This window comes from Chenopodium quinoa, unplaced genomic scaffold, assembly GCF_001683475.1.
Source record: "Chenopodium quinoa cultivar QQ74 unplaced genomic scaffold, ASM168347v1, whole genome shotgun sequence".
In the NCBI taxonomy this organism is placed as follows: domain Eukaryota; kingdom Viridiplantae; phylum Streptophyta; class Magnoliopsida; order Caryophyllales; family Amaranthaceae; genus Chenopodium; species Chenopodium quinoa.
This window is the reverse complement of record NW_018744020.1, coordinates 185,274-329,452: the sequence shown is the minus strand read 5'-3', so window position 1 is coordinate 329,452 and position 144,179 is coordinate 185,274. Positions and strand designations below refer to the sequence as shown.

The following is a 144,179-nucleotide window of genomic DNA, read 5'->3' as shown; positions in this document are numbered from 1 at the left end:
TCTTAACCAACTTAAAAAATACTACCCATAATCACTTGAGTAGGACACTCAAGAGAGCTACGTTTGGCCTGATTCCTTAAGAAAGGATACGTAGGCAACCCTTTACGGGTGCGGCCACTTTATTTTTTTTTTCAAATCTCGCATCCCAGACTTAATAAAAAATTCAACAGAAGATCGTTGAAACATCGGCGTCACAGAAAAAATTCTGGCACCGGACGATGACCTTTAGCGCCAGACAACAACCCCTGTCGCCTGACGTTAGACTGCCGCATCTGGCGCCAGTCGTAAAATCGCGGCGCCAATTTTCTGTACAGTATCTGGGAATATTTCGGTGCTTTTCGGAAAATTTTCGACTTCCGTACTCAAAAAATTTCTGAAAATTTAAATTTTCGGTTTTCATTGCTTTAATAAATTAAATTTAAAGGAGATAATTAAAAATCTGGAATCTCATTAATAAAATAAATTACATTATTGATGAAATTTAAATAAATCTTAAAAAAAATTAACTTTTGAATTTAAAACTAAGTCTAATAATTAAAAGTTAAGCAATGCTTTTAATCTTTTTTCTCTTTCTTTGCCCTCTTTCAATTCTTATCTGCATCTTCTTCCACATCCATAACCTTAGCTAGGACCCCATGCTTCTTTTCTACCCAAGCCTTCTTCTCTTTAGTGTCAGCTTTCCTTTTTCCTTTATCCATCGCAAAGCTTTTGTTCTTTGGCATGATAGGTGCTTTGAACTCAACTCTTTCACCCAAGCGTTCCTTAACAGGAATCACTTTGTCACCTAGACGACTCTTCACATCAGTTTTACTATGATTTTTCTTCATGTCCTTTGAAGGTTTCTTCAGAAGCCACATTTTCACATCATTGGGCAAGGAAGGAGGAACCTTTTGGGTAATCACTTCCCATAAAGGTCTAGCACTCCAATAAGTATCAAAATTGTCTACTTCTTGAGAGACAGGGAACTCATAAGGACGATGAAGATCCCCGGAAGGAATTGTTTAAAGTAGGCCATACTGTCTTTTTACCCTGCAGGGGTAATAAAAAGTCATTCGGGACAAGCTTGGAAGACGGCAGAAAGGTTGCTTGTTAAGACCAACCATCTTTCCTATTTTCCACTAAGGGATGACCCACTTGATGGCAAAATTGCAAGACCCAAAGTCCTTCTTCCATTCATGGCGCCCCATCTTAGAGAAGCATTTCTTCCTTCTCACAAAGCAGTTTGGAGTGTACTTCTCAATATTGTCTGGAGGGCTAATTAATTCCAGACTAGAGACATGATGGTTATTTTTTCCAAGAGCTAAGAATATATTTAATCTGCTGAAATTATGAAGAAAATCGGTTGGGCAGGGGGCTATTTATAGACAAAATCGACGCATTTTTAATCCAGGAAGGATTCGGAGTCAGCACTCATCAGCGCCAAACGCCAAATATTGGCGTCTGACACCAGAGCCTGGCGCCAAACGCTAAGCGTAGCGCCTGGCGCTACACCAAAACGTGTGGCGCCAGGTGGCGCTAACGTGTCTTATTATACGAGCTTTCCAAAAACTGCGTTTTTTTGGCCTGATTCGAATCTGACCAAAGACTTTACGGTCTTTTATTCTTTTTTATAAATTTTTCCTAAATTTTATTTATTTCTTCTTCTTACTTAATATAACTATTATATTAATTATACTATTTTTCAGATTTTATTTAGACTTAATAACTAAGTTTTTTATAAATCCAATATTTTTTTGACTTTTATTTTTTCATTTTTTCTTTTTGGGGGAGAAAGTCGGATACCCTCCATCAATAATAAAAATGATGGATTTTTGCAAAATTAATTTTCACAATTCTTTGCACACACAAACATGCACATAAAAATGAAAAAATGAAAAAGATAAATAATAAATAAATACTGAATAAACTCATAAGTATTATGTATATACAAGCATGTCTAAATAATGAGTCTAAATAAAGGCAAAGTTCTATACAAGTCAAAATAAAAAAAATAAAAAAAAAAGCACAGGAACAAACTACGGCGCCGGGGGACGTACACCCATCATCTCATAGAACTGCGTCGTACGAGGAGTAACCTCTCCTCCAGCTCCATCTCCAGTCTCCTCAGGAGGTGGAAAACTCAGCACAGGACCCTTCCACCCAAGATCAACCTGAGGCTGAGGCTGCGGAGGCTGCTGTGATGACGAGCCGACCTCGTATATCCCACCACCTCTAAGAGCCGAGGTAGCCTCTCTCTGGCCTACCGGCGCAGCATGTGCACCCTCAGATGAAGAGCCTGAGCCCTCTACCGCCTTGGTGCGGGCAGCCTCAGAACAACCACCCCGACCACCAAAACCAGTACGGCGACGTCTCGAGCTAGACCTCGCCGGCTCCCTCCGCACCTCAGGTCTCGTACGGGTACGAGAAGGAATGGGCTGACCCTGCAACAGAAACTAAAATCAGAAACAAGCAAAATAGAAGCGGTAATGCAGAAATAAGAGGGGAAAACTCCCTTCTGAACGGCGTCGTCACGACGACATGTAGCCACATTCCTCATACGAACGAGCTGGCTCCGGAAAGCATCTATGCACTGTGCCATCGCCATGACCACCTCACGTGAGAACTGTCAAAGAAGTAAAGTCAGTAATGATGCATAACATATATGGACAAAAGTTGCAAATAAGTTAGCTTACCCGAGTCTGGTAACGAGGGATCGACCGCTCCACGAAGCGCTCACCCTCGGGAGCTGGAGGAATCATCTCCTCAGTCGGCCCGTACGTCCCCTAATAGTGGATGGACATACGAGGTGGCACAAACTCAGTAGGTCCAGCCTGACAAAAGAAAATCAAAGTCAGTAAAGCATTACTTGGGGGCCACTTAACGAAAGGCAAAAGCTAAAAATGATACCGCCACCTCCTCAGCCGGTACAGGGACTGGAGCTAACAACGGCAGTAGCTCCTCCTCATAGCACCGCCCAGGGATCGTGTAAGATCGCCAAGGGGTACCAGCTCCCTCTGACATGCTCACCAACCTCGAAGCATTGAACATATGACGTGGTGGAGAAGTAGGAACGAAAAAAGTGATCGAGGAATGCTGAATAGCAACCCTCTCTCCATGGTATGCGATCGCTCCATATGTCCCCAAGAAGTAGCAGCGCTCAGCAGTATACTGCGTTGCTAACCCAGGGATAGCCAATTCAACCCACGGTAGGTACAACACGTCAAGCTCCTGCAAAGAACGCCTATCAGATAAGAATCTATTGAAGGTATTACAAAATGTTCAAATATATAAAGAACCATACCGAGATGATCCAATCTCGGACATAAGAAGTGGACATCCCAACACGGCTGCTTTCCGAAGAAGCACTCACTGGAAACCTGCGCGGCGACGGTCTTGCCGGCGCAACAGAGGGAAAGTACTCATAGAACCAGATCTAAAAAAGGCAAAAATTATTAGCAAGTGCTAACTAAAGCTTAGAGCTAGACTTTACGGGAGATAAAGTATACCTCTACGACCCTCCAAAAGCCGGATAGAGCAACGTTCCCCGTGAAGGACCGGTGTCGATACTAGTCTCGTAACGCTCGGATGAAGTCAGCATAGGCCAAGCTGGCCCAATCATAAGTCCCGATCAAGTGTAGATCAAGGACTGCAGGCAGGTAGTAAAGCAGCACTCTACTACCCTTGTCAGGGGAGAACGTCCCTGACAGCAAGATAAGTACAAAGATGCGCACCCGCTGCTCTCGGGTGGTCGCATCATCATCAAAAGTCGCTGCTAGAGTCGAACGGCGAATCCCCTTCACGCTGAATTGAGTCAACTCCACCTCAGCACAAGCCCGAACAGCGATCGGACCTAAGAACTCCTCAACCTCGGGGGAAAATATGCTGATCTCGTTGTCAAATGGCAGCGCAACAGAGCTAAACTCCAGTCCCGTAATGAGACTGAAGTCGGTCGGGGTGACCATCATCTCACCCCAAGGGAAGTGGAAAATGTTGGCGCTGTCCCAAAAGAACTCCACCAGAGCACGAACCACATGGTGACCCCCGCTAGAGGCAATCATGGCCTCTGAGGTCTCAAAGAGTGCAGTTAGTCTGCAAGACTCCCAAAGAAGTCTCGCCTCTACGTCATTGCCGATGTACACCTTGTACAGGTCGCCCAAGGTATCGCAACCTGAACCATGGCACCGCGTCCTACCAACTGTGATACCCCGTCTAACCCTCTCAGAAATGTGGTGGACGGGAGAGAAGTATAGAGTCCGCTCATCTCACTCAGGGAGTCGGCCAAGAGAAGTGGACGGATCGGCGTCGTCCTTTACGGGCTCGTGCTCCCGTCGAACGTCTCGGGACCGTGAACCCAAACCTCGCTATCTATCCATGATACATTGTGAAAAATTATCATAAATTAAGGTTTCTATAGTTATATAAGGTTCGCCTAGCCGCATGATACTATGTTCGCAAAAAATAGAGTACGTAGTACTAAAATAGAGCACAAATTCAAATTGAGCATATACGGCATTTTTCAAGCATTGAAACAATTTATTGCAATATTATAGTAATTATTGTGATAAATTGGACAAGAATTGCAAGCCAAAACATCAAGAAAAAGCCACATTGTCTTCCCGACCTTAAGAGGTTCAACAATGGTGATTTGTTCATTTCTTCACCAAATTCAGTCAAACAAGTCTCAAATTACTTCCAAGGCAATATATAAACATAATCAAGAAATTTCTTGGCATAAAATTTGACAAACAAAGAGAATTAAGCAATTTAAGTTTTGAATTTTCAAGAAATTCGTGAGCAAACACATGCCGAAATTCATTAAAACCGGGGTAAGTTTGAAGGAAACTTACATAGATCGGTAAAATGGATGGAATAAGCTTTGATTTGCAATAAATTTAAGCGAATTAAGTTGAGAAACGAGAAAGAACGAGCCAAATGAAGTTCTGAGCGAATTCTCGAGCAAAATACGAGCAACAGTAGCGGAAAGGAAGAAGAGAAGGGTATTTATGAAAAACCCGACTCTAGCGCCAAGCGACAGACCTTAGCGCTAGTCGATAAGGCTTAGCGCCTGGCGCTAGTGCCAGCGTCTGGCGCTACAGCCAAATATGCGGCGCTAGCAATATATCAACGGCGACAAATTGTCCAGCCACTCAGTGCGGTTGTTCCAAGCTCTTGCAATATATTTTGGGTTCCTTGGTACGCCAGTTAGCCCCTTTAAGAAATTTGACATGATTTTAGTAATCGGCTTGATTACAATTACATAAAGTGATCGACCTGATGAATGATCGTCTCACTTAGCTTAAAGCGCCTAAGCATTGGCTCATCGCAAAAAGCACCGACATAATGGTTCAAAATTCAACAAAGGGCACCGACATAATGGTTCATTCAGCTAAAGGCACCGACATACAGGTTCAAAAGCATCAGAGGCACCGATGTACTAGCATAGCAGAAGCAAAGTTCAAGCGAGCTAATAAAGATCGACAAGCGTGGGTCTTCGGTAATTTTCCTTGGAATATTATCGTAACAATTGAGGATAGCTTCAAGCGAGGATATCTTCGGCAGCGTTCCCTAGCTTGCGGAGAGTTGTCATAAACAACTGAAGGTGATTCCAAGAGAAGTTGTCTTCGATCGTGTTCCTGGCTTGCGGAAGATGGTTACAAAATGTTAGAAGGTCGTTTCAAGCGAAGCAACCTTCGATGGGGTTCTCTAGCTTGCAGGAGGTCGTCGAAAATACAGAAATACAGCAATGCGGCAGTAAATCGGTTACTTTCAGAGACGTGTGCTCGATAGTGCAAGATACACATTTCTTAACTCTTTTATCTGTTTAACTAACGCTAGTTTTCAGGTATCGGTGTTACAAGAATGATTTAGGATCGCAGAACGTTCTTAATCATTCTCTGTCCCTATCGATACTTTGACTTTTGTTTTCGAAACTTGCGTTTCTCCAAACTCAGTCAAAGTGGGGGCTTCTATAGACAACCATTTTTGTCTCCCCAAAAACAAAACCGGTGATGAGTACCTTTCACGTTGAATCATAATCGAATGAAGTGAAAGTGTGGAAAGTCTAGTGTTGAGGATAGTTTTAATTTCTTTTTTCTTCTCTCTGTTTTTGAAAACCTATTTTAAGATAACATCCAATCCAGTTTGGTTGGCCATAAATGGGTCCAATAATAGTGTAATTAGATGAGCCTTGAAAAGAGCTTTCCAACGATATATTATAAGCCCAATTCCGATGAATATTGAGAAAGTTATGGCCAAAATACTAAACTGGGCCCAGTTTGAGCCTTATACGCGGCTCAATGACCTAGAGGAGGGCCTAATATGGATTTATCATTCCTAATGCAATTAGGAATGATTTTAGTCTTCTAGAAGATTCTTTTCATTCCTAATTCAATTAGCATTGGTAAATTGACTTTTGTTGACTTTTTGGAATTTTAATCAGAATAAAAGAGTGTTTTTAAGGAAAATACGATTTTATCCTCCTGTACGGTTAATTTTTATCTGATTTTAGAAAACTGTAAAAAATATGATTAGCGCCTGGCGCTAGCGTTAGCGTCTGGCGCTAATGTCAGTGTCTGGCGCTAACTTCGTTTTTTCATGTCGAAACTCTAAAAATGTCAACAAAAGTCAATTTATCAATGCTAATGGAATTAGGAATGAAAAGAACCTTGTAGAAGAATTTAGAAGACTAAAACCATTCCTAATTGCATTAGGAATGATAAATCCATATTAGGCCCTCCTCTGGATCATTGGGCCGCATATAAGGCTCAAACCGGGCCCAGTTTAGTAATTTGGCCATAACTTCCTCAATATTCATCGGAATTGGGCTTATAATATATCGTTGGAAAACTCTTTTCAAACCCTATCCAACTACACTACTATTGGACCCATATTATGGACCAACCAAACTGGATTGGAAGTTTTCTTAAAATAGGTTTTCAAAAATAGAGAGAAGAGAAAAGAAATTAAAACTATCCTCAACACTAGGCTTTCCACACTTTCACTTCAATTCATTCAATTACGATTCGACGTGAAAGGTAATCATCACCGGGTTTGGTTTTGGGGAGACACAAATGGGTGTCTACAGGTTCAAGCTAGGGATAATGCTTGAAATATTCCCTACAAGTACCTTACCACTCGTAGTGGTGATAGAACAAACCGGTTCCTTAGGATCAATTCCTTGCGAGGGTAAAGAAGATGGGCTAGCACAATCTTTCAAGGGGTTAATAGCTAGTTGAATGATTTGGTTCTCAAGCATCTTTCCATGAGTTAATAGGCCATGAAACATTTTTCCACTAGAGGATATGTAATCGTCCAACTTCTTGGCTTTATCAACCATGAAATTCTCTAGCCTACTCATAGATTGAAATGGTTGATCATAGGAATCATCACTTTGGCATTGAGTTATTGGAGTGAATTTGGGTGAGGAACCCCTTTGAGCATCATTTTGAAAATTTCCTCTACTTTAGTTACTCCAATTACCCTTACCAAGATTTTAGCCGGAATTTTGACTATGATTACCATAACCTTGGTTATGATCCCCATATTCTTGGCCATAGCTTTGATCATTACAACCAAAGTTGTTATGGTTACCGCAAAACCCTTGGGTTACTTGGTTCCTATAACCACTATTTTTGTTATAATTATCGTAGCTCCCATGGTTGTGATAGTTCCTATTTCCAACATTCTTTTAAGCATTAAATCTAGATCCAAAATCACTATTACCAACATAATTCACATGCACATTTTCATTTTCATCGTATTCATCACATCCATCATAAGGAACATTTGGACAAGTAGAAGCTTCATGATCATTTCTTCCGCATAAATCACAAACAAAACATTCTCTAATCATGCAACAAGAAGCGAAAAGAGGGTTAGAGTAAGAAGATATACCTCTCCCCTTAAATTGGGAGGGAATACCTTGTGCTTGTGAAGATGAATTTACAAGCTTAGCTTTGATAGAAGCCACCTCCTTCCCTAAGTCCGAAAGTAGAGTAGACAATTTGTTGATGGCATTGATTTGATCAACCGAAGCACACTCGTTTGTGGGGATGTCTTAACACTACATGAGCAATTATAGATGTGAAATGTGGCACACTGACACTATCAGTAGGGGATGATAAAATTACTTTCAATTTGAATAACACCCCTAAAAGCCCCATGGCAGAGGAGAAGTGTTTTAGTGTTAATGTGGTTGATAATTGTTCTAATAAGCCCCAAGCTCTTGTAAAAGATCCCTTAGAGGCGATATCTTGTGTTGCATCTTCTACAGATGAAATAGACATAAGGGAAAAGGAAGTTGATGCAATAGAAAGAGCTCTTTACTGTTTCGGTCTTGGCTTTGAAGATGAGAAAGTGGAAACAAACAAGCAAGTTACGGAAACTGAGCCTATAGTGAGTGTTCCACCAGATCGAGTTGCAATTTCTCAATCTAGTGATAACTTGAAGCAACCATCGGTCAAAAAGGGGTATCTTATGAGTAGTAATGAAGAACCACTAGTTCACGCCAAGGAGGATCCTCCCGATAAGGTAAATTGGCGTCCTACAGGGCATGTCAGGAAGCCGCGCTGTGGTCTAAACACTGCTTGACCAGGTGAGAAACCACCCGATCAAGCGGTAGGCCAAGGGTCCAAACTTTAATCTTGTTATAAGAGGGTCGTGCGGGACCTAGATAAACCAGCGCTTTGCGAGAGGCAACCCGTATATTTCTTGTAAGGGGAGAGAGGAGGGAGTTTAATGAGTTTATTAAGTTTTTGTACAGGTTTGAAGTAAAAAGAGTTAGTCAAATTTGGAAAAAAGATAAGGACTCTCTCATACCAAGTATTGTCTTGGGCCTGACCGGGCGAAGCACCACCCGATCGGGCGCAAGAGTAAAGGTTCAAAATAAGAAATTTTTGCCCCACCACGCGCGAGAGTAAAGGTTCAAAATAAGCAATTTTTTCCCGACCAGGCGCAAGATTTGACAAAGTATAGTACTTTTGATTGCCCGATCGAGCAAAGGGCGCCCGACCAGACAAAGAGTCGAAGAAAATCGAGCGTATTTGTCGCCCGATCGGGCGAGTGGCCTCCCAACCGAGCACGAGAGCTGTTCAATTTTAGTGTTTAGATCGCCCGATCGAGTGAGTGAGCGCCCGACCTGGCCCGAGCTTCTCCGCCCCGACTTTTCTTCTTCCTCCTTCTTTCTTTGCTCATTTCCTTTTCTTTCCACCATTCTTTCTCTATCTAAAACCTTAAACTCTCTAACTTTTCTCTAAGATCCCCTCTCCAATTCCCATCCAAATCCAATAATTCTTAAATATTTCTAACCCTCTTTTCATCCTCTACATTTCTATACCAAAATTTCCCAAATTCTAATAAAAAAAAATCATACCGATTTTTCAAACATGGCATCAAAGAGGTCAAGGACGATTCTTGGGAGGATTTCTAGTTCAAGTAAACAATATGATCCGGAATTGCAACTTCCGCAATGGCCAACCATCTGAATTGCAACCCGGGAGCAAAAAGAACGGCTTGAGCAACTCTACGAGCGAGAGGTAATCCCTTCACGGTGGTTACACCACCCTACTCTTCAATCTTATAGTTTATATGATTATGTTAAACGTTTCTTGAAGGATATAGAAATGAGGAAATTTGTTGATATGCACTATCCTACTTATCGTGAATTAACGTGTGAATTTCTTTCCTCTTTATCTGTTGTGAACAGTAAAAATGGGCCGAAATTAATGTTTAGGTTAAATAATAGGAATATTATTTTAACATTTGTTGATTTTTGTAAAATTTTTGATTTGAATTTTGAATTACCTATCCAATGGCATGAACAATACAAAATGGAAGATATCTATCATGTTTTGAATGGTTTACCGGCGCCTAACACCCAACATGCTAGTGCCAAACCTATCCATCACCCCGAATCTAAAATCTGGCAAAGATTTGCAGGTGTTTGTTTTCTAGGTAGGAACGAGCCGCATAACGCCAAAACTAATGAACTAGCTGTAATTGGACATTATTTGTTTGGGTACGGTAAACTAAACATTGCTAGATACATCTTCTTTCATCTTAGTAGACATGCCTCGGCTAGTAACCATGCTACTACCCTGATTCGTTAAGAAGGTCGGGTTTGTTGAGAGTGGACCTCACGGTCTCACTAACTTAGGATTGGACACCTACATCCTAGGACCTTGAAGATTTGGGTTGGGTACGTTTGGATATCCAGCGAGTCCCCCACTAGTTCATTAGGACAGGAACAAAGCAGCCATTGCCTATCTTTTCCCTGCCTAGTCCCGAGTTAACCGCTTTTCCCCCTAGGCAAGAGTCCTACACATATGACCTTTTAGTTGCCCACACCTAGGGGAAAGCACCACCAGTTCCACCACCACCCCACCCTGAGCCCGAGGTACGTAGTACTTTCACCACCTCGCATGTCTCATATAGCCCCACCTCCTCATAGCGACTCTGAGACAGTTTGGTACTTTCAGAGTATAGATTAGGCCTTAAGACGTATAGAGTATTCACAGGGTGAACTTAGGAGGATGGTAGGCTCCCTTGACCAGCGATAAGGGTACCTTGAGAGGAACCAGGGTAGAGCCTTGTATCCTATGTATGATGATTATGCTCGTCGGGGTAATATTCCTGACGATGTTATTTACCCTGATTGGTTTTAGCTCCCACCCCAGGGATACGTTAGGGATCCCACCGTCCGTGGTATTTATACTGACTATTCATCATTCCACGGGTACGGCCAAGACATACCTTTTGGGGGACCGGCTGGGGGGTTTTCAGCCTAACTATTTTGGTGGTAGCTCTTCTGGTGCAGGTGGTGTAGGTGGAAGTGGTGGAGGATTCGGCTCCATGGATGAGGATGATGAGGATTAGCCATTTTAGGCTAATTCCTAAGCCAATGAGGACATTGTCTGATTCTGGCTTTAGAGAGATTTTTGGATTTGGCATCCTTCTTTTCCCTTTTATTTTATTTTTGGTGTGTTTTCTTAGATTAGATTTATTGCTTCCTAGTATAGTTTTATTGTTTTCGTATATGAAAAAAAAAACAAAAAAAATTTAAAAAAAATCAAAAATCCAAATAAACGTTCCAATGAATTGTAAATCATGCTTCCCTGTGACCCATAATTAAAAAAATATTGTTTTAATTCTTGGTACATGATGATGAGAATTGTGGATTTGTTGATCATGATTTGAAGTTTGATTGCTTGGATGTCCTAACATGCGTCAATTTTGTCCAACTACTTGTGAATATAGTTCTTGACTAGTTGATTTGGTTAGGAATGTGTGTTAGTCCCTGGTATGTCAATGAATTTAAGTATTGGTTTGCAACTGGTAGTAGTGTTTCATGTCTCATTATTTTGCACATTGTGGAGGACGAAGGCATTTGTTCTTTTAGGTGGCATTCAGATGATTTTAGATAAATTTGTTCCCTTCTTGCTACCCATGTTGATGCCTTGACTTTTTGTTGTTTAATAACCACATTACAAGCCTAGCTATTTCGCCCCATTGGTTACTAGTCCCAAGCTTGGCATGGGGGAGCTATTAGTGAGTGAGGTGGGGGAGTTTATAGTTGTAGACACCCATTTGTGTCTCCCCAAAACCAAACCCACTGATGAGTACCTTTCACGTCGAATCATAATCGAATGAAGTGAAAGTGTGGAAAGTCTAGTGTTGCGGTTAGTTTTTTAATTCTTTTCTTTCTCTCTGTTTTTGAAAACCTATTTTATGAAAATAGCCAATCCATTTTAGTTTGGTCCATGGAAAAGGGTCCAATAATAGTGTATTTGGTTCGGGTTCGAAAAGAAGCTTTCAACGATATATTATAAGCCCAATTCCGATGAATGATGAGGAAGTTATGGCCAAATTACTAAACTGGTCCTGGTTTGATCTTTATATGCGGCCCCATGATCTAGAGGAGGGCCTATTATTGATTTATCATTCCTAATGCAATTAGGATTGATTATAGTCTTCTAGATTCTTCTAGAAGGTTCTTTTGAATCCTAATTTAATTAGCATTGATAAATTGACTTTTAAGAGTTTTAATTAGAATAAAAGAAGTGTTTTTAAGGAAATTACAGTTTTACCCCCTCGTACACTTAAATTTTATCGAAATAAGAAAACGCGTGGAAAAACTGATTGCAGCGCCGCAACTGCAGTTTGGCATCTGGCGACAGGCGCGTGCTTAGTGACAGCATCGTGTTTTATTCTTTTTGAAACTCTGATTCTTTTTTTATCATATCTGGACTGTTTTCTCTACAAATAGCCTCCTAAAACCTCCGCTTTAAATCATCAATTCTTCTCATCAATTCCCATCTAATCATCACTAACTCTCATCAAGAAAATCTTGATATCCTCTCTCTCTTTTCTAAACTAGCCTTCTCTCATACAAAATTCCGCATTCACAAGATCTAGACACACATAGCCAAGTTCAAAGTTTCCTTTATCCTAGACGTGAAAGGTTTGATTTCTGAGGGTTTGGTCCCAAATCTAGTCTAATCTTTCTTAATCTCTATTTCCTGTTACCGGTGAAGTTACTCACAACCTGAAGATGTTACCTGATCATTACAGGATTAGTGTGGACAACCCTTATCCCGACTATACCCTCCTCGATATATCGGTACCGTCTCCCGATGGTGTGACTAAGTTGGGAAAAGCCAAGTCTTCATTTGTACTATGGCCTATAGACATGTTTTTTTTAAGAAGAGGTATATTCTCCTACTATTAACATTAAATCCCATCATTTTTGTATACTTTATCTAGATTAATATTCACCTATTTGTAAAGGTTTCACCATCGCCCAAAAAGAAGCATAGATCTCGCCAAAGCAAAGAAGGGGACGATAGTTGTGGTGTGAAATCAAGGCAATCTACCATCAAACCCACAAAATTCCTACCACTTGAAGATAAAATTGTCGATACTTTTGGCGAGGGGTGTAAGTTGTTGTATTGGTTAATGAATTCTGATGATGCAAAGTATGATACAACATCGGTACTTTTAAAGGCCTCAATGTTTAATTTTGATAGCGACAAACAGATTTGGGTAACCGCTACCGATGTACGTGAATTTCTAAGAGGATCGTGGGCTAATGTTTCATTAATCTTCCTTTACTTTGGTTCTTATATTCACTATAGTAATATTTTTAATGCTATAATGCTGAATTTTTTGTTTTCTATGTCTTTATCATGTAGGTATTTAGTAGACAACTTCATCAACCTTTTTAACAGGACAGAGATCACATTCTTTTGTCCTCAACTCATTTCTGAATCATCAATTGAGAATGATTACCTTGAAACTTATACATATGTGAAGAATACATTTTTTCATGAAGTAAGAAAGACGGGTAAACGTTGCAAATTCATCGTGGTTCCATATGTCGCAAGGATCGAAATATGTTTTTTATATTGCCACTAAACTTAATCATATAAATGATATGTTTTTCACCAATTTTCCAATACTCTAACTTGTGTTTTCCTCTTAAATGATGTAGTGGTCATTGGGTTCTTGTGGTGGTCGATCTACAATTAGGTTTAGCTTATGAGTTTGACTCTATGAAGCTACCTAAAGAAAATCCACGAAAATTGAAAATTGTCGAGATTATGATGACGTGAGCCACAACCTTGAAATTATGCCCTAGTTTCTATATCATTTTTGTATGTAATGTTGTAGATTATTTTGTTCTAAGTGTTAGAATATAAATTATTTTTGTAGGGCTTATAAAGTATATCGGGCGAATCTCACAGGGAGTGAATTGAAATCACAAAGGCAAAAATTGAAATTCATACAAATGGAGGTAAATACACTACTCACCCCATATTGTTATACATTGTTCACTTTGAAAACAAAATTTTTAACTACTTATTATATATACTAGTGTGCTCAACAACAAGGAGGAGTTGAATGTGGATACTACATTATGAGATACATGTATGAGATTGTTACTTCTCACTTGGAAGAGGTTAGTAGTTTTTTTTGCAAATTTTGAAGCCTTTTTAGCTCTATATGCTCCCAAGAGTAAGATAATGGTCAATTGTTATTGATTTCAATTCATAAAAACCAAAATATAAGGTAATTAAGGATGTTTAGTGTTGTAGACACCCATTTGTGTCTCCCCAAAACCAAACCCAGTGATGAGTACCTTTCACGTTGAATCATAATCGAATGAAGCGAAAGTGTGGAAAGTCTAGTGTTGCGGATATTTTTAATTTCTTTTCTCTTCTCTCTGTTTTTGAAAACTTATTTTAAGAAAACAGCCAATCCAGTTTGGTTGGTCAATGATATGGGTCCAATAGTAGTGTAGTTGGATAGGTCTTAACAAGAGCTTTACAACGATATATTATAAGCCCAATTCCGATGAATATTGAGGAAGTTATGGCCAATTTACTAAACTGGATCCGGTTTGAGCCTTATGTACGGCCCAATGATCTAGGGGAGGGCCTAATATGATTTATCATTCCTAATGTAATTAGGAATGGTTTTAGTCTTCTAGGATTTTCTAGAAGGTTCTTTTCGTTCCTAATTCAATTATCATTGATAAATTGACTTTTGTTGACTTTTAAGAGTTTTAATTAAAATCAAATAGCTTTTTTGAGGAAAATATACGATTTTATCCTCCAGTACGGCAAACTTATCTGATTTTCGAAAACGCGTTAAAAACAGGCTTGGCGCCTGACTCCAGGCATTGGCGCCTGGAACCAGGCCTGGCGCCTGGCGCCAGCTCTGTTTCAGTTGCGCCAGGACTATGTTCTGTAAATTTATCTTTTTGGCTGATTTTCTCTATAAATAACGTATTAAAAACTCCGTTTTCAATCATCAACAACCAATTCCCATCAACAATCAGTTTTCAATTCTCATTCTCTTCTAATTCATTCATTCACCATCTTTCTTTTCTAAACTTGCTTTTACATACAAAATTCCGCATTCATTAGATCTAGAAACACCTAGCCATATTCGAAGTTGCCGTCGCCCTGGACGTAAAGGTTTAATTTCTGAGGGTTTGGTCCCAAATCTCTCTTTCAATTATTTAATTTAGTTGTTTTGATTATTATTTTCTTTAAAGTTACTAACGCGTGTATTTTGTTATTAGAAAGAGGTACGAGGCATCAAAGTAAGTACTTTAATGGTTTTTATTGATGTTATAATGCAGAAATCTTGTTTATGTTGTTATTATGATATCCCTAGTATCATGTCTAGGGTAATTTTAATATTAAATATGATTGTTACGATGCTTCCTATGTTCTTCCTAATATTTATTCATGTTAGTATCCTGTTAGGGCTAAAGCTTTGATTTTTATTGTTTAGTGACATGCTAGGGTTTGTTATTAATCTTGTTAGTATCATGCCTAGGATCTTGCTATTATCATGCTTTAACATGATTATTTTAATTATTGTTTGGGTCCAATTTACCTAATTGAATTGGGCCTAGTCATTCATTTGGGTCCAATTATCTCATTGGGCCTAGTCATTAAATGATCCAATTAAAAGCCCAAGGTCAAGGTTCAACTCCCATTTGTGCTAAAGTCAAGATCAGTCCACAAGACAAGTCAATTGGGCCAAGGCCCACTTCCTCCTTGTATGCAAAGGTATATAAGCCTTCAATTTATTCATTATGGGATATTCACAAAAGCCTCAAGCAATTAATTCTCTTACATAGCTTTCTCTCTCTACACATTGTGCTGACTTTAGCATCGGAGGGGCCTTCCTCGGCAACACCCCCGAGGCTAGTTTACGTGTGTTTGCTGTGCAGGAAACCTTCGGCCCAACATCACTTGGACTGAATCCAGTCTTCACCACTTCATCGGACCTTCGGCAAGGTCCCATTGTTTTCATCCGAAACAATTATGATTATAATTATTATTATGATTATAATTGATTGATTTTTTATTATGTTGCTCGATACATTATATTTTATTTATTGCTTGATCACACTTTTTATGCATGTATAAAGGGAATTGGCACTTGTAATCACGCTAATATAAGATAATTAATAATCTTGTTTAGGTTAATATGATTATAATTCCAAGTGATCGCCAATAATAGTTTGTTTGTGCATTAATATTCAACCAACATAGATAAACAGGTTTAGGGTTAAACCTATTGATTACATGTTAGTCAGAAAGAGCACATGAATACGATCAGAATAAAGTAGAGGCCTATTATTAGGGCAGGTTCAATCTCTTTTAGGTTGGATTTGTACCTTCATCCCCGAACCCTTATTTGGTTCTAGACCTTATGGAGTTGACGATCTCTTGGATCGTTAAGGGGTGTAACCTTCACCTCGTGAACGGTTTACAAGTTCCTAAAACTTGTTGGCGACTCTTTTGCTCTATCTTCTTCCCTTTTGGACGCCACCGTACTTTAGTGTATGATCACAGTGGGGTTCAAGTTAAGGGGTTAACGCTTGAAATTTATTCCCCACAAGTGTTATATTGTGTTAATTTGAACAAATACTTGAAAGATGGGAAAGGTAGAAGTCCCTTAGGCAATTTTGAAGCGTTTTTGGCTCTATACGCTCCCAAGAGTGAGATAATGGTCAGTTTTCATTGATTTCAATTCATAGAAACCAAAATATAAGGTAATTAAGGATGTTTAGTGTTATATTGTGTTAATTTGAACCAATACATGAAAGATGAGAAAGGTAGAAGTCCCTTAGGAAATTTTAAAGCCTTTTTGGCTCTATACGCTCCTAAAAGTGAGTAAATGGTCAATTTTCATTGATTTCAATTCATAGAAACCAAAATATAAGGTAATTAAGGATGATATGTGTTATATTGTGTTAATTTGAACAAATACTTGAAAGATGGGAAAGGTAGAAGTCCCTTAGACAATTTTGAAGCGTTTTTGGCTCTATACGCTCCCAAGAGTGAGATAGTGGTCAATTTTCATTGATTTCAATTCATAAAAACCAAAATATAAGGTAATTAAGGATGTTATGTATTTTATTGTGTTAATTTGAACAAATACTTGAAAGATAGGAAAGGTAGAAGTCCTTTAGACAATTTTGAAGCGTTTTTGGCTCTATACGCTCCCAAGAGTGAGATAATGGTTAATTTTCATTGATTTCAATTCATAAAAACCAAAATATAAGGTAATTAAGGATGGTTAGTATTATATTGTGTTAATTTGAACCAATACATGAAAGATGGGAAAGGTAGAAGTCTCTTAGGCAATTTTGAAGCCTTTTTGGCTCTATACGCTCCTAGAAGTGAGTAAATGGTCACTTTTCATTGATTTGAATTCATAAAAACCAAAATATAAGGTAATTAAGGATGTTTAGTATTATATTGTGTTAATTTGAACAATACTTGAAAGATGGGAAAGGTAGAAGTACCTTAGGCAATTTTGAAGCGTTTTTGGCTCTATACGCTCCCAAGAGTGAGATAGTGGTCAATTTTCATTGATTTCAATTCATAGAAACCAAAAAATAAGGTAATTAAGGATGTTATGTATTACATTTTGTTAATTTGAACCAATACTTGAAACATGGGAAAGATAGAAGTCCTTTAGCACAGTTTTGAAGCCTTTTTGGCTCTATACGCTCCCAAAAGTGAGTAAATGTTAACTTTTTATTGATTTCAACTCATAGAAATCAAAATATAAGTCAATTAAGGATGTTATGTGTTTTTTTTTCTATATTATGAGTTTTATTTCTATAATTTGGTTCATCACATTTATCATAATGATTGTTTTTATTATGGATTGTTTTTATTTTGTAACCTCTTTCATATGTTTTTTTTTCAATAGGATTTTTGTCCAAGGACCGCCCCGTATGATGTTGACGAGTTGAATGTGGTTCGAGAACAATGGGCGCACTACTTTAGAAGTAAATATTTATTGAATGCATAACTATTAGCTTAGGTAGAACAACGTAATATTTTTAGTGTTGTTGTATATGTGATAAATTTATACAAGTTTTTATTTGTAATGTGTTACTACTTCAGTTTTATATTACGTCATATTAATTTTTACGAAAGATTGTTCGGTATAATTTCTTACAGGAACAAGTATATTATAACAGGTTTTAATTAATATATATTAATTATATATAAATACATGCTGTCGAAAATAAATAAAATGAAAATTTAATTTAATAATTATTTGTAACGGGCAGCAGAATTGTCAGTTACAAATAACTAGTTATTCGTAACGGGCATTTTTGTTGCTCGTTACAAATAAGTGTTAAATTATATACAATAAAACTTTATTTGTAACGGACATTTAAGATGTCAGTTACGAATAATCACTTATTCGTAACGGGCGGTTTAGGTGCCCGTTACAAATAAGGACTTATTTTAATACAAAAAGGGATTTATTCGTAACTAACATTTCATATGTCCGTTACGAATAATCCCTTATTCATAACTAACATTTAAAATGTCCGTTACGAATAATGGGTTATTCGTAACGGACATCTGAAATGTCAGTTACGAATAATGAGTTATTCGTAACGGACATATGAAATGTCCGTTACGAATAACTCATTATTCGTAACGGACAGTGCCTGTTACGAATAACAATAGCCATCCGTAACGGCCGCAAACGTACCGGACGCTGCCCGTTATGGATGGCTCCTTTTTGCCCGTTACGGATGACGTTTTTTCCACTAGTGTTAATTGTTTGTTTTATTATTTTCCTTGAAGTTACTAACGTGTGTATTTTGTTATTAGAAAGAGGTACGAGGCATCCAAGTAAGTGTTTTAATTGTTTTCATTGTTATTATGATATAGAAATCGTGTCTAGGTTGTTATTTTGATTCCTAATATCATGTTAGGATGTTTTCCTTAATTTGATGTTTTGAATGACAACAATAAGTTCCTAGTATCATGTTTAGGGTAAATAATATGATGCTTAGTATGATTTCTATGATGTCTTTTATTCTCTTTCCTAATATCCATGTTAGTATCATGTTAGGGCTATATATTTGATCTTTGATGTTTAGTGACATGCTAGGGTTTGTTATTAATCTTGTTAGTATCATGCCTAGGATCTTGCTATTATTATGCTTTAACATGATTATGATTTTTATTATAATTATTATTATTGTTATTGTTAATATTATGTTGCTTGATTATATTTATTGTTATTGCTTGATCACACCTTTTTATGTATGTTTAAAGGGAATTTGTACTTGTAATCACGCTTAATAAGATAATTAATAATCTTGTTTAAGGCTAATATGATTATGTAATCCCCTGTATTTTTAAATATGTTATAAATTAAATTTAATTTTATTTATAATATTGTTTTGTATTTTTCCGTAATTTAATTTCAAAATATTTGAATTATTAATTAGGGTCAAAAATTATTTTGGTACAAATTATTTTATGACCCTTCATTCTATAATTTATTTCAATACAACCAAACCTTAGTCCATTTCATTCATTTGGCCCATTAATTTTATGAGGCTCAATCTTTCTATTTACCCTACAACGTTCTCTCCTATAAATACTCCATGAATCCCTAAAAATTTCCCACACAAAAAGGTTAGTCTTATTTTCTTTCTCCTTTGTTTTATTAATTTGTGTAATTATAATTATTGATTTATGGGTTTTAATTTTATTGTTTGAAAGTAATTTAATTATTAAAAACACAAATTTACGTGTTTAATCTCGTAAATATAGTAGTGAGCACCACCCTCTCATGGCCAAATTCGTATTTATAGATTTCCGTTCGTTAATATTAATCTCGTTTTAATCCCGATCAGATTCTGAACTCACCCGATTTTGATGAAAAAGTAGTGTTTCCATGTGGAAACAACGTTTTAAGAATTAACGAAGCTTTTTTATACTTAAAATATTATCCTCTCGTGGCCAAATTCAGCCTCTAAATATGATTTTCGGGCAGTTTTTGATTTTAACGAAGTTTTTTTTTTGAAATAATTAACGAAGTTTTTTTATACTTAAAATATTATCCTTGAGTTTGATTAATAAAATTAATTATGTTTAAAGTTAATTCAGCATAAATATATGTTTTATTGAAGTTTTAAGTGCTGGAAATAGTTTCTAATAGGAAAATTTGCCCAAAATAACACGAACTTTGGCCGGTTCGCCAATAATAACACCACCTTTGAGTTATCCCAAAATAACACCAACTTTGGGGGGTGTCTGCCAAAAATGGTACAAAAAAAATGGTAACCGGATTTAGGAGGTAATATTGCTGACGTGTGTTATGTTTTTGCCAGGTTGTGCGTTGCTTCCCCTTAACTATCCAACGTTCTTTCTTCTTCTTTATAACCGTTAGAAAAAAATGCCAAGCCCTTTATTCTTCCTTCTTCTTCATTCTCTGTTGTTCCTCTCTCAGTAGTCGTTGCTCCATCTTCTTCCTCTGTTTCTTTGTTTTCCTCTCTCTTAATTTGTTGCTCCTTCTTCATCTTCAAGTTCTTTGTTTTCCTCTGCTCTTCATCTCTCTTTAATCGTTCGTGTTGTATCAATTTTAGTGCTCTTAAAAAATTAATCAATGGCTACAAGAAGGTCAATTTCGAACCAATCATGTTCATCCTCTAGCATAAAAAGGATGGGTAATTCGAAAATTCGTTGCAATTGTGGGAATGAAGCTTTGATTAAAACTGTGAGAAAAGGCCCTAATTTGGGGATGAAGTTCTACGGCTGCCCTATGTGGCCAGTAAGTTGTGATTGATTGCCCTATGTTTATTGCATCTTTTTTTGTTTATTGTAATTTAGGGATATGTAATTGTAATTACCCTAATTTGGTGTTGTTTATTGTTCATATTTACTGGATGCAAGACACTTAATGTGATTTTTTCAAGTGGGTGAATGAGCAGGCTGAGATGGAAGATTATGAAGTGAAGTTGTTGGAAAAGGAAACCATAATTGGTGAGTTACAGGTTGAACAAAAAATCGCACATGAGAAAATAAAGAAATTGCAATTAAAGAAAGGAAAATTGGAGGAAGACATCATAGGGTTGAAGAATGAAATAGTTGCAATGAAGATTGAGTTAATGAAGTGTGGTAGGAATGAAAAAACGTTGTACTTAGCATTGTTGTTTTCTTGGTTGTTGTTTGGTGTTGTAATCTTCCTTTATTGATTAAGGAAGAAATGAGGATGTATGTTGAATGTTTTATGTGGAAATAAAAAGCAATCTGTGTAATTGATTAATGGATGCTTAATTGAATGTTTAATGAGTAATGTTTGCTGTTGTATTTTGTACTTAATTGATTTTCATCATAATTGCAATAGCAGTGTACAATTGACATACCAGAGCTAGATCAAAAGACCACAAATTTCCCAAATTATTTGCATAAAATGAAAAACAAACAAAACCAGAGCAATATCAAAAGACCACAAATTATTTGCACAAATTGAAAAACACAACCACAGCAATATCAAAAGACAAAGGCAGAACTGTTATAATGCCTGCAAATGTTTCAATAATGCATGCAACTGTTTCCAAAATACCTGCAACTGTTTCCAATACTTAATTACATAAGATCTCTAACATTGTTTAACAACTAAATTGTTTGACAAATTACACACTTAGACCAAAAGCATACTTAGTAAGTACAAAAGAAATGGGGCACATAAGATCTTCACTTGATCACTGCTGCATCTGGGAGATAGATCTTGTGTTAGGTCTGGTACTTGGTGCCTGCCACACAAATTACAAAGTTATTGGCTTATTTTCCAAAAAAAAAAAAAGCAAACACAAAAATGAAAGGGGGAGTACTAATTCTTACTGTAACAATTGGGCTTCCATCATCAGCAAACATTATCCCAATTCCTGATGGTTGTGCTCTTCCCCTTCCCCTTCCTCTTCCCCTACTTGTAGTTGTAGACCCTCTACCAACCGAGCTTCTTCCTCTGGTGCTGCTTTGACTGACACTTCTAGCACCTTGACCTCCAAGTATCATTCTTCCACCCCTGCCTAGTTGAGTTGGCTGTGCAATAGCAGTATGGTGGGCAGATTGTGTTGCAGGAGTTGAAGATGATGCAGTTTGTGTCAGGGTGGGTGTTGGGGTTGCTTGTGTAGATGGGGCATGTGAGGTTACATCAGTAGATGGGGCAGTCTTTCTTGGTCTTCCCTTGGGTCTTTTGGGTGTTGGTTCATCAGGGACAACAAAATCCTTGTCTTTGCAGCCTCTCTTGTTATGACCCTTCTTCTTGCATATGCTACAAGTCATTTCTACTCCTGCCCTACTCAATGACCCTGGCTTCTTAGGATTCTCAAGAGGGTGCTTAATTCTGTTCTTTCTTGGCCTACCAGGACCTATCTTGATAAGAGGGGGGTCCAAATTGCATGGACATCTTGGCCAATACCTCTCACCTTCACATGGAGGTATACAACCACTTTAGGCCTTCTTATAAGTCTCAACTTTGTAACATTCATCAACAAATACCTCAGGTTCTTGGTTCACAAAATAAATGCAAGCTATGGCATGACAGCAAGGAATGCCTACCATATTCCATTTTCTACAACTACAAGTTCAAGCAACTAAATCTACATTCAACTGATCCAAATAATACCTAACATTAAACTGACTCACAGAAGAAGACAAGACTTCACAATCAGCAGCTTTCTCTTTCTCCTTTTCTAACCTAGCTTGTATCCTAGGGCATAGCAAAGAGGTCCATTTTTCCATTTCATGTCTTTTTTTGACTAACCTCTGCATCAATGCAACTCTAATTTCCTCTAACATGTAAATTATGTGTTTAGTCCTAGCATTAATGATATCAGCATTAAATGTTTCAGCCATATTGTTAGTAATGGCCTCAGATTTGATGCCTTCCTGTAAGAATGCCCTACAGAAGAACTGAGGATTATACCTTGTTATTGCAAGGGTAGCCTCTTCATCAATCTGTCTCAACTCATCCATTGCTTCATTGAAATCAGCCTGGTTATAGGCCTTTGCTATCTTCCAAAACAAAAGCTTCATCTCATCTGCCTTGTAGGTTCTGTGCCAGAGGGAAAAAATATGCCTTGCACAGTGCCTATGTTCAGCCTTAGGAAGAACAACACTTACAGCATGTAAGATAGCCTGTGTACCAAAAAAAAAGAACCAGTTAATGTCAATCATCATCAATCATCATCATTAAATGAGATAACATATTACACAAATTAATGACTTATACCTGATGCTCATCTGAAATAATAGCTATCCCTTCTCCTTGTCCAAGATCTAGGCAATTCTTTAAGTGGTTAAAGAACCATTCCCAAGACAGATTGTTCTCCCCTTCCACAACAGCCCAACAAATGGGGAACATCTGTTCATTGGGATCCCTGGAAACGGCAGTCAATATCTGACCCCCAAGAAATGTCTTCAAAAATGCAGCATCCACACATATCACTCTCCTACACCCTGCTGTCCACCCTTGCTTAACTCCATCAAAGCAAGTGAACATCCTACTAAACATTGGGGTAGAACTCCGAGGTTGTGGAGCAACTACCAACTCCAACACTATTTCAGGACTTGCTTCCTTCAATGCCTTCAAGTACCTCTCCACCTTCATATAATGCTCTTTCATAGAGCCATGTAACATCTTGTGTGCATGGTATTTTACTTTGTAAGCAAAATCTCTACTGACAATCATTCTGTAAGACCTCCTTACAGTGTCTACAATCTCCTTAGCTGGCCAATGTGGCCTAGCTTTGAACACATCAAGCAACTGCCTAGCCACCCAACTGGACTTCAACTGCCTATTACTATTCATGTTCCTATGGCATGTGTGATTTCCAACTACTCTCTTCACTAGCCAAGTTGCATCTCTAGAATGCACAGAAAAATATAAATAAAATGGACATTCACCAACACATTTCACTCCCAACCTTTGTCTGTTTTTCCAACTCACACTATACTTTAGATCTCTACCCTGTAATACAACATACTTAGTGACAGCATCCTTAATGTCACTGGCATTAGCAAACCTCTGACCAACCTTCCAATGAAACTTACTGAAATCAGTTTCATGGCTCACTAACTCTCCCTTTTTCCCTTCTAATTCATCACTACTACCAGGTGGTGTATCAATGTCATTATCTTCATCACAGTCACTTAGGTTTACATCCCTTGCAACCTCTTCATGAACTGAGTTCTCCCTCTCTTCATCAACTTCAAACTCCCTCTCCTCATCAACTGCCTTTTCCTTCTCCTTCTCCTTACAAACTTTTTCTTGCAATCCCTTCATTATCTCAAGTAACTTTGTATTAACCCTCTTTACTCTATCCCTTGCTTCAATAATCTCATCATCACTGTCATCAGATTCATCTTCAAAGAAATCAGTCTGTTCTAGATCTTCACCTTCACCTTCTAGATCTATGTCAGATAGACTAAAATCACCTTCCTTCTCTTTCTCTATGCTCTCATCTACCTCAAACTGAAAATCATCTTCATCATCATCTTCAAACTCCCCACCCTCACAAAACTTCTGATACTCATGATCATATAATGGATCACTCTCATCACTAGACTCATCATCAACAACTAATTCATTCCATTTCAAAGGGCTCTCTGGTCTGTCATCCTCCCACTCAAATTCCTCATTGAAATCTGTGTTAACCTCAGGCAACTCACCAGTAGAAACAAACTCTAAGGATGGGAATTGAGAAAGATGAAGAGACTGGTTTTGAGTGAAGGGTTGAGTTTCTGAAGTGATTTTCAAGGGGGGTTGAGTCTGTTCTTTTTGAGTTGCTGGTTGGTGGGGAATAAATGAGGTTGTTGGGTCAGTTTTTTTTTTGTTTTTTTGTGGGGAAGGTCAGATGCTTTTTCTGGTAAAGTTATAGATGCTTTTTTGGGTGATGTGGTAGATGCTTTTATAGGTGAAGTGGAAGCATCTTCTTCAGTCAATGAGGGTTTCACCACCTGTGTTTGTGGTCCCTTCCTTGGGGTCAATTTTTTTCTTTTGTTCAGTTTGGGTGGGGGTTTCTCAAGTACCTTGCCTGTTGTTTTGGATATGGTAACTTTGGGGTCAGCATTCAACAAAGTACTTTTCTGACTTGTGTTGCCCACATCAACTTCCACAACTTCAGCATTTGAACCTTCTCCCACTTTTCTCTCAAACTGAACTGCATACACAACAATACTCCTATTTACAACAGCTAACTTACCCATCTCTAACACCTCAGCATCCCCTTGAATTTTTCTCAAACCTTTCTCAATATTTAACCCAGGCATTTGGTAAAACAAAGCATCCACATGAGCAAGCCCATACTTACTACCATAATCCCTTAAGTCCTAGTAACAAAGTTCATCTGGGTCAACATCAAAGTTACTACAACTCCCACCCTTATACACCATTTCACCATTACGAACATGCTTAAATTGACCCCCATACCAGAATCGAACAGTCACATTATCAAAAACATGAGTATTTGCAGCAGACCCTAGAATTAAACAACTCAATTAGACTCCAAACAAACACTCAAGTAATTAACCCTAATTCAACAATTAACAAGAAAATTTATCGAGTGAACAACATAATTCACCATACAAATCAACCTAATTATTAAACCTACTTTAACAATTAACAACATAATTAAACATACGAACATCCATATTCAAATTAGAACACATAAAATCCAGCCAACAATCATAATTCAAACAAAACAAAGAAAGTAAAAAAACACGAACCTTTCTTCTTCGTCTTTCTGGGCATTTTGGGAACCAAAGATCACAACTTTTTCACTCTTCTCTTCACTTCACTTCAATGCAATTTTCTTTGGGAGCAGTAGAATTTCGGAATTGAGTTCTGATTATTTCAAAGGGAAATGACGAAATGAGGAATTGAATATGCTCTGATATTCTCTGATAAAATGGTTGGAAGACGAAGAAAGAGAGTGAAATATGGAGGGAAATGAATTAAAGAGGGAGACAGGAGTTAGGTGTGTAAAATTTAATTACACGTTGGATGGTTAAGGGGAAGCAACGCACAACCTGGAAAAAACATAACACACGACAGCAATATTACCTCCTAAATCCGGTTACCATTTTTTTTGTACCATTTTTGGAAGACACCCCCCAAAGTTGGTGTTATTTTGGGATAACTCAAAGGTGGTGTTATTATTGGCGAACCGGCCAAAGTTCGTGTTATTTTGGGCAAATTTTCCTTTCTAATAATTACTTTTGATGTTTTATAAAGAGGGTTTAATCACCCATTAAAAAAGGAGATTATTAGGGGTTTTTAAATAATTTTAAGATTTTTATTAACTTTAAACTTGCTGTAATTTCATGTATAAGAGTGTATTTTAAGGTTTTTATGAAGAAAGTTTAAAGAACTATATATAAACCTTTAATTTTAACTAAAGAGAAGGTTTTAAAGTGTTGTTTAATTGGATTTTGAAGGTTTTTAAGTAAGTTAGTATTGCTGTAAATTTGATTGATTGGGTATTGATTGAGATGTTATTGTTTGGTTTAGGAGAGGAGTTTATTGAAGGTGATTTCTAGATAGTTGGCATACCAATTCGTTTATTTAAGGTACGTATGAGTTACAAAACCTTGCCTTTATATGCATGTTTAGGGATGTATCCAGAACTTAGTATCATGTATAGGGATGACTAGGCTAAATTGTTTGGTTATACATTGTGTTTTCCGTATGATGTGCACTATTCTATATTGAAAATATTGTTTATGCTCTAATTATGCAAGGTGCGCTTAGAGGCAAAGGTATATGATTGGTGTAATGATTTATTTATTACTCATTCGTGATTATTGAAATAGAATGAGTAAAGGAAAATTCAAGTCTTATAAGACGAGGTTAAGGTTTTGGGGTGCCTTATGCACTCAAGGTGTTTATACACCGAGGTAGTTAAAGGAACAAATAATAAGTGTTGCTTGTCACTAATAAATCAAGAATTAAAATTGGAAACTTGTTTTACTTGATTGAATTGATATTGGATTGATTTTATTGTTTGCATATAAGTCATCACCAAGTCTAAACTTGTAAATCATGTAAAGTTCAAGATGGATGAGCAATAAAATTCTGGATTGGTGCACATCTGGAGTAATGACAATCAGGGGTTTGGGTACACGGGGCATTAGTCGTGCATTTTTCTCGAGGCCGTCTGATCTACGAGTCTCTTATTTCAAATACTTTTTGAAAATAGGAGTTAGATGAGATCTCATACTAACTACGGTCACGCAGTCACGCCCGTGGTCGTTGGATGTTTATTGATGTTTCCGAAAGGAGTCATAGGGTTTTTCTTTTATTGATGTTCCAAATGGAGCATGGGTTGGACAACCTTGTCTATTGCTTAATCCAATAAATAAAATAATGATATACCTATTATTAATTAATGGAGTCTTAATAAAATTGATAGTTGAGTCATGTGTCGAGTCTATAAACTAATGATGCGTGATGATTGACTATTAGTAGCATGTTAGGGATTTATTTTATGTTTTGCAGCTTGTATGTACTCAGCTTTGCTGATTGCGTGCTTTATGTGTCTTTCTTTGGTCATGACCTTCTCCTTTCAATGACCCTGTGACGATCCAATTTTTACACTTATAATATTGGGGAGCAGATTAACCACAGGTTCTTACACATGCAGCATTCGCATCAGGGATGTGGGATTTTGAGTGGAGACTTGGTTATTATTCACAGTTTGAACACGTGGCGGTAGCATGCCAGTAATTCTCTTGGATTTTGTTCAGGGTATTTACAGGTTTTAAGAGAGAATTATTAGGGTGTTACAAATTATAATTCAAGTGATCGCCAATAATCGATTTATTTGTGCATTAATATTCAACCAACATAGATAAACAGGTTTAGGGTAAACCTAATGATTGCATATTAGTTAGAAAGCGCACATGAATACGAGAAGAATAAAGTAGAGGCCTATTATTAGGGCAGGTTCAATCTCTTTTAGGTTGGATTTGTACCTTCATCTCCGAACATCCAGTCATGGTTCCAGACCTATTGGAGTTAGCAATCTCCTGGATTGTTAAGGGGTGTAACCTTCACCCCTTGAACGGTTTACAAGTTCCTAAAGCTTGTTGGCGATTCTTTTGCTCTAGCTTCCTTCCCTTTGGACGCCACCGTAATTTAGTGTATGATCACAATGGGGTTCAAGTTTGGGGTAATGCTTGAAATATTCCCTACAGTAGTGTGCTTATTGTTTGCACAATTTGGTTGGGTTTTGAGAAGTTATTTTGTTCTTTATCATAGTTTATTTTTGATGAGTTTGAAAGTTTAATTTTCTTGAAAAATAAAGTATGATGATATGGAGTAAAAAATGGAAGTTCAAGAAGAAAAAAAAAGTGTAAAAATAAAAAGAGTGAACTTCAAAAGAAAAAAAAAAATTGTTTAATGTTCAAGTGTTCTAAGTGAAGGTTGATCAAAAGAAAGAAAGAAAGAAAAATTGAGTTTCAATGAAAATTTCAAATTTGAAGCGTTAAAGTTTGTTTATTCACTCAAGTTCTATATTATTATATTTTTGGGAGTGATATTGTAAGTGTTGGGATTGTCTGATATATTTGGAGTTATATTTGGTGAACTTTTGTTGGAGTTGAGTATGTTGGAGATGTTTGGTCATTATTTATTTTTTACCTTGGTTTTATTACGATTTGGCTCTCTTTAAGCATGGCTTTTCTCTCAAATTTTCCCAAATATTTCCTATCCTTTTACCCTGGCCTTACATTACAAGCTTTAAAGACCTTCTGACCTTGTGCATAGAGTCGTGCAAATGTGAAAGTGTTGCCTATCAATGCAAGGAATGACTTGACATATTTCGAGTCAACTATTAGGTTGAGTGTATGTCTTTTAAACACACGAGTGTTGTGAGTTTGGGAGGGCATTGTTCACATTAAAGGGGTTAGGATGGAGAGCAAACGAGTACATCTTTTACTCGCCACATAAATGAAAGTCGAGTGTGTGAGCACTAGTCTTGAATTCTATATGCTCTTGTGGTTTGCTCTATTTGACAATTGTTATGGAGGATGAGTGATTGAATGAATGAGATTGGTTGACGTTGAAGCATGTTTATTAGATTTGCCTTGAATTGTTTGTTCTTGATTTTGACTATTTGGGGTGAGGCATGTATTTATTTATTCATTGATGAGATCTTTGCTTAGGGACAAGCAAAGGTTTGACTTGGGGGAGTTTGATATGTCTATTTTATATAATATTTTGCCTCCGTCCCTTGGTCATAATTCTAAGTGTTTTTGGCTCTTTAGAGCCACTTTTAATACTAATTGGTGTTTTCTAGTGTTTTCGTAGTTTTGGTTGAGTTTTGCAGGGATTAACACCTTTGAAGCATTTTCCCGGGATTTTTATGGAGCAACTACGAGCATTGGAGGAGCACGACCAGTTTTCGTAGCCCAGGGCCGGTTAAAGTCATCGAACCTGTGATTAAGGGCTTAGTGCATGTGATACCGAGACATTTGGACCGACTATTCAAGACCCAAAGAGGAAATCCGGATTGGGCTGAATAATCGGAGCCTAATTGAGAAGTCCAAGTTGCAAAAGAGTGTGGCCCGGCCAAAATAGGCTTCGCGTAAAGGCGCGCCCGGCCGGGCGGGGCGAAACATCTTTCGCCCTGTCTCGCGCCCAGCTGGGTGCGAGAGACGCCCATGATAGAAAAAAGGCGGGCCCGGTCGAGCGGTGTGGCGCCCGACCAGGCGCGGGTTTTTGAGGAGCTGACTTTGGCGATTTTTGTTTGTTTTAATTAGGATTAATTAAGTGTTTAATATAAATACGTTTTAGAGTTTTTTTAGTTATAAAACTCTCTCTTTCTCTCTTTTTACTTCGATTTTTTCCTTCTCTTAGACTTTCTCTCTCTACTTAGTTTTTAGATTATTTTCTCTCTCTATAACTTTGTTCTTAACTTTTCTCTTAATTCAACTCTTTAATTCAGATTACTTTGGTAACGATTTATTCTACTTTAATCTCAATTATTTATTTTATTTCTTTCATCATGACTTGTTTAATTACTTTGATTAGTTTAGTTTTAATTATGTGTGAGTAGTTTTCCTCTTAGGGTTTATGGGGATCCATGAATAATATGAGGGGGTAATTTATTATTGTTAATTGACAATGCTTGATTAATTTCCTGTTGATTGATTTAATGCTCTGCAACTAGATTAGCGCTGGTATTTTATGTATGAGTTTAACAATATCGATTCGAGATTCGAGAGATGAGAATTGATATTTAGGCTTAGTTTCAATAGGCAGGTTAATTTATAAATGGTTAAGTCGATATTTGAGAGATGAAATTTAATACTGGTAGATTAATTATGTGATTGTAATACGTAGCGAAAGCCCTTTATGATCTGATTAATTTATGCATTGATGATTGATTATTATATTTTACCCTGGAATGTTATTTATTGGTGAACCTATGCCCTAGGTCCTTTATTCATTGATTTCTCTTTACCCTTAATCTTCGTAGTTTAGTTTCCCTTTCATAATATTAATTTGTTACTTAATAATTTATATTGCTTTAATTAATTAGGAATAGAAAGACCGGTTTCCCTATGGATTCGACCCTACTTCCCTATCTGCATTAGTTAGAGGATTTAGGAATTACTTTTGATTGGGTGATACGACTTTAGCCTGTCAATTGTTGAGAAGCATGACATCCCCCCAGATCCTAATCACGCTGGATGTGTGCACTCCCCCATTATATGCAGCTCCGGTAGATCATTCAATGGAGGGACCGACTCTTGTCAGGGTACATCCAACGACCAACAAGGTTTCCTTTCAGGTGAACACATTCCTTACACCACAACACACCCCTCTCGACATGTTGAAAACGGTGGAGATACCTTTGAGAACAAGGGGACCTATGAACGCGTTGAGGGACGCGTACATAGGTCTCTTGCCTAATATTCCTTTGAATATCTACGACCGCCACCCTGTTTTTCCAACGTTTAATATGTCAATAAAAATCATGATTTGGAATTTACAAGGTGCGGGAAGCAAATTAGCTGCAATTAGGGAGCTAATTAGAATTAATCACCCAACTATTTTAGTGTTGGTCGAAACTCTTATAAATGTAGATCAAGCGCAAAAAATTTGTGATAGGATAGGTTTTTCGGGTCACACTCGTGTTGATTCTCAAGGATTTAGTGGTGGTATATGGTTGTTTTGGAGGGAGGAATTGGTGAATGTGACGGTGTTGGACAATCATTCGCAACACATTACTGTAGAAATTGAGAAGTATGGTGAAGACCCATGGTTATTTTCAGCGATATACGCCAGTCCGGATAGTAAATCTAGAAAGGAATTATGGAGACATTTAGAGGTCATGAATAGAGGGTATAATGGCCCGTGGCTTCTTGCGGGGGACTTTTAATGACACTTTGTATATGTCAGAAAGATCAGGTAATGGAGGTTCTGATATGTAAAGGAGCTGAGGAATAGAGAGTTGTGTGAATGGATTGCTAATAACAACTTGATCGATCTTGGATGCTCGGGGCCGGCGCATACATGGTCAAGGGGGTTATTTGCGGCAACTTATAAATCCGCGAGGTTAGATAGAGGCTTGGATTATGAGGAACGAAGATTGAAGTTTGCTGAGGGTGCTGTCCAAAACCTCCAAAGATTCACGTCCGATCATTGCCCGATTTTAGTGAGTACTAGTGGCTTTGCGCCTATCCCTATGGCTTTGAAACCTTTTCGGTTCCAGGCGGCTTGGCTTCACCATGAAAAATTTGAAAAATTCGTGAAATCAAATTGGAATAAAAATGCAGACATGGCGCCATACTTGACCGAATTTGCTCAAAAGTTGAAGGATTGGAATAAAGATATTTTTCACAATATCTTTAGGAAAAAATCGAAACTCATGGCTCGGTTGGAGGGTATACAAACATCATTGGCAGCAGGCGGGCCAAGATATCTTTTGAAGCTAGAGGAGAAGTTAATAAGAAGCGAGATGAATCAGGTGCTTGTGCAAGAAGAAACCCTTTGATTTCAAAAATCCAGGTCAGATGCAATATGCGATGGTGACCTGAATATGAGGTATTTTCACCTCTCAACCATCATTAGCAGAAAGAAAAATTTCATAGAGACTCTCAAGAATGCTGCGATGGAATGGGAAACAGATCCTGCTCAAGTGCAACATTTTGTGATGGAATATTGGCAGCAACTCTTTTCGGAGGAAGCGTATAATGGGCCAAATGTGGTGCTTCTGAAGGACTATTTCCCGCGAATTAGTGATGATGACTGCGAGACTTTAACTCGTCCTTTTATTGTATGTGAGATTCAAGGAGCCTTAAGGAGTACAGATCACTACAAAGCACCAGATCCGGATGGTTTCCAGCCTTTGTTCTATCAAAAATTTTAGCATTTGGTGAAGCCAAACTTGCTGAAATTGGTCCTAAATATACTGGAGGGGCGTGAGTTCCCAGAAGGTATCAATGATTCCTTTTTAGTGTTAATTATGAAAATGGATGTGCCAGAGAAGCAAATCACTTTAGGTCGATTGGTCTCTGCAATATAACTTATAAAATTGTAACAAAAGTGATTGTGAATAGGATCAAACCATTGCTTCCATTGTTGATTTCTCCTACCCAATGTAGCTTTTTTCCGAAACGCCAAATCACTGATAATGTGGTAATTGTCCTAGAGATGCTTCACACTATGAGAAGGAAACAAGGAAAAGTTGGGTTCATGGCTGTGAAGATTGATTTCGAGAAGGCCTATGATCGATAGAGGTAGTCTTTTATTATAAAATCTCTTATGGAGTTGCGGATTCCCCAGAGTATGATCGAAATTGTTATGATGTGCATTACCTCGGCGAAGCTAAGTATCCTATGGAATGGTGAACCGACCCCTCAATTCTCTCCTTCAAGAGAGATTCGACGGGGAGATCCGTTGTCTCCATATATTTATGTTATATGTATGGAGAGACTTACTCACTTGATTGATAGGGAACTGCAATTTGGGTGCTGGAAACCGGTGAGGGAAAGCCGTGGAGGTCCTCCTATTACTAACCTGGCTTTTGCAGACGATTTAATATTATTTTGTGAAGCTAGTTTGGACCAAGCAAGACTAATGAAGAAGTGCCTTGATCAATTTTGTGGTGCACCAGAAAGTAAAGTGAGTAATGAGAAATCTCAAGTTTATTTTTCACCAAATACCAACCTTGATGTAAGGGATACAATCTGTGATTAACTGGAAATGGAGAGCATAGAGGACTTTAAAACATATCTAGGGGTCCCAACAATAAATGGCAGGGTCACGAAGGCCACTTACTAATTTTTGGTGGACAAAGTGAATGCAAAATTAAGGGGTTGGCAATCCAAAACTCTCTCCATAGCAGGTAGGACGACTTTGGCTCAAGCATGCTTATCTTTGATACCCTCGTACACTATGCAATCAGCTAGAATTCCGAGTGGAATTTGTGATACAATTGATAAAAAAAAACAAGAGCTTTTGTACAGGGAAGTACAGAGGAGAAGAGAAAAATCCACCTAGTCTCATGGGATATAGTAACAAAACCAAAGAGAGATGGTGGTTTAGGCTTGAGGTCTATGAGACAATCGAATGCCGCGTTTATGGCTAAACTCGGTTGGAGGGTTTTAGCGGAACCTAATGCGCTTTGGTCTAGAGTACTCTGGCATAAATACTGTGAGGGGCGTTGTGATATAGATATGTTCAAGCACAAGAGTGATGCCTCGAACTCATGGAAAGGGATCGTTGAAAATATAGAACTCTTGAAGAAGGGTATCAGTTTAGTAGTAGGCAATGGTCAAAACACTTTGTTTTGGTATCACACCTGGGCTGCCGAACGTCCTCTAATTGAAGAAGTAATGGCTGAACCCCCGGCTGCGATTAAAGACTTTAGAGTGTAGGATATGTGGGACAACAATAGGGAATGGAACTTCGAGGTTTTTGGCGACTACCTACCCCAAGAGATGCTTGATGTAATCCATTTCCATGAGCTGATTAAGGACGAGGAAGCTTTAGACAGTGTGTGTAGGTCAGGTTCACCATTTGGAGGTTTCACTTTGAAGTCAGCCTTGCCCATTGTTCGACAGGAGATGGACGATGAGGTAGAGGATAAGACACCTTGGAAGATCATTTGGAAGATTCGAGCACCTCATAGAATGAAATTCTTCTTTTGGTTGGCTTATAGAGAAAGGCTAATGACGAATTCTTCTTGGTTCTTGAGACATTTGACCATTGTTCCGAGGTGCAAAGTATGTGGGTATGTAGAGGAAAATGTTGATCACATTCTTAGATCGTGTCCTGCAGCGGTGATGGTGTGAAGAAGCTTGGGGTAAGGACTGAAGATTTAGAGTTCTAGAAACCTTTAAAGGATTGGATCTTAAAAAACCTCACCTGCTCAGGGTATTATGATAGGGAGGATTGGAACGTGATATTCGTGGTCACCTGTTGGTGGCTTTAAAAGTGGAGAAACACTCGAAGCTTTGAAAGAGAAGGAGAAATTCCAATTGATCAAACGTGCTTCATATTAGCAATGGTTGGAGATATAAAATGTGCATATGATCAAGCGGATTTAAGGAAGCAGGGCAAAAGGAGCAGAGAAGAAGTCTATGTTAGATGGGAGGTGCCTCCTTTGGGTTGGATATTCCTTGACACAGATGGAACAACCAAAGAAAATCCGAGTGCGGCTGGAGCTGGTGGGGTGATACGAAGTCATACAAGGGAGGTTCCAGAAATTTTTGCTATTAGGTGTGGTGTCTGCATGTGTATCAAGGCAGAATTACTACCTGTGATGAGGGGCTTGGATTACTACCTGTGATGAGGGGCTTGGACATTGCGTGGAATGCGGGTCATCGTAAGTTTCAAGTTCGAGTAGACTCGTGGTTCATATGTTAGAAGATCCTATTCCTTCTAACTCTCCTTTTATTCATATTCTCCGAAAGTGTAAAACCCTTATTTCAAGACAAGGATGGGAAGTCACTATCGGCCATTGTTACAGGGAAGCAAATAGGGTAGCCGACCGGTTGGCGAACTTTGGTGTGACCATGGAACAATATTTGATCATCTTTGAGGCGGTCCCGGAGGATCTTTGAATCGTTTTATTGGAGGATATAAGGGGTGTAGCGACCCCGAGGAGGGTGGCTAGAATTAATTAGTAGTAGTTGTTTTTTTCTTTTTTTGTTTTTGTGGTTGTGCTTGTTTTAGTTTCTAGCTTTCTCTTTGTTTTAGGGGCTTGCCCCTCGTTTCCACCAAAAAAAAATGAACCAACCACAAACCCAGTAACCCTTCTCTATCATCAATTAAAGCTTTAATTGGCCAAATTTAACCATTAAAACTCTAGATCTAGAGTTTTAATGGTTACATTTGACTATAACACCTTCGAATTTGGGTTTCATTAGCAATGAGGAAATAACAAGCAAAGGAAGAGAGAAAATAAAGGCGGCGACAAGCAAAGGACAACAGTCGAATTGAGGGGATAATGAAGGTGGTGGTTGCCATTGAAGGTGTTGGTTGAATGTAGATGTTTAATTATGATGGAAGAGAGAGAAAACTTATGCAGGAAGATGTTAAATGTAGATGAAGGAGGGGAATGAATTTGGTGGTAAGGTGAAATTAATTAACCTTAGGGTTGGTTAATGTAACGAGGACATATTCATAGTTTAATTAGGATGTATTAAAAAATTAAGGGTAAAATTGTCATTTTGCAGCCCAAAACTTACTAAAATAAGGAAAGATAAATATTTTTTGCAAGTAATGTGAAGTGGCCATTTTTGGAAAATGTTACGAGTAATAGAAGCGGAGGTAATACTAGTAATTATTGGCATAAACTTGATAAGGATGATGAGAATCGATCACAAGATAATCTGGAACTAAGATGTGAGCTCTAACCACTTCAATTATCCCTAACTTTTAGATAGCCCCACTTTCTCTTAGTGATAAACAATGTGAATGGCTAAACACCGCCATAAAAAAAGATCATCACCGCCAACATTTGGTACGAATAGACAACAACTCCCTTACTATTTCACCACCCCTTATCCTCCTCAATGGCCCACCACCCCTTCCGACCGCACGACAAACCACCCCTACCCTGATCGACGACCCACCACATCCCCCTCAATGATGACCCACCACCTTCCTTTACCAGCGAGAAGGTAATGGTGTTTTTTTTTTTTTTTTTTTTTTTTACATTTTCAACAACCGCAATAACTAAAGCACAAAATCGGTAACTGGGCACGATAACCGGATTCAGGCTCAAGTTAACGTGCTTGGTAACCGATTTTGGCTCTGGTTATCGTGCATGGTATTGGTTTCCACGGTATCCGGAGCCCAAAATCGGTTACCATGACTAGTAACCGGAGCCTTAAACCAGTTATCGTGGCTAGTAACCGGTTTTTGGGCTCCGGTTACCGCGATTGTCGGAAATTAAAAAAAAACTACCACCTTCCATCGGCGAGGGAAGGTAGTGTATCGTCATTGAGGGGGATGTGGTGGGTCGCCGATCAGGGTGGTGGTGGTCGTCGTTGCCGATCAGTGTGCTTGTGGTGGTCTTCACCGATCTGTGTGGTGGTGTTAAGGTGTTATGATTGGTGGCAAGAGGGAAGATAGTGGTGAAGTACTAAGGGCATAATTATTCATTCACACTAAATGTCAATATTTTGGTTATTTTTGTTGGCGTTATTTAACACCTCACAATAATAATTATTAGTTTATCCAACTACCCTTAACTATGAAGCCTACATTAATTAAAAAATTATTAATTTATTTACGAAAATGTCATACACTTCCGATAAATTTTATTGAAACCAGAGGCGGACCATCAGGGGGCCATCATGGGCCTGGCCCCTAGTACCGGCCCAAAAAAAAGTGTAATAGGTTGAGTATTAGAAATAGCCTTGTATAAGAAATGAATGTAGGCCCAATTGTGTAATTACTTTAAACTTTCAACCGTGTAATTGGGAGTTGCTACTCCCTATTTACTGACTTCCTACCTACTTTATCTCCTACTCTCCTAGAATCTTTCCCTAATAGCCTTTTTTTAAAAAAAAACTTAGGTACTACTCTGTAGGAATGACAAGGGAAAACTAGGTCGTTATCTAATACTCCCTCGGTCAAACTAAATTTATAAACACTTAACAAACCTAAATACGAGTATAGAGGCAAGTCAAGGGGTCGAACCCAAAGGAACGGTAATGTTCAAATGCTTTCGATTTGGGTGCCTAATTAAGCTAGGTCGAAGATGAAGGTAAGAGAGAATACTAACAACTAACAAAACAGTTAACCAAGGAAATAAAACACTAGGAACAGGGATCAACAAGTAATCATGTCAATTGCAAAAACATGGGAAGATCGTGTCAATCAAAGGTTGTGAAGACTAATAATGATAAGAGCAATCAATTGGAATCAAAGAGCTATCTCCTAATTGTTAAGCTAGGGTTCACTATGAATAACAAACTAAGAGAATAACAATCAAAACCAATCGATAATTACAATTCCTAAATCAATTGTTCGTGTCCTTAGCAATTACAATGCAATCTAGCATAATTCTCAAGGCCCAATCGAATTACACACATGCAAACCTTCATTAATCACTTTAATCTCAACAATCAATTAACACAATTCCCAAATTAATCACAATTAATCAATCATACAAGTTTCACCCAATTCCTAGCCAATAACTACTCAAATATCATCATCTATCAACAAACAACTAAAGAAATCAAGAATCAACATATATCAAGAGCAATTACACTATCAAGAATCAAACATCAAAATTAAACCAAACAAATATGAAATTAAGCAAAGCAATAAGGTGAGATAGATTTAAGAATGCTCATTGATAATAGAGAAGATCTTCAACACAATTGTCACCCTTGTATCTTTAATCTCTCAATCACCATTGAAATCCCTCACTTTCTCTCTCTAAAACTACTCCTAATCTAGAGAGAGGAACTCCTAAACTAACCTAATCCTCCTTAGAGGAGAGAGAAACTATTCTAATCTAAAGAATTTCATATATCAAGAATAAAGAAAGTCGTACAATATATATACAAATGGAGAAAAGAAAAGAAATCACAAAGAAAACCTAGAAACACGTGCCGATGGAGAAATCGTCCGCGCCCACGGAGGAGAACAGAGCACGAGGGAAGCCGCGCCCGCGGCCAAGGCCCGCGCCCGCAGGGTGCCCGCGGCCTGCCCGCAGAGAGTTCCTGCTCAAAAATAGAGATTTTTGGCTGCAGCAACCCGCGCCCGCGTTGGCAAACCCCGTGCCCGCGGCAGTAAGGCCTGCGGCTGTAGGCTGGGCTGCTGCGCGCTGGTTGCTGCTCGGGGCTTGGCGGCTGCTGCTTCGCTTCTTTGGTGCGGTTGCTCGGGGCAGCTACAAGGCACTAATGCTTGCAAAGCTTTCTTGGTTGGCTTGACTTGCATGCTTGGCTTCCCTAACTTGGCTTTGTTAAATTCCTTAAATGCACTTGAGCTCCCTCCTTGATTATTAAATCCCGGGGAACTCGACATACCTACAAAACAAGTCCAAGAAACGGAGAAGCGAGAGAAGTAGCCGAGAAATGAATAAAATAATAAGAAAACCATTAAAAGCACGCATTTCTCTAAACTAACACACAAACACGCAAATCAAGAATTATTACCTGAAAACACAACATAAAAGACTAAACACGAGCATAAAAATATGAAGAAAACCTAGCCTAAGAGTGCCATAAATGGCACGCATCAAGGAAGTAACAAATTAGACTTACAAATTATAATTATCATCATTAGCTATTAGAATTTTTGGGAAGAAGAGTATTACTACAATACTACGGTAGTATTTTCGCATTTATTCAAGATTGTAAAATTAGGTAGAATTAGGCAGAAAATAGCTTGGCTTTCATTGATGGATATTGTCGAAATATATAATACAAAATCTCTAGAGTCCTAGTCCTAGATGAACATGGAAACTATAGAAGATAAGGAAATAGAAAAGATATGACAAATAATTATTCTCCTAATTAAATATATGATGTTTCTTAAATATATCCTAATACCCCCCTCAAGTTGGATCATTAGGATCGAAAATGCCCAACTTGGAAAGAAGATTATCAAACTGTGCCATTTCGAGTGCCTTTATGAATATATCCGCCAATTGATCTTTAGTAGACACATAAGTCGGGGAAATTAAACCTACCTTCAGTAATTGCATCGCGAACAAAATGACAATCAACCTCTATGTGTATCGTACTGTAGACACCTAAAAATGTCTCCCCAAAACCAAACCCGGTGATGAACAACCTTTCACTGCCATTATTGGTCGGGTTGAGTATTTAATCTTGGAGTGCTTATATCCATATTTTCATTTCATAAACCAACCCAACTCCTAGCCCATTTCCCCAAACCATAACTTATTCTCCTCTTTTCGTGCCTTTAAACCCAAAATAATTCATTTCGTGTCCTTTAAAACCATTCATTTCGTTTCCTTTTTATAAAAACGTTTAATTCAGTTTATTTTGGTTCATACTCTGGGTCCAATGATTAATAATTGTACGGGGCTTGAAAAGAGATTTCCAACGATATATTATAAGCCCAAATCCGAGTTATAACGAATACGTTATGGCCAAAATAATAAGCCGAGCCCAAACCGAACCTAAGCCCACCTTACCTACGACCCAATGATCATGTGGAGGGTCCAAATTATTTAATCCCGTTCCTAAACCAATTAGAATTAATTAGAAGCTTCTATAAGTTTCTAAAAGATCTTAATTATCCTTTTTGAAAAGATAAGATTTAAGAGTTTGAAATTGAATAAAACTTTTCTTTTTTTGAAAGTCCTAATTCTTTTTAAGTGAAAGAATTCAAAGATAGACATATATTATTTTTTGCCTCATATTTTTCATCCAAATTTTATATGGTTGGATAGCCCTTGAAATTATCTTTCCAATGATATATTATAATATCAATTCTGAGCTATAACGGAAAAGATATGAATAAAATATCAAACTCTATCCAAAACTGACACCTTCTCACTATTTCGGCCATATCTTTTAATCTAGAAAATATTTTAATCTAGTTATGATTGGATTAGAAATTAGACTTTAAGAGCTTTCCAACTATATCTTATTTATCTTATTTTGATTTCTGGATCAAAAGATATGATAAAAACAAAAACCGCAAAAACTGCAGTCTATCGAGTTTTATTCCGATTTAATTCGGATCTTATCTTGTTTTTTTCGACCCTTCTTTTTATCTATAAATAGAGGTCATATCTCCCCTTTTTCAAGGATCAACAAGCTTGATCATCAAATAATTCTCTCTCCCTCTTTAGCCTAAATACTAGCCATCCTATTCTCTCAAAATACTTCCCTTAAGCACTCCAAGGAGTTCATACTTAACCCGAGATTCCGTCCTTAAACCAAGGCGTGAAAGGTATAATTAACTGAGGGTTTGGATCAAATCAAATCTAAATTTATTTAATTTAATTTTCATTTGATTTATATTTTTTATTGAAGTTACTAACAGTTTATTCATGATGTAGCAATTTAAAGGAACTTGCGGAATGTGAGTAATTAATTAATTTAATTACTCTTTATTTTAATATTGCTAGAATCATAATTAGGGTTATTTTATATTTGATTTGACTAACACTATTATTGTTAAATTTCTTCCAATATTAATGTTTATTCTATTGTTATTATGATTGCTATATTGCATGTTTAAAGGGAATATGTAATTGAAAATTACGCCTAATAAGATAATTTGGACAACCGGTTTAGGTTCCTTTTTAATCTTGTTATTTGATTCAAGTGATCACAAATATTTTAGAATTATGTGTTGCATTAATATTTAACCAATTTAGCCTAATAATAGTTTGAAGCGAATTGAATATCTGTTTACATGCCTTTGAGATCGCAGGAATCACTTTTCAGTATAAGAATCGAGTAGAGGCCAATAAGGGCGAATGTGGCTCCATGACTCACTTTGTACCATCATCCTCGATCCTCCTTTCGTGATTTCGAACCATATGGAGTTAGTAATCTCATGGATTATGAATGGGGTGTAACCTTCACGGGTAAATCGTTGTTGCCTATCGTTGTCCCTTTATCGTGGTTGCCTTTTATGATCCGTGAACGGTTTACAAGTTCCTTAAAAATTTGTTGACGGCTCCCTACTTTCCTTGTCCCTAATCGTATTATGTCAATTCCCACTTCCTATGAGTGCCAAGCATATTCACCACATGCTTTTAACGTAGGCGCACTTCGAGCGACCCCTACACGTATGCTCATGAAACACAGGGTTCCTCTCAATATGCAATGTTGACTCACTATCACAGAACAATTTAATAGCTTTAGGATGTTGCACATCCAAACTCAATAATAAGCCCTTGAGCCACTTCAATTCTCAAGTGACTCCATTCATAGACTTGTACTCCACCTAGAAACACTAGCCAACCTGTCGACGAGCGTCAAGTTAACGGACACGCTGCCCAATCTGAGTCACACCATCCCTCTAAAGTGAGCTCACTATCCGAACCCAGTAATATGCCTTGGCCGAGAGATCCTTTGAGATATCGAACAACCCTTAAGGCCGCCTCCCAATGTTTTATGCATGGTGCTTGCATGAACTGTGACAAAATGTGAACTGAGTAGGCTAGATCCGATCGAGTGACCACGAGATATATGAGCCGTCCCACTAGACGACGATAAGCTTTCGGATTATGCAGAAATTCGCCACTAGCATGGGCGATTGGGCGAGTCTGTGATTTTGTTCCATGAAAAACCCACTAGGCTTTACACCCAATAAACCTGTTTCAGAGATAATATCCAGAGTCTCTGACACAAAAATAATACGGACGAACTACGAGCCACCTCAATGCCCAAAAAATATTTTAGGGCCAGGAACCAAGATCTTTCATTTTAAAACAATCACTAAGATATGCTTTGAAAACCTTAAGTGCAATTTTCAAGCCGAACAAGAAGCACAACAAAAGAAGGAAATTAACGGCTTGTGACGATCCAATTCCTGCCACAAAGAATGAAGCTTGTCGTAATACACAGAGACAGGCATTAACTTCGTTTGCTCACACTTTGCTATGGAGGAGCGCAATTTTTGAATGCGTGGACCGTTAGTTTGAGCAAATCGTTGCTTAAGGTGATCCCAAAAAGGCTTAGCTTCCATGAATTTGGACAGAGTTGATTTTAATTTGGGGTCTATTGTATTGGTGATCCATGAGATTAGCATTGCGTTGATAGTCGTTCAATCGGACTTCGTACAAGGGGGTGATGGTGCATTGATCGAGCCATCTAAAAATTCAAACTTTCTTTAAGCTTCTAATGCCGCCTGAATGTCGGCAACCCAAGATTCATAATTGTTTGTTGTAAGGCGAGTAGGAGTGATGAAATCCCCCGGTCGACCTTGCGAACTGAGGTAATATGGTGAATTGGGTTCAAATTTTGTAGGTGGTGGTGGTGGTGGTGTTTCATCACCGCCAGCCATGGCTAATAATTAGTTGAAAGAAAATTTGTGGCCTGATACCATGTAAAGTTAGGTAGAATTAAGCCTTCAAAGACCAAAGGTAAATTTATTACATTCACTCAGGAGTTCCATACACTCTACTAACCTTAGGTTAATTTTTACTTTTCATTTGATGAAAAAGTGAAAAATAATCATCAAGATGAGAAAAAAATACTCATGGGTATACGATACACCCGGGTGTATATAACAACCTCTCGTAACTTTAAGGCTTTATTTATGTGTGCATATTGTGTTTTTTTTTTTTAATTATTATTATTAATGTATTGTTTCTTTTAACTACTTTTTAATTTGATAATTATAACGATTTTTTAATAGATTTGATAATGTTAAAATTATTTGTTTTTATTACTCAAATTCTATACTTTGTATTCATATGTAACATGTTTAGTTTTATCGGCCCCCCCAAAAAAATTTAAGATCCGCCACTGGTTGAAACATGTGTTAATGTGTTATACTAATACAACTTTTTTTTTTTGAGGACAAGCAAGCGGGATTTTATTATAATAAATCAATTTCCGCCAAAGTTATCAGACTTTGGGGAAAAGAAGACATACAAATACGCTCCGATGAGTTATAAGTATCCCACCGGGCTACACTATGAGCAAGCACATTCCCGCTACGCTTAACATGGCAACAAGAAAAGGAATTAAATAAAGAACTGATAAGAAACACATCCTCATAGAACAAGAAAATAGGGGCAGCACCCTGTTGCTTTCCACGAATTGCAGAGATCACCCTTAAAGCATCACTCTCTAGCACCACATTTTCGAAACCAAATCTTCTCGCAATCTAAACACCATAAACCGCAGCTCCAGCTTCTGCCATCTCTGGACTCCATCTCGCCATCACCCTCTTCACAGTAGCCACCAACAAACTCCCAGCCGCGTCCCGAATGACCACCCTAAAGCTAGCACTCACCCCTTCCAATATATGTGCATCGACATTTATTTTCACAGCAGGAGCAGCAGGGGGTATCCACCGTGCATTAGTCAGTCACAGCAATGCAATGGGTAGGAACCCGTTTGCTAACCTTCGAGTTATAAGTCACATAATCAGCACATAATTTTACAAAACCAATCATTACACTAACAGGATCAGTCACCCCATTCTCATAAAAAATAGTTTTATTGTGACAAAACCAAGCTGCCCAAGCTAATACACAAAAACAGCTCAGAGTAGCACCATCTAGTTTGTCACAGACCCATGAAAACAAATCAGAGAATGAGTTCATTGGGGCATCATTCAACATTACCAGGAAGTCACTCTTCTCCCAGATTTTTGCAGCAGCCGAGCAGAAAAATAAGGCATGAATGATGGTTTCATCCCCCCTGTTACAAATTGTGCAGCAACTTGTAGCTCTAATGTGACGCTTATGAAGGACATCAAGTACACCCAAGCTTCCCATACATGCTCTCCATATAAAATGGCACAACTTAGGGAGCCCTTTCACACTCCAAACATGACTCCAGAGCTCTGTGTTACCACTACCATGAAAGAGTTCCCAAGTCCGCAAATGTCCAAGCCTACCAAGCCAATATCCCGATTTAACAGAATATACGCCATCTTTGGTTGGCCACCAATACCTTTTATCTCTCGGCCATCTTTTAGACAATGGAATGTCTAATATGGAAGCCTTATCAATAGCATTAAAGTGGACATCCAACTTCCCAACATCCCAACAACCACTATTAAAGTCGATCAAACTACTCACACAAAGGTCCGGGTTATGGTTTGGGGGAGGGGTTGGTACATAATGCTGCACATCACCCCTCATCCATGAATCCTCCCATACTCGAATTGAAGCACCATTTCCCACCCTCCATTTCAAACCATCAAGAAGAAGAGACTTCGCCCCCCACATACTTCTCCAACTATAGCTCGGATCATATCCCCATAAAGCCTCTATGAAATCAGAATTTTTATAATAGTGAGCCTTCAACGTGTAATGTAGTAAGGAATTCCCTTCTTGCGTGAGTCTTCAACGTTGCTTAGCAAGCAATGTTTGGTTAAAGCAGCTCAAATCGTGGAAACCCAAACCCCCCATCGACTTTGGAAGACATAATTTCTCCCAACTATGCCAATGCAATTTTCTCTCCACCCCATTTGAACCCCACCAAAATCGAGCCAAAATAGAGTGAATTTCATCAATAAGACCATCCAGAATTTTGAAAATGCTCATCATGTATGTGGGAATAGCTTGATCAACGGCTTTAATCATTACCTCCTTTCCCGGGCGAGATAACAATTTTTCCTTCCATCCCTGCAATTTTTTCCGAATTCTCTCCTTCAAGCAAGCAAAAACAGCTTTCTTTGATCTCCTAATTATGGTCGGAAGCCCCAAATATTTTTCATGCCGTACCACCTCTCGAACCCCAAGTGTTGCCACAATCAAGTTTCGTTGTTCTATTGACACACCTTTGCTAAAAGCGACTTCAGTTTTGCTTAAATTGACTTTCTGACCCGATGCTCTTTCATAAGTACTGATTATACAACTCATACTAATATAGTGTACGCTCTAAGAGAGTGAGGGATAACTCAACTGGTTAAACTTTCCTCTCGATTCTAAGAGCACCCACAATGGTGGGGAGCACCCTTCCCACAACTCTCTCTCTCCTCCATTTGAGCTACCTCACCATTGTAGGAGGTGACTCATGGGTAACCCATAGGTTGGGGATGCTCTCTCTGGCAGGTCACCTGACGCCTCGGCCCACGTGAAGCTCAGCTCATCTTTTCAAATTTTTTTGCCATATTGTGAACTAAAACAGTACTAATAAATTTTGGTGGGGTGTTGATAAAAGTATGAGAGAGAGTAGTGTGGTTACTCACCATTGTAGGAAAAATAAGGGAATGAATTAAGAGAGTGACTCAAGATAATGGAATATGATGTGGAGGGAGAAAAGTAGGGAAGAGAAAATAGCGAGTCATTCCACCATTGTGAGTGCTCTAAGATATCCCATCGATTCTCATCCCGTTATTTTGGCTCTCTACAAAAAAAAAAAAAAAAAAAAAAAAAAAAAAAAAAAAAAAAAAACATAGTGCACGCTCCATCTTCTTTGGTTATTCAAATCTTCATCTTCTCTCTTCCCTTTCACAATCTCATTCGATTCCTTAACAATTTGGTCTTCCTACTTTCCTAGTATCATCTCTTCCTTGTTCCTGAATTTGGGCATCAATCCATTTTTCCATTCTCATTCAATCTCCATTTTCTCTCTCCTCCATGATCGACTCCCTCACATGGCGAAACGAAACCACACAACCCCATTAGGGTGCATAGCCTGCGATGAACTCAGTGAATTGGGCGCAGGCAAAGAATCATGGCTAGTCGACAACCCCTTTATTCTATCTGCACTCGACACTCATTCTCTTGCTCTTTCAAACAAGTCTTTGATACTTATATTCGGGTGGTCCGATGACCCGTTTGATAATATCAAGGTTAATATCCACCCTGAGCTTTCCCCAATTGGTGGGGAGTATATTACTGCCATTGAATGGCTTGTTTTTGATGATATTCGTGTTCTTGCTGTTGGGATTTCTTCTGGGTATTTGTTGATTTATTCTTTGGATGGTGGTTTGATCCATAAACAGGTGAATTTTTTTATCTTCTTAACTAAATTTTCATATTTGATTTTGGTAATTGGATTTTAATTTGTTGGGGTGGGGGAGTTGGGGATGTTTTCGGGTGTGTAGGGAGCTAAGAGGGGTAGTGAACTAGTGATGTAGACGAGATTCGATCACGGGTTGTAGAGCTGTATTTGTGTCCTTGATTTGGGGATACATTGTGTCAATGCTATTAATTATTTTGTGAATATTATGTTTTTTGGATGATAGATAGGAAATTCTATATTGAATTTTTGTAATTGCAGATTTTATGGCCAATGTAGGCTTGTTGCCACTTAACGAGTTGGTTGATCTGAGCTAAGGCTTGATTGTTCTATGCATGATGGTTGGCTTGAATAAATGTAGGCCTTAGGAATTAGAATTAATATGAAATCTGCAGTAGTAGTGAATAAGTGATGCAGTAAGCTCGAGTTTAAAGTAAAAGTGGGAAAATTATGAAAAAGCTAAGAAATTTTTGTTGGGTGTAGGTTGGTAGGATTAGTTGCTCCGTCTTAGGGCCTTACCTAAATCGTTAGGCGGTGGCTGTGGTGGATTGAACCATCTTTCCTGGAATCAGATTCTATTTTTTTTGCTGTTGGAGTATTAGTTAGATGGTCACTTGTAGGGGAGGGGTGCAAGTGGTTTGATTGAACTAGAATGGAACTTGAAAAGGTTTAGAGTGGGCTGTTCGACAGTCCCGTGTAGACGAAATATTATTAATTTGTTCTCGCTCATGCAATGATCACCCACCTAGTCTGTTGAGCTTGATGTTTTTTTTGTAGTTTCTTAGTTTCTTAATGCCCTTCAACAAGTAGTAAGTATATACGAAGTATTATTAATTTGTTCATGAGAACCCTTAATAAGCTATTTTAGAGATCTATGTGGGAGAATTGGCACAACCCTGAGCTATTGCTTTGAAATTGTGTATACTTCTTTCAGATCATGCACAAGTTAGAAAATTTGATTATGATGCTTGAGCTGATTGAAGCCCTTGAAGGGCATTTATGGGCATGCTTGGGTCTTTGATACAAATTCATATTTACCCTTGTTTTCACTAAGAATTGTACTTTAGGTAGTATCTCATGGCTTGGGACTTTGGGCAACCTCTTTACTTCATCCGCATTTTTTTAGTTGCATCACTTTCCTAAAGAGGAAGTTTTAAATTAGTTGCATCACTTTCCTTAGCTTTTTAACTAATAAATTCTCTCTATCTCTCTCCTACCATATGGGCCCCATTTTTTTTTCTCTCTACCTCCCTGTACTCCAAAAATTGCCTAGGAGTCAATGAAAACAAAGTGATGCAACTAAAAAAAACCCGAGGATGTAATTGAAATGTTTATCCTGCTCTGTTTGTAGCTATCTTTAGTAATCTTGCAGGCTGTCTAAAAATGCTTGCTCAAATGGAAAGCAAGGTTTTATCTCATTGCATTGGCTTAAATCTGAAATCATGAAATTATTCACAAGTTATTTCCTCTTTACTCATATGTTGACCCAGTGCCTGCCAGCCTGCCTTGAGTGTGAAGGTTTATGATTGATTTTAAGAACTTATTTTTGTTCCACTTAGACGTAATCTGCTCAAATATCTTTGCAGATAATATATCCTACACGGATTTTGAAGCTTCGAGTTCGTGGAACAAAAAGAGATATTTCACAAGATATATCAAATGAGGAGGTTTGCATCGTTATGGATGGAGTGATTGCACGTTTTGATGGATCTGATTTACAGGTGATTTGTCTGTCAGTAATAATACCGAAGTTATAGTAGGCTTTCTATTGTCCAAGTTCTGTACTGGAGATTTCTGAAGAACTGTTATTGCCTCCTTTGTTTGCTGTTTCCCCTTGACTTCTCTTCATTTTTCCATTGAAAGAGTTGTCTATTTATGTCACTCCGTTGGTATACACTAATTTGCTATTCTAACCAGAAGCTTGTCAATTTCCCTTCTAGATGTTGAAAAGGAGATATTTGGTGCAAGTTATGTTGGATATCATGATATATCTAGTAAACTATTTAAAACTCCAATATATCTTATTTTTTACAATTATCCTGTTCTGATTCTAAAGATTTTTACTTTTATGATATCCAATTTATCCCCTCTCTCTCTCTCTCTCTCTCTCTCTCTCTCTCTCTCTCTCTCTCTCTTTTTGGTACAATTTTCATAGATCTTATATGACTTTCAGTTGATCTTACCCTCATTTTGTGATGCAGGATATGCTGCGGCGATGGTTTCGAGAAACACAAACAAACTTTTGGGATCAAAAGAGGAAGAAAAGGGACTTGGATGATTTTGAGAATTCTTTTGAGAGAGTTCCTTACCAGCTGTGGAGCGTTACTAAATATGGAGCTTGTGCTGATGCAGCAATCACAGGTGTTATGCCACCTCCACTAATGGAGCTTGAGGTATTTACTCTATTGTTTTTCCATTAGATTAAGATGTTTGCTGAATGGATCAAGAACTTTTGTATATTTTTTTTTATCTCTCTGCTGTTTTACAATATTCTCCTGCCAAACTACTTCAACTTTAATGGTTGCCATAAGTGTTGAAGTACACTCTAAATATCTTATATCTGATCTTCCAATGCTGACCTAATTCAGCAGCAGTAAATGGTGGTCTTCTACCTCTTTGTGGTGGAAGTATACATTTTTTTGCATGTCAAGTTGTCAAAAAGGACATATGTGGATATCTATCTCCATCAGAATTACAATAGGCACACCTTATTAGTATTTAGCGCTCTTGTAGGAAAAGATGAAGAGCTAGTGTTTAAATCATAGATAACAATGCATCACAAACCTTACCAAACACAGTTCTAGCACTGCTCCTAATCCTTCTATATCTATGGACTCTTTGATTCCCAAAAAGCAATGTTCTGGTACTTATACAGGCATGTGAACAAAGATTTCTACTTAGTTTGTATTAATCAGGGCTGTAAAATAATGGTGAAAACAGTTAACACATCCTACAACTCTAATTTGCACATTCAAGAACGTGTGTCAGTGTGTGTGGGGTGGGGGAGGAAGTAAGGACTCATGAGTGATTTGAGAACATTGGGCAACTCCAGTGGCCACCTAAACTCGTTACTCTGTCAATTTAACATTGTTATACCTCTCCATTATTTTGTGGGTTGTTTTGTGGGGGGGGGGGGGGGGTTGAGGAGTAAAAATACCATCTGCTGTTCTCTCTTTACGTTAAGTTGATTTTTGTTTTTTGGAGATTCAATTCTAGGGGTGTGGGAAGGGAGGTGCTGAGTATCAGTTGTAGAGGTGTTGGAAGTTTCAACTTGATGGAAGCAACCTGGCTGGGGTGAATGGAAGGTACAGTTGACATGGTGATTGCACTGTAATTGTGAACATTGTCTGGTGGTATTTGGATCAGTTGTAACTTGTGAGGTGTGTTCATAGCTGTCTCTGACCCCATGCTGTGTGTTTGCAGTTAAATGGCTTATTCTTAAAGTTCCATCAAAAGGGCTGTTAATTTTTGAAAACTGTTCTCTCACGTTAAGTTCCCTTTCCAAATAAGAGAAATAGATTTTCGTTGTTACTCATTGTATATCCATGACCTATGGAAGCTGTCTGAAGTTATTCTGGTACTTGAATTCAGCTGCTTTTATGTTTGAGCAGTCAAGCCATCGCTATTATCGTGCAGTCACAATCGGCAATGATGCTGTCATTTCAGCATACAGGTATACTTATATTTTGGAGTGTTAGGTGCTTATTTATTCAACTTTGACTATCAAACTACTGTTGCCTCATATTAGAAGCATGCTTGAATGAGGCGTTCTATTTAATACAGGCTTTCGGAAGACAAAAATAGATCTCTTGTTGGCGCTATCTTATCAAAAGTTGTTCCTGCAACATTCTCAACAATAGCTTCATTCTCCAAATTGTTATGGAGAAGAGACAGAGCATCACCAAAAAAAGCTGAACCAAATCCCCAGTCTTTTGCCCGAGGTAAGACTTCTTGTTTCTCTGCAAAATTTCAAAACCATGCAAATGTTAGAAGAATGCAATTTAATTAGAAGTGAGGCTTGAAATTGAGTACTCTATCTTAGTGATTATGCTGGCACCTTTCACCTTGGCCATTGGTCACGGTAATCAAATGTTTAATTTTGGAACTGTTGGCAGACATTATCAGATGCTATATTGCTAATTCTGTCAAAGGGAATAGCATTTTGTCTTTCTCTACATATTCCTTTCCAGTAGAGTTCATATCTATTTGAATCATCCTCACAGGTAATTATCCTGAGGTGAAGTGATCCACTCAATTATTGCTTCTCTCAGCATAAAAATCTCGCCAAATTATGGTTTAAGTTATATCTGCTTCTAAAAGGGCTTTTAGAAGTAATAACTGTTGAGAAACTCTGATGGATTGAGTAAAAGTTAAGTGATACTATGGAGTAAGGCTATGAGCCAATATTTTTGTTAAGGACTTGTAGTGTGGGGTTAATTGTTATTCTGAAAGTAATAATAGACAAGGTCAAGGCTTGATGGCTGACTATGATGTATCCAGTTTTCCAGTGATATACTTGTTCATGTTATGAATCTTTTTATATTTAATAGGCGCATATTCCATTTTCAAATGACCAGACAAAGTTGTCATCTTACTATGATTGAGTTATGGGGAAAGTATTAGAGTGCTCCAACAATTATGAACGTATTTTAGTTAAGTTGTGCCACAAAGGATATACTGAGGGGTTGAGCTATGTGGCATTACTCTCAGACAGGGTGGGTACTTTAAAAGGCTGTTAGAAATTTATCCGATGACCAGATGATGAAATGGGCTTTAAAAAAGGGAACGAGAAGGAAAGCAAACTAGTAACTTAATTCAATGACCAGAAGAGAAAAAAGTATGTGGCCTGATGACTGATTGTAATAGGTACCCTGTGATATATCTCCATTTCGAGTCTTTTAATGTATTGTAATTTAGAATGATCAGAAAATCTTATCTTAATAAGATTGAGTGATGAGGAAAGTATGGCACCGGTCCAACTATTATGAAGGAGCTTTAAGTAACCTTATAATTTTTTTTTTAATGAAAGGTTGAGATTATGTGGCCTTATATTCAGATGGTGTAAGTTCTTTGAAAGGCCATTATAACTTTATTGATAATCAAAAGAGAAAAGGATTCTAAATTAAAGGAAAAGAAACAAAGGTGAAATAGATAAGCAGATGAAAGAATATAGTAGTATTTATAAGGAAGCCGAAGCTTCCTTAATTCTCCAATGATTTAGTTGAAAAGAGTTAAATTAGGGGGAAGAACTACAAAAGTGAACTAAAAACACTATTATGCATTAAAAGTCCATTTATCAAACTCCTCCTCGCTAGCTAATTACTTGTCCCTTAGCAATTGTATTACTAGGAATGGGAAGAAGCTTGATAAGGTTCCCTTACAAGATCATGCATGCAAAGATTCAAAAAAATTTCCCACTATAAGAAAGTACAGCGTAAATTGGATGTTAAAGAAGGAAGATAGAGTAACCCCAAACTAGAACCAATTAGAGTAACGCTTAACTCCGGTTGGTGCAAACATTCATATCATGTCCTTCCCTTAGTTCAAATCGGCTCTATTTATTGGTATCACAAGCATCCAAATTAATCAATTAATCAATCAACCAAAGCCTTAATCCCAAGCATCCAAATAGGAGCTAGAAAAGTAAAGAGAATGAATAACACTCAAGTACACAATCACCTCATCGTAAACCATCCCTTCCATATATGCTTGAAAAGTGACTCTCTCCACCGGCAAAAACTCAATTAACATGTTGAAATCATGTAAGCGGCTTTTAGGGTTGTGATGAGGTTTAAGGTAAGATTAAATTTGGGAAGTGGTGGTCAAAACCTACTCTCGTGGAGCGAATAATATAATCTTTCATTTTTGTTATTTTCTTTCCATTCTTCAATACACATTCCTCATTTCTTTTCTTTTCTTTCCTTTCATTTTTTTCTTGTGAGATATTTGCAGAAACTACTTCCATTCAATGGGAAACATGTTCCACTAGCCTATAAGTGTCAAAATAGATACATATAAAGGCTTTGGCTTGTAATGTGGCTATGAAGGAAGGAATAGGCTGCATATGGGGGTAGCAAAGAGGGCAAGTGTCTAACAAAACAATGAAATAAAACATTTATATACAATAAAGAAAGCTAACTCTTGCGAAGACATTATCTTTTAAAAACATTTTGAGTCACGATTTCAAGAGTCACAATGCAAGTTCTTGATCTAAATGGCCTCGATGAGGAATAACAAACCACACATGAAAAGAACGAAGGCCAAATGATGGAGGGCTTAATCGATAGACGGCTCAAAATTACTCACCAAAATTACTTATTCGGGTTTCAAATCACTTGGGAAAGCAATACTATCTTACTACAAATCCCCTAAACCGAGATTTTGCATTTTCTAAAAATAATTTTTTAAAGTGAAATTAGCCAGGTTCAAATCGAAATTCATGCTCAAACTCTCAAAAATAAGGAATAAAATTAAATAACCATGCATTCATCAATTTCATCATAGAGAAACTACAAAATTAAGGAAAAATATTTTCAAAAACTACACTAAAAGGGATTTGTAGACGTTTGAGATTTTATCATTTTTTTCCTCCGAGAGAGGAGGGAAAAAAAGTAATTTAACTACTAAAATTTGGATTTAGGGCTTTGGATTTCAAAGGAAGCAAATATGGATTTTTGTTGGGATTTAAAGGCAGCAAAATTCATCCATTCATCTCATCAACATCACCATCATTATCATCAAGTCGAACAATCAACCTAATCAAATCAATTCAATCCATACCAAGGCAACTCAATCAAGCAAAGCACACTCAATTAATCTAACCAGACTCAACTAAAAAAAATTAAGCAGAAAAAAGTACCTACATGCATTAGTGAAAAAAGTGAGCTTATTTATATTATAATGCAATAGTTCTAGTCTGAACGTGCCATATAATCATAAAAAAAGATCAAACATCAACTTAATGAAAGCAGACTTTAGCTAGGGTAAATGGCATATAAAAACTAACCACAATAACCAAAAGCTTCATCAAAGCCTTCACATCCGACATTCCACATAAAACTCATGAACAACAATGCAAAAAGAGTGAAACAATGAAGCACAAAAACTAACAATCGACCCTTGACAAGACTCACACCCACACATCCCCCTAAGCTAGGCACTTATTTACAAGGTTCGTGATGCACAGTCTAGTGGTAAAATAATACTCCCACAGTTCTGCAACTCCTATTTGAATGCATTACTCTTGACTTTTCCGCGCTAATCATATACCAACTTTGACTTGATTTTTTCCTTTTTATTTTACTAATATATACAAAACAAAATGAGGGCAAGTTGCTATTGATTAATTTTGAGCTGAATCATTGCCTTGTTGGTGTGACAGCTGCTTCTCTGACTTGTTTGAAAGATCCGCCAAGAAAAGGAGAGAAGCTGACCTTGTCACCTAGCGGTACATTGGCTGCTATTACGGATTCACTTGGTCGTATATTGCTCTTAGACACTCAAGCTCTTGTCGTTGTTCGATTGTGGAAGGTGAGTTCTGTGCTCCACTGCTCACTTCAATTGAATTGGTCCTTTAATAGAACCAAATGTAAATTCTTCATGTTATTTTTTTTCAATACCAGGGATATCGTGATGCCAACTGCCTTTTCATGGAGATGCTGGTCAAGAAAAATCCTGCATCAACTTCTTATCACGAGTACAAGAAGAGCGATTATTGCTTGTGTCTTGCTATTCATGCTCCGAAAAAAGGAATCATCGAGGTACTGGCAAAATCAGTAATTATGTTTGTCATCTTGCAGAAGAGACCATTCACTAAGTAAAAAATTTCACCTAGGAGCTCCCCCACCTCTCAAAATTGGGCAGATTGTATCTGGTCCTTTATCATTTTGATCCATCAATACAAATTGTGTCCCTTTTCCCCTCATTTTATAAAATTCTTTTTTGTTTCACTTGTGTGTGTTTGAGCTCTTGGCAAAAACTTGGTTCAATAGGCCTTGTACCTCCCCTTTGGTCTGGTTCATAGATAAGACTATTGGGCTTTTGTTCATTTTCTACTCATGGAAGCATACTTTTTGGAGTCTTGTTTGCTATTTTATCTGCAACACTAATAAGAGATCCCACAAGTCCGATACATGACCTTGCTATGACATTTGTAGGAAGCCATTGTCGGGGTTCAAGGGAGGGAAGTTTTGGCAAGATGTGTTTTGGTGTGGGAGCTTGCTTTAGATCTATAAATTGAACACTATATTCAGAATAGGAAATGTTAGAACTCAAACTAAAGGATATTTCATATTTGTGATATGCTCTCAATGATGTCTGAACGCAACTTATTCACTGATACAGGTGTGGCAGATGAGAACAGGACCACGAATTCTAACAATTCAATGCGCCAAGGGAAGTAAGATTCTACAGCCGACGTACAGATTCAGCTCGTCGATGACGTCCTCTTCATCATACATGCCTTTAGAGGTCTTTTTGTTGAATGGAGACTCCGGTCAATTGTCGGTTTTAAACAGATCACTTCACTAATTTGATTTAATTTACATTCTTTTGTACGTAGTATTTTATAAGCTGTAAAAATTCTCATGTATTTATAATAGTAACCATGTATACATGTGCTTGATGCAAGTCAGATCGATCGAAGTATGTTGCAGCACTTTCCTGGGCATTAATTCTCCAGGGATGATGAAAAACTTGTAAATTATACATTTTTAGAAACTCAAATTAGACATAGTCGTTCTTTTGCTTAATTGTTGCACTTAAAAGGATGAATAATTTGATTGTTCTGATAATATCCTGAAAAGAGAGATGGAGTTCATCAAATGACGCATCAGTTTGGGCTGTCCTCGATTACAGACATTGAAACAAATATATTTATCATTATATACGACCCTTGTAGTAATCAAACATTGTCAAATATAGTAATCCCTCCGTTTTATATAGTTTATCCTACTTAGATATTTATTGTGATACAAAATAGGTCAACATAGGAAGAATAATACAATACAGTACTTTGTAAAATTCAGAGCAATTATATGAATAATAAAAATGTTATTACCCATGTTTGCCCTATTTTTCTTTTTAGTTCATCCTTTTATAAGTCTGTCTCATAATATTTTCTTTGTATTAGACCACTATTTTACTTTATCAACCACTGCATTTAAGTCCATTTTTTTTTTAATTTATTTATTTTCTATCTACTTGTTTCAACCAAAAGTTAAAAAAAATTAAATGGAGACAGAGGGAGTAGGGTTGTAATGATACATGCAAGTATATTGATAAATATAGTAAGATATACTCCATAATAATATAATACACCACAATTGCTCATGGATTTCACCATCAAAGGCAGAAAGCAACACGGGTAAATTAGGTCTGATGTGAAAAAGTATGGCAAAATACAAGTAGTTGGAATACAATATTAGAAAATGATGGAACAATAGCAGATTAGTATTTAGTAATAAGAGTAAAGGAATTGTTAGAGGACCATATAACGCCACTTCACCATTTGGAGATTGATAAATTAACCAAACTAAGCTTGTAAAGGGAGTACCTAACACATCATTTATTCCACCAAGCTAAATTTAAAATAGTGGTAAGATTGTTACCTTTCAATCTTGAGGTTGGGGTTCTATCCCCACTAGAGACATTTGGGTGAGTATCCCTTACCCTTCCCCTTCCCCCTCACTCTTAAAGTGTCTGACCCGTAAAAAAACCAAACCCAAAAAAATCGTGAGGGTTGAGGTACGGTCAGCGTCTTTCTCCTTATCTAAAAAAAAAATCATTTATTGCTAATTGTGTAATTGGTGATTATATACATTGTTTGATGTAGAAAGGATTCAATTTTAAATTTTCGATATTACCCCAAGACTTTTTCACATTTTATGAATCTATATTATTTCTAATTTTCTACTACTTAATTTTTTTACACAATCATATCTCTTATATAAAACATATTTACAATTTTTTTTTTATTTTATTATTATTTTTTTTAAAATCATATCAAAAAATATTCCTAAAATATTTTAAATTCTATCAATACTCATTCTATCTATGTTTACTTTTCAACCAATATTCAATATTTCAATGGAAATTCAATTTCTATCAACTTTATGATCTTATTATACGTAGTATGAATTAATATGATATGATTCATATGAGTATACCAGTAATTTGGATTAAATTCAATTTATTATCTTTTCTAATTACATACTCCCATGATTCTATCATAAATGAGCAACAACCATTTCAATATAAAATTCAATGAATTCTCCAAGTTGACCTCCAACAAAAAAAAAACAAAAATACAGTAAAAAAAATGCATCCAATCATTATTTTCTCTCTCCTCAGTTCACTCTCTCTCCTCCATTCTTCCTCGGCCATCCCACCCCACCGTTCTCCACCCTTCTCCCCTTCACAACCACCCTCTCTACCACCGCACCACCACCCCCTCACCCCACCACCTTCTTCGAAGTCACCAAACCCACACCACCACCTTCCTCCCGCACGACCACCCCGTGTTCCCACCTCCTCCTCTCGCACGACTTCGCCAACACCTACTCTCGCCCCCCTGTCACCGCACCCTACTCCCCCCCTTCTCACTGCCCCTTCTCCCACTACTCCACCGTCGTCCTCGAGTTCTCCGCCGCTTGCCGTGGCCGCCAATTTGACCGCATCTTCGGTGTTTGGCTTTCTGGGGTTGAGCTCCTTCGTAGCTGCACTGCCGAGCCTACACGAGACGGTATTTTCTGGAAGGTTCGTAAGGATATCACTAAGTATTCTTCTTTGCTTTCGCAATCTAATCAGACTCTTGCTGTTTATATTGGGAATCTTGTTGATCAAACTTATACTGGTGTTTATCATGTTAATGTCACTTTTCATTATTACCCTGTTGTGAATGATGATGGAAATTCTGGTGATTTGTTTGGAAATTGGGCGGATTTGATAGTACCCATTTCGAGGAATTTGCCATTGAAGGATGGGTTGTGGTTTGAAATTCAGAATTCCACTGATTTCGAGTCGAAAAAGGTGTCGATTCCCAGGAATGTTTATAGGGCTGTGTTAGAAGTTTATGTTTCGTTTCATGAGAATGATGAATTTTGGTATACCAATTTGCCGAATGATTATTTGTTGGTGAATAATTTGAGTAGTAATACGCCTGGAAATGGGGCTTTTAGGGAGGTTTTGGTGAGTTTAGATGGTGAATTGATTGGTGCTGTTTGGCCTTTTACTGTGATTTTCACTGGTGGAATTAATCCCCTCCTTTGGAGGCCGATTAGCGCGATTGGATCGTTTGATCTCCCTAAATATGAAATTGAAATCACTCCGTTCTTGGGCAAGTTGTTGGATGGAAAACTGCATGATCTCGGGTTTAGTGTTACGAATGCGTTGAATGTGTGGTATGTTGATGCTAATTTGCATCTTTGGTTGGACAATAAAGTGAAGGTTGTGAAGGGGGAGTTATTGGAGAACAATGCTGACCCTCTAACTTTGTCGACGAAATCACGTTTCAAAGGTCTTAATGGCAAGTTTAAGGTTGCTGCAAGTAGGTCTATAGTGTCGAAAGGATGGGTAGAATCCTCTAAGGGGAACATCACAACAGTTTCGATTCAAGAATTCGATTTCCAAAACACTAATGTGCTTAAAAATGATGGTAGTTTTCAGGCAGTGAATCAGACTATTCACTTTAACACCACTGTTTCTGCAAACATAGAGTCTGCTGCCTCTCCACTGTATAAGATCGAATCACACAAGAAGTTTCCGTTGTTTGTGAATACCAACCAGATTGATCAAGGTGACAACACCTATAGTTTGCTGAGCAATGTGACCTTAGGATTCGACGAGGATAAGACATTGGCTGCTGCAGGCGTGCTTTCCTCAAGCACACTGCGAAACTGGCAAAAGGGGGATGGAAATATGCTGGTGAAGAACAATTTGGTGTCTGGTGGATTGGGAAGTACACATCAGGTTTATGATTTTAATGAGAACACTGGTAAATTTTGTTACTTTAGGAATGTGAGCAGCTACAACTACACCATTGTCTTCGATGATGTGAAAGATAAATGTAAGGTTGAAACCCGAGGTTACATTCCTCGCTTCTCTAATCATCGTGTTACACTACTGTAAGAGTAGTTTCAACATTCAATTTATTTGTTTGTTTGTTTGTTCTTTGCTTGGTATCTATAAATAAGGATGCCAATGTTATAATAAATACAGCTTCCGAGTTAAGGAAGCGAAGATTGTAAGAGATAATTAGATAAATATGCTTGTAAATTGGTTAATCTTTGTAAATTGTTAGCTCATGTTAACTTTGAGAAGGATGGATTCGTGACAATATCCTTGATACATTTAGTTGTACGTTACTACGTTTGGCCGCACATCTGCACTATTGAATGAAACCTGATTTTCACTTAATCATTGACATACCTACTTGAACCAATCTATGCCAATGAAATGGAGAGTACATCTTCAGTACAAACTAAAAACAAGTAGTAAACCAGCAGCACTAGCAATGTGCAAACAGAGGAAAAGCTCAAGTGTTTTCGATTTGCGATTCATCATACCAAACGTTTGATAAGTACGTTATGTAATCCACGTAATATTTATTTTAATTTTATTCAGGATAATGCTATATGTAGCCCCAAGGGCTATATATAATAATTAAATACACTCTTGGATCTTGTAGAAAATTAGGAATTTATGACAAAAACACGTGTAAATTAGTGTAATTAATGTTTATTTTATGATTTTTTAACTTTTTACTATTTTAGTGTAAATTAAATTCTTATATGTAGCCCTAACAAGGGCTATGTATAGCATTTTTCTTTTATTTATGTTCTCTTTTAGTTGAGTAGATTATGAACTAGTCAAGATGTTTGTTCGAAAATAATTTTCACATTGTTGTAACATCTGATAGTTAAGATTCATCATACTTAAAAGTTTAATAGGTACGTAATTAACCTAACATTTGTTTTTATTTAATTTATGCTCTCTTGTAGTTGAGTAGATTGTGAACTAGTGAAGATGATTTTTGTAGTTATTTTTTTTAAATTAAAAAAAAAATGCTCAAATAATAAATCCTAAATTAAAAATTGCGGTGAGCGTGGTTAGGATAATGCTATATGTAGCCCTAAGGGCTATATATAATAATTAAATACACTCTTGGATCTTGTAGAAAATTAGGAATTCATGACAAAAACACGTGTAAATTAGTGTAATTAATGTTTATTTTATGATTTTTTTAACTTTTTACTATTTTAGTGTAAATTTAATTCTTATATGTAGCCCTAACAAGGGCTATGTATAGCATTTTTCTTTTATTTATGTTCTCTTTTAGTTGAGTAGATTATGAACTAGTCAAGATGTTTGTTCGAAAATAATTTTCACATTGTTGTAACATCTGATAGTTAAGATTCATCATATTTAAAAGTTTAATAGGTACGTAATTAACCTAACATTTGTTTTAATTTAATTTATGCTCTCTTGTAGTTGAGTAGATTGTGAACTAGTGAAGATGATTTTTGTAGTTATTTTTTTTTAAATTTAAAAAAAAATGCTCAAATAATAAATCCTAAATTAAAAATTGCGGTGAGCGTGGATCGAACACGCGACCTTCAGATCTTCAGTCTGACGCTCTCCCAACTGAGCTATCCCCGCATATATGATTTTTTTTTACCTTTTTATTTATTAATATTCTAATGTAAAAATCTTTGCGAGTGCCAAAATTTTCCAAAAGATAAATATTTACCTAATATAATCCCAAAAAGATTCGGTATTTTCTACTCCTTTTGGCAATGATCATGTGCCTAATTTTTGAAGAAGATCATGGACACATTTTATTAGAATCAATTTTGACACTTTCAAACGGTAAAAAAAGAATCGATCTTCATACACTACCCCAAACTTGTTTATTATTCAAAAAATATCAAATGTCACTTATCTAACGAAAATGAGGGCAGGATAAATCTTATTGCAAATCAAATTTTGCCAAGTGAGAGTTGGAGGATAAGGCATAGGAAATTAGGAACCACTACAACAATTATTACGAATTGAATTAACTAAAGTCACCGTTAATATTCCACCAATCAAGCAAAAATATACTAGTATCCGCTGTTTAGTCATGATAATGTAATAAGATATCCCCGTTGATATAAAACTAAATAAATATAAGCGAGAAAATGTAAAATATAGATGTACAATTGTACATAATTGGACAAAACAGGAAAAACGTTCTCCCTTCTCTCTAAAACAGAAACTTCAACTCCCTCAAGCCTCCCCTGCTGCTGCCGGCGGCCAGAGCACCTTTGCTCATCTAAGGTCGTCGGCGAGCATTTCTTGACGACCTCGGGCCCAATTAGGCGCGTTCCTCCTGGCTATTTTAATCCGAACATTCCAATTTTACTGAAGAAAAGTTAGGGTTAGGGTTTGTTTTTCGAATTTGGGGGATTTTAGGGTCTTATACACGGAGACTATTCTCTGTTCGAAAGATCCGCGATTGGCTGTGTATCAAGTATCTTTCACAGTGGTGTAAGGGCAGCAACGCATCTATCGGCCAGGGTCTTCCTTCATTCCTTTGCTAGAGTGTTCTTCGTAATGGATTTTCTGGTATGCCTTGTTTCAGTTATTGTTGAGTAATTAGGTTTTGATGATTGTAAACTAATGATGATTATCTATCTAACGTGTTTGTTAAGTTATGCATAGAAAGAAAAATTTATTCTTGGAATAGGATACAAGGAACCTGAGCAATGTCACATATATATATATAAGGAACCTGATCAATATATGATAAGCAATAGAGAAACAAGAACAATGATGAGTGTTATGGTTGATAAACATGATGATGGCTAAAGAACCATGAAGGTAACTATGTAAATAGGTGTTTGCATATGTTAGCTTCATAAGGTAAGTACATTATGCATACATGAGTTATATATGTAGGAGTATTTACATAAGCTTTAAGTTTAATTAGTTCTCTCACTTGAAGTTTGTTTATGACAAACAAACTTCAATCTAATGTTTCTCTTAAGTGTTTATGTGAAGACAGGAACTGACTTAGGTGAAGTCAATAGGTTGGAACATAGAAGACTTCAAGAGGAACAAGAGAGAATGAATGAACCTAAAGCTGGTTCTCCCACAAGAACCAAACCACGAAGGAACCAGAAGATATTCTCTAACGAGATGCAGAAGGAACCTTTGGGAGGCTTTCCCACGAGAGCCGGATCATGTTACCTAACAGGTACATGAAGAGTTCCATGTTCCCCAACACGTACATGAAGAGTTCCCTAACAGGAACTTAGTTCCCTAACAGGAACAACGTTGCCCCGATAACTAGAATACATCAATACTATAAGATTCCAGAACAAGAGTTTCAAAGAAACAATATGAAAACGGAGAAATCAAAGTATATCGCTCTAGGATTCATGTAAGTATGTTGGACATAAAAGTCAGTCTGGAACAAGTCTAAAGAACCAAGGTGAACTCATGATAGTCAATGAAATTAGAGTTACTGACTTGTCAGGAACTCAGAGACTGCCAGAGTTCCAGAACCTAATCGGAACTTAGGTCTGCACATCGTTAAATGTCGCAGGTCGAATTTAATGAAATATATATTTACCTAATACGTGCATATCTTTTAGGGATTTGATTTTACAGAATAAAGATATTTATTTTCTAATAAATCCCTTTGGAATAAGATAAGTTATTTTTGGAAAATATTTTCAGCAAAATAAGTTTTAAATAAAATCTAATTTTATGGCAAGTATATCTTGTGTTAAAATATATGGTAAATATATCTTTTGTACAAAGATATGGTAAGTATATCTTTTATAAAAAGATATGGCAAGTATATCTTTTGTAAAAAGATATGGTAAGTATATCTTTTGTAAAAAGATATATTAGTATATTTGGAAAATATAAGATTTAGATAAAATCTGATTTTATGGTAAATATATCTTATTATTATTGATAGAATATATTCTTAACAAATGATATATTTATGGAAAACTTATTTTTGGAAAATATCTTTTATTTTTATCTTTTAATAAAACTTATCTTTTACGAAAAGAATAATTTGGGTGTACTATAAATATGCTCATATGTATTCATTCAAAGTTGAGGTTGACGAAGTGCAGTGGTCGTGCTTAATGGTTTCATCCTTCACCACGAAGCTAAGTCAAACCTCCAGGTTGAAGTTCCAGTCAGGTTCCGGTTATAGTTCGTCCAGTAAGTTCCAGACAGATCTCGAGTAACCAGCATATTAGTTTTATCTCTTTATTCATTGGTATGTATTTAGAGTTACTCTTTGAGATCGTGTAATTGGGAAAAAGGGTTTTTGAGTGTTTTACGTATTGGAGTGTGAGAGTTCGTGAGGATTCTTGTTATAATTATATTAAGAGTATAATGTGTGAGCTTCTAGGTGAAGCTGTGAGTTTTGTACTTAGGTGGTACAAGTATTTGTACTGTGGCAGTACGTGTAGTACTTTGGTGGTACGAGTGAATCTAAGTGTGGTGCTTAGATTGGGTTGGATAGGGTCCTATCAAATAGCAAATCCAGTGAGGATCTTGTGAAAACAAAGGTCTGTGTTTAATAGGTTGTAACTTGGTATTTGCCCTATTATAGTGAAGTGTGTTTGAAATCCCTAAGGTAGGGTCGAGGTTTTACTTCCAATTGGGCCCTGGATGGTTTCCTCGTAAAATCCGCTTTGCATTGTCTAAGTTCCTAATCCGCGAAAAGTAGGCACTAGGAACATACTACAATTCACCCCCCTTGTAGTATATCATCCGAATTAACAGTTATGGAGAAGCTTGTTTACTATTTGGTTACCAATTTGAACCTTAGTTTCTAGTTGTTTGGTATTTCTGGTTTGTCTTTGTTTAAAGTTTTTATGGATAATTTTGAAGAACTTAGGGGGATTTTGTGTATTTCTCATGTTGAAGAGGATGATATCTCTTCTCATAAATTAGAGCTTTAAGTTGGAAAGTTGGAGAATCCTTTTGGTATTCTGGATTTTGTTAATGGTTTGAAAGATGAAGGTAACAATTTCTACAAAAAGAGTAATATGGGATTAGCGCTTGCAAAATACTCTCTTGCACTTAAGATTTTATCCTTTGTTACAGTCTGTAATGATGAAGATAAATCTGTTTTTTCGAGCCTAGCTGTGGCTCTTAATCTGAACTTGGGTGCTTGTTATGTCAAAGAGAAAAACTTTGACAAGGTGGGTCAGTTGTGTTCTACAGTTTTGTGTTATGATACATCTAATGTAAAAGCTTACTTTAGAAGGGCAGTGGCAGCTTTAGAGCTCAATAAGCCCGACTTAGCTTTTATGGATCTCGCACAAGAAATTAGGATTGATCCCACCAACAGAGAGTTTCAACAAAAACTCAATGAGGTGACCTCTTTATTGGGTTGGTCTCCGGATTTTGTTAATGAGGCACTTGCAGTTACAAGAGAGGATAAAATGTTTAGAGATTATGCTAAAATTGGGAAAAAAGAAGAAAAGAGGAAGTTAGGGAAAAAAGGGAAAAGAAAGCAAAGAGATGGTAGTGGAGATGGTTGTGTTCATAGGTGTATTGGTGTAAAAGATGTCACCAAAAAGGAAAAGGATGTTGCTGGAAAATCTTTGAATTCGGAGGAGGGTAAAGCTAACCCTATCGATTAAGATCGAAGGCCCAACATTATTGATAACAATTCTAATCTGAAGTCAACTTCAGAAACAAAAAACCCAAATCTTACAGGGGTCAAGTTATCGGTTTTGTAACCGAAAACGTATTGATTCCTATTTGCATCTCACTCCAACAATGTATGGAGCGATTTTTAAGGGACGGACACAACACTACAATTGCTCTTCCAAGAAGGATTTTATTAGCATCCGAGTACTCGATCATCCAAAGAAGATGGATTGTGTTGAAACTCAAGAAAGTTTTTACACCAATGGAGGTTAGTCACCCCCCTGTGAAAGGGCATGATAGGTGTGAAGCAACTCCAAATTTGGCACAAGAAGATTCGACCATAGGTATGGTTGATCAAGTGTCACCATCGTGTGAAAGTACATCGGTGCCCCTTCCAGATGCTCCATTCTACTCCCTGGTGAAGTCTGCTGCAAGCCCCAACAAATCCTCTTCTCAAAATTTGAAGTTATTGGTTTCTTCTTGTCGTTCCAGAGCTAGAAGGCAAAGTCATTCTCTAAGAAATTTAACTTCCTCTGTTTTTACTAACCCTTTGTTTTGCAGGATGAGTGGCTCAAAAAGGAAAGCGGCTTATCCCACCGAACTTGTATGGCTTCCGAATAGAAAGTTGTTATATGGTTCTACCCCTAATGTTCTAGTATGTACTTTAGTTTATGATTAATTTAGGGTTTTGCTATTGTCAAAAAAATAATAATAAAATAAATAAAAAATTGTACATATTGTGCAAAAGTTGTATATAAATATCAACCCTAATTTTATTTTCATGCATGTTGGGATCCCAAATGCCAGATTGCCAACGGATGGGAGAACTACAACATACATGATACATTAAGTACAAGGAAAATGAAAACACATTACATAAAATTCATAATGAAGTGGAGTAAATTAAAGCTTTGATTTAGCATGAAAATAAAGTGGTCGTCCAATGCATGTATGATGGATAAGTATTAAGTGGATATTTGTTGGAGATTGAATTTAATCATCTGATGAATAACAAATTCTCACTTCATAATCACAAACCAATCTTCCACAGTATTGGTGTGAACCAGTAAAACTAACATCACACACTCCCCCAGCAGGTACACATTCGTCTACAGAATTGCAATACAACAACCTAATGTTAGCACATTGTTTATAAGAGTAACATACAACATTACAATAATTCATTTATACGAATTAATAACCTTATTTTATCCATACGTTTGAGCAATTCTATTTCATTCATAAGAAAACTAACATCAATTATTTAAAATTAAGTAACAACGCCACATGTTCTTTTAAGTAACCCATCTTCTCTTGTTTTTACAATAATAAAAGATAGAATAGGGCTGATCTACTAATTATATATAATTTAATCCTGAACCCATTTTTCCATTATTGGATTAACCCCTTCCATCAAGATAACAACCTTCGATCATCATCATAGTAACCCTTGTTAATAAATTGTCTTTTACTTGTATATTTGAAGTGTGGAAACCATGCATCAACAATGGAGCTGATATTCTTCACAAAAAAAAAAAACAATGGAGCTGATAACCATATTTTATATAAGAATTTGTGTTTCAAATATATGTAAACAAATTCGTCAAAAAAAAAGAGAAAATTGTGAAAAAGGATCTTTTAAATGATCGACTTTTTGAAAAAGGTCTTTTTAAATGAAAACTTGTGAAAAAAGACCTTTTAAGTTATATTTTGTTTGTATGTGGTACTTGTGTGAGCTTGCGAGGTGGTTAATCTTGGAGCTCTGCCGGTGTTCATTATCACATATTAGTCACTTGACTTATTTCAAAAAAAAAAAAAAAAATTCCCCCTTTCCCGACCTCCGTGAAAATATTATATGAAAGGGCGGGTTCGGTCGAGAAATGATGGAAATTTGGGAAATTTTTTTGATTTTTTTTTTAAAAAAAAAACACGTGACTTATACGTGATAGTCAACCCCGAATCTCCTGTGTTGACTACCATACAAGCTCACCCAAGTACCCCATTCAAATAAAGTACAACTTAAAAGGTCCTTTTTCACAAATTTTAACTTCAAAGGTCCTTTTTTAAAAAGTCAACCACTTAAAAGGTCCTTTTTCACAATTTTCTCAAAAAAAAAAAGCGTAAACAACTAAAATTCATAAATTACACACATGATTTTCATTTCAAAAGCAAATTGATGATAATTACATAGAAATAATAAGAGATTAATTATAAAAATTGAACTAAAAACCTACTTAATTTGTGACTGGAAAATTCACAATACTTTAGTTAAAACAATATGAATGAAAATTTTTAGTAAATATATATTCGGGACGAATAAAAAGGTGTCATGAAATTATAAGCATGTTCAAAAAAAGTATAAATCTAGATTTATAAGAAATGAATTTAATATATGCTGTGGAATAAACCTTTTATACATGGGCGGATCCACTAAGGAACAAAGGGATTGTCCCCCCACTTTCGGAAAAAAAAAAATAGAGGAAAAAACATTTCAAGAACAAAAAAAAAAGGGGGGAAATAGTTATATACAATTGAGTGTAAGAAATAAATAACAAGTTTTCCTTAGCTAAGTTGGCAGTGGATTAGAAACAATACAACAAGGGGCCCAATATGAGATTCAACTACGTCAGGGTTCGAATTGTTCTTCAATTAGGTTATTGAATAGGGTGTTGTTAAACGTCGCTCCCATTTTACAGGGTAACGCTCGCATTTTTGTATGAAGTTCCAATTTTACCCCTAACATTTAAATACGGTTTTTTTCCACTATACGACTCACATTCTCACTATCTTACCTCATTCACTATCTCTCTTACTCTCTAACTCTCTAAAAAACTTGAAAATATAAATCTGAAAATTTTTTTGTTAATTAAAAAAAAACAACAATCATCAAAAACACAAAAAAAGGATGGGTGATTCGAGGCGAATAAGGCTTACATTCGGAGGGAGGAGTTTGGGCGGCGGTGGAGGCAGCAGTGGCGGCGGAGGCGGCTTTGACGGCGAGCAGGTAATTTTTTATTAAAACGGGACCTCCAGGCTTCCGCCCAGAATTTCCTGAAGTACCAAGGAGGTTCCGCCTGAAAAATCCGGACCCTCCTTGGTACTTCCGGAAATTCTGGGCGGATCTAACTTCCGCCTAAAATTTCCGGAAGTACCTAGGAGGATCCGGAAATTACAGGCGGATCCTCCCAGGTCCATCCGGAATTTTTGGGCGGAAGCCTGGAGGTTCCGTTTTTAAATTTTTTTTTTTCCGTGAATAATATGCCTTTTTTTCAAAAATTTCAGATTGGAATTATTTCTATTTTTATTATTGTTATTTTTAGTTGATTTTTGTGTTGTTATTGTTATTATTATGTTAACTATTATTTTGATTATTGTTGTTGTTGTAGTTGTTTATTTATTTTTATTTATTTTTGGATTCTGTTATTTTTGTTGTTATTTTGTAGTGTTATTAGTAGTACTATTATCATTTTAATTATGATTAGTATTACTATTATTGTTAATATTAGGATTTTTATTATTATTGTTATTATGGTTATTGCTGTTGTTAAATTTATTTTTTGTTGTTGTTGTTGTTGTTGTTATAATAATAATAATAATACTACTACTAATAACAATAATAATAATAATTATTATTATTATTATTATTGTTATTAGTAGTACTATTATTATTATTATTATTATTGTTATTAGTAGTACTATTATTATTATTATTATTGTTATTAGTAGTACTATTATTATTATTTTTAATTATGATTAGTATTATTGTTGTTGATATTAGTGTTGTTATTATTATTGTTATTATGGTTATTGTTGTTGTTGTTAATTTTATTTTTTGTTGTTGTTGTTGTTATTATTGTTATTATGGTTATTGCTGTTGTTGTTAACTTTATTCTTTGTTGTTATTGTTGTTATTATTGTTATTATGGTTATTGTTGTTGTTGTTGTTGTTGTTGTTAATTTTAATTTTTTTTGTTGTTGTTATTATGATTATGATTGTTGGTGTTGTTGTTGTGATTATTGTTATTATTATTATTATTATTACTAAAATCGGATTTTGTACTTATTTTATGTAGATCGAGGGTTCTGGTGCTCAACATGCAATATCACGACGTCTGAATGCGTCTGTTAGGAGACAGTCATCTCGTTCAGCACCGTTTCAGCCCGAGAAGCAATACGGGTCTACTAGTGGTTGGTTGGGAGACCCACAGTCTGGTAGTAGACGAATTCTCGGCTAGTCATGCTGATGACCGTGATGAATAACTCTCTCTCGTTCATGACCCAGTAAATGTATTTACTCTCTCTCGCCAGATGAAGAAATTGCTGAACAACTCCTCTTCCTTCGGACATTTCCATCCTGAAGTCATTTCGGCAATTGTAAATGTGTCGGATGTTTAGATGATCATCAGGAAATTGCTCTGCAATAGTTGACATGATGTTACGGGGCGCAACCTTGGACTTTGTCATGTCCCGCAAAACCTGTTTTGCACCCGGACTCAATCCGCTTACTTTACGGTGACCCTCTTGGTACACAATCATTGGGTGGTTATGTGTCCCGATGTGATCAATTTTCGCAATGATCTTCCAACTGTCGGTGCTGACTTCATAATATATCTTGATGTAGAATGGACAACCATTAGCTTTGGTTTTTGTGTCCTTCCGTATCGCGTTCTCCAAATCTCTCGGCTTGCTCCTTCGTGACCTATCACATCGCAAATACCGATACGACCGACCATCTCTGGTTTTGTTATAAGACGATTTCACCAAAATAAATCCCAAATTTATGGAAACACCATCAGCCCATGTAACTACATCGTCAAATGTTGGAAATAACGTATCCGTGACAAAATTTTCACTATAATTCACACCGTCGCCGCCTTCTTCAGATTCCATATCCTATACAAATTAAACAAAACATGGTTTATGTCATTATGTAATTTTTTATAATATTAATTATAATATTTATGAAACAATATTACTCTTTGATTGAATCAAGCAAGACAAAATTTGTTTTTTCCCTCTATAAACAACTTAAACAAGTCAATTTATATTGCCCTCCTTGCTCAAAATTCGCCCTGTTTGATCAAATTTTAAAGGGCAAAATCAAAGTCGCCCTCTTTGTTCAATTTTTTTGTTTAAAAAAAAAAACTAGGAGGACATTTAGAAAGGAAAAAAAAGTGTTAATATGCATAAATTCTAATTTTGTCATTATATACAAAGTATTAACCAAGTTATCCTAAATAATAGCAAATATTTAATAATATTTTTTTCTAGGACATTATCAAGCAATCTTCTCATCATTGCACCTTCTAGCATCCCCTTTTTAGCTGATATGACAATTAAATCAACACCACCTGCTTCTGTTATCCCTGTCCCAGCATCGATTATTGAAGTGTCTTTGCTTATTTGATGAGTAATGTCTGCAGTATCTAATGCCTTCTTTGCAAAGTGTCTGCAAAGGTCGTAAAAGTTATTACTTTTCTAAACATTTAAATATAATCAATGTCAAATCTGGAAAATGGAACCAAAAATTCATAATTTGATGTGCAAATCTGTTTTAGTACAGAGAAACTAGAAAATGGAACCATAAATGCATAATGTCAAAATATGCTTCTTAATATTAATATGGCACCTATATCTCTTCAATGGTACATCAAATTGAATAAATATACAAACTCTTTTCATTCTGAAACCCGGGAACAGGATAACTATTTTACTAACATTTTCGACATTCACGAACATGCTTGCCAAGTTAAGTGCAGCTCCATCACAAAAAACAATTGATGGACTAGCTCAATTACTTTATACTCATACATGTTCATCCCCATTGATTCTTACCAAGCCAAATGCTATGTTTCTCACACTTCCATAATCTTAAACTACATTCCAACTCTTACAAGTCCGATAATAATAACCAAGTATTGTTCTGCTCGGTACTATTCTGTTCATACTCAAGTCCGTTGCTTTAAGTTATCAACTTTGCAATATAATTAGTTACACAGACCATAAAATGTCATCAGCTTTAACGAATATGTATATATTTTCCTTTGACCAATACTCAAATCGTGCCATTAACAAACATTAGGAGACCTTATTAAGACTTTAATTGATCAAGGTCAAATTTGCCAGCACCACCATATACAAGATCAACTCCTCTATGTAGAATCAACTTCGCAAAGGAGTGACTTTCATTTTATTTGTGTTTATAAAACATGTTGTATACCATACACCCACCGTGTCATCTAATAGTCATTTTAAAATTGAACATAGCATAGAGAGTCGTGAGAAAATATTAGCTCTATCAAGCATCAAGGCCAATCTTCTCCATGATTAACCGAAGCTTTTGTTCTAGGTCTTCTTGTTTCTTCTTAGACGCTTCCAATTCAGCTCGCATAATATTATTTTCATTTTGTAGTTTTTCAACATTTTGTTCCAGCTCAGCTCTTCCTATCTTTCCATCTTTAGACGACACCGGGTGCCCTTTGCCTAAACCTCGGGCATAACCTGAACAATGTCCAAGAACCTTCACATAAGCTTTTTCAAGAGTAAGATTATCATTCCCCTTTTCACCAATTTCCTTCTCATGCAAATCCCTTAATTCCTTGAACTTCTCCTCGGCCTCATCGTCAAACTTCCCATTTTTATGCCTTAGAAGATAAAACAAAGTCAGAATTTTAGTATAAAGAAACACAAACTGTTCGTGCATCAGACAAATATTTAATATACCTCTTTGACTTCTCCCATAACTTTAAATACATGGGATCATCTTTAGCTTGGGATGAGGTGACATTTGAACTAGAACCATTGATTTCAGTGACCTCATTCTCATTTTCACAAGCTTGTGCCTCGAGTTCCTGTCAAATCACATACATACACTTATTAATTTTAGCAAGATCAATCCATTTAAGAAAGTATTTCTGTTTTCTGATATAAGAATGTGTTTTATCCCAACTATTGTCTAATGCAATACTAGTGTTAGACATTTCATCTAGATCAAGTAACCATATAAACCTCAATACCAGCCAAAACTGACAAAAATGCAGCCCAAAACCTGGCACATTGGTAAGGGAGTGATTGTTAGAGCATTGAACCTCCTCCTTAGGTCCTGGGACTTGAGATTTTTTATTTTTATTTTTAAGTGTAATATTGATTTTTTGCAATAGAAATATAGATTTATAGAAGTAGTAATGTATTAGCACGCTTTCAAACTATGAAAACTCGAAAAATGCTTTGTAGTTTTTTTTTTTTTTTTTTTTTTTTTTTTTTTTTTTTGTAAAATCCATGTATTTGTAATTAAAAAAAATGAACTTATGTATTGAATATTTAGTTAATATATGATCATCATTTTTTTTAAAATTCCGAACCCACAGTTCGAAATTTCTAGATACGCCACTGATTTTACATGAGAAGTTTCTGAAATATTAAATTTTACATGAATTATACATTTATACATGTATACGATTTATGACTTATAATTCATGCATTTTGTTTGAATTATGATTTATGATTATGAATTATCAAATTGTTAAATGTTGCTTACTAGCTTACTGCTCTACCACCGCCTCTACATGAATTTTTAGTAATATCTTTTTTTTTATAAATTAAATACATATTAATGTATTATTCAATTATACTAAATATTTAATTAGGCTTAGTGCTATTAAAATTTGTAATTTTTTCGGTTTTACTACCAGTATCTCTGGTGATATTATTCTTTACTTTTATTGTGTTATTTTAATAATGTTTATCTAGAAAATGTTTTGTATAAGTGTTCTTGTACTAATAAAATTTCATAGCATTAAATAAAGTATTACGTATTTGTTATGAAATATTTATGGATATCCATTATCCTCCTTTGTATTATTCTGGAACAATCTAGATCCAGGGTTTATATTCTTATCCATCCAAACCCTAATCATATTGTATGTATATATATACCTTATCATATGGAATAAAAGATACAGATCAATTCTCTTCCCAATTTCACTCTTATTCTCTTTATTTTATAACATGTTATCCGCACCAGTTCTAGCCGATTGAGCGGATTCATATCGTTAATCATATTTTCTATACTACAATTTTAATTTTATCGCAACAGAAGGTACGCTTACGGTTTCACTAATTTTTCGTGATAAATTGATATAACTTTGTTATCTATAATTATCAGCATGCATGAAATCGTTACGGATTCTTTGGGCTTTACCAGGTTAATTGGTTTTGTTTGTGAAAAGAACTTATATATATATATATATATACTATTTGATTATGCATATTACTTTCGTTGATTGTTAATCTATAGTCATGGACATTGGTTGTACGACTAGATGTTTATCAAGTAATTAACACATTATTTAGTGGATACTAGTATTAAAGGAAGTCGAGTAGTTGCATCACTATTTATATGTTTTACTCAATACTTACCCAATAATAGTTTCCCAAACTAATACAATATTTGCATATAGTTTCTACTGCGTTAGTGCGCCACTTTGTTATTGTTTAATCACAATTACGGCTAGTCAAATTAGTTTTGCATTAATCACTTTACATCATATTGAAAACTCCCTTGGTATTACACGAGTACTTTATTATGGTGTTAAGGTTTTTATCTATATTGTCAAGGTTTTTATCTATATTGTCATACTATCTTAGATTGTTAGTATTGAAGCTGGGTTAGGCAAAAATCCTTGGATTACTTTTTGGTTTTAGAATCATACTTTGTATTAGTTAATAAGCGTTATAGTCTTATAGATACGAGCATATGACTATGTAATCATATGTTGCTGTAGTTATCATACTTATTGTATACATCTTTAGTCAATATGTATACTCAGCATAGTAATAGCCGTTAGTTAGCGTTTTAGGATAGTCAATATTTATCCCATATGTTCAGGGAATCAGTTATCATATTTTGTGCCTAACTCTAGCTAGTGTTTTACATTGGTTTATTACATCTAATTTTGAGTGTCGTCCAATGTGAAATTATTGTTAAAGTTGTGATATAATTTGATTTCTTTAAGGTATTATATATGTCGATTGATAGCAAATCACAAGTATTTGTAACTGATTTGTGATATTTTTAAGCTACCGTTCATAATCAGTAGTTGATTAATGAATTATAATTGTGATGATAAATTGATAATAATGACTACTAGCTAGTCTACTACATGATTTTTAACAAAGTGGCTAAAGATATATAATCTACTGCTAGTAATTTGCAATCTAGCGTAATTTATAATATATTGCATGCATACTCTAGACGACAAGAGATGAATTATTCAACTCTATCCTAATAGATGAATTATTTAACTCTATCCTAATCGTATTGGTAAGAATCTATGTGCATATCTTATTTTCTATTATAGCGTATATGTAGCTATCTTTTGTATTATTAGCTTTAATATATCTAGTCAGACTTAGCCATTGCTTGTATTAGAAATACCTTTTAATAATTCACATTATATCCAAGTACAGATAAAGATATTTGTTGCAATTTTGCAAAATATAGGACATGCATGAAACTTGTTTAACTTTCTCGTTTGGACCGATATATTTGGAGTGACTAATAATTGTTATTTAAATGTTATCATCTTAATTTGTTTGATGCTCATACATTCATTTAGTTTGATTTTATAAATGAGATGAGATCGCGAGTCTATACATATGAGCACGATTAATATTTATTACATATGAGCAAGACTATTATTATAAGTTTATTCTTTCATTGACGCCATGAGAAAGAATATATAAAAGGCTAGACTTTGAATAGTATTCTAGACGACACCGAACCCTGGGTGGGTGTGAATTGGTAAATCATATATTACTAGATATACTCACTCCCTAAAATAAATGAGAAATAATTATATGATTAAGATGATAAATGCATATTTTTGTAATGAATATAATTCATGCAAAATTATACGATCTGCAAATTAAACATGATTGCACAATATTTATTTGAGCAAGAGATAGATGACATTGTGGGAAGCTTACTTGTAAAAACATATTTATTATGCCCATATTTATAAGAAATTAATATAATTGGGCAAGAATCACGAGTAAGAACAAGTTTAACTTTATTATGCTTGATACATGTATTGCTACAAGAATTTATGCCTTGTGGATGAGATTTAAATGTTGTTGGATTCATTTCATGTCCTATGTGCAAGGATTAGAGGGAGACTGTATTAATTATTCCATTATTTTATCCTTGTACATAAATAATATAATATATTGATGGTCAGTTTGGTTCATACATTAACTTAAATATTAACGATTTACTTAATAGAAGTGGCCACATGTTCGTTATTTAAATATTTTGAAATGATACCATCTTGAAGATGGATATAAATGTCATTGATCACATACTAATTATAAATGCTCTGATTAAAATTATTGTCCCAGAAGGACAACATCGGTTACTAATGAACCTAAAGCACATCTGAAGCATTGTACTCCAATAGAGTTAAAATATAACAACCTTCAGAAAAGGAATGGAGCAACTATTGACAATGATAAATTTGAGGAAATGATAAATCCCATTACATTTCTAGAAGAAATCAATTTTAGTGAAATTTATATGTTTCATGATTATATAAAAGACTCCAGAAGAGTATGAAATATTCAACAAGATTAACATGTATCAAGATTATAGTCAAAACTCCAGCAGAGTATGAGTAAATTATTGGATAAAATATTTGTTGATCGTCTTGCCAATTGTATAAAGAAACACATGTTGATGTTCAAATATCACATCAAATTCATGGCCATGCATAACGTAAGATTAATAATAAAGTGATCACTAGTGTTGAAAATCTGACCAGAGTTTAATTTAGAGAAGTGATTGGATGTGATAATTAAATTAGGCCATCCGGGTTGAATAATTACCCGTTATGGAAACCTGAAGTTTCATTTGATAATGTGATGACGCTCTCTCAGTGTTAAATATATGAAATGAATTGAATGACAAGACATAACATTGAGATTGAGCTATATTTGGATTGTGATTTATAATAATTTGTATATATGAGAATTTCAAGGGTTAATAAGTTTTGATTTCTTATATAAAAGAGTAATGGGTGACCAGAAGTTAATCAAAATAACGTATATATTATTGTCAACTATTATGTGACCAGAAGTTCATCAAATACACTATTTAAGTCTTTAAAGATCCAAAAGATCACCACCTAGTAGAATTACAAGCAAGTGATATATGCTTGTATAACATTTCTATTGATTGGGGGCTATTGTATGTCAGCACATAAGAAATAGAAAAGAAGGAAATCCAACTGCACAACATATGTCTCCCCATTGATGTTGAATTATTGATCTCAAATTATGAAAGATTTATAAATAAATACATATGTGCTATGCAATGTATAGTTAATAAAGATATGATTTAAAAATTGCTCTCTAGAAGAGATAAAAGCTTGTTTAATACAAATCTTCTGAGAAATAAATTTTGATTGTGATTTTCCTAATGAAGTGAATTTTATTAATGCAAATTTATCTACTAAGTTGGTATATAATAAGACGCCCCTATAAATGAGATATTTTACCAACTTAGGGGGAGAAGAACGAATTAGCAAAAGTTGAAAAAATTAAATAAATAAAGAACATTTATGATCCCTATAATGGTAGTTTGAAAAGTTATATATATGCTAACTTTTGTATATATATTATCAAGATATGTTGCACATTTATGATTTTATTTGTATTCAGTTATGACTCATGTTGCATAGCGTTGAAGATACATTTTGGTCATATTAATTATGTGTATACATTGAGATAAAATCTTGCCAATTGTACTTGAATCACTACACCTGAAGTGTAGATTGTATATGATCGGTTCCAAAATAAAGATATGTTTAATAGATATGATATTTGGAAAGATAGTGCAGTTAACACTAATAGTGTAATAGTATATAAATACCATAGTGAATGAAATACCCTAAAAGTGGTATAGATATCTGAATTATTATAATAGATGGCCTATGATGTAAGAAAAATTATGATGGTACCAATGAAAAATGTATTCAGATATCATTGTCAAAATAGCATGCAAATTAAAATTGTACCTTGAGGAATTATATGATGATACCAGTATATGATGGAACCGATAAATAATGCATATGCATGGTATAATGGACTAGTGAATAAGGGATCTTGAATATATGTCCATTTTAATGTCGACATGAAGATAATTATAAAAGTTTATCATGGACCAGAAGTCCAAAGAAATATGGATTTTTAAAATCCACACTGTACAGTGTCTTGCATTATTTTGAGTCTTATTTATGTTCATATGCATGTGTGAGTCTTAGGTTATTGGATTATTCATTGCATATGTTCGAAGTTGTAAATGCATTACTCATTGTATAATTTGTTTATCATATTTTTATATATCATATTGCATGCTTTAATTTTTATATAATAATTGTATGTCAATGTTCATTCAAAGTATATTAAGACATATTTACAACTTTGATGGAAAATTAGAAAGAAATACTTATGTTCCAATGGGCTTATACTTGTGATGAAAATATTGATGACGTCGATTGAAATAGCATGTTATGAATCATGTAAGAAGAGTTCCTGAAGAACTTATGTACGACGTATTTAAATGTTCAACCCTACAAAGTTTATATCTTGAATATTGCAATTCAATTATTATCAAACTCTTGATAAAGTCAATGTGACTATTGACATCTCAACCTGAAGATTGAGCATATGAAAGCTAGTGAAAATTACTATTTGTATTTGCAAGAGAACTATCATGTCAATTATGAAAATTCTTCAGAATATTAACGGGATACTTATGCTTGAGATTGTTTTATTATGGTCCAGATGAACCATGATCAATATATATAATTACATGTGTTATATTATTAAGATTAAAAACATTAATAATATCATGTGTTGCCATATAATTATTAAGAAATGTTTGATCAAATAATGATCATCAATTTCTATTATTCACGGCCTCCAGAAGAAGGCATAAAGTATAATGGTTAAGGCAACTTTAAACAGAGATTTCGAATGCAATATGGACAAACACATGTATTATTGTTATAGGTTTGGTGATATGAAGACTCTCTTGTTCGCGTAAAGATTTAAAGATTTGGGAGGATCGAAAATCAAGGGATGATACTATTCTGCGTTATGTGAGAAGACTCTCAACTACATTGGATTCATTGCATTAAAAGACCTCAAGTTATGTATTCATCAGGGGGAGAAATTATGCGCTGCACTCTTTTTCCCTTAACCATGGTTTTTGTCCCATATTGGGTTTTCCTGGAAAGGTTTTTAACGAGGCAGCATTTCGAGCGTATTGTTGTACTCTTTTTCCTTCATTAGGTTTTTATCACTCAGGGTTTTTCCTAATAAGGTTTTAATGAGACACAGTCTTCGATAATGGACATCCAAGGGGGAGTGTTATGAAATATTTGTGAATATCCATTATCCTCCTTTGTATCATTGTGGAACAATCTAGATCTAGGGTTTATATTCTTATCCATCCAAACCCTAATCATATTGTATGTATATATATACCTTATCATATGGAATAAAAGATACAAATCAATTCTCTTCCCAATTTCACTCTTATTCTCTTTATTTTATAACAGTATTTTTTTTCATACTCAATTTTTTCCTTTAATAAATTCAATTGTTAGTCAGTCTGGACTCCAATTTTTTCTATCCGCCCTTAGGCCACCAAAATCTCAGAAATGGGCCTGTTTTCATATCTGAATACACCTCCATCAATCCTAATTATTTGATCAAATTTGGCATTAGATCAATTGAATTTTATATTACATACACCAATTTATATACTTTATTATTTTTTCTAAGTAAGGTGAAATACCCTTAAAATGTTTCTAGTGGGGATTGAACCCAATGAAACCTCCTCCTTGTTTCTCACAATATTTAGGTTCAGTAGTTGCTAATTAGACACTTTAAAGTGAGGGAGTATGTAGGGAAAGAGATCCATACCCTTAAAATGTTTCTAGTGGGGATTGAACCCCTAATTCAGGGTTAAAAAGTGCAATATTTCTCACTAGACCAAGCTAAGCTTGGATTATATTATACTAATTGACAACAACGTGTGTAGTAAAAATATTCATTAAGGTTGTATTTAAATTTCATATTATAATTGTACTATACTGCTATTAGTTTTTGACCCATGCAATATACTACATATTAATATTCATTGGTTTACAGGGATTAGGTTTGTTTTCCTTACCCTATTAACTTAGGAAAAATTTATGAAAATAATCCCAACTTTCGCCGATTCACTCGAAATAATCCCAACTTTGGATTATTTTTTAATAATCCAAACTTTGGAGGGTATTCGCTCAAAATGATCCCAAGTGACCGGTAACCTGTAAAAGAGGTAATATATTCTTTTTTTTTTATTTAAGTAACACTTGTCATCACGTGATTCGTTGAAAATAAAAATAATAGGAAAAATTACTTTAAATCATCCAACCTTTGCTCCATTCTCCCAAAATAAACCAACCTTTGGATTATTCCAGAATAATCCAACCTTTTATCCCCATCTTCCCATATCACACCTTGCAGGTCACCTATCCGGTACAATTGGTAATACGTGCTACGTGGCACTTCATGATTGGTTTTTTGTTTTTTTTTTAAATTTACTTTTTTTTACTTTGAGTTGTAAAAAAAAAAAAAAAAAAAAAACCACCCATCACCTTCTTTCTCTCTCTTCCCCATCACCACCATAGTCCACCGTACCCCCTTAGCCCCCTAACGCTTCTTGCCCACTGGAAAACACCCCCCTTCCCCCAAAACTACCCGCAAATCCACCCTCCTTAGCCGGCGGTTCAAACCCCAACCTTCTCTACCGTAATTCCAATTCCCACCCACAATGGAAATCCCAACCAACCCTCCCTTCAAAACATAAATTAATAATTGGAAAATGGCTATCAACAATTGAGGTTGAATTTGCTGTGAATTGGTGGTGGGTTGTTATTGTTGGTGTGGTGAAGTAAGGAGAAGCTAATTAATGGCAGATTGGTGGTGGTCTGGAGGAGTGCGATCGGAGGAGTATGATGCGTTGGTTGATGTGAGGTGTTGCATGACGATTTGAGGGGCTGTTGTTGGTGCTGTTTGGTTGGATTTCGTTTGTGAGAAGGGCTGCTGCAATTTTTGTAAGGTAGTGCTGCTTCTAGGTGGTTTCAATGTGAGGATGGTGCTGCTATTGTGTTGTTGCAATGTGTGCTGCTGTTGTTTGGAGGTGGAGCAGGGGAGTTGATGTGTGGGTTGGGCGGTGATGGCAGGGGAAGCTGTGAGGGGGTTGGTGTGTGGGGGCACCGTGGCATGGAGGTGATGGATAAGAGGGGCAGCATGAGGAGCTTTGGGTGGTGGTAATGGATGAAGATGATGGCAAATGGTGGGAGGAAGAAGAGAGAAAGAGATGACCGGTTGTTTAGGTGATCGGTCACTTTGGTTCATTTTAGGAAGAAGGGGTATAAAGGTTGGATTATTCTGGAATAATCCAAAGGTCGGTTTATTTTGGGAGAATGGAGCAAAGGTTGGATTATTTAAAGTAATTTTTCCAAAATAATAAAAATAAAAACAAGAAAAAAAAAATGAAAACTAAAAATTAAAAAACAAAAAATCAGCCCCAACCCATGACAACCCCCACCACCACCGGCAGCCTTCTCTTGCCGCCTAACCCAGGTACCTCATCCACCCCAAAACGCTGCTCTCAGCGTCCCCTCCCCTGGGCCGGTGCCGGCTCTGCCGCCTCTCTTACCCCCTAAATTCACAAAACCCCAAACCACCATTTATCAACAACCTCAAACACTTAAAAATGCCCAGCCTCACCCCAAAACACCACAATTGGCCCTCCCCCACCCTCGAAACTCTGGGAGCTAGGGTTCCGAGGGTGGGAGAAGTGGTTTTGGGCGTTTAACGCGGTGGAGGAGGGAGTTTTTAGAGATTTCGGTTGTTAGGGGTTGGTGTTTTCGGGGGAATGGGGGCAGGGGAGGGCGGTGCCGGCGCGGGGGAAGAGATATGGCAGATCGAAGGTGGCTGCCGATCTAGTCTGTGCCGGTGGGAGTAGTACTGCTGGTCGTGGGTTGTTGGTGGTGGTGGGGAGGGTGGTTTGTGGGTGGGAATTGGGAAAGCTGCTTTGTTTTTTTTTTAAAATTTAATTTATTTTTTCAATCAATGACGTGGTGACACATGTCACCTAACCTGTTATAGCAAGTTAGGTAACCGGTTGGGATCATTTTGAGCGAATACCCCCCAAAGTTCGGATTATTTAAAAATAATCCAAAGTTGGGATTATTTTGAGCGAATCGGTGAAAGTTGGGATTAATTTTGTCAATTTTTCCATTAACTTATTAGTATGTGTCAATGCATATATATTTATTCAATCTTTAATAGCTTAATTACGTGTGAGTAAAATTATAGGAAGTATAATTGTATAAAGATGATTTATTGAAAATAAAAATCAAAACAAACTTGAGAAAATCTTACTTGCATTATTTTCATATGTATATATATTATATTAATAAAATTGGTTATAAATAATGGTGGACTGGTGGTAACATTAGAAAATCGAAGTTTTTTCAACTTTCAACAATATTGAAGTATAGTGAATTAAAATAATATATTATAATTGGTTATAAATAATGTAGGGAACAATAGTAAAATAAAGGATATTTGAAAAATCAAGTATTTCAAGACTTGGATATTAATATTGAAGTATTTAACATGAAGTGTAAAAAAGAAAAAAAATTGCGGTGAGCGTGGATCGAACACGCGACCTTCAGATCTTCAGTCTGACGCTCTCCCAACTGAGCTATCCCCGCAAGTTATTATAATTATGCAACAATACTTATATTAATTATAATTTAACCATAATTGAAAGATTTTATTTTTATTTTTTAATTTTTATACTATTCCGTATCAGTTTCCTCGACTTTCACCTGTCTTCTTTCACTCAATTAATTACTTCGTACTTTCATAGAAGGTATCATTTTACTGGAAATTAATTTTTCTTACAATGCTTAATTCTGAATATAAACACTTCATCTTCTTCATCAACATCTGAAATTGTGGAAGCTTCCAAAACTCCATGTATAATTAGCTTCCATTAAAGCTTCATCAATGGCGGATGCTACCATTGCAGATACTTCTCAAGTTCAGCTTGAAGTTAAGCGTAAAATTGACGGCTCTTGGCATCCTTGTCAAGTCTCACTCTGGTAATCTCTTCTCACTTTCACTGCTACCATTTTTGTTGTTGTTGTTGTTGCTGCTGCTGCTGCTGTTTTTATTATTATCTTCAAGATCAATTGCAATTTTTGTTTCTTAAATGCAACATTTCGATGTTTGTAAATTCACAATTAGGGATTTAAAGGATCAATTGACAGTTGCTATATCTTTGTGTTGTTGTTTTGAATTTTGATAATTACTAATTGTAGTTTTTTGAAATTCGATTGATGAACTTTTAGAATTGATTTTATATAAATTTAGATGTAATTTATTACTTAATTTGAAATTTGATTATTGTGTAATCATGCATATGGAGTTGATAAGCCTGATTATGTTATTTATAACTTTGTAATTGTTTTTCAAAATTATTTTAAATATCAATTTTGATTATGAATTTAGCTTTGTTATCAAAGGAAAGGAGGTTTTGGATGAATCTGGATTGATTCTGAATTGGAAAAAAAAAAAATCTAAAATAGGTAACATGCATGCTAGCTGAACTTGTGGCAAGTTTTGAAATGGCGATTAGCCAATCTAATTGAAGAATAGGTAGAAGCCTTTCATGTTGGATAGTAGTATCTAGTATGTACTGTTATGATGTCATGGACGACAATGATTTTTGAAGGTTGAGAATTTTTAAAGGCACTATATGTTGTTGAAAATGTTAGGAGGTGGTTAGTAACATGAAATGTGGCCATAGGATTAGGAAGTTGTTACTCACTTGACTGATATTTTATAGGGGTTAAATGGTTTACCGGAGTTCCTTAGAAGTTAGAACTTTCTATATAGTCTCTTAGAATCACCCATCAAAGTATTTACGTAGTATTAGTTGTTATAATATTAATTTTATGTTTGTTCAAATAATTTAAAGATCAGATCTACTCATAGGCATTGTTTTAACCTTGTTCTTATCACATCAATTCTTGTGTCTTTATTTGAGATACATATAACTTTGTATTAATTATTACATTTCTTTGCTTAAATGACTTTGTTCCAATCAATTGTCAAATAGCTCTGGTGGAGGACTTTCTGTGAAATATGAAGGTCAAGTTTCAGAAGATGTGATATTAGACGTAGAAGATGCACGAGTTTGTCTTCGTGTACGTTCAATTCCCGTGCAGGGGGATGATTGTTGTTGTATTGAGGAAGGGAGACATGTTGTTGCTGCTTGTGAGAGAAACTACCAGAGGCTCTTTTTTGATGCAGTAGTGCAAAAGGTAAATCTATTTTCCAAGATTTTTTTTAAATGAATTTTTTTTTTATATTATTATTGTGGTAGGAATAGCATGTGTGCAGGTGTGGTGTGGCCTTGTCAGAAATGCTGGTTACCCCTGTTGTAATCAAGGGTAGTTGAGCTTACTTCTTTAGCTTGAGATATGATAGAACAAGACATCTCTTATGCTTCATGCTGTATTAGAAAGCTTACTAGGGATCTTTCATAATGCAAAAGATACTTAGGAGTTAGAACATAGGTTGCTTTATGACAATTCCTTTTGGAAAAACTTATCAATAGCATTGGAAGAGCTTTCTTGACTTGGATGCAAACATTTTTTGTTTTGTATTTGGTGGGAACTAAGAGATTATATTTGTGGCTTTGAGAAAATTACGAAAGATTATAGTGTGGCTGTGGCTCTGGCAACCATTACACTATTTTATTGTTTATGTTATGCTGTTTTGGAGCAGGCTGTTAAAACTGCTCTTGCTAGTCAAATCTGTTCTTACACTTTTCATTTTCATCCATCTCAAATTAGTTCTCACACTACTATTTTGGAAAAGACCGTGTTATTATACATATCACTTTCCACTACCAAAATGTTAGGGCTCTTCTCTCTTTCGCATTCAAAAAATAAAATAAAATACCCTGCTATAGTGTATCACCATTATTTTTCAATAATAAATGGCCTATTATCTCCTATTATATCTACTTTCCTAATGAAATAACAATTGATAACCAAACTACAGCTGTACTATTGTACATCTATAAGTTCAATAACTCGTGTGTGGCCCGGGTGATGCTTTGGATTGTTACTTTTAACACTTTATGGTAGGTTGATTCATCCTTTACTTATTCATAGTTATTTGTAAAGCCTTTGAATACTTTAGCTTGTGAATTGTATGATTTTGTGTAATATTGTTCTATATCCTTTTAGGAATTTTTTATCTATCAATGACCATATCTTGCTAGTTATGATTCAAGTACTCATTAACTGGATGAGTATTATCAAACATTTATGATTATAGTTTAAAAAAAGTTATAATTTAACACTCCATTTCAAATTATTTATATTTGAGATGATTATGAAAGTATATAGATAGCTAATAAGGTAATACTTCTGATGTAATTCATCGTGGTCTAGAGTTGCTTTTAATATATCATATAGATTCTTATTTTATTTTTTTTCCTTGGTGTGATGAGTTCCATTTAGATTTGGATTAATGATACCGTTCTGCTGTTTCACTTCCAAATTTATTATTTTCTTTCTTTCTCTTCTTGGCAGGCAATAAGAGTGAGACATTCCAAAAGGGCTTCTTGCAGATGCACTTTCATGATTAAATGGCTTTCTGAACATACTGAAAATGGAGTTTCAAGTATTCCATCTAGCTCCATCATGAACTTAGCTACAGAAAGCATTGATTCTCATCCAGTTGTTGCTGCTTTCTTAAACTCTACAGAGGAAAAATCCCATTTATCTACTTCATCAGCATCCCCTTCAACTTTTGAAGATACTGAAAGCGAATTTGATTTTCATGGGTTATTGAAGCATATTGAAGGAATTGGCAGCATGACTGATGGTATGACTGCTGTAACTTATCTTAGTCATGTTTCCTTGCTTCATATATCTCCCTTGGTTCTACTCTTAGCCTCCAGTAGATAGTTTCTTCTCTTTCTTTTCGTTCCTTCATATTTCTCCCTTGTAATCCTACTCTTAGCCTCCAATAGATAGTCTCTTCCCTTTCTTTATAGTAATATTCAACTTGGATGTCAAACATTACTCTATTTTTTCGGGGTGTGGGAGGGAGATGAGGGTCAGTGTTATAAGAGTGATGCATATGATCTTCAGATATCGGCGTAGCCACTTAGGCTTCATGCAGAATAGTTTTGGTAAGAATATGCCAAGATTGAACCTGCCATATGTCAGGGGTAGACGCTATGGAGGTATGTAATGCAACTTTTGCAATTTATAATTTGTTTTGCATCTCGTTTTTCATGAGCTACAGAGATAATACTCCCTCCATCTCCAAATGAAAGTCTCATTCCTCCCAGAAACCTTATCTTGGTACAAAAATCTCATTTTACCTTTATCTATACTTTATTCACTTTAATTAACCAAGCCTCACTATTTTCTTTTCTTTTCTTTTTTCATTCACTCTTGATCAACCAAACCCCACCATCCTCTTTTTTATATTTATTTTTAAATAATACCCCAACTTTTTTTTTTCACCTCCCTATAAAAGTGTGCAAAAGGTAAATGAGACTTATTATTTAAGGATGCAGGGAGTAGCTATTCAAAAAAAAAAAAAAAAGGATGCAGGGAGTAGCATAATGAACAAGTATGGCCCATTGAAAATTTCACTAAAGATGTGCATGTAGGCCCAATCTGATATACTGGTTTCATTGGACTGTAGGAGTCTCTTAGCTTCACTTATATTTCCCAATTGTGTTGCAAATAATAAAAAACGGAGGTAGTATAAGACTTAATGACATGTCATTACCAATTAACAAATCATTCAAACTATTATTGATAGATTAATATTAATAAGCATTTGATGGGTTTTGAACACTAGACCTTGAGAATACAAGATCTAGCTCATTACCATCTTAGCTAATAATAATTCATGTTATCTATACAAATAAATATAACTATAAATGACACACACCAATTAAAAGAAAAACGAGATAAACAGTTTGAAAAAAAAATGAATAGGAATAAATTCAACATTTCTCAAACAATGAAGTATTAAAAATTGTTTTCTATACTCTTTGTTAATTAGTAACATTATGTTTTAACATTTATGCATAACATATATACATAATAGATGATAATATATTTCATAAAGAAACAATTTAATCAAAGTGGTAACCCGGTGCAATGCCCGGACCGCACACTAGTTGACATCATTAATTTTAAACTTAAATTTCCTTAGATATGGACTAGTGTTCCTACTTATGTCTTATTGAGGGAATGACTAAGCATCTCCTTGTCCATTTGAAGACTATATCTATGTTATAGACTAGCTAATTCAATGTAATGCAAGCACAATTTAACGCACTCAAACATAGAGAAGGACTGCTTCTTCATTAACAGGACAATGGGCGGATACAAGTAGCAACTTTAGGCTGCCAATCTCCAAGCAACTTTAGGTTGCTACTCTCCAAGTGTTTCCTCATAATTTTCTGAATACCCTCCTCATTTCACATACTATATTACTTATACTAATGGTCAAGGATGACCTTAAGGTTTACATGTGATTACATTAACGGAAATGGAAAAACCATATTAGAACATACTTAAAGTTGCTTGCTTTCCTTCCTCTCTTCTTCTTAATTAAACTTGTCTTCTAGTTAATTGGAATTGCTCCCCTTTGTTTGACCCTCCTAGTTGATGCCCTTGTTTGACCCTCCTAGTGTAGACTCACATAGGCTGACCGGATCACCGGAGTCCATCACAATCTAGCATTTGCCTTTAAATAGTCCATAACTCCATACAACCTAAGCTATAAGCTTTGACTACAAGAAACAATAATCCTGAACCCTAACTCAATATCCAAATTCACTTCACTTATGACTTAGATGCTCCAACTTATGTTTTCACTTCATCGAGCTTATGAATATCTTAATGGCCACAGTAAGACCTCAAAAGACACTTCATAATAGCAATCACACTATAACCTTACATATGGTTCTGAGTGCAAATTTAGATTTGATGCATCTAAATATTGGTATTTATCTTTTGGGGGTGACTTCTTGACCAATTGAGCTCTAGAATTAATTTTTTTTTTAGTAATTACCTCTAGTTTGTCCGTACAGGTGATTTTTACTGTTCCTTAGAGGCTTTGGTAAAAATTTCATATGTGATATAGAAATTTCGATGTTTAGTTGTAAAATCCACATGGTTACCCCGATATGTTGTCAACAATTTTATTTGGTTTCACATTTGAATATGGGCCTATTCTGATTTACTAAACTGAGTTGAACTGAAAATAAGCTGAAGAGAATAGGCCCTAAGATGTGCTAAAGCGATATAGTTTTTACTTGTGAAATTAACATTCTGTTTTCTGATTTCTAGGTGAAAGCAATGGTCGTACCAAACTGGTTGTTTCACAACGAGAGAATAAATGTGTTCAAGTAAGTTGTGGAAGGAGACAATTAAGATCCGCAAGAAGACAAGATATAACACAATCAACAATTGACAATCTTATAACTTCTGCACCATCATCTCATGAGAAATCTGTACAAAATCAGTCTCCTCTCAGTCCTCTTGCTGCTCGTGCAGTTCTGGCCTCATTAGTATCAAAACTTCCCCAAAAGATTGAATCTGTTCTTCATGAAGAAAGAAAATGTGACTCTGTGTTAGATTTTTCCTCTTGTGTGTACAATTCTAGGGACTCTGATACTTTTATTATAAACAAGAGGGAAACACTTGTGACAAATGAAACAAGGTTTTCAGACAAGATGCTTCATGCAAAATTGTCAAATGGATTGCCTATAGAGAGGTCTAATAAAATTGAACCCTCTATTGACTCAGATGGCAGTTCATCATCCTTAATGAGAGAGGAATCCGCCGTTCCTGTGGTTGCAAGGAGATTAACTCGTTCAGCAATGAACAGAGAAAGTGCAAATACAGATGAAGATAATGGAACCACATCAGCTAAAGATGCAACATTTGTTCGTGTGACTCGCTCTACGGCTCATAAAGAGAAAGGAAATATGGCTAAGAAGGATACTGAAGATTTGCAGGACAGGAAGATAAGATCAACCCGGTCAATTTGTTCTGCAGTAAAAAAAGAGACAGAGATTTTAGGTGTGAGAAATAGAAACAGAACCCTTGATGAAGGGGCAAAGGGTACCATCTTAAGCAGTACAATTCGAGTAACTCGTTCAACAGCTCGTGCAGGGACTGGACACTCTGGAGTTTTAGATGACTGCGCCGAAGAACCATTGCAAGATAAACATGAAAGTGAAAGTGTTCATACAGATCATTCTAATGTTGGTTCTGAAGCTATGATATCAACACAGAAAAGGACCTTTCCACTGATCAATGCTGAGTTGAAATCAGCAGAAAGTAATAAGAAGCAGAAGGGGTCAAACTCTGTTGAGAAGAGACAAAAGACAGCAGGTTCTTGCTTCTACTCTATCAATTGTCTTCTTTTCTTTATTTTGTTGTCTCTTTATACTGGTTCTGTATTTCCTCATGGTCATTAACTTACATAAAGCTTATTATCAATTTTCCAATGAATGATAGAGCTCAAACTTTACAGCTGGTAGAGCTGATATCTATTTATCAATTTTCTTTTCAGGAATTAGCCTTTTGCTTACCATCCTATGAAATTCAAACAAACACCTCATAAGAGAAGTGATTTAGTTTTATATCTGGTTAAAGTTTGTCCTTTGTGTCTATGTCTATTTGCCCTGGTCTAACCCACCTGGTATGGATGTAATTATGTCTCCTTAAGATTTTAATGATCTGGTTTTAGGTTGTGTGACTTGTACATTTGCTTGCCAATATAAAATCCTTTGATAATGGTTTACTTATACACTATATACCATTGTTCATTTTCTTATATAAATCTTCATGTTAACTTCTTGATAGAATGTTCTGGGTAACGTAACAAATCCTTATGATGTTTTGTAATCTATGAAAATTTGTCACTTAATTAGTAATGTATCTATCTCTGCAAGACAGCTAGCAATTTTTTACAATATAGCTTCCAAATCTCAACAGTATTGAGAAAAGAAGAATCCTTCATTGGTGGAAGTATAGTACTGAAAATATCCACTTCTGTGTATAGCTTAGTCTGATTGTTATTTCATGTCCTGCATAATCATCCACTGAAAAAGAAGTATAACCTGTTCGTGAACTCTAAAATACACTTGGTCTTTATAAATTAGATAGGGAGTGAAGGCTTTTATTTATAACATGAGGGTAACATTATTTTGTTTTCTTGGAGGAAAACATCCAGTTCTTTTCTGACCACGGTGGAACTCTTATGCACTCAGATTCAGTGACAGATTTTATACTTTGCAATGATATTTGTTTTATCAAGTATTGTAAAATTTGTAACTATAGACCTAATTTTTGATCTTCTGTTGCAGCTGAACTTAATAATGATGTTGATATGCGATCTCAAAAAAAGTCAATTTCTTCCAAGAACCAACCCACACGATATTCACCAAGGCTTAGATTCTCTTCCTGCACTTAATCAGCAATTAAGTTGTAAGCTCAGGTGCAATCGTAATTCATGCCTTTCCATCGCTACTTTGCTTTGTTCAGGAAACTTTTAAACACATGGTTTGGTTTTTATTTATTTTTTATTTATTTTTATTTTATTATTATTATTTTTTTAGAAGAGTACTTAGTATGTTATATCTTAATATATTTTAATGAATCTACCAATATTCTTGTCCTTCTGTGTATGCTTAATCTTGTTAGCTAGGGCCAACCTCTTAGAAAATTCAAGATTGATGAATTTTGGTCATGTTGATGAAGGATTTTTGCACTTTACAAAATTCCCTTAAGCCCTTTATACTTTTTCCATTTGAATTATCTCCCAGGTTGGTTCTTTATTTACGATTATAAAATGTACATAGAAATTGATATGCACTTCCCTGATGGACTTAATATAATTAACAACTAGATTGAGTTTGATACTTTGTGATGTTGATTGAAAAAGTTTGGTGCAAAATGAAACTGATTGTTGGCAGGATAATTGGTTAATTTGATTTCTGTTTATGCATTAAACTTTGATGCTTCCAGAAGCCTTAGAAACCTTTACCTTCCATAAATATTCTTATTCTTTGTTTTTTGCTTCGTCTCTTTGTCCTAAGGATGATGGATAAATATTATAAGACATAACCTTCGTAATCAATGACCCCTTTTTCATTTTTTTTACGAAAGAAAGAGGGGGGGGGGGGGGGGTTGGATGAAGAGAAGTGCTTTCAAGAAGAAACTAATTTTCCTTGACAAGCAAAGTTGTTCCTTTAAGACCTTGTATGGTCAAACTCAATGTACAAACTGAACATCTCTGCCCCTCTCCCCTTTTGGCACTTTTGCAAAGTGTAATTTGAACTAGGTTTTGGCTCAGGTGGGAACCTTGGGTTTTATTGTGTTCTTTGCTCTTGTTTGTTACTGTCTCTATGCTAATGTAAATCGTACTTCAGGATGGTTAGGTTGAAGCTCCTTTATTTAGTTTCCCTGTTTTCTTTCCTGATAAAATATAACTATTAAATATAGAAGAATATCAGTATCTTTGAGAGAGTCTGCACAGTACCTTTTTTTTTTTTTTTTTTTTTTTTTTTTTTTTTTTTTTTTGTATCCTTCCTTTACTTTAATCCATCTAAAGGTAACCCCAAATACAGCGAAATAGGGTTCATCTCTTTCTTTTGTGTGTCAAATATGAATAGTTTTATAAAACCCTCTTTACCGGTGGATGTTTTGATATCTTGTGTTACTTCAATCCTTTTAAGATAATTCAGAATGTATCAAATTATGATGATGTTGTAAAATATTTATTATACTTTCTGTGGTTAAGCAATCTGATTCCTCTTGCTCCGCAATGTATTGAGAATTCAATATTTTTCTCAGTTGAAACTTACAGAAAGCTATTAATCACTTGATCTGCTGAAGAAAAACAGCTATTTTTTTCTAGACTAATTACTTGACTGGGACCTTTTCAAAAAAATAAATTACGAAGTAAAAATTACTTGACTAGAGAGGTGGGTTGCTAGATGATGAAAAACATAGCTCAAACTGAAAATGCATGGAGGACTACATAGAGGAGGTACGTTGAGTGATAAGACAACCTAGTCATCCAAAGGAATAAGGATTCGTTATATGGCATACGACTCCTTATAAAAGTTGTACACACAACTACACAAGCACACAGCTACATGCCTTGTTTTTTCACATGATGTGTATGCTTGAAATGTTTTGCTCATGTATCGGCAAAAAAGAGAATGTTCGTGTCATATGCTTTGAGATTGCTATATTATTGACCTATATGTTGTAATGATACATACTTCGTATATAAAATGAGTAGGTTGAATTTTAATGTATAAATGGCATTTTTGAAAAACAAATAAGTTTTTGCTCTGAAGTTAAGGACATTAATGTTCCGTTTTGTGTGGCAAAAAAATCTCGAATTATTATTTTTTTTAACCATGAAAATTGATTGGGTAAGGTTTTGGGGGTCATTTTGAATCTTTATGGTTTCAAATTAAGCTCGAAACTAGCAAAAAATTAACGTAAATTCCGCGTTTTGCAATTTTTCGAAAAAAATATTACGATCTCGATATACAAAATGGCGCATATCCGTTTTTTTTTTTTTTTTTTTAAAATCCAATTTCGGGCTTAATTTGTATCCATAAAGTTTCAAAATGACTCCTAAAACCTTACACGATTAACTTTCATGGTTAAAAAATAACGGCACGCTAATTGACATATTTTCAACACACAAAAAGGGTATTTACATTTTTTTTCCCACTTCTAAGCTTAATTTGTTTATGTTAGGAAATAAGGGTGTAATTGTGTTTGATTAATGCGGAACAAATCAATGAAAAATAAGAATTGAGAAAAACAATAAAGAAGATATAAAAAGAACACAAGGATTTACGTGGTTCGGTCAAAATAGACCTACATCCACGGGTGGGGGATTCGAGAGCTTCTTCACTATAATGGAGAAAGAAACAAGAGAATAATACAAGGAGTCCTAAATCTAATTGCTCAAAAAAGGTATATTCTAAATGATCAACTAAAGGGTCCTTTTATAACACAAGAAAACCCTAAGATTGTTCCCCAAGTATACTCAAATAGTCGTTATAGAAAAGATATAATTTTAGAAAATATTCCATAAATTATCCTAGAATAACCTAACTATCGAGCTATAGCTCGGCAGCTAGCTCATGCCTGCCGCAAGTCCTCATAGGGCCGAGCTATAGCTCACTCGCATAGAGCTATAGCTCGCAGCCTCGTTGCAAATTTCCAGCTTCGTCAGGTTTTCGTAAAACGGTCATAACTTTCTCGTTTCTTATCGGAATCGGGCACATGACCTATCGTTGGAAAGCTCTTGAACCAAGCTATCACCTCCAACTTGAATCACCTCCAAATCGCTTGTAGTTTGAGAGATATCTGCGTTCAAAGTCAACCCTACTAGATTTCGATTCACAATTTAACAATCTCCACCTTGACTTGAAATCGACTAAAAACAAGGTAACTCCACCTTGAACCAAAAAACAAGAAGTAATGCTCATAATAAAACATAAAACCTCCACCTTAAACAAAACTCCATAAGCCTACTCACTTTAGGCTATTACCAAACGGACATCTTCCATAACTTATGAACCGGTGCGTCTCCGAATACAAAATTCCGTACACAAAACCATCACATGGCCTAGATTGAGAGTATAATGTTCCGACGCCAAGCATGCTTATCAAAATTGACCAAACTCTCTTCAAACACTTCTTCATCTCAAAAAAACTAAACTAAAAAACGTAAACAATTCTAGAAAAATAAAAAATTACATCATGAATTTCTAAATTGTAATTGTACTTGGTAAATCACAAAAGTACCAAAATTGAGATAAGAAATAGCATAACTAGAACAAAATCTAATTCATAACCAAGATTGCTACTTTATTACAAACGAAAATCAAAAGCAATCTATCATAGACTCCATACCAAAAATCCACATGGTTTCTCGTTTTACCAAGAGATCTCAAAGGGAAACTTATCATGAAGAGATCATAGAAACCGCAACCCCAAAGCTCGAAACCCTAAAGTGCATAATCATAATCATCATCGTTGTTGGCCATATTTGCGGATTTGTCCTCATTGGACTTCTCCTCATTCTTCTTCTTTAATTTCCAACACTCGGCTTTGATATGACCCTTCACATGACAATAGTTACAAACTTTTCCTTTACCAAAATTCTTATTACCACCATGAGCAACTAAAGCATTATTTTGAGTAGGATTATTAGATTTATTAACCAACTTATTGTCAATTAAATCTCTCTGGGTTAAGGCATCCTTAACATCCTCCAAACTCAAATCATCTCTACTATACAATAAAGTATCTCGAAATTGCTTATACGTAGGCGGTAAAGAACACAACAACCTAATAGCCATATCCTCATCATCGATCTCAACATCGATGTTTTGCAAATCCACAATAATAGAGAAGAATTCATCTAAATAAGACTTAAGCGGTTTACCTTCTTCTAGACGAAGATCATGAAGTCTAGATTTGAGTAGTAGACGGTTGGTCACGCTCTTTGCCATATAAAGTGACTCCAACTTCAACCACAAACCCGCAGAAGTCGTCTCCTTGGAAACCTCTCTCAAAACATCATTAGAGAGACATAATTGAATTGCCGAAAGAGTCTTCAAATCGATCTCCTCCCATGTATCCACCGTCAAGCCCGAAGGCTTGTTGGATACACTTTCAAGAGCCTTGTGACAACCACTTTGAACCAAGATGGATTTCATCTTCAATTGCCATAGGCCAAAGTTCATTTGCATATCGAATTTCTCAATATCAAATTTCATTGGCATAATTTAATCAAACTAATCTATAAACACCTAAACCTTAAGACCTTAAAACCTTGGCTCTAGATACCACTTGTTAGAAAATAAGGGTGTAACTATGTTTGATTAATGCAGAACAAATCAATGAAAAATAAGTATTGAGAAAAATAATAAAGAAGATATACAAAGAACACAAGGATTTACGCGGTTCGGTCAAAATAGACCTACATCCACGGGTGGGGGATTCGAGAGCTTCTTCACTATAATGGAGAAAGAAACAAGAGAATAATACAAGGAGTCCTAAATCTAATGGCTCAAAAAAGGTATATTCTAAATGATCAACTAAAGGGTCCTTTTATAACACAAGAAAACCCTAAGATTGTTCCCCAAGTATACTCAAATAGTCGTTATAGAAAAGATATAATTTTAGAAAATATTCCATAAATTATCCTAGAATAACCTAACTATCGAGCTATAGCTCGGCAGCTAGCTCATGCCTGCCGCAAGTCCTCATAGGGCCGAGCTATAGCTCACTCGCATAGAGCTATAACTCGCAGCCTCGTTGCAAATTTCCAGCTTCGTCAGGGTTTTGTGAAACGGTCATAACTTTCTCGTTTCTTATCGGAATCGGGCATATGACCTATTGTTGGAAAGATCTTAAACCAAGCTATCACCTCCAACTTGAATCACCTCAAAATTGCTTGTATTTTGAGAGATATCTGCGTTCAAAGTCAACCTTACTAGATTTCTAGTCACAATTTAACAGTTTACATAAATGATCAAAATGACCCCTAAAACTTTTCCCAAGCAATTTTTGTCACGAAAATTGAGAAAAAAAATATTCTTATTAATTAAAACAAATGTTTCAAATAAACCAATCATATCATGACACGTATCATGATTTAATCTTAATAACTAACGGCGTTAATGACCGTTAGTCATTAATAGACATTTAGTGAATTTTTTTAAAGTCCGATGTTTTTTTTGGTGAATTTTGAAAAGCTTAATGGCATTTGGTGAATTTTATAATCATTTAGTGACATTTAATGAAATAACCATAGGAAAAATTATACTATTTTCATTTTTTTTATTCTCACATTTACTCTCCGTTACTACATTTAAATTTTACTTTCTTCATGGCACTCATGCATATATTTTTTATTATTCCTCAAATCATATTTAAATATTCCATCAGCTTCTTTTTATTCTTTCAATTAATCAATATTGTTGTAAACTAAAGAGAAATGTGAGAAATTGAGAGAGCATTCATCTGTGTATATTTATTTAAATTCAGTCCAACCCTCATTTCAGCCCAATAAACTGATTTTAATTCATTTCATCTTATTTATTATTTAAGCCTAATTAATAAATATTAAATCCCTAAGCATAAAACAAGTTTGTAACACTGAAACAACGCCTTATCATGTGCTTAATGCAAAATAAAAGATAGAAATGAACTTGGACGAAATTCTTGAAAACACAAATGCCGCAACATGGAAAAATTTGTCGCGCCAAGGCAGTTTCTGCCGCACCATGGCAACATTTGTCGCGCCACGGCAATTTCTACCTCGTCACGATAATTCTACTGTGACACGTCAATTTTCTAGGGTTTTGTTTCGCGGCGCCTTCGTTTATAGGGTTCCTTACCTCACCCCTCATATTTTCTCTATAAATACAAAGCTGATTTCACTAGTTCTGGGGCACCGAATCATTCTTTCTTTCTCTCTTATGCTCTAGCCTACATACTAGCTTATCCTTCCTTTTTCTTTCACAATATAAACCTTAAGCACTCCCCGGAGTCCGTACTTTACTCGAGGTTCTAAACATAAACCAAAGCGTGAAAGGTAGAATTTTTTAAGGATTTGGCTCCAAATCAACTCCACTTTAATTTAATTTATTTGTAAAAAAAAAACCTTTTAAAAGTACTATTTTACGAAAAAGACCTTTTAAAAGATTTTTGGTTAAAAAAACCACCACGTTTAGTTTTTTGCTAGAAGAAACCTATTTCCTTAATTATCCTCTAATTAACATAATTAGACTGTAAACCGCTGAAGGATTCAATTAATTTGAAGATGAGAGGGGGGTTGAAAGAAGCCGTGTCAATTAAATATGAAAAATTACCCTTATTTTGCAATGTGTGTTGGAAATTGGATCATGGAGAAAAAGACTATGATGACGATGGGGGTGAGGGAAGTGTACACTTTAGTTTTGGTGATTATTTGTGTGTGGCATCCCCATGGAAGACGAGTAAAGGGGCTAGTACAGTTGGGGTTGAGAGTAAGGGGTGTGCTAAGAAGTTGTTTGTAGTTAAGAAGGATACGATGAGGGAGAAGGTAATGAAAGAAGGGAGGGAGATTACAGCTCAAATGTTGAATGTGGTGTCTTTGAATAATGAGAGGCAGGAGGTTAGGGGAGATATTAAAAGGGGGGGAGGTTTGCTAGAAAGTGGGAAGGAGAGTGAGGAGGGTGTGAGGGGGGAGTGGGGGCAAGGGAGGGGTTGTACATAACGAAAAGGGGATAACTAATAATGAGCAATCTGTGGGTGCAATTAGGTCATTACAGAACGCTCCTGGTCAGAAAAGGAAACTCAGTAAGGTTAACATCGCTTAAGAGATGGACAAAGATAGAGTGCTTGAGAATGTTGTTCCTCTATCTAGATGGAAAAGAAAGGAGGGAGAGGATCAAGTGGGGCCGAACATGGTTAAAGGTGATACTAGCCAGAAATCCAAGAAGAGTGGAGTGATACTCATGATTGATCAATCAAAGAAAGTAGTGGAGGTTGGTGGTAGCCAACCCCGCAAACAACAATGCAAATCTTTAGTTGGAACTGTCGGGGTTTTGGAAATCCCTGGAAAGTTCGAGCCCTTCAAAATTTGTGTTGGAGGAGCGCCCAAATATAGTCTTCGTTATGGAGACTATAATAGATGCGACGAGGAAATTAGAGTTAATTCGAAATAGGTGTGGGTTTACGGATGGGGTGCGCTTGAGTAGTACTGGTAACTCCGGAGGTATGGGATTAAGGTGGAATGACTTGAATGCTCATACTATTTCTTTTCTGCCCATCATTTTGCTGTATTGGTTCGAAATGCTTGTGGTTTACCGAGATGGGCCGCGGTGGGTATCTATGGGTGGCCTGAGATAGGAATTAAAATTCGGACCTTTGAATTGATGATGTCTTTGAAAAATACCATTTCAATCTAGGTTGTCTTTTTTGGGGATTTTAATGAGATTTTGCGGGAAGAAGAAAATCAAGGGGGTGCATCAAGAAGCGAGAGGAAAATGGACTTGTTTAGGGAGGCGGTTGAGTTGTGTATCTTAGAGGATTTGGGATATAGGGGAAACATATACACCTGGTGTAGAGGAAATGATCCAACCGGGTTATTCGAGAGTGACTAGACAGATTTTTGGCGAGTGATTCTTGGTGCAATTTGTTTCCCCAAAGTGATTCTTGGTGCAATTATTTCCCCATCAAAGTGTTTTTGTTACTGGTCGTCTGATTATTGATAATGCAATAGTGGGTTTTGAGATATTACATGCGATGAAAAGGAGAGGAGAAGGACGAGAAGGGACAATGGCGTTGAAATTGGATGTGAGTAGGGCATATGATTGGGTGGAGTGGTCATTTTTGGAAAGGGTGATGGATAAGATGGGTTTTTCGAGTGAATGGGTTCGAAAAAATATGGGGTGTCTGTCTTCGGTAATTTATTCGTTTAAGCGGAATGTGTTAGTCATGAGTGATGTTGTTCCTACTCAGGGGTTGAGAAAGCGGTCCTTATTTTCCCTTACTTGTTTTTGCTGTGTGCGGAAGTGTAGGCGTCGTTTGAAGTGCGCCTAATTTAAAGCATGTGTGAATATGCTTGGCACTCATAGGAAGTGGGAATTGACGTATATGATTAGGGACAAATAAAGTAGGGAGCTGCCAACAAGTTTTTACGGAACTTGTAAACCGTTCACGGATCATAAAAAGCAACCACGATTAAGGGACAACGAAAGGCAACAACGATTGACCCGTGAAGGTTACACCCCATTCATAATCCATGATATTACTAACTCCATATGGTTCGAAACCACGAAAGGAGGATCAGGGATGATGGTATGAAGTGAGTCATGGAGTCACATTCGCCCGTATTGGCCTCTACTCGATTCTTATAGTGAAAAGTGATTCCTGCGATCTCAAAGGCATGCAAACAAAGATTCAATTTGCTCCAAACTATCATTAGACTAAATTGGTTGAATATTAATGCAACATATAATTCTAAAATATCGTGATCACTTAATTAAAAAACAAGATTAAAAAGGAACCTAAACTGGCTGTCCAAATTATCTTATTAGGCGTGATTTTCAAATACATATTCCCTTTAAACATGCAATATGGTGATAAAAAATAATAATAGAATAAACATTAATATTGGAAGAAATTTAACAATAAATCTAACAATATTAAATCGTTAGAAAAATATAGAAATAAAAGGAACATGATTCCTTACTTAGATTTTGCTTGCTTGCAACTATAAAACAATAAACGAGTCAGTAACTTCAAGGAAGTAAATAAAACAATAATTAAAACTAAATTAAATAGAGTTGATTTGGGGCCAAACCTTCTAACAGTTCTACCTTTCACGCATTGGTTTAAGGATAGAACCTCGGGTAAAGTACAGACTCCTTGGAGTGCTTAAGGAAGGTATTTTGAGAGAATAAGGTAGGATAGTGTTTAGGCTAGAGCATAGAAGAGAGAAGAGAATGTTGATTGATGCCCCAAACAACAGAAATGAGGGGGTATGTATAGGAAAAATGAGCAGAGGGAACACACGGAACCTTAAAAAGATAAAACCCTAAACAATAATGCTGCGACACGGCAAATTATGTCGTGACACGGTACACTTTAGTGTGACGCAGTGAAATCTGGTGTGACGTGGGATATAATTGACCTATAGAAGATAAAAGCGGGTGAAGGATTTACGCGGAGAAAACACGGAACAACCCCGTGTCATAGGATGGACATCGTGACACGGGAAAATATGCCATGACATGGCAAGATTTCTCGTGGCGCGGCACCTGTTTCCGTGACTCGGTGGAATTTATTCCATTTTTGCGTCCAGATTCACTTTTACCCTAATTACGCTCAGCATTTTTAATTGTCGTCTCATAATTTCGGGCTATTCAATTTATTATTTATTAATTGGGCTGATATAATAAATAATATGAAATGAATAAAAATGTTTGGGCCAAAATAGAAATTGAACTATGCTTTGACCAAACATTAGGACTGATTTTATGAACTGAGTTTGATCGAATATGAATTTTAAGCACTCCCCGGATTAAATACTCAACCCGACCAATAATAGCGGTGAAAAGTTGTTCATCATCGAATTTGGTTTCGGGGAGACATTTTTAAGTGTTTACAGGAAGCATTCTCTTCTCTTTTGGTTCAAGCGTCGAATAACCGGTTGATCCATGGTGTAGGGGAGCTCTGAGGATTTCCCATCTTTTCTTTGCTGATGATAATATTCTTTTTGCTAGAGCGACTCTTCAGGAATGTTTGAAAATTGCTAGCATTATTAGCACTTATGAGCGAGCATCAGGGCAAAAAATTAATTTTGATGAATCTGGAGTGTCGTTTAGTAAAAATGCGGAGGCATGAAGGAGGAGAGACATCTTGGCAGTGTTTGGAATGAGGTAAGTAGTATCTTATGAGAAATATTTAGGGTTGCCTACTATCATCGGTAAATAAAAAAAGATTGTTTTTACGTGTCTTAAGAAGCGGATTTGGAAGAAGATGCAAGGTTGGAAGGAAACACTTCTCTCACAAGCCGGGAAGGAGACTTTAATCATAGCAGTGGCTCAAACAATTCCAACCTATATGATGGGTTTGTTTCGAATTCCAGATAATTTAATTGATGAAATCCATAGTATGATTGCTCGTTTTTGGTGGGGTGCTAAAGGGACGGAACACAAACTACATTGGGTGAGCTAGGAAAAATTATGCCTGCTGAAGTCGATGGGAGGCATGGGGTTTAGGGACTTAAAAATCTTTAGCCAAGCTCTATTGGAAGCAAGGGTGGCGGCTTCTCTGTAATCCTAAGTCGCTAACCTATCTAGTGTTGAAAGCTAGATGTTTTAAAATTTGTGACTTTATTTCGGCTAATAGTAGAGTTGGCAAACGGATCAGGTCGGGTCGGGTTTGGGTTCGGGTTAACTGATTTTGGGCCAGTTACCCCCCAACCCAAACCTGATCCATTTAAGTTTTCGGGTTAAGAACCCCGACCTGAACATGATATTTTTGGGTTTGGGTCAACCCGAAGATAACCTGATTAATTATTTGGGTTTAAATCAGGTTATTTTGACCTGAAAAATGACCTAATATTAACCGGGTTCGGATCAACCTAAATGTAATCTGTTTTGACTTGACTTGAATTTTAAATTACATTATATAGAAAATTTAATAAAAGATTAAATACCAAAATATAGTATACTAATGTTATAACTAGAATTCAAAAGCATCCGATGTTTATTATTTTGTATACAAACTTTATACACAATATAGTTCTCAAATAAATTTTAATGCTGGAGAATTGAAGCAAGTTGAAGCAGGGGCGATGTATGTGGCGCATATGAGGATCCAAATCTGCTAAAAAGATGAAAATTCACCAATATTAAAGGACTCAATCCCTACAATACAAAAATATAACAAACACAAACAACAACCAAAACAGAATAATACAATACTGTATATTATGGTTTGAATAGCAATTAAAACAACATAAAATCAGGCTTTTAATAGCATAGAAAAACCAAAAAGAAGTAAAAAAAAAAACAAGCCAAAAACATGCTCACAAAATTAAACTGAATTACTTTAAAAAAAACTTCTAACCCAACAATATAAATAAAAAATTATATACACATCACGTATAATTTATATCAACAAAACAACAAAAGAATTTAACAACATCAATTTTCAACATATTAGTTATATAATAACAACAAACATCTAAATAAACCGTATTATTACAAACAAACAATAAAAAAGTATAAAAAAGAAATTCGAAATAGCGAATTACCTTGAAGGGTAGTGGTGAATGTTTAAACACCAAAACCATTAAGTAGAGGAAGATCTAAGGATGGAAAAATTGAGATAGATTTATTTGGGGGGTTTAAAACATTGAGAGTTAAAGAGAGAGAGAGAGAGAAATGGGGAGAGCTTAAAACGACTGCGGAGAAGCATTTAGGATTTTAGCCCTTTAGGGTTTTAGATACTAGTTACATTTGGGCATGGGCTGAATTTCAATCAAGATTGTTCGTTTTTTTTCATTTTTAATTTTTATTTTTGGGTTAAGTGGGTTGTTTTCGGGTTGAGATTTTTTACCTTAACCTAACCTATTTAATTTCGGGTTCAGGTTCGTGTCGACCCATTTAGGTTTTCGGGTCAAAAATCTCAACCCTAACCTGCTTTTTTTGAGTCTGGTTCAGGTCGGGTTTTCGGGTCAGGTCAGTTTTTGGTAGCCCTGGCTAACAGAGGATTTGACCCGAGCTATGTGTGGAGAAGCATTTGGGGTGCAAAGTCCATTGTGCTTGATGGGTTAAAATGGAGAGTGGGTGACGGTCATAGTATTAATGTTTGGGATGAAGTGTGGCTGCTGGGTGATTATGTGAATGTGTTTCCTACTCCCAATGTGGAAAGCCCAGTGGATTTACGAGTGGCTGATCTTATTGATAGCACTCACAAATGCTGGAATTTGAGTGCCCTACAGCAACATCTTATGGATGAGGATACTCTGTTAGCTCTGTCTCTTCTTGTGAGCATTTGTAGCACTTCAGATTTAAGGTACTGGTGGCCTAATTCATGTGGGATTTATAAAATCACGCTATAAGCTAGCCAGGCTCGACTATGTGAGAAGTTGGATGACTCGAATTGGTGGGGATATGGCATAGGGTTGGAATAATATCTAGAATACTGGGGGCCCTCTTAAGCGATACACTTTTTTGTGGAAAACGTGCTCAGGGTTGCTTGCGACGTTGGGTAGTTTGCGTGATCGCCATATTCGAAGTGAGGGATGGTGTGGGTTGTGTAAAGGGGAGGAGGAGAGCATTATACATGCCATTTTCGAGTGTCCAAATGTTCGTGATATTTGTGATCATTCACCTTTTGCTGATTGCCTTGCATACGCTCCCACATCGAATTTTTTCGACAGGTTTTAATGGCTCCAAAGGAAGTTAAGTAAGAAGGATTTACTTCTTTTTGCTTTGTTGATGTTTAAAGGTTTTGATTATGAGGAACTTAAGTTACAACAAACTCATCTCATAAAGACTTTTCAAGTGTTTGTGCAGCCTAGGTGAAATTGATCTTGGAGATGGAAGAAGTAACTAAAGCTGAGAAGACTTGAAGGATTTCTTTATCAAGAAAGTTATTCAATAAAAAAGAAGAGTTCCCTAACAGGAACTGAGTTCCCTCACAGGAACGTTCCTTCACAGGAACTTGAAGATTGCTGACTAAGATCTCTGGAGGAACTTAGTAAGCATGGAGCCCAAGTAAACCTACCAGAACAAGAGTACAGCGCAGCAATGTTTTAGTTAAGATTTTATCTTCTAGATTCATTGTTAAATATGTTAAGTAGGATATGCATGAGACTTTTTAGAAGCGTGACAGTTAGCTTGGCAAATAAATTAAAATCGGAAAAGATAAAAGATAGAAATCGGAAAAAGTTTTTTTTTAAATATTTATCTCTTAAAATCAGTTTGTTAAAAAGATATTATGATTTTTAATTCAATATTTCTATCTTATTTTCTGAAAAGATTTTCTTCAAAGGATTTAATTAAAAAACCGTGTTTTAAGATAAGTTAAGTTTTACTTATTTATCTTTATGTAAACCTACTATTTATACAGGTAATACTCGTATAAATAGTAGAGAATAACATGAGCCTAGGTTTTTGTGAGTTTTATGCGTGAAGAATTTACAGAGCTATAGTTGCGTAAGTTTTCCAAGCTTATCATACTGTCATATTAGTTTCGAGTGTCATGCATAGCTTGCCTATCATATACTAGGTGTTAATTCTTGTATTTGGTTTTGGGTTTATTAGGGTGAGAGTATTTTTATCATTGCATACAGAGAGAGCTTCTGGTGAGAAGGGGGAAGATCTGTACTTAGGGAGTACGAGTGAGTTTGAGTGTGGGACTCAAACTGGGTAGAACAAGGTGTTGTTCTGTAGCAAGTTCATTCTGGAACTTGAGTGTAGAGGCAGAATTATAATAGGTTGTAACTTGGTGTTTGCCCTATTATAGTGGAATTATTTGTGTTTGAAATCCCTAAGGTAGGGTCGAGGTTTTACTTCTAGTTGGGCACTAGAAGGTTTCCTCGTAAAATCTGTGTGCATCGCAAGTTCCTATTTTGTTCTGTTTTATATTTGCATAATTATTATTTAGGAACTCAACTACAATTCACCCCCTCTTGTAGTGTTCATCTCAATTAACAATTGGTATCAGAGCCCGGTTCTCACGTGCAAGAAGATAATTTTGCTGAGTAAGTTCCTGGAGAGATGAATTACAAGGAGAAACTTGAAGAAGGGTACTCTACCAACCGGCCACCTATGTTCAACGGTAAGTTTTATGCCTACTGGAAGAACAGGATGGAGATATTCATCAAGGCCGAAAATTACCAGGTTTGGCATGTAATTGAAACTGGTGATTTTGAAATAACTCAAACCAATGACAAGCATGAGGTAGTTTTTAAATCTATTTCTGATTATGATAAAGAAGATTATCAGAAACTTGAAATGAACGCTTTAGCTATAAAGTATCTGCACTGTGGACCTGGACCCCATGAACATAATCGTATCATGGAATGCAAGTCTGCCAAACAGATTTGGGATTTGTTACAGGTAACTCATGAAGGTACTAACGAGGTAAAACGTTCTAAAATAGATTTATTGATGTCTAGGTATGAAAGGTTTGAAATGCAATCCAAAGAAACCATAGAAGAGATGTTTACTAGATTCAATGATATTATTAATGAACTGAACTCCCTTGGCAGGCAAATTCCTATTGATGAACAGGCAAGGAAGATCTTAAGAAGCCTACCACAAGATGAACGCTGGAGATCCAAGGTTACTGCCATGCAGAAAGCTAAGGACTTTACTAAGTTCAATATGGAACAACTAGCTGGATCATTAATGACTCATGAACTTCATCTGAGTTCCAACACTGAAAGTTCCAGAAATAAAGGTTTGGCACTCAAGGCTGAAGACTCAGAAGTATCAGATGTTGATGAAGAAGAGATGGCTATGCTAGTAAGGAAATTTAAGAAGATGATGAACAATAGGAAGTTTGACAGGAACAAGAAGTATACAAGTTCCAGAAACACAACGTGTTTCAAGTGTGGATCAAAGGATCATTTTATCAAAGATTTTCCTGTTCAGGATGGAGAGAAAGGAAAGACTAAAGGCAAGGAGCAATCCAAGGAGTCAAGAGTCTACAAGCCTTACTTCACCAAGGACAACGTTAAGAAAGCCATGCTTGCTACTTGGGGAGATACAGATTCAGAAGAAGAAGAGGAGGATCAACCATCAGAAGAAACTGCTCATTTATGTCTAATGGCAAAAACTGATGAAGCTGCCAAGCTAAAGGAGCTTGATTCTAAGGTATGGTTCTCTTACAATCAATTAAAACATCTGTCTAAAGAGAATCTAATAGATACTGTTTTGGAAATCCAAGAAGATCTAAAATAACTGCATAGATCCAAACATCTAAGTGATAAAGCTTTGATAACTTACAAAGAGAACAGTGAATGGGTTGATAACATGAAGTTTGACATTCAATACAGGTTCTTCAGTCTGTTTGATGACAATAAAATTCTAAAAGAGACTCTAGAGAACTTAAAACAAGATAACATACTTGTGGAATTGTCTTTGTTAAAACTGAGTGTTGATACTCCTAACTCTGAAGTTCCTCCACCGACTGATTATCCGAATTTTGAAAAATTGAAACATAATTTGGAAGAGTTAAAAATGGATAAGGCACGTCTTGAGGGGGAACTTGAGAGGGCTAGGAAAGGTAAACAACCAATAGAGTATAGAGTTCCTGATTGGATCACTAAGGCTCAAACTAAGAATACTGAAGGTTTAGGTTTTAAAAAGAAGTTCCAGAAAGAAAAGAAGTATGTCAACTTGCCCAATAGCATTGTTTGTTATTTCTGGGGCAATACAGGGCATAAGCAAGCTAAGTGCCCTAAGAAAGAACAAAGCACTCAGAAGAATATCAAACATGTAAAACAAATCTGGGTAAATAAAAATGAATCAACCCATGTTACACAGGAACCCAAGGAAACCTGGGTTCCTGACTCTAACGTTTAAATTCTTCTTGCAGGTTCCAGTGAGGGGGAACAACACTTGGTACCTCGACAGTGGTTGTTCTAAGCACATGACCGGAGATAAAACTAGATTTCTCTCACTGGATGCCTACTATGGTGGAACTGTGACCTTTGGTGATAATATGAAAGGTGATATAATTTCTATTGGCAAGATAGGAAGGTCACGTTCCCATGCTATTGATAATGTATTTTTGGTCGAGGGCCTCAAGCACAATTTGTTAAGTATTTCTCAATTTTGTGACAAAGGTAACTCTGTTAGCTTTACTTCAAATAAGTGTAGAATCATCCACAATGACACTGGGAACATTATTTTAGAAGGAACTCGAAAAGGGAACACATATGTTGTGGATCTTAACGAGGTTCCTAACAGTAGTTTAACATGTCTTAGTGTTATTGAGGATGATCCTCTTTTATGGCACAAAAGATTTGGCCATGCAAGCTTTTCTTTACTGGATAAATTAAGATCTAAGAACTTAGTGGAAGGACTTCCTTGCATTAAGTTCCTGTATGACAAAGTGTGCGAAGCTTGTGCTAAAGGTAAACAGACCCGAATTTCTTTCAAGTCAAAAAGGATGGTAAGTACCAAAAGACCTTTAGAACTCATTCATATGGATCTCTGTGGTCCAATGAGAATCCAAAGTAGAAGTGGTAAGAAATATGTAATGGTTATTGTTGATGATTTTTCAAGGTTCACTTGGGTTTTCTTTCTTGTAAGTAAGGATGAAACGTTTGACGAGTTTGTTGCTTTTGTTAAGAAAGAACAGAGAAGAACAGGTAATCAGTTGATACATCTTAGATCTGACCACGGAACAGAATTTGAGAATTCAAAATTTGATGAATTTTGTGCTGAGTACGGTATGGATCACAATTTCTCTGCCCCAAGAACTCCACAACAAAATGGAGTAGTGGAACACAAGAATAGGAGTCTTGAAGACATGGCAAGAACAATGCTGATATCAAGCAGGCTGCCTAGAAATTTCTGGGTTGAGGCAGTGAACACAACATGTTATATACTCAGCAGAGTATCTGTTAGGGCCATCACCAACAAAACTCCTTATGAACTTATGAAAGGGAGAAAACCTAATATTTCTTACTTTAGATCTTTTGGTTGTAAATGTTTTGTTCACAATAATGGTAAAAGGAACTTGGGAAAGTTTGATGAACGTAGTGATGAGGCAGTTTTCCTAGGATATGCCTCAAATAGTAAAGCTTATAGAGTTTATAATAAAAGAACAATGTGTGTTGAGGAGTCTGTACATATTATATTTGATGAGACTGAAAATTTGGTTGATGTACAGGATTGTGATGATGATTTCGAGATTGGACTTGTGCGTAAGCAAAATCCAGATGAGGAATTAGTATCACTGCAGAAGCAGCAAGTTGAATTGCAGAAGTAACAAATCCTGAAGCAAATGTTGAACCAGAGTTGGAGAATGCACCAGGAACTCTACTTCAAGAACAGATTGAAAATCATAATGAAGGCCAAAATGTGGAAACTCCTGAAGAAGTTCAACCTGAGTTCCAGAATCAAGTTCCTACAGAAGAACCAGTCAACAATAATGAAGAGAGGATGTATCCAATCAAAGATTTCACTCCAAGGCCTTGGAAATATAAGAAATCTCATCCAGTTGACACAATCATGAGTGACATCACAAAAGGAACTCAAACCAGATCTCAGCTTAGGAACTTCTGTGCATTCAATGCATTCCTTTCTTCCATGGAACCTAAAAATTATGTTGAGGCTTTAACTGACGCAGACTGGATTAATGCTATGCAAGCTGAACTAAATGAATTTGAAAGAAATAAAGTTTGGCATCTGGAACCTAGACCTAAAGACAAGAAGTCCATTGGACTAAAATGGGTATTCAGAAACAAACTAGATGAACATGGTATTATTGTCAGGAACAAAGCTAGACTAGTTGTACAAGGTTTCAACCAGCAAGAAGGAATTGACTATGAAGAAACATTTGCACCTGTAGCTAGCTTAGAAGCTATTCGTTTACTTATTGCTTTTGCTGCTTATATGGGTTTTAGGTTGTACCATATGGATGTCAAATGTGCATTCTTAAATGGATACTTAAATGAGGAAGTCTATGTGGAACAGCCTCCTGGATTTGAAAATCCAGAGTTCCCAAACCATGTCTATAATCTTGACAAGGCTCTTTACGGGTTAAAGCAAGTTCCTAGAGCATGGTATGAAAGATTATCTAAGTTCCTTTTGGCTAATGGTTTTAAACGTGGCAAAATTGATAAAACATTGTTTTTAAAGTCAAATGGAACTGATATCTTAGTTGTACAAATTTATGTTGATGATATTTTATTTGGTGCAACTAACGAATCTCTGTGCAAGTATTTTGCTGACCTTATGAGTGGAGAATTTGAAATGAGCATGACTGGAGAATTAAATTTCTTTCTTGGTTTGCAAATTAAGAAAACTGAAGAGGGAATTATGATTCATCAGCAAAAATATATTAAGGAACTGATCAAGAAATACAAGTTGGAAAATGCAAAAACCAACAATACTCCTATGGGAATTGCTACTAGATTGGATGAAGATCCATCTGGAACTTGCATTGATCAATCTATGTATCGAGGTATGATAGGTTCACTACTTTATCTAACAGCGAGTAGACCTGACATATCTTTTAGTGTGGGTCTATGTGCCAAGTTCCAAGCAAATCCAAAGGAGTCTCACTTGTCAGCAGGAAAAAGAATCCTTAGATACTTGAAAGGAACTGACGATTTGAGTCTCTTCTATCCTAGAAGTGATTCTTTTGATTTGAATAGTTTTACAGATGCTGACTATGCAGGTGATTTGGTAAACAGGAAAAGCACTTTAGGTATGGTACAGTTTTTAGGACCTTGTTTAGTTTCTTGGGGTTCCAAGAAGCAAAACAAGTTGCTTTATCTACAGCAGAAGCTGAGTATGTAGCTGCAGCAGCATGTTGCTCACAAGTTCTATGGATAAAACAACAGGTCAGAGATTTTGGTATTATTTTTAAATGTGTACCGATTTACTGTGATAATACAAGTGCTATATGTATTTCTAAAGATCCAGTTCAACACTCAAAGGTAAAACATATCCACATTAGGCATCACTTTCTAAAAGATAATGTGGAGCAAGGGAATATTAAGTTAGAATTTTGCTAAACTGAAAATCAAATTGCAGATATTCTAACCAAGCCCTTGAACAGAGAAAGATTTGAGAAATTGAGACTGGAACTTGGAATGATCAAGCTGAAGCACTAGCCTCTGAAGTTCCAAGATATGGCAAAGTAAAAAATATTGTAACTAGAGCAAAAAGAACTTCTACCACAAACTTGGTGTGATAAACATAGCTAAAGTGTCACCGTTGTTAACTACCAAAGGTAAGTTCATCAAATTGCTCAACAGTATAAGTTATTAAATTTGTACATTGCATACATGTTGAAAGCGTGTTCCAATTGTGTTTTATAGAAACTTCAATCAATATTAACTGAATTTGGAAATTTAAAATTTTTGAAAGATTCATCCAGTGTTTAAATTTTGAAAAATTAATTGAATTTGTTTAATTAATAACTAAACAGTGAAAACTTCCTAAATTCTCTCACACCGCTTCATATATTATAAAAGCAAATTTTCACCCACTTCTTTCACCTCACTGTCACATCGAATTTACTCCCTCTCAGTAAAACTTTGAAAACCCCTTTAAAACCCTTCCTTAAGCTTCAATGGTGATCATTGCTGAGTTTGTTTCCTCTGAAGAATCCCAAATTCCAGAAAACTCAATTCAGGAAGAATCATCTTCTTTAGCCATGGTAAACTACAAAGCATCTTCTACCTCTCAAACACTTTCTGAAAACCCTAAGAAATCTCCTCCAAAACCAAAAGCAGTAGAGAGTACAATCGATTAAGGGGATTTCTCTGTCTCGAATGTTCTTCAAAAATTAAAGGAGTGGAAGGAAAGAAAACAAAGTGAGAAGTCTCTGGAAGAGCAAATTGAGGAAGTTGATGAATTTGCAAAAGAGAAGAACCCAGAAGAGACAACAGAGGAGAACAGAGAAGAAGAAGAAATAAGCGAGGGAGAAGAGGAAGAAAAAGAAGAGGAGAACAACTCAGAAAAGGAAGAATCGGAAAAGGAAGATGAAGAAGAGGAGGTAATTGATCAAGAGGAACTTGAATCAATGGCAGGAAGGTATGTAGTAGGTCATCGTCTTGACGCTGTGTGGTGCAGGAAAGCAAGATTTTTAGAGTTTCTTGATTTAATTAAATTTCAAGGTTGGGAATTTTTGTTGACTAGGGTTTCATCAAATTACTTGTATCCTGCTGCTATGAATGAATTGTGCCAGAATTTTCAGGCAAAATTGGGAATAATAACGAGCATGGTGAATGATGTAAAGATTGAATTGGACCTAGAAACTCTAGGTAAAATTCTAAAAGCTCCTACTGAAGGTTATGATACTTACTTGAAGGGAAAGGGTAGTATCAATGTAGGAAATTTCATGGCTGGGGATATTGTTGAGGAATTAGGGGGACAGAGGGGTAAGAAGGTCATGAGTCATAATGATCTAAGCCCTCTAAATAAGCTACTATTTAATTTGGTGAAAAAGACTATTCTGCCTAGGACTGCTAAGAAGGGGGAGGCATGCTTAATGGATATGGCTGTAATCTTCTGAATTTCAAAGAAGATTAAGGTGAACTTTCCTTCTTTGATGTATCAACATGTAGCTCATTGTGTTCCAAGTAGGACAAAAGTGGGGTATGGAGCCATTTTGTCTACTGTTTTTGAAAATGCAGGAGTGGTTTTAAAAGGAAAATATGGGGCTTTGAATGAGAAACCAGAAAATGTGATCAATGAGGAAACCCTTGTTGGGTTAAGTCTGGAAGTAGTACAGGAAAAAATTCAGAAATTAGAGAAAGGAGAGAAAAAGAAAGAGAAAGTTACAGGAAAGAGGAAGGAAAAGGCTATGTCAGAACAGCCTGTAAGGAAGAGTAGGAGGATTTCTGCCAGTAGTGTTCCTCAAACTAGCATGGAACAACCACTGGAATTGGATGTCGAGGAGAATATCCTTGAAGGGCAAGTTGCTGAGTTGGCTGACAGAATGGAGAGGAAATAGAGTCAAATGAAGGACTCTGTTGGAAAACTTCATGTGCCGACACTTGAAAAATTGGTCTAGGAGCAGGGGTAGGAGTTAAAGGAACTTAAGAGAATGATGCTCAAACAGACCAAGGACCTTCAAGAACAGAAGGAGTTCCAGGAGAAAGAACTTCACAAGGCTCTACAGGAACAGAAGGAGGAGTTCCTAGTGAAGCTCAAGGGGGTTGAAGAAAAGTTGGAGGCCTCTGCAAAGCAAACAAAGGAGGACTTCAACAAGATTCTGGAGTTTCTTGAAACCTAGCCTACCCCATCTCAAAATCAGCCTACCCCATCTCCAAATCAGCCTAGCTTTTTCTCTCACTGTCTTAGTTATGAACATATTTAATTTTCGTTTTTAAGTATTTGAACAATTGATTTTGATTGTAAATTTTTAAAATTGTTCATCTGGATGTTAAATATTTTGGTTTATGGAATGAATAGTTGGATCTCTGCTTATACTAGTGTGTTTTTGTATATTTTGAACACTTGTGCTAAAGAGTAGATCTTACTTGAGGTTGTTTAGCAGCGCTGCCTTTAGTTTCCCACACTCGATGAATTGCTTGTGGGGCTGTTGGTGGATGTTTCATAAACTTGAAAATACAGGACTTTTTGATAATGCCAAAAGGGGGAAAAGAAGAAGCAAACATGGAGGCTGAAGTTGTTCTGGGTTCTAGTTGAGAAAGTATCATAACTTTCTCAGTTTAGTTTACTTTTAGTTTACGTAGCTTACTTTTCGGTTTTTTTATTTCTGTTGTGTGTTTATTTTATGTCAATAAATTTAAAATACAAAAATACGACCTTTTATTTTGTTTTAACTTTCTCAAGAGTTTGCTTAAGTTTGTCATCATCAAAAAGGGGGAAATTGTTGATGTTTAAAGGTTTTGATGATGAGGAACTTAAGTTACAGCAAACTCATCTCATAAAGACTTTTCAAGTGTTTGTGCAGCCTAGGTGAAATTGATCTTGGAGATGGAAGAAGTAACTAAAGCTGAGAAGACTTGAAGGAGTTCTTTATCAAGAAAGTTATTCAATATAAAAGAAGAGTTCCCTAACAAGAACTGAGTTCCCTCACAGGAACGTTCCTTCACAGGAACTTGAAGATTGCTGACTAAGATCTTTGGAGGAACTTAGTAAGCGTGGAGCCCAAGTAAACCTACCAGAACAAGAGTACAGCGCAACAATGTTTTAGTTAAGATTTTATCTTCTAGATTCATTGTTAAATATGTTAAGTAGGATATGCATGAAACTTTTTAGAAGTGTGACAGTTAGCTTGGCAAATAAATTAAAATCGGAAAAGATAAAAGATAGAAATCGGAAAAAGATTTTCTTTAAATATTTATCTCTTAAAATCAGTTTGTTAAAAAGATATTATGCTTTTTAATTCAATATTTCTATCTTATTTTCTGAAAAGATTTTCTTCAAAGGATTTAATTAAAAAAACCGTGTTTTAAGATAAGTTAAGTTTTACTTATTTATCTTTATGTAAACCTACTGTTTATACAGGTAATACTCGTATAAATAGTAGAGAATAACATGAGCCTAGGTTTTTGTGAGTTTTATGCGTGAAGAATTTACAGAGCTATAGTTGCGTAAGTTTGCCAAGCTTATCATACTGTCATATTAGTTTCGAGTTTCATGCATAGCTTGCCTATCATATACTAGGTGTTAATTCTTGTATTTGGTTTCGGGTTTATTAGGGTGAGAGTATTTTTATCATGGCATACAGAGAGAGCTTCTGGTGAGAAGGGGGAAGATCTGTACTTAGGGAGTACGAGTGAGTTTGAGTGTGGGACTCAAACTGGGTAGAACAAGGTGTTGTTCTGTAGCAAGTTCATTCTGGAACTTGAGAGTAGAGGCAGAATTATAATAGGTTGTAACTTGGTGTTTGCCCTATTATAGTGGAATTATTTGTGTTTGAAATTCCTAAGGTAGGGTCGAGGTTTTACTTCTAGTTGGGCACTACAAGGTTTCCTCGTAAAATCTGTGAGCATCGCAAGTTCCTATTTTGTTCTGCTTTATATTTGCAAAATTATTATTTAGGAACTCAACTACAATTCACCCCCCTCTTGTAGTGTTCATCTCAATTAACATGCTTCCTTAGCATGGGGGCGTAGTCATATCGCAACTCTATTGTGTTTGGTGAGCCGTGGAAGAGTAAGGAGGTAGGGGTAATGGGGTTTGTTCGCTTGGTGGAGGATTATGAGAAATATGCAAGGAAGGTGGTAGGATGTAGGAGGGCATGTGATGTGATGTCTAGAGCTTTGTGGCAGCCGCCTGATAATGGTGTGCTCAAGGTAAACACTGATACTGGTATTTTTTAGGGATTGGGTCCTGGGCTTGGGGCAGTTCTTAGGAACAATGAAGGTATGATGGTGGCAGCTATGGTAAGGAAGGTGAAGGGTGTTTGCTCGGTGGCGTTAACAGAGGCCTTAGAAGTAAGAATGGGTCGATTATTAGCGCAAGAGTAGGGGTGGGGAAGGGTGGAGCTTGAGTTTGACGCTGTCAACGTTGTGCGAACAATTAATGCAACCCAAAGAGGACGATCTCATGCTGATCTGGTCATTGATGATATTTGTTTTATTAGTAGTAATTTCAATTATTTTAGTTGTACTCATGTTAAAAGAGTTGGAAATTGTGCTTCCCACTATGTGGCTAGGTTGAGTCCTGTAGATGGCTATAGCTATGAGCAATTATATTCTAATGACATTCCACCAAGTATAGTTGCCTAAGCGTATATTAGTTGTGGCTTATTTTCCTACTAATATATGCTTTATGGAGTGTCTTTGTTTTAAAAAAAGAAAAAAAAAAGTTAACTAGACTCTAATTTCCTCCCATGTCTTCTAATTAACCTCTAACCCACCCAATTACTTAATAATTAGATTTAATTTATACATAAAAAAAATCACTACCCTAACAACCAACCAACCACCCCTTTCCCTTATTCCTCCTTTTCCTCCTCCCTTGGAAGTAACCTCCTCACCCACCGGACCCACCACTCACATCCCCCACCTCCGGCGACCTACCTTTGCCGCTGGTGGACCATCCCTATCCCCCTTATCCTCGTTGGCGACCACCACCTCCCTTTGGATTTTTGGATCTTATTAATTTACTCAATCATGCTCAAATCAAGTCCAAATCAATTGCAACTTGCTTCTAAATCACCCTACCATCACATACATACAAAATCAAATCCAAAACAAGCATCACATGCAAGCAAGATACACAAAATTTAAAACCCCAAGATCGATTTTCTAGGGTTTTTCAAAATCAAGGTGGTTGTTGGGCGGTGATTAGGGGGTAAAGGGAGGGCCATATGGGGGTGGAGGAGGTCGCAGAAGTTGGGGGGATCCGGACAGCAGGTCCGGTGGGGGAAGGGTTTGATTCTGTGGGAGGAAGAAGGAGGAGAAAGGGGAGGGGGAAAGGGAGAAAGAAAGGGAGGGGTGCTGGTTTTATTTAATAATTTAGAGGGTTATAAATTAATTAGAAGAAATTAGAGTTTAATGAATTTAATTAGAGGGTAATTAGTAAAATAGGTTTTCTCTCGCAAAATTAAAATAAAAAATTGAATGTGGTAGTTTTTTAACCAAAAAGCTTTTAAAAGACTTTTTTCACAAAATGGTTTGTTTAAAAAGTTTCTTTTGACAAATTTTTCTTAATTTAATTTCCATTATTGTGTATTATTTTCCTTAATATTACTAACGCGTTTATTGTTCTATATTGCAAGCAAACGCAATCAAAGTAAGGAATCATGTTCCTTTTGTTCCTTTTATATTTCTAACGATTTTAATTATGTTTTTCATATACTAACCGTTATTTTTATGTTTAATTGCTTCCAATGTTGATGTTGATTTTATTATATTTATTGATCACCATATTGCATGTTAATGGGAATATGTAATTGAAATTCACAACTAATAAGATAATTTAGACAATCGGTTTAGATTCCTTTCTAATCTTGTTGTTTAATAAATTGATCACAATATTTAGAATTATGTGTTTCATTAATATTCAACCATTTTAACCTAATATTAGTTTACAGCAAATGGAATCTTTGTTTGCACGCCTTTAATATCACATGAATCACTTTTCACAATAAGAATCGAGTAGAGGCCAATACGAGCAAATGTGACTCCATGACTCTCTTCGTACCATCATCCTCAATCCTCCTTTCGTGGTTCTGAACCATATGTAGTTAGTAATCTAATGGATTATGAATGGGGTGTAACCTTCACGGGTCAATCGTTGTTGGATATCGTTGTCCCTTTTATCGTGATTTCCTTAAATGATCCGTGAACGGTTTACAAGTTCCTTAAAAACTTATTGGCGGCTCCCTACTATCTTTGTCCCTAATCGTATAATGTCAAGTACCACTTCCTAAGGTTTCCAAGCATATTCAAAACATGCTTGGATGCGCTTCGAATGACGCCTACAGCTGTATATTTAAATATGTCATATAAGTTCTTCGGGAACTTTACTTAAATTACATGTTATCAGATCGTCATCTTATATAATTGTATCTCAATTATAAGCCATCCATTGAAATATAAATATCTATTTCTAACTTTCCATCGAAGCTGTAAATTCGACTTACTATACTTTAGACGAACATTCACATAAAACACAATTATTGAATAGAAACTAGTGCATGCAATATGAGATATAGAAATCATGACAAGAAGTTAACCAAAATAAGGAAATCCATGAAGGTAAGACTTCCTACGGGGCCTCTACATCAGAAGTTGAGGAGAAAAAAGTCTTCCTTATATGGGGATTGATACCTCAACCTAGTATAGGCCTTTTAGGTAAGACTTCTTTCCTGTACCAAAGCAAATCCTTGCAAGCTAGGACATGGCCTAGAGTGGACAATATCTTCTAGTGGGCTTATTTTGACCTAGGGTGTTACATTACGGTTGTAATATTCCTATTGTTATATATAGTTTCTATTGTGGCTATAAAGATGAATGAGAAATACAATGAATATTGTTGAACCTTTATGATTAATTTATTTTAACAAACTAAAAAGACTAAAAATAAGATATAAAACTAGCATAAATGTGTCTAAGAATTTTACATAAACATGATTCATCAAATTCACCCAAGCTAAACCATTGTTTGTCTCCAAGAAACACTAAAATCAAGAAGGTGAAAAGAGACAAAAAGACAATAGGGGAACCAGAATAAGACCGAATTAACTCAACTCTTGAGCAAACAATCCAACCAAAGTTATTAATTCCAAAATCCAGCCGAACACAAATGGAACCACTCAACATCGATCACGATCCACACTTAAACCAAACTTAGCCACAAACAATTTCCCGATGAAGTTAGTTGTCGCCACACACCTTATAGAATATAAATATTCGATGCAACAAAATGGTAACATGATAGCAAGTGATAATGTTCACTCAATCACAAAGCACACATGCAAATCAAAATTATTTTATAAGCTTGTAATGGGGCTAAGGTTAAGGAATATAAAATTAGGAATGTAGGATAATATTTAGGAAAACGTGAAAGAGAAACCAACTTGGGGAGAAAAACACTAACCTGAACATAATCAAATAATTAGCTAAACTTCTTCAATTGAAATCATTAACTTTCTCTAAAATATTCATAAAACCGATTGAAATTAGCTATACGTCATCATGAATATATATTTTTTCCTTCTTTTGTTTTTCTTTAAATTTCTTATCTTTTTCAACAAAGTACATATTACCAATATTTTAATTCCAAGTAAGAATTCTCAAGTATATATACATCCTATCACTTATCGATAATTATCCCGCCATGCATGTTTTACTTAAAATGAAGCTTGACCACGACAAACAACACCACCACATCAATAAGCTCTTCTAAGCTAGCTGTACTTGGGAGTAGTAACTAATGGGGCTAAAGAGGCTTATAATGTACTCCCTCCGTTTTTAAATACTTGCTCTATTTCTATAATTTTCATTATTCTTTTGTCCTACTTTGACTAATGTTTGCGATTTATACATTAAAAAAATAGTCTTCTGGGTACTTAATGGAATCGTCTCAATGAATATATTATTAATTTTCAATTGTTATAATTTCTTCTTATTAATAATTAAATATTAGTATCGACATACATGTCCAAGAGAAATGAAGCAAGTATTTAAAAATGGAGGGAGTATCTAAGTATCAATGAATGGACAAAGGCAACAACATAGATGAACAAAAAGAGAACAAATGTATTTAAATATCATCTGAAGGTTATCTAAAGAACATAGCTTCTATCATGTGCGCAATATGTGAATCATAATAAAATTACTAATGAATCTCAAGCCAAAGTCATTGAAATAACAAATCGCATTAATCACACAAACTGACAAACACAAAGTAAGGTGACCTAACAAGAGAAATAACAAGCTATATATACTTGATATATATGGGATAACTAATCTTACCACTAACTATTCAGTTGATTCACACAGTGTTAGACAATTTTATGCAATGTATAGCACATACTGACTGGATTTTTAAATCATAACTAATATCAAGAGAAGCTCAAAAGAAACAAACAGGTCCATACACAATTACACATGGCTAGAGTAAAACAAACGACTATTAAGCCAAGAAGCCGGCACGCTAGGGAAGTGCCCGCGGATGAGGTTGTTCCGGATGGGGAACATGAGGAATCGGAGGAGAGGAGTGGTTCCGATGATGAGGCTCCCTCTTCCTCAAATAGTTCAAGAGTGAGGGTGGTAGGCGGTGAAGAGGCCGCCTCCTCTCATGGATCAGGGGAGGAGGCAGGCAGCAACGAGGTCGTCGAAAGATCTGAGGCAGAAGCATCTAGCTCCGATCAAGACGATTTTGCGGCTGACTACCAGCAGCCGGCTAAAGCTTCAACGTTCCCAGACCCCAAAAAGACTAGGATGCTGTCAGATGACATCGCCCTGTTACAGAGCGGATTTGAGTCTTTTAAAGAGAAGCACCCCTTTGGAAAGGGGTGGATAATTTAGGTCCTGCCTAGGGATGCGATAATGGCCTGGGATGATGGAATAGAGAATGATGACAATTACTTCGTCTGCTACGAGGCGGTAATTGCAGCCGGCCTCCGCTTCCCTCTTCATAGGGGAATCAGGAAAATTCTCAAGGGGTACGACGTAGGTGTTTGGCAGCTTACCCCAAACTCGTGGGTCAATATCCTGAGCTACATTGCCGCCTGCGAGTTTTAGGATTTAGAGCCCAGCTTTTCTTCCTTTGCTCACATGCATTACATGAGCAAGGCCCTAGGCGGTCATGGGGCGTGGTATACTCTTACCACACTTCCCCAATATTTAATGTCCTTGGACATAGCGTCCAAATGGACCAGCTGGAAGGAGAAGTTTTATCTTATCTCCTCTCCAAGGCTGAGTCACAACCGGACCCTACGCCGGTGTAATAGGGAACTGGCTCTACTAAGCAGAAAGTGTACCCTTCCCCGCATCTCTTCCAAAACTCATGAACAAATAATGGAGCCGGGATTTTTTGAGACCACGACTGAGCCCTTAGGGGATGAGACTCATATAGTCTTGCCAAAGAACTGGATCCCCCATCCGAATTTTTTCAAGGATGGGGCATTCCTGTCCGCCTTCGGACTTAGCACAATGTTCACCAAGGGTAGACCCACTATACATTCGACGATTTGCCGTCTTTGCTTATTTACTTCAATTCTTTTAATTGCTTTGTCTAACTGTTTGTTTGCTCCTTGTAGAAGAAGCGCTGAAAATGGTGGACCCGGAAAAGACATCAGCTAAGTCTACTACGATGCTGCGCAAAGAGCAGCTGCAAGCCAAGAAGGCTGCAGCCGAGGCCAAGGAGGCCAAACAGGGCGTGGTAAGACCGCCTAACTTGCTTTTACTATAACTTTTCTCTAGCATTTTGTCGCTGTAATTTTATTGGCTCTTTTCTCTAGAGGGTGCTAGAAAAACTATACCCCGCTCAATCTTAAAACTAATAAGAGACCGGGCGATGAGTTAGAAAAGACTCCCGGTGCTAAGGCCACCAGGAAGAACCCTTCCCAATCAACCTCTTCTGCCAACCCGGATTGTCCTACGACCGGGGGAAAAACTCCTGCAGCTATGAAGACTCTGAGTGATAACTCAGAGCGCTCAAAGAATGCATCAGATGCCTCTTCAGCATCGAAGGGTGGCCAGCCACCCAATGTTGCAGCTAGTGCGACAAAGACTGGGGAGGATGATGCCCCAAAACCCCAGCCTCAAACCCAAAGTTAGAATCGGATTGAACTTCCTTGGGCGCTTGACTTTATGCGAGTCAAGACTAAGGTCGACCCTTCGGGAGGTTCAGTTTGCAGCTGTAGCGAATATTTCAAGCGTTAATCCCCTAGCTTGAACCTCACTATGATCATACACTAAAGTAGGGTGGCGTCCAAAGGGAAGGAAGCTAGAGCAAAAGAGTCGCCAACAAGTTTTAGGAACTTGTAAACCGTTCACGAGGTGAAGGTTACATCCCTTAACGATCCAAGAGATCGTCAACTCCGTTAAGGTCTTGAACCAAATAAGGTTCGGGGTTGAAGGTACAAATCCAACCTAAAAGAGATTGAACCTGCCCTAATAATAGGCCTCTACTTTATTTTGATCGTATTCATGTGCGATTTCTGACTAACATACAATCAATAAGATTACCCCTAAACCTATTTATCTATGTTGGTTGAATTATTAATGCACAAACAAATCTATTATTGGCGATCACTTGAATTATAATCAAATTAACCCTAAACAAGATTATTAATTATCTTATATAAGCGTGATTACAAGTACAAATGTCCTTTAAACATTTATAAAAGGTGTGATCAAGCAATAACAATAAATATATCAAGCAACATAATAAACCATAATAATAAATTATCATAATTATAATAATTATAACAATTATAATAATCATAATCATAATTAAAAATAATCATCATAATAATAATTATGTTCATGTTAAAGCATAATAATAGCAAGATTCTAGGCATGATACTAACAAGATTAATAACAAACCCTAGCATGTCACTAAACAATAAAAATCAAATATTTAACCCTAACATGATACTAACAATCATAAATATTAGAAAGAACATAAAAGGCATCATACTTTTAATCATACTTGATATTAAAGTTACCCTATACATGATACTAGGAATCATAATAACAATCTAAGCATGGTTTCTATATCACAATATCAATTAAACCATTAAAATACTTATTTTGATGCCTCATACCTCTTTCTAATAACAAAATACACACGTTAGTAACTTCAAGGAAAACAACAATTAAATTAAATAATTGAAAGAGATATTTGGGACAAACCTTCAAAAATTAAAACCTTTCACGTCTAGGGCGAAGGCAACTTCGAATATGGCTAGGTGTATCTAGATCTAATGAATGCGGAATTTTGTAATTGAGAGAAGCTAGTTTTAAATATGGCTAGTTTAGAAAAAAGATAGAGAAAGTAATAATCAAGAAAAACTTGATGAGAGTTGGTGAAAATAGAGAGAATAGGTGATTGTAGGTGATTGTGTATTAGAATTGATAAAAATTAGAAAGAATAAGAATTGATGATTGTTGATGAATGAAAACGGAGTTACTACGACGTTATTTATAAAGAAAATCAGCCAAAAAGATAAAATATCAAAACAGAGTTCTGACGCAAATAAAATTGAATTAGCACCAACGCTGGCTATTGGCGCCAGATGCCAACATTAGCGCCAAGCGCCAATGCTAGCGCCAGGCGCCAAGCGTAGCGCTAGGCCCTACAGATGGCGTTTGGCGCTGATTCAGAAATTCACGCGTTTTCTTAAAATCAGATAAAAATTGCTGTACAGGAGGATAAAATCGTATTTTCCTCAAAAAATGTTCTTTGATTTTAATTAAAACTCTGAAAAGTCAACAAAATTCAATTTATCAATGCTAATTGAATTAGGAATGAAAAGAACCTTCTAGAAGAATCTAGAAGACTAAAACCATTACTAATTGCATTAGGAATGATAAATCTATATTAGGCCCTCCCCTAGATCATTGGGCCGCATATAAGGCTCAAAACCGGGCCTAGTTCAGTAAATTGGCCATAACTTCCTCAATATTCATCGGAATTAGGCGTATAATATATCGTTGGAAAGCTCTTTTAAAGCCCCATCCAACTACACTACTATTGGATCCATATAATAGAACAACCAAACTGGATTGATTGTTTTCTTAAAAATAAGTTTTCAAAAACAGAGAGAAGAGAAAAGAAATTAAAACTATCCGCAACGCTAAAATTTCCACACTTTCGCTTCCTTCGATTATGATTCGACGTGAAAGGTACTCATCACTGGGTTTGGTTTTGGGGAGACACAAATGGGTGTCTACAGAAGCCCCCACTTTGACTGAGTTTGGAGAAACGCAAGTTTCGAAAACAAAAGTCAAAGTATCGATAGGAACGGAGAATGATTCAGAACGTTCTGCGATCCTAAATCACTCTTGTAACGCCGATACTTGCAAACTAGCATTAGTTAAACAGATAAAAGAATTAAGAAATGCGTATCTTGCAACGTCGAGCACACGTCTCTGAAGGTAACCGATTTTCTGCTGTTATATCCTTGTTGTTTTGATGACCTCCTGCCAAGAGAATGCCATCCCGCTTGAAAATCGCTACGCTTGTAACTGTTTCCAATATTGAAGACTGCTTCGCTTGAAGCGATCCTCCTCCGCTTTGATAATATTCCACGTCCAAGGGAATACCATCGAAGATTGCTTCGCTTGAAACAATCATCTCCCGCTTTGATAATATTCCACGTCTAAGAGAATACTGTCGAAGATTGCTTCGCTTGAAACAATCCTCAGTGATAATTCTCCACAATCTAGGGAACGTCATCCTGATGTTTTGATGTTCACCCGTCTCTGAACAAAGAGCTTCTTTTGCGTATGTTCACGTGCCTCTAAACAAAGAGCTTTGATTGATATACCCACGTGCCTCTGAGCAAAAGAGCTTGATGAACGTCTCTGAACAAAGAGCTTTTGACTGATATGCCCACGCGTCTCTAGAGCAAAAGAACTTTGAAAATAGGATGCCCACGCGTCTTTGGAGCAAAAGAGCTTTGAAAATAGGATCCCACGCGTCTCTGGAGCAAAAGATCTTTGAAAATAGGATGCCCACGCGTCTCTGGAGCAAAAGAGCTTTGAAAATAGGATGCCCACACGTCTCTGAACAATAGATCTTGAATAATATGCCCACGCGTCTCTGGAGCAAAGAGCTTGAATGATATGTCCACGCGTCTCTGAACAAAAGAGCTTCGATACTCTAAACACGTCTCTGAACGTTTGTTGCGATAATATTCTGAAGAAAAATTTCCGAAGACCAACGCTTGTCGATCTCTAAAGCTCGCTTGAATTTGCTTCCGCTATGCCAGTACGTCGGCGATTTGCTGCTTGTGAACCATTATGTCCGTGATAAGCCAACGCTTAGGCGCTTTAAGCTAAGTGAGACGATCTTTCATCAGGTCGATCACTTGTTGTGACTGTAATCAAACCGACTACTTAATCATGTCAAATTGCTTATAGGGGCTAACTGGCGTACCAAGGAACCCGAAATTGCTGTATGAGGTCGAAATCACCTTTCTGAGAGGCTTCGAGCTCCGTCGCTACTGAAATATCTTTGGCGCCAAGTATTGACTCTGTCGCCAGACGCTGTGATCTAGCGCCAGGCGCTAAAAACTATTGCCAGACGCTAGATGTTTTCGTCTGGCATTGGAGTAGGGTCTCCCTATTCTGCTGCACCTGTATTTATTTTTTACTATGGAACTTTGCTTGACTTATTGACTCTTCATGACTCAAGGTATAAACTTGACTCACTGTGATTGACTCGAGGTTGACTTGACTCAATGTGTTTGACACATGTGTTAGACTCAAATCAAGGTGATATGACACGACATGACTCAATGAGTACATGACTCGTGTGTGCACAGTGTTGATCGAGCAACTCAAAAATGCAAAAAAGCAAAAATTTTCCGTCATTTTTTGTGGAGGGTACCGACTTTCTCCCGAAAAAGAAAGACGCGAAAAAGAAAGAAGCGAAGTGTTTGAAGGTGCATGTTGAATGAGCTTAGTCAAATGTTGTTTGATACTATCTCTCAAGGGGCAAGGACTAACCCATCCTAGGCTATCTCAATGGTTGACTCAATGATGAAAGCATTTGGGTAACTTAGGCACGGAGGCTAAGCACTTCATACTTCGTGATGCAATGACAATTATGATTAATGAGTGATGTTGATATGACAAGGCATGCTTCAACGGTGTGTTAAGATTCCATGACAAAGGGTTCCTAAAGGGAAAGTATATTTGGTCATGTATCTGTGATGTGTGTGATAGTGACACTAAAGTTAGGCCGCAAGAGCTAAGTGTATGGAAAGATATTTTTTTTTAAAAGAGTCAAATGGTGGTGACTCTTAGGCTAGGTAAGATAATGATGTAGGGATCAAGCCCCCAAGTCTAGCTCTACATGGATAGGGATGAGCATAGGAGATCCCTTGATATGGTCATGGTGTAAGTGTGAATTTGAATATGAATGCATTTTTATTACGGCCGCACCTCAATGTGAGGTTGCCTACGTATCCGTTTGGAATCAGGCCGAACGTAGCTCTAGCCGAACCTCGCACAAGTGTGTGTATACCTCAAAGAGGTCTTTTTAAGGGTTGTAACGTGGTTAGGCTAAAGGTTATAGAAGAAGGGGATAAAACCTCAAGACCCTCGATAAGCCCCCAAGGTGTGCGACCTTGCTTTTGAGTCTTTATATTTTTATGCTTGAGGCTTGCTTCTCTTTTTTTGCTTTATTTTTTTTTGCTTTAGCATTTATTTTATTTTAATAATTTTGGGAAATCCCGATCATGCGGTATATCACTCACTTGACATTCATGTTTCTCAGGCACGGTACCGAGCACTCTATAAGAGACACAATCTGAGACGTGTTCATATTAAAGACATGTTTATGTCAATGACATTGGAACACTTACCCTTTTGTACACTTTATTTATTTATTTTTTGCTTTTGCTCATTTTTGCCATTTTAATTTTTTTGAAGTCATTTAAGCTTTTTATGAAATTGAAAATTGCATAAGTTGCACACCATCCCATCCCATAGCTAGGTAGATATGGGTTAAAAAAAGAAAGTTCTATCATTAGACGAGGCTCAAAGTGGTTTATGAAGAAAGGATTGTAAATTAGAAAGGTGAAAGGAAATATGATGTGGCTACAAGGGGTGCCTTAAATCATTGGTATACCTTGTGTTAGTTAGACATGAATTTCTTTTTTTCTTTTTTTTAATGCAATATAATGAAATGATCATATGTAAGAGAATAAATGCTCATTTTATTAAAAAGGGAAAAAGAAAGAATCTACAAAATTAATCTAAGGGAGAAGAAAAGTGCCTATGCTAGACTTATTGGGGAAAGGATAAATAAAGAAAAAAGAAAAAAGATGTCATGAAATCTCGTCGTTTGAAGCTCGCCTTATGTCTTGTATTGTTTTCTTTATCATCACTCGCTCTTCTTGTTAACTGGAGGTATGGAAAGCTTGTTATTATCAATCAAATGTTGGATAGCCTCTTTTAGCTTCCAACAACTCTTAGTAGCATGACCCCTACCTTGATGGTACTTGCAGTGCACATTTGGATTCCAACTAGGCAATCTTTTCTCAAGGGGGGGATCTTGAAGACGTCCAATAGGAGTAATGAGTCCCTTGGCATGGAGTCGATCGAAAGCATCATCGTAACTAATTCCAATAGGAATGAAATCCCTTTTTTGTTGCTTTCTAAATCCTAAGATTTCATTAAGGTCGAAAGTACCAACACTGTTGCTAGAGTAGGTGTTTTCAGAAGGAGAAGGATAGTCGTTCTTCTTCCCTTTACAACCACTGTTACCATTGTTACTAATCTTGGCCTTCTTGTCGCGCGGAGGAACATGAAGGAGATTTGAATCAATGAATTCTTGAACACGATCCTTGAGGGCGAGACACTTTTCAGTAGTGTGATCGTGACCTCTATGGTATCGACAATAGGAATTTGGATCCCAATTGAGAAAACATTTTTCAAGTGGAGAGTCTTGACTGGGACCAATGAAGTGAATATGACCTTGGTCGTGAAGACGGTCAAAAGCTTCATTATAAGTCATTCCTATTGGTGTGTGTTCTTCAATGGTCCGTTTTGCCCGTGGCTTAGGAGCATTGAGTTCTTCATTAAACCCTTGGTGAGAATTTTGTTCGATAACCATCACCCGATTTGCTAGTCCTTCTACCACATTCAAGAGCATGACAATGACATCTTGCAGTTTTCGAACGTCCTCTTTCAGATTTGACGAGTCTTCCTTGGTATTATCTAAGAAAAGACTTTCATCCTCCTCAATCATGACCACTTCATCGAGAGAGGTTATATAAGTTGTCTCGATCATGGGTTCTCCTACAGGTGTGATAAGAAGTGATGGATCGAAGGATGTTTGATTTTCTTCGATGGCTAGAATCTCAGAAGTTTCATTGTTAGCGATCAGATCTTGAATAGCTTCTTTGAGTTTCCAACACTCCTCAGTTTCGTGACCCTTTCCTTGGTGATATTTGCAGTGCTTATTAAGGTCCCACTTGGGTGGCCTGGCTTCTTGAACTGGATCTTTGATGGGCCCTATGGGCATGACTAATCCTTTGTGATGTAGCTTCTCGAAAGCCGTTTCATAACTCATACCGAGTGGGGTGAATACCCTTTTTGACCTTTGGATTTGTGATTTAGAGGTGTTCGTAGCATGTACCTCATTAATGGGAGAGGAAGAAGAAGGATGGTCGTTCTTCTTTCCTCTCGTACTATTATCTTTCAAAAGGTCATCTTCAATGTTAATGCCTATGTTATACACAGCCTTGAAAGTATTCAAGTTGTGTTGGTACTTTAAGTGCCTTGAATACTTCCCTTGGAGATTCTTGATAAATATCCTCACAGATTCTTTTTCGGTGGGAGCCTTGACCATATTAGTGGAATTTTCCCTCCATTTGTTGAAGAAAGACGTGAATCCTTTGTTTTCTTTTTGTTTTAAGATCTCGAGTTGTCTATGGTCTGTTTCGTCTTAGATGTTGCACTTATATCTATCTATGAAAACGTTTGCTATGGACTCCTAGGTGGAGGTTTTTTCTTTTCTCGAGAGAAAAGAATCATTGCTGGCAAACAGTCTCAAGAGATATTGAGAATAGAGACTGGAAAACCTTCTTATCGATACCCTTAATGTTCATTATAGTTTCGAAAGCTCTTAGATGGAAGTAAGGGTTATCTGTTGCCTTGAATTTTGGGAGGTCAGTGGCATTGAACTTATGCGGAAGAAGTTCCTTGTCCAGCGAGACCCCTTGTGAACTAAGGCCCTGAAATTTATAGTCACTAGATAGCTTTCTTAAACTTTATTGCATAAGGTTCATTTGTTGTTGCTTTACAGGGTCATCAATTTTGAGGGTTAAAGCCTTTAACACCTCAGTCACGTCATTCAATTGATTCCTAAGTTCATTGACCTCTTCTTGACTTGCCATTATCTTTTTAGCCTTCCTCTTTTGACGAATCGGTTTATTGAAAAGTTAGACTTGAATAAAGAGGTTGTCCTTGATTAATCGCCCTTCTCTCCTCGACCAAGTACTGTGGAAAAGGAATTTGGGGATATTCATTGTTAATTATTTGACTCAAACTTTATTCAACATGCAATGGGTGGAGGAGACAAAGAAAGATGGAATAGAATGTGAAGAAAATGATATAGATGGAGGGATATGAAGAATTAGGAATAGAATGTACCCCCAACTCAAATGACGGAAAAAATCTACTCATTCATGAACCTAAGACACGGTCATGGTGATATGTACTCGAAGGGTGTGCTGAGACTAGTGAGTGTAGGTGACATACTTGGACTTGTGTCATGACCATGTGGCTAGACTATGTGACTTAGTGTCTAGACTCAATTAATGACTTAACAAGGTATGATTGACAGTAAAAATTAACCGAATTATTTAGCAAACTGGTTAATTAGACACTAGGTGATGACTCAATCAATAATCCGAACTGTCGTCAAAACGAAAGGACTGGCGTCGCACTGTGTAGTGTAGCGCCAGACGACAGAGCTGTTACTGATAGGCTTATCGCGTACCTAACAAAAATAACCTAACTATTCCTTCTAACTGTGTAGTAGGGCAAGTAAGGATCGAATCCCAAGAGACTATGGTTCATTCAATTAATCAGACTCAATTAATCACTAAGCACGTCACCAATCAATAATGGATGATAATAATCAACTAATATATTAAATAACACAATTAACTAGAGGAAATATTAATCAATAAACTAAAGCATCCAAGATCAAGCATTACCACGATTATGATTGATAAACTAATAAATCTACCCCCAATATATAAATCAATTGACAAGAAGAAAAGCAATCCCTAATAATAATACCAAAGGTCTCTTCCAAGTTATCAATGGCTTCCCAAATTAACTATCAAGCCTACTTCCGTGGAATCAAGCGAATAAGGGACATTAAACACCATGCCTAGATTCCTAATTATTCAATCATCTACTTCCGTGATGATCTTCAAACCCTTAATTGGAATAACCTAATCCCGTTAATACCCAACTTCCGTTGCAATAAGAACAAAGGGATGATAACAATACTAATTATTCCTAATCTAGTATTGGCATAAACACAATCAATTAAGCATGTCAATTGGGATTATTATTGGGGAATTTAAAGATCTACTTTATACATCAATCATAATCGGGCTTAGCAAGATCCCGGATTAAGGAAACTACTCACACATCATAATAAAATCAAAATCAAGTTCAAAAACAAGAAACAGTAAAGAAAACATATTTAGAGAACAGTGAATATCAGAAAAGAGTGAAGTAAGATAAATACCAATTACTCCAATTGAAAGAACTCAAATTGTTGATGAACAATTGATTAATCTGGGATTAAAAGATTGAAATTGCTTAAAGGAAATAAAACTAGGGTTCTTGAGAGTTTTCTAGGGCTTAAGGAGAAAAACTAATGAAAAACTCCCCTCTTAAAAGTTAATTACAAAAGGGTATTTATACCCTCAAAAGATAGAAATTCGGAAATAGCTGAAATCGCGCAATCTTGAACATCGCCCGGTCAGACCGGGCAAACCTCGCCCGATCGGGCGGAGGAAGGCTGCGTAAAATACGACAGTTTTCCTTCTTTGCCCGGTCAGACCGGGCGAACCTCGCCCGGTCGGGCGCGCGTAACACGTTTCCAGAATTGCATCTTCATAACTTGACTTCTTCATCGCCCGGTCTGACCGGGCGAAGCCTGCCCGATCGGGCGCGCGTTGCACCGTTCAGAATTGGGCTTCTTCCTGTGAACTCTTCATTGCCCGGTCTGCCCGGGCAAGCCATGCCCGGTCGGGCACTCCACATAAATTGCAGTTCTTGGCTATCAACTCTTCCGAATCTACTAAAAACACGTCCAATTGCCTAGAAACGCTTCATATTCCTGAAAAGCTTACTAAAACAATCGAATACACTAAAGAAGAGATTGTTAGCAAGAAATGGCTCCGTAGAGCTCAAAACCATATAAAATTACTAAGTAAAACCGGGGAAAACCATTGTATAAAACACGTATATCAAATTCCCCCAAGCTAAACCTTTGCTTGTCCCTAAGCAAAGCAATGAATAAATAAATCAATACTTCACCCCAAAAGCAATTCAAATCAATAAATACGATTAAAGGTAAACTCGACAGTTATGCATCAAAGTCAACCAATCAAATCCATCTGACTACTCATCCTGTCTGACAATAGTCACATAGAGCAAACCACAAGAGCATATAGAATTCAAGACTAGTGTTCACACACTCAACTCTCATTTATGTGGCGAGTAAAAGATATACTCGATCGCTCTCCATCCAACTCCTTTAAATGTGAACAATGCCCTCCCAAACTCACGCACTCGTGTGTTTAAAGAAAACAAGCACTCAACCTAGCAGTCGACTCGAAATATATCAAATCATTCTTTGCATTGGAAAACAACTAATTTCACATTCACACAACTCTATGCACAAAGGTCAGAAGGTCTTCAAAGCTTGTAATGTAAGGCTAGGATAAAAGGTAGGAAATATTTGGGAAAATGTAAGAGTAAAGCTATGCTTAAGGGAGCCAAAATCCTAATAAATAAAACCAAGGTCAAAATGAAGTAATGACCAAATCATCTCCAACACAACTCAACTCTACCAAAAATTCACCAAACATCCAATTATATTAAAAATTTCCAACACTTAAAATTTCACTCATATATACAAAATATAAAATTATAGAACTTGAGTGAACAAACAAACTTTGAACTCTCCTTTTTTTTCTTGAGCAGCCTTCAATTAGAACACTTGAACATTGAAACAATTTTTTCTTTTGCTCTTTCTTTTCCCTTTTTTTCATCTCACATTGGAATTTTTTTCTTTGCACAATAAATTTTCAATTTTTTCAATCCACAACAATAAGAACAAATAAAAACTTCTCAAATCCACCCAAAATTGTGCAGATTACATGCACACTACAACTCCCTCACCTCACTCACTATTAGCTCCCCCAAGCCAAGCTTGGGACTAGTAACCAATGGGGCTTAAATAGGCTTGTAATGTGGCAAAATAAACAATAAAAGGGCACAAGCAACAACATGGGTAGCAAGAAGGGAACAAATGTATCTAATATCGTCTGAAAGCCACCTAGAGGAACAAATGCCTTCGTCCTCCTCAATGTGCATATTAATGAGTCATGCAAACATTACTCAAAGTTATAAACCAATACTCAACTTCATTGACATACCAGGAACTAACACACATTCCTAACCAAATCAACTAGTCAAGCACTATATTTACAAGTAGTTGGGCAAAATTGACTCATGTTAAGACATCCAAGTAATCAAACATCAAATCATGGCTAACCTATCCACAATACTCGTCATCATATACCAAGAATTAAAACAATTTTCATGAATGGGGCACAGGGAAGCATGATTTATTATTCATTGGATCGTATTTTTTGTATGTTTTTTTTTTTTTTTTTTTTTTTTAAAAACAACTAAAATAACTACACTAAAATAAAACAAGAAAGATAAGAGAGATAAGGAGAGAGAGAGTACCACATGTACGAAGCAACTCCCCCAAGCTAAATGCGGCAATGGCCTCATTGCAGCGTAAGGAGAGCATAGGAATCTCGACGGCTCCTCAAAAAGAATCGGGTTGCCTCCCGCAAGCGCTTGTTTAGAAGGTCATTAGCTTGACCGTATTCATCCTCATTGAGTTTGTGGTGAGGAAGAGAATGTGATATCTGACTTTTCTTCAATAGGATCTCCCGCTCGATAGTGCTTCACCCTTTGTCCATTGACTTTGAAGGTGCCCCCGGTGTTGTTCCATAATTCAATGGTGCCATAAGGGTATGCTTTGTAGACCGTGAAAGGGCCCGACCATCTTGACCTGAGTTTCCCTGGAAATAGTTTCAACCTTGAATTGAATAGAAGGACTTGCTCTCCTTCTTTCACAGAATTTGGAGGGGGAAGTTTCTCTATTACCTCTACTTTGGCTTTGTCCACCTCAATCCCTTTGTTTGAAACTACATGGCCTAAAACGATTCCCTGTTGTACCATAAAATGGCACTTCTCCCAGTTCAATATCAGATTGACATCCTGGCATCTATGGAGCACCTTTGTTAGATTATCAAGGCAAATATCGAAAGATGAACCATAAACAGAAAAATCATCCATAAAAACTTCCATAGAATTTTCTATGAGACCTGAGAAAATAGCCATCATACACCGTTGGAACGTGGCTGGGGCATTACACAGTCCGAATGGCATTCTGCGATATGCGAAGGTGCCATATGGACATGTGAATGTAGTCTTTTCCTGATCACAAGGGCGGATGGGGATTTGAAAAAAACCGGAATATCCATCCAAGTAACAGAAAAAGGAATGGTTAGCCAATCGTTCGAGCATTTGATCAATGAAAGGCAAGGGGAAATGATCTTTACGGGTGGCTTTATTTAATTTTCTGTAATCAATGCACATCCGCCACCCTGTAACAGTTCTTGTGGCAACAGGCTCGCCTTTGTCATTCTTGACAACTGTCATACCTCCTTTATTTGGTACTACTTGTACAGGACTAACCCACTTACTATCTGAGATAGGGTAGATTATTCCTGCAGCAAGCAATTTGAGAACCTCTTTCTTGACTACCTCCATCATAGTTGGATTTAGCCTTCTTTGAGGTTCTCTAGAGGAGGCATGATCGTCCTCAAGAATGATCTTATGCATACAAAAAGAGGGATTAATACCCTTGATATCATCAATGGTATACCCAATAACATTTCTATATTTTCTTAAAACAGCGAGAAGTTTCTCTAATTCAATGTTATTAAGCTCAGCATTAACAATAACAGGGTATGTATTTTTAGGACCAAGATATGCATATTTAAGATTAGATGGAAGGGGTTTCAACTCTACCTCGGGAGGCGTCGAACTCTCCCCAACACTCGATGTACTAAGGACTTCCTTGACTGGAGCGATGATTGGATTAGCTTTTGCGTCTTCTAGTAGCCTCGTGTACTCCCTTACTTCCCAATCTTCATCATGGATACTCCCTATCAACACCGTTTCAAGAGCATCTTCCTTTTTGATCAGGGGAAGTTGTTCTTGTTGTAGATCATCGAGGACATCCACTTGACAAATAGTCTCACCCATAGACGGATTTCCCATAGCATTCAGTAATGAATACTCCATTTTCTCATCCCCTACTTCAAATGTTATTTTCCCATTCTTCATGTCAATAATTGCACCTGCAGTAGCTAAGAATGGTCTACCAAGAATAATAGGGACATGGGCATCTTCTTCCATTTCCATAACAACAAAATCACATGGAATAAAGAATTTACCAACTCGCAATGGAACATCTTCAAGTATACCGAGGGGAAATTTAACTGACCTGTCTGCAAGTTGCAGAGATATCCTTGTAGGCTTTAGCTCACCCATTTGAAGCTTTTCGCAGATGGAGAGCGGCATAAGGCTTACACTTGCACCAAGATCGCATAGCGCTCTATTGATCTCTATATCTCCGAGCTTCACTGGGATTGAATAGCTGCCTGGATCACCTAGTTTCTTAGGAAGAGTGTTTTGCAGAATGGCACTACATTCTGCAGTTAGAGAAACAGTAGCATTCTCTGCAAGCTTCTTCTTGTTAGATAGCATGTCTTTCAAAAACTTTGCATAAGAAGGCATTTCAGAAATTGCATCCAAGAACGGTATATTAATGTGAAGTTTCTTAAGGATGTCTAGAAATTTACCGTACTTTTTCTCTAACTTAGCCTGGGCTAACCTCTGTGGGAAAGGGACTCTTGGCATGTATGGGGCGAGAGGTGGGATCGGTTCCCGTGGCTTTTCTTGAACATCATTCCTTGGAATTAGGCTGTCTGGATCTCCCGCCCGGTCGGGCAGTGATTGCCCGGTCTGACCGGGCGAAGAAGAGCTGCTTATGTTCTTCTGTTTGTCTGGAATTTCTTCTTGCGCCCGATCGGGCGGACCTTGCCCGGTCTGACCGGGCGAAGAAGAAATTCGCACAGTCCCCTGTTTTTCGTCGACTGCTTCTCGCGCCCGATCGGGCGGACATTGCCCGGTCTGACCGGGCGAAGAAGAATTTTGCAAAATCCCCTGTTTTTCACTCATTCCCTCAATATCTATCGTTGATGGTTCCCTTACGGGAAGGTCTTCCAACTGTTTTCCACTCCTTAAAATTACAGCATTCATGTGCCCCTTTTGTGGTTGCTCTGTTTGGCCAGGAAACGTACCTGGTGTTTTTGAAGATTGGCCGACTTGATGAGCAAGTTGGCTTATTTGATTTTCCATGAGCTTATTCTGGGCTTGTAACTGTTGGATGGAATTATTTGTGGTGTTGATGAAGTTCTCCATCATTAGTTCGAGATTGGATTTTTGAGGGAGTGGTTGCATAGGTTGCATGGGTTGTTGTACTAGGGGTGGTCTTGGTTGAAAACCAGGTGGATTATAATTGTTGTTTCGAGGTGGGGGCGGAGGTGGATTTTGCTGAGCCTGGGTGTTTTTGTATGAGAAATTTGGGTGATTCTTCCAACCTTCATTATAAGTATTAGAATGGGGATCGTATGGTCTTTTAGGGTTGGAATTGTAGAAGGCATTGGCTTCCTCAATTGATACCTCATTCGAATTTCGTGGGCAATTAGGTGCGATGTGACCTTGAGTATTACACATTTGACAAGTTTCTAGCACATTATTAGAAGATCCAGTTTGTAATCTATCGAACTTGCTTGAAAGTGCCTGCACAGAACTAGTTAAAAGAGTTAGAGCATCAACATCTAATTTACCTCCTTTCTTGACACTATTTCGGCCGCCTGGGTGATAGTTGTCATTGGCTGACATCTTCTCAACCAGCTCCTTTGCTTCGGTTGGATTTTTAGTTACAAGGGATCCTCCAGATGCGGCGTCGATATAGATCCGGAATTCATGGGTTAGACCGTTATAAAAGGTTTGGATTAACATCCATTCAGGTATGCCATGATGAGGGCACTGTCTCTGTAATCTCTTGAATCTCCTCCATGCGTCATATAAGGATTCTTCATCTGATTGCCTGAAAGTGGATAGCTCGTTCCTTAATCTTGCAGTCTTTTCTTGTCCCAAGAACTTGACCAGAAAAGCTTTTACTAGTTTATCCCATGTATCAAAGGAACCAGAACCCTCATCTCTTAACCATTCCTTCGCCCTATCCCGTAATGAGAATGGAAAAAGGCGAAGTCTAAGAGCATCATCTGTAACACCATTCAGCTTCATAGTGTCACACTTTTCCAAGAAACCATCTATATGATTCACTGGGCAATCAAGAGGTGTGCCAGCAAATGAATCATTGGATATGAATTGAATAAACTGCGGTTTCAATTCAAAATTCTGAGCGGTGATAGGTGGTCTAACAATGCTAGAAAGGAGTCCGGTTGTTGTGTCAGGGATACCGTACTCCAAAAGAGACTTTGTTGCTTGGTCTTCCATATTTCTGTTACCTGCTCTTCTTCTACTTCTTCGTCTTCTTGCAGTCGCTTCAATTTCTGAATCGAGAGGCACTAAGTCGTCTGACCCTGAGCGACGTGTTTGCATACAACAAAGAACTAGGCAAAGAACATCAAAAACACAGGAGGCAATAGCCGAAGCAACAAACAACGCTTAGTAAAAACGAATCACGGAAAATCAATATGAAACCGTTAGTCCCCGGCAACGGCGCCAAAATTTGATAGGCTTATCGCGTACCTAACAAAAATAACCTAACTATTCCTTCTAACTGTGTAGTAGGGCAAGTAAGGATCGAATCCCAAGAGACTATGGTTCATTCAATTAATCAGACTCAATTAATCACTAAGCACGTCACCAATCAATAATGGATGATAATAATCAACTAATATATTAAATAACACAATTAACTAGAGGAAATATTAATCAATAAACTAAAGCATCCAAGATCAAGCATTACCACGATTATGATTGATAAACTAATAAATCTACCCCCAATATATAAATCAATTGACAAGAAGAAAAGCAATCCCTAATAATAATACCAAAGGTCTCTTCCAAGTTATCAATGGCTTCCCAAATTAACTATCAAGCCTACTTCCGTGGAATCAAGCGAATAAGGGACATTAAACACCATGCCTAGATTCCTAATTATTCAATCATCTACTTCCGTGATGATCTTCAAACCCTTAATTGGAATAACCTAATCCCGTTAATACCCAACTTCCGTTGCAATAAGAACAAAGGGATGATAACAATACTAATTATTCCTAATCTAGTATTGGCATAAACACAATCAATTAAGCATGTCAATTGGGATTATTATTGGGGAATTTAAAGATCTACTTTATACATCAATCATAATCGGGCTTAGCAAGATCCCGGATTAAGGAAACTACTCACACATCATAATAAAATCAAAATCAAGTTCAAAAACAAGAAACAGTAAAGAAAACATATTTAGAGAACAGTGAATATCAGAAAAGAGTGAAGTAAGATAAATACCAATTACTCCAATTGAAAGAACTCAAATTGTTGATGAACAATTGATTAATCTGGGATTAAAAGATTGAAATTGCTTAAAGGAAATAAAACTAGGGTTCTTGAGAGTTTTCTAGGGCTTAAGGAGAAAAACTAATGAAAAACTCCCCTCTTAAAAGTTAATTACAAAAGGGTATTTATACCCTCAAAAGATAGAAATTCGGAAATAGCTGAAATCGCGCAATCTTGAACATCGCCCGGTCAGACCGGGCAAACCTCGCCCGATCGGGCGGAGGAAGGCTGCGTAAAATACGACAGTTTTCCTTCTTTGCCCGGTCAGACCGGGCGAACCTCGCCCGGTCGGGCGCGCGTAACACGTTTCCAGAATTGCATCTTCATAACTTGACTTCTTCATCGCCCGGTCTGACCGGGCGAAGCCTGCCCGATCGGGCGCGCGTTGCACCGTTCAGAATTGGGCTTCTTCCTGTGAACTCTTCATTGCCCGGTCTGCCCGGGCAAGCCATGCCCGGTCGGGCACTCCACATAAATTGCAGTTCTTGGCTATCAACTCTTCCGAATCTACTAAAAACACGTCCAATTGCCTAGAAACGCTTCATATTCCTGAAAAGCTTACTAAAACAATCGAATACACTAAAGAAGAGATTGTTAGCAAGAAATGGCTCCGTAGAGCTCAAAACCATATAAAATTACTAAGTAAAACCGGGGAAAACCATTGTATAAAACACGTATATCAGTTACCAGGCGCCACACTCCACAGAGTGGCGCTACAGCTCATATTTTGGCGCCAATGCTGGAGCTTCAATCTGAGACTGTTTTCGGTGTTATTAATCAACAGGGGATGCCTAAAGTCGTACGAGGTCAATTCTGATTAAAATATTAGACTTTATTTACTCAAATTAATTAATCAATTAATTAATTAGGCAAAGTTCTTTAAGTCATTAATTTATTAAATTTCAACACAAGTCAAACAAACAGTTAAGAAAAACATATATATGCACAACAAATAATGCACAATTAGTCAAGTAGGCACAATATGATGCAATGAGTTTGCAACCTAACCATGACTCTAGTTCTCTAAAGTTCGGGATATGGTTTAGTTAATAGAGGGTCCATGGTTAATTGTCCGGATGCACCGCGCGGAAGCCTAACCGTTAAGGGTTGGCGCGAGTGGATGGGACATCGCGAGTTTTAGAAAAACTCGCTTCCATGGTTTGGTGAATTCAACATTCTCGGATGTACCCTTTGTTGCTCAGAGCGTTCAATCGGGTAGATGGAGCATGAATTCCCAGAGGGTTATGTCCATATGTAGAACACATATGGGTTTCAGAAAAGTGAGAAAAACTCAATTAGGAATCAGGATCGAGTGAACAATACGAAAAACTGGTCGAAATTAGAACGCATATTTCTGGCCCGGTATTGGAAGAATTTGGCGCCAGCAAACAGAGGTTGGCGCCAGGATTTAGCTGTAGCGCCTAGCAACATGGCTGTCGTCTGGCGCTAAGGTTAAATGTCTGGCGCCAGCTTCTGTTCCCTGACGCTAATTCCTACATGCCTCAGCAGCTTTCTCTGCTCGATAAAATTTTCAAGTTTCGCGCAGTGTTATTTTGGTCCTAGTTGTGAAAGATATTTCTCAAATTTCCTACGTGTAAAATCCTATGTTTTAACTCATTACGGATGGAATTTCCAATGAGATCTTTTTTTATGCATATGACAATAATGTTAATCAAAATTACGCACATGAAATACTTAGAACGTTTCGAGTCTCATCCACTCATTCTAAATCATTGCCGAAACAAATTTAGGAATTAAAATAGAAATCCTCCCCAGTGGAGTCGCCAAAAAACTGTAGGGAATATTTCAAGCGTTAATCCCCTAGCTTGAACCCCACTGTGATCATACACTAAAGTACTGTGACATCCAAAGGGAAGGAGGCTAGAGCAAAAGAGTCGCCAACAAGTTTTAGGAACTTGTAAACCGTTCACGAGGTGAAGGTTACACCCCTTAACGATCTAAGAGATCGTCAACTCCAATAAGTTCTTGAACCAAATAGGGTTCGGGGATTAAGGTACAAATCCAACCTAAAAGAGATTATACCTGCTGTGGGGAATAATTTCAAGTGTTAACCCCCTTAGCTTGAACCCCACTGTGATCATACACTAAAGTACGGTGGCATCCAAAAGGGAAGAAGATAGAGCAAAACAGTCGCCAACAAGTTTTAGGAACTTGTAAACCGTTCACAGGGTGAAGGTTACACCCCTTAACGATCCAAGAGATCGTTAACTCCATAAGGTCTTGAACCAAATAAGGGTTCGGGGATGAAGGTACAAATCCAACCTAAAAGAGATTGAACCTGCCCTAATAATAGGCATCTACTTTATTCTGATCGTATTCAGGTGCGCTTTCTGACTAACATGCAATCAATAGGATTATTCCTAAACCTGTTCATCTATAATGGTTGAATTTAATGCATAAATAAATCTATTATTGGCGATCACTTGAATTATAATCACATTAACCCTAACAAGATTATTAATTATCTTATTAAGCGTGATTACAAGTACCAATTCCCTTTAAACATGTATAAAAGGCGTGATCAAGCAATAACAATAAATATCAAGCAACATATTAATAATCATAATATAATAATCATCATCATAAAAATAAAATATAATTAAAATAATCATAGTAATAATCAAAACAATAATCATTATAATAACAATCATATTAATCATAATAATAATCATAATAACAATCATGATAATCATAATCATAATAATCATGTTAAAGCATAGCAAGATCCTAGGCCTGATACTAACAAGATTAATAACAAACCCTAGCATGTCACTAAGCAATAAAAATCAAATCTTTAACCCTAACATGATACTAACAATCATAAATATTAGGAAGAACATAAAAGGCATCGTAACAATCATATTTAATATTAAAATTACCCTAGACATGATACTAGGAATCAAAATAACAACCTAAGTATGAACTCTACATCATAACATCAATAAAAACCATTAAAGTACTTACTTCGATGCCTCGTAACTCTTTCTAATAACAAAATACACACGTTAGTAACTTCAAGGAAAATAATAAAAAATTAAATTAAATAATGGAAAGAGAGATTTGGGACCAAACCCTCAGAAATATTAAAACCTTTCTCGTCTAGGGCGAAGGAAACTTCGAATATGGCTAGGTGTATCTAGATCTAATCAATGCGGAATTTTGTATGTAAAAAGCTAGTTTAGAAGAGAGAGGGAGAGAGAGAGTAATCAAGGAAAACTTGATGAAGTTGGTGAAAGAGAGAATAAGAGAGGATCGATTAACACTCGTTTTAGATGAAAACTGGTTATCAAAAACGGAGTTTTTAAATACGTTATTTATAGAGAAAATCAGCCAAAAAGATAAAATATCAAAACAGAGTCTGGCGCACGTAAAACTAGACCAGTGCCAACGCGGCTGTTGGCGCCTGGCGCCAATATCAGCGCTAGGCAGCCAAAGCTGGCGCCAAGCGTAGCCCCAGGCGAAAATCGTATTTTCCTGAAAAATGCTCTTTGATTTTAATTAAAACTCTGAAAAGTCAACAAAAGTCAATTTATCAATGCTAATTGAATTAGGAATGAAAAGAACCTTCTAGAAGAATCTAGAAGACTAAAACCATTCCTAATTGCATTAGGAATGATAAATCTATATTAGGCCCTCCCCTAGATCATTGGGCCGCATATAAGGCTCAAACCGGGCCTAGTTTAGTAAATTGGCCATAACTTCCTCAATATTCATCGAAATTGGGCTTATAATATATCGTTGGAAAGGTCTTGTCAAGCCCCATCCAACTTCACTACTATTGGACCTATATCATGGACCAACCAAACTGGATTGGCTGTTTTTTTTAAAAATAAGTTTTCAAAAACAAAGAGAAGAGAAAAGAAATTAAAACTATCCGCAACACTAAACTTTCCACACTTTCGCTTCATTCGATTATGATTCGACGTGAAAGGTACTCATCACTGGGTTTGGTTTTGGGGAGACACAAATGGGTGTCTACAGAAGCCCCCACTTTGACAGAGTTTGAAGAAACGCAAGTTTCGAAAACAAAAGTCAAAGTATCGATAGGGACGGAGAATGATTCAGAACGTTCTGTGATCCTTAATCACTCCTGTAACGCCGATACCTGCAAACTAGCGTTAGTTAAATAGATAAAAGAGTTAAGAAACGCGTATCTTTCACCGTCGAGCACACGCTCATGAAAGTAACCGATTTGCTGTCGCTTTACTTATTGTTTTGATGACCTCCTGCCAAGAGAATGCCATCCCATTTGAAAACCGCTACACTTGTAACTGCTTCCAATATTGAAGACTGCTTCGCTTGAAATGATCCTCCTCCGCTATGATAATATTCCACGTCCAAGAGAATACTATCGAATATTGCTTCTCTTGAAACAATCCTCTTCCGCTATGATAATACTCCACGTCCAAGGGAATACTATCGAAGATTGCTTCTCTTGAAACAATCCTCTTCCGCTATGATAATATTCCACGTCCAAGGGAATACTATCGAAGATTGCTTCTCTTGAAACAATCCTCAGTTGTTTGTGACAACTCTCCACAATCTAGGGAACGCCACCTTGCTGTTTCGATGTTCACTCGTCTCTGAACAAAGAGCTTCTTTTTGATATGTTCACGCGTCTCTGAACAAAGAGATTCTTTTTTATATGATCTTCTGAATGATGTGTCCACGCGTCTGTGAACGAAGATCTTGATAATAGGATGCCCACGCGTCTCTAAGCAAAAGAGCTTGTAAGACATGTCCACGAGTCTTTGAACAAAAGAGCTTGAAAATGATTGTCCACGCGTCTCTGAACAAAAGAGCTTGATTGATATGCCTACGCGTCTCTGGACAAAAGATCTTGAATGTAATGTCCACGCGTCTATGAACAAAAGAGCTTTGATGATATGCCCACGCGTCTCTGAACAAAGAGCTTGATGGAATAAATGTTCACGCGTCTCTGAACAAAAGAGCTTTGATGATATTCCCACGCGTCTCTGGAGCAAAAGAGCTTTTGAAAGGAATATCCACGCGTCTCTGAACAAAAGAGCTTTGATGATATGCCCACGCGTCTCTGGAGCAAAGAGATTTGATGGAGATTTTCACGCGTCTCTGAACAAAAGAGATTGAATGAAATGTCCACGCGTCTCTGAGCAAAAGAGCTTTGATGATATGCCCATGCGTCTTTGGAGGAAAGAGCTTTGATGGAGATGTTCACGCGTCTCTGAACAAAAGAGCTTCGGTACTTGAACGTTTGCTGCGATAATATTCTGAAGAAAAATTTCTGAACACCAACGTTTGTCGATCTCTAAAGCTCGCCTGAACTTTGCTTCCGCTGAAACCATTATGTCGGTGTTTCCATGATGGGCCAATTATTAGGCGCTTTAAGCTAAGTGAGACAATCTTTCATCAGGTCGACCACTTATTGTGATTGTAATCAAACTGACTACTTAATCATGTCAAATTGCTTATAGGGGCTAACTGGCGTACCAAGGAACCCAAAATTGTCGTATGAGGTCGAGATCACCTTTCTGAGAGGCTTCGAGGTCTATCGCTGCTGAAATATCTCTGGCGCCAAGAAATGACTCTGTCGCCAGACGCTGAGATCTAGTACCAGGCGCTGAAATCTATTGCCAGACGCTAGATGTTTTCGTCCGGCGCTGGAGTAGGGTCTCCCCTATTCCGCTGCACCTGTATTTATTTTCAACTATAGAACTTTGCCAATTTCTTAAATTATCTTAGGGTTGACCTAAGGTTTAAGGTCGCTTGACTCATTGACTCGACACGACTCAAGGCATAAACTTGACTCGCTGTGATTGACTCGAGGTTGACTCGACTCAAAGTGTTTGACACGTGTGACTCATGACCCATGTGTGCATAGTGTTGATTCAATGTGACTCAAAAATGCAAAAAAGCAAAAAAAATTCCGTCATTTTTTTGGAGGGTATCGACTTTCTCTCGAAAAAGAAAGACGCGAAAAAAGAATCGAAGTTTTCGAATGCATGTTGAATGGGCTTAGTCAAATGTCATTTGATACTATCTCTCAAGGTGCAAGGATTAACCCATCCTAGGCTATCTCAATTGTTGACTCAATGATGAAAGTAGTTGGGTAACTTAGGCACGGAGGCTAAGCACTTCATACTTCGATATGCAATGACAATTATGAGTGATGAGTGATGTTGATATGACAAGGCATACTTCAAAGTTATGTTAAGATTCCATGACAAAGGGTTCCTAAGGGAAGTATATTTGGTCATGTATGTGTGATGTGTGTGAAAGTGATACTAAAGTTAGGCCGCAAGGGCTAAGTGTGTGGGAAGATATTATTTTTTAAAAGAGTCAAATGGTGGTGACTCTTAGGTTAGGTAAGCTAATGATGTAGGGATCAAGCCCCCAAGTCTAGCTCTAAGTAAATAGGGATGAGCATAACAGATCCCTTGATCTAATCATGGTGTAAGTGTGTGAATATGAATGCATTTTTATTACGGTCGCACCTCGATGTGAGGTTGCCTACGTATCCGTTAGGAATCAGGCCGAACGTAGCTCTAGCCGAACCTCGCACAAGTGTGTATACCTCAAAAAGGTCTTTTTAAGGGTTGTAACGTGGTTAGGCTAAAGGCTGAAGAAAAAGGGGATAAAAAGGCTCAAGACCCCAGATAAGCCCCCAGGGTGTGCAACCTTGCTTTTGAATCTTTATATTTTTATGCTTGAGTTTCTAATCTTTTTTAGCTCACTTTTATCTTTTGCTTTAGCATTTATTTTATTTTTGCAAGTGTGGGCAATCCCGATCATGCGGTCTATCACTCACTTGGCATTCGTGTTTCTCAGGCACGGTACCGAGCACTCGATAAGAGACACAATCTAAGACGTGTTCTTATCAAAGATATTTTCATATCAAAGACATTGGAACACTTTCCCTTTTGTACACTCTTATTTATTTTTTTGCTTATTTTTTTTATCTTTTGAAATCACCCAAGCCTTTTTAGAATTGCATAAGTTACACACCATCCTATCCCAAGGTTAGGTAGATGTAGGTTGAAAAAAGAAAGGTCTATCGTTAGACGAGGCTCAGAGTGGTTTATGAAGAAAGGATTGTAAATTTGGAAGGTGAGAGGAGATATGATGTAGCTACAAGGGGTGCCTCAAATCATTGGTATACCTTGTGCTTAATTTGACATGGATTTTTTTTTTATATTATTTAATGCGATATAATGAAATGATCATATGCTAGAAAATAAATGCTCATTTTATTAAAGGAAAATATGTAATGATCCTACAAAATAAATCTAAGGAGAATAAAAAGGTGCCTATGGTAGACTTATTGGGGAAGGGTAAATAAAAAAGAAATAGAAAAAAGATATCACGAAATCTTGTCGTTGAAGCTCGCCTCTTGTCTTTTGTTGTTTCCTTTATCATCACTCGCTCTTCTTGTTAACTGGAGGTATGGGAAGCTTGTTATTATCAATCAAATGTTGGATATCCTCCTTTATCTTCCAACAGCTCTCAGTAGCATGACCCCTACCTTGATGGTACTTGCAGTGTTCGTTTGAATTCCAACTAGGCACTCTCTTCCCAGGCGTGGGATCTTGAAGAGGTCTAATAGGAGTAATGATTCCCTTGGCATGGAGTCGATCGAAAGCATCATCGTAGCTAATTCCAATAGGGGTAAATTCCCTTTTCGGTTGCTTTCGATTACCCATGGCTAGGATCTCACTAAGGTCGAAAGTACCAACACTATTACTAGAGTTGGTGTTTTCGGAAGAAGGATAGTCGTTCTTCTTCCCTTTAATTTACAGCCCCTGTTAGTATCGTTACTAATCTTGGCCTTCTTGTCGCGCGGAGGAACATGAAGGAGATTTGAATCAATGAAGTCTTGAACACGATCCTTGAGGGCGAGACACTCTTCAGTAGTGTGACCGCGACCTTTATGGTATCGACAATAGGAATTTGGATCCCAATTGAGAAAACATTTTTCAAGTGGAGAGTCTTGACTGGGACCAATGAAGTGAATATGACCTTGGTCGTGAAGACGGTCAAAAGCTTCATTATAAGTCATTCCTATTGGTGTGTGTTCTTCAATGGTCCGTTTTTCCCGTGGCTTAGGAGCATTGAATTCTTCATTAAACCCTTGACGAGGATTTTGTTCGATGACCATCACCCGATTTGCTAGTCCTTCTACCACATTCAAGAGCATGACAAAGACATCTTGAAGTTTTCGAACGTCCTCTTTTAGACGTGATGAGTCTTCCCTGGTATTATCCAAGAAAAGACTTTCATCCTCCCCAATCATGGCCACTTCATCGAGAGAGGTTATATAAGCTGTCTCGATCATAGGCTCTCCTACAGGTGTGATAAGAAGTGATGGGTCGAAGGATATTTGATCCTCTTCGATGGCTAGAATCTCAGGAGTTTCATTGTTATCGATCAGATCTTAAATAGCTTCTTTGAGTTTCCAACACTCCTCGGTGTAGTGACCGTTTCCTTGATGATATTTGCAGTGCTTATTAGGATCCTACTTGAGTGGCCTGGCTTCTGGAACTGGATATTTGATAGGCCCTATGGGCATGACTAGTCCTTTGTGATGTAGCTTCTCGAAAGCCGTTTCATAACTCATACCAAGTGGAGTGAACACCCTTTTTGACCTTTGGATTCGCGATTTAGAGGTGTTCGTAGCATGCACCTCATTAATGGGAGAGAAAGAAGGAGGATGGTCGTTCTTCTTTCCTCTCGCACTATAATCTTTCAGAAGGTCATCTTCAATGTCAATTCCTATATTATACACAGCCTTGAAAGTATTCAAGTTGTGTTGGTACTTTAAGTGTTTTGAATACTTCCCTTGGAGATTCTTGGTAAACATCCTCACAGATTCCTTTTCAGTGGGAGTTTTGACCATATTAGCAGAAGTTTCCCTCCATTTGTTGAAGAAAGAAGTGAACCCTTCGTTTTCTTTTTGTTTTAACATCTCAAGTTGTTTGTGGTCTATTTTGTCTTGGATGTTGCACTTATATCAATCTATGAAAGCGTTCGTTATCGACTCCCAAGAAGAGGTTTTCTCTTTCTCGATGGAAATGAACCATTGTTGACAAACGGTTTGGAGAGATAGTGGGAACAGAGAGGGGAAAACCTTCTTATCGATAACCTTAATGTTCATTATAGTATCGAAAGCTCTTAGATGGAAGTAAGGGTTATCTGTTGCCTTGAATTTAGGGATGTCAGTGGCGTTGAACTTATGCGGAAGAAGTTCCTTGTCCAGCTAGACCCCTTGTGAACTCATGCCCTGAAATTTATAGTAACTAGATAGCTTTCTCAAACTTTCTTGCATGAGGTTCATTTGTTGTTGCTTCGCAGGGTCATCAATTTTGAGGGTGAGTAGCTTCAGTGTCTCAGTCACGGTAACCAATTGGTTCCTAAGCTAATTAACTTCTTCTTGACTTGCCATTATCTTTTTAGCCTTCCTCTTTTGACGAATTGGTTTATCAAAAAATGAGACTCGAATAAAGAGGTTGTCCTTGATTAATCGCCCTTCTCTCCTCGACCAAGTACTGTGGAAAAGGAATTTGGGGATATTCATTGTTAATTATTTGACTCAAACTTTATTCAACATACAATGGACGGAGGTAGTGAAAAAAGATTGGAAGAGAATGTGAAGGAAAATGATGTAGATGGAGGGATATGAAGAACTAGGAATAGAATGTACCCCCAAATTAAATGACGGAAAAAACCGACTCATGCATGAACCTAAAACCGACTCGAAGTGTGTGCTAGGACTAATGAGTGTAGGTGACATGTTAAGACTCGTGTCATGACCATGTGGCTAGACTATGTGACTTAGTGTCTAGACTCAATTAATGACTCGACAAGGTGTTTTTGACAGAAAAATTTAACCGAATTAATTAGCGAATTGTTTAATTAGACACTAGGTGATGACTCGACCAATAATCCGAACTGTCGGCAAAACGACAGGACTGGCGTCGCATTGTGTAGTGTAGCACCAGACGACAGAGCTGTCGCCAGGCGCCACACTCCACAGAGTGGCGCTACAGTTCATCTTTTGGTGCCAATGTTGGAACCTTAATCTGAGACTGTTTTCGGTATTATTAATCAACAGGGGTATGCCTAAAGTCGTACTAGATCAATTCCGGTTAAAATATTAGACCTATTTATTCAAATTAATTAATCAATTAATTAATTAGGCAAAGTTCTTTAAGTCATTAATTTATTTAATCTCAACACAAGTCAACAAACGGTTAAGAAAACATAGTATATGCACAACAAATAATGCACAATTAGTCAAGTAGGCACAATATGATGCAATGAGTTTACAACCTAACCATGGCTCTAGTTCTCTAAAGTTCGGGATATGGTTTAGTTAATATAGGGTCCATGGTTATACACCGCGCGGAAGCCTAACCGTGAAGGGTTGGCGCGAGTGGATGGGACACCGCGAGTTTTAGAAAAACTCGCTTCCATGGTTTGGTGAATTCAACAATCTCGGATGTACCCTTTGTTGCTCAGAGCGTTCAATCAGGTAGATGGAGCAAGAATTCCCAGAGGGTTATGTCCATATGTAGAACACATATGGGTTTCAGAAAAGTGAGAAAAACTCAATCAGGAAGTAGGATCGAGCAAACAATACGAAAAACTAGTTGAAATTAGAACGCATATTTCTGGCTCGGTATTGGAAGAATTTGGCACCAGCAAACAGAGGATGGCGCCAAGTTTTAGCTGTAACGCCTGGATCCAATGCTGGCGTCTGGCGCTACAGTTAAAACTCTGGAGCCAATGCTCTGGCCCCTGGCGCTAATTCCTACATGCCTTAGCAGCTTTCTGTGCTCGATAAAATTTTCCAGTTTCGCGCAGTGTTATTTCGGTCCTAGTTGTGAAAGATATTTCTCAAATTTCCTACGTGTAAAATCCTATGTTTTTAACTCATTACGGATGGTCTTTCCAATGAGATCTTTTTTATGCATATGAAATTAATGTTAATCAAAATTA

At 36.7% G+C, this 144,179-nt stretch overlaps 5 protein-coding genes, 1 long non-coding RNA gene, 2 other non-coding genes and 1 pseudogene across 8 annotated transcripts; 5 read left to right on the top strand and 4 right to left on the bottom strand.

Annotated features, from left to right (window-relative positions):
- Positions 1-13,362: 13,362 nt before the first annotated feature.
- LOC110690234 lies at positions 13,363-13,882 on the top strand. The gene is made up of 3 exons (XR_002505043.1): positions 13,363-13,582; positions 13,687-13,768; positions 13,850-13,882. It is a non-coding gene; the product is annotated as an uncharacterized LOC110690234 (long non-coding RNA).
- An 8,533-nt stretch (positions 13,883-22,415) lies between these two features.
- LOC110690216 lies at positions 22,416-24,641 on the bottom strand. The gene is made up of 2 exons (XM_021867048.1): positions 23,062-24,641; positions 22,416-22,967 (listed from the first exon to the last, which is right to left on the bottom strand). The coding sequence occupies exons 1-2, from the start codon at positions 24,112-24,114 to the stop codon at positions 22,416-22,418; spliced, it is 1,605 nt and encodes a 534-aa protein (XP_021722740.1). The 5' UTR covers positions 24,115-24,641.
- Positions 24,642-45,032: 20,391 nt separating this feature from the next.
- LOC110690228 (rab3 GTPase-activating protein non-catalytic subunit-like) lies at positions 45,033-54,685 on the top strand. Its single transcript, XM_021867060.1, has 8 exons — positions 45,033-45,918; positions 47,522-47,656; positions 48,137-48,328; positions 49,547-49,608; positions 49,719-49,876; positions 53,317-53,465; positions 53,558-53,695; positions 54,279-54,685. Exons 1-8 carry the CDS (start codon positions 45,568-45,570, stop codon positions 54,462-54,464), a joined length of 1,371 nt encoding a protein of 456 aa, XP_021722752.1. The 5' UTR covers positions 45,033-45,567; the 3' UTR covers positions 54,465-54,685.
- Positions 54,686-55,992: 1,307 nt separating this feature from the next.
- LOC110690227 lies at positions 55,993-58,282 on the top strand (annotated as a pseudogene).
- Positions 58,283-59,518: 1,236 nt separating this feature from the next.
- On the bottom strand, positions 59,519-59,591 carry TRNAF-GAA. The gene has a single exon. It is a non-coding gene; the product is annotated as a tRNA-Phe (tRNA).
- A 3,401-nt stretch (positions 59,592-62,992) lies between these two features.
- LOC110690215 (peptidyl-prolyl cis-trans isomerase FKBP62-like) lies at positions 62,993-63,592 on the top strand. Its single transcript, XM_021867047.1, has 2 exons — positions 62,993-63,393; positions 63,499-63,592. Exons 1-2 carry the CDS (start codon positions 62,993-62,995, stop codon positions 63,590-63,592), a joined length of 495 nt encoding a protein of 164 aa, XP_021722739.1.
- Positions 63,593-69,898: 6,306 nt separating this feature from the next.
- LOC110690213 lies at positions 69,899-70,659 on the bottom strand. Its single transcript, XM_021867046.1, has 3 exons — positions 70,651-70,659; positions 70,326-70,453; positions 69,899-70,246 (listed from the first exon to the last, which is right to left on the bottom strand). Exons 1-3 carry the CDS (start codon positions 70,657-70,659, stop codon positions 69,901-69,903), a joined length of 483 nt encoding a protein of 160 aa, XP_021722738.1. The 3' UTR covers positions 69,899-69,900.
- A 9,698-nt stretch (positions 70,660-80,357) lies between these two features.
- On the top strand, positions 80,358-88,535 carry LOC110690225. The gene is made up of 5 exons (XM_021867059.1): positions 80,358-80,830; positions 81,850-82,054; positions 83,336-83,630; positions 86,126-87,175; positions 88,153-88,535. The coding sequence occupies exons 1-5, from the start codon at positions 80,736-80,738 to the stop codon at positions 88,257-88,259; spliced, it is 1,752 nt and encodes a 583-aa protein (XP_021722751.1). The 5' UTR covers positions 80,358-80,735; the 3' UTR covers positions 88,260-88,535.
- Positions 80,365-80,437, bottom strand: TRNAF-GAA. The gene has a single exon. It is a non-coding gene; the product is annotated as a tRNA-Phe (tRNA).
- Positions 88,536-144,179: the final 55,644 nt, after the last annotated feature.

Bases quoted from the DNA above. Each gene is read 5' to 3' on its own strand.
- LOC110690216 (XM_021867048.1), bottom strand. From the start codon at position 24,114: ATGAAGGGATTGCAAGAAAAAGTTTGTAAGGAGAAGGAGAAGGAAAAG. The intron at 22,968-23,061 runs GTATAAGTCATT...TTTGGTACACAG, and splicing joins TTATTTCAGATGAGCATCAG to GCTATCTTACATGCTGTAAG.
- LOC110690228 (XM_021867060.1), top strand. From the start codon at position 45,568: ATGGCGAAACGAAACCACACAACCCCATTAGGGTGCATAGCCTGCGAT. The intron at 47,657-48,136 runs GTGATTTGTCTG...TTTGTGATGCAG, and splicing joins TTGATGGATCTGATTTACAG to GATATGCTGCGGCGATGGTT. The intron at 53,466-53,557 runs GTGAGTTCTGTG...TTTCAATACCAG, and splicing joins TCGTTGTTCGATTGTGGAAG to GGATATCGTGATGCCAACTG.
- LOC110690215 (XM_021867047.1), top strand. From the start codon at position 62,993: ATGGGATTAGCGCTTGCAAAATACTCTCTTGCACTTAAGATTTTATCC. The intron at 63,394-63,498 runs GTTTAGAGATTA...TTGTGTTCATAG, and splicing joins GTTACAAGAGAGGATAAAAT to GTGTATTGGTGTAAAAGATG.
- LOC110690213 (XM_021867046.1), bottom strand. The intron at 70,247-70,325 runs GTATATTAAATA...TTATCTTCTAAG, and splicing joins TTATGGGAGAAGTCAAAGAG to GCATAAAAATGGGAAGTTTG.
- LOC110690225 (XM_021867059.1), top strand. From the start codon at position 80,736: ATGGCGGATGCTACCATTGCAGATACTTCTCAAGTTCAGCTTGAAGTT. The intron at 80,831-81,849 runs GTAATCTCTTCT...ATTGTCAAATAG, and splicing joins CCTTGTCAAGTCTCACTCTG to CTCTGGTGGAGGACTTTCTG. The intron at 82,055-83,335 runs GTAAATCTATTT...TCTTCTTGGCAG, and splicing joins TTGATGCAGTAGTGCAAAAG to GCAATAAGAGTGAGACATTC.